Source organism: Saimiri boliviensis, chromosome 13 (genome assembly GCF_048565385.1).
Source record: "Saimiri boliviensis isolate mSaiBol1 chromosome 13, mSaiBol1.pri, whole genome shotgun sequence".
In the NCBI taxonomy this organism is placed as follows: Eukaryota; Metazoa; Chordata; class Mammalia; order Primates; family Cebidae; genus Saimiri; species Saimiri boliviensis.
This window is the reverse complement of record NC_133461.1, coordinates 67245233-67389411: the sequence shown is the minus strand read 5'-3', so window position 1 is coordinate 67389411 and position 144179 is coordinate 67245233. Positions and strand designations below refer to the sequence as shown.

The following is a 144179-nucleotide window of genomic DNA, read 5'->3' as shown; positions in this document are numbered from 1 at the left end:
TGGTTTTTGTGTAAGGTGAGAGATGAGGATCCAGTTGAATTCTTCTACTTGTGACTTGCCAATTACCCCCACAACATTGGTGGAATAGGATGTCCTTTCCCCATGTTGTTTTTGTTTGCTTCATTGAAGGTCAGCTGGCTGCAAGTATTTGGCTTTATTTCCGAGTTCTCTATTCTAGAACAGCTAAAATTTAAAAGCGCAGTAGCAAATGTTGGCAGAAATGTGGAAGTCAATGGAATTTTCCTATAATACTTATGGGTATTCAAAATGATACTGCTACTTTGGAAAACAGTTTGACAGTTTCTGATAAAGTTTAGCATCTGCTAGTTTTAATATCTACCCTAAAGAAATAGTGATATATGTTCAAGACTTTAAAGTGAATATTCACAGAAGCATTATTCGTAGTAGTCTCAACTGGAAACAACCCAATATCCATGAACTGGTAAATGAATAAAGAAATTTTGGCCTATCTGTACAATAGAATACCACTTGGCAAAAGGAAAAGAACACTATTAATTGCATTTGGTCCTTTGACTTCCTTGCATTGCTACTTAATTATTCAAGTATATGTCTTACTCCCTTCACTAGACTAGCAAACTTTTTCTTTTAAGAGGTATATAGTGAATGTTTTTGGCTTTGCACGCCATACTGTTTCTGTTATGACTATTTAACTCTGCAATTGTAACACAAAAGCAACAATAGACAGCACTTACAATAATGACTGTGGCTGTGTTCCAATAAAACGTTATTTTCAATGTAAGTGGCAAACACCTGGTTTCTGATTCTGATTATAAGGAGCCTGGATGTTGCTACTCCCCGCTAACAATGAATACAAATCAGCACATCTGAAAAATTGACAGCTCTTTCTGGGTCCATAAGAGATATCAGGACACAGTAAACCACTGCCCACAAGACTGGAAGACAGGTGAACTCAGGGAGTTCTGGTTTCCTGGAGCACTGACTCCTACACAGAATCCATGGTAGGAATCACTGTTGGGCAGGAAAACCCGAACTGTACTTTATGAATTGCTGGAGGTTCACTGTGGACAAGTCTAAGAGCTAAAACTCCAGGAAGATCCAGTCATGAGGGCTGGCAGAGGGGTCTTCACACTTTTGTGAGTTTTATCTCCAGAAGTTTGGCCAGGTTCTTACAGTAAAAATTGAAGGAAAATATCCTCACGCTTCTGGCAAGGAGAAGAGACAAAGAACCATTTTAAAATACAAAAGAGCACTTTGTTCTTAATAAGGTCTGCCCTAATGTGTTGGGGTTTTATCAGAACCTAAATAACCTGATAAAAAGGAAATGCCCAACTCCAGCCCACTCTAGCTTACCTGTCTTACTTAAGGTGCATGTGGGGGTCAGGGAGTAAGTTAGGGGCATATGTGAAGCTCACGTCCAGAGGCATGTGTTCATTAAAAGACTGAGACCTAACTACAGGACTCTAGAATACTTCCCTTCCCTTCCCACCTTACTACCACATCACTAAAGGCCTATTCATAGCAGTTCATCTGGCTATGCAAAAAAAAAAAAAAAAAAACCTACAAGGAATATTGAAAAGCAAAAAACACAATTTGAAAACAGAGCAAGCATCAGAACCAGACATGATGGTGGAGATGTTGGAATTACCAATTACCAGACTGATAATTTAAAATAACAATGATTAATATGCTAAGGGCTCTAATTAATAATAAAGAGCAAAAGCAGATGGGCAACGGCAGAACAAATCCTAAGAAACAACAACAACAAAAAAGAAAGCTAGAGATTAAAATTACTGTACCAGAAGTAAAGAATGCCTTTGATGAACTTATTAGTAGACTAGAAATGGATGTGGGAAGAATTTCTGAGCTTGAGAATATATCAATCGAAATCTTCAAAACTGAAAAGCAAAGAGAACAAAGACAGAAAAAAAACTAAAATAAAATAAACAGATCAGAATATCCAAATGCTGTGGGACAACTACAACAGTTGTAACATACATGTAATGGAAATACCAAGAGAAGAGAGAGAGAGAAAAAGAAGAATTTTTTTCCTTTTTAGACGGAGTCTTGCTTAGTTGCCTAGGCTGGAGTGCAGTGGTGCAATCTTGGCTCACTTCAACCACTGTCTCCTGGGTTCAAGCAATTCTCCCATCTCAGCCACCTGAGTAGCTGGGATTACAGGCACCCACCATCATTCTCGGCTAATTTTTATTTTAGTAGAGATAGGGATTCACCATGTTGGCCCGGCTGGTCTTGAACTCCTGACTTCAGGTGATCCGTCTGCCTCGGCCTCCCAAAGTGCTAGGATTACAGGTGTGAGTCACTGTGCCTGGCCAAAAAGGAGAATATTTGGAAGAATAATGCCTAAGGGTTTTTCCAAAATTAATGTCAGATGCTAAACCACAGATCCAGGAAACTCAGAGAAGCAAAGCAGGGTAAATGCCAATAAATTACAACTGAGCATATCATTTTCAAATAACATAAAATCAAAGATTTAAAAAAAAAAAATCCTGAAAGAGGCAGGAGGAGAAAACATCTTACCTACAGAGAAATAAAAATAAGAAACAGCATATCCTACTTCTCCTCAGAAATCACATACACAAGAAGAAAGTAGTATAAAACATTTAAAGCATTTTAAAAAAGAGAAAACCTAGAATTCTGTACCCTGTGAAGTTATCCTTCAAAAGAAGAAACAAGAAGTTTCTCAAACAAACAAACAAAAATTGAGGGAATTTGTGGCCGGTAGACCTGCCTTGTAAGAAAGGTTAAAAGAAATTATTTCAAGAGAAAGAAAATAATATAGCTCAGAAACTTGGATCTTCACACAGAAAGGAAGAGCATCAAAAAAGGTAGAAGTGAAGATAAAATGAAAACTTACTTTTCTTATTCTTAATTTTTCTAACATACCATTGTTCAAAATATTAACAACAATGAATTAAATTACGTAATATGTGTTAATATATATTATATATATATATATATATATATATGTTTATATATAAGTAAAATGAATGACCGGAATAATACAAGGATGAGAAAAGGAAATTAGAATTATTTTGTTATTATAAAGAACTCAGACTACCTGTGAAGCACTATAGAGTTATTTGAAAATGGGCTTGGATTAGTTATAAATGTATATTGCAAACTCCAGGGAAACTACTGAAGAAAGAGTAACTAGGCTGGGTGCGGTGTCTCACACCTGCAATCCCAATACTTTGGAAGCCCAAGGTGGGTGGATGACAAGGTCAGGAGTTTAAGACCAGCCTGGCCAACATGGTGAAACCCCGTTTCTACCGAAAATACAAGAATTAGCTGGGTGTGGTACCACACGCCTGTAGTCCCAGCTATTTGGGAGGCTGAGGCAGGAGAATCGCTTGAAGCCAAGAGGCAGAGGTTGTAGTGAGCTGAGATCATGCCACTACACTACAGCCTGGGCAACAGAGCAAGACTGTCTCAAAAAAAAAAAAGTGTGACTAATATACTGAGAGAGAAACCACATAAAATGTTTGATTAAAACTACAAAAGGTGGGAAATTTTGGTAAATTCTACCAAAAGGAAAAAATTACACCAATTGTCTACAGTCTCTTTTAGGAGATCAAAGCACAGGAAATTCTTCCTAACTGATTCTATGAGGCCAGTATTATTCTAATGCCAATACCAGAAAGGGACACTACAAGCGGAGGGGGGGACTCACACAGACCCTTCATGAGCATCAATCATGAAAGAAATCATCTATAAAATATGAACAAACTGAATTCCCACAATGTATTAAAAATTATATATAACCAAGAAGTGGGTTTTATTCCAGATATGCAAGACTTGATCAATATTCAAAAATCAATTAACATAATCCATCACATTGGACTAAAGAAGAAAATCACATGATTATTTCAATAGATACAGAAAGAGCATTAGACAAGATTCAACACTCACGATTTTTTAAAAAACCTCTCAGTAAACTAAGAATAGAGGAATTTCCTCAATTTATAAGGGATAACTATAAAAAACCTACAGCTAACATCATATTTAATGATATAATTAATAAAACTAGAAGCTTTCCCTCTAAGATCAGAAACAAGGCAAGGATATCTCTCTCACCACTCCTTTCCAACATCATACTGGATGTCCTAGCTAATGCAATAACACAAGAAAAGGAAATAAAAGTGCACAGATTGGGAAGGAGGAAATATAGCTGTTTTGGTCACAGAGACATGACAGGCTATGTAAAAAGTCTGAAAAAATAAAAATTAAAACTCCTGTAACTAATAAACGAAATAGCAAGGCTGCAGGATACCAGGTTAATATACAAATTAATATCAATTGCCAGTAATAAACAAGTGTAATAGAAATTAAAAACACAATATTATTTACATCAGAACCCCCCATAAAACTTTTTCACCAAATGAAGAAATGTATCTTCAAATGAAATACATCTTCATTTGATGGTGTGAACTCAATATACCAGATGAAATATATCTTCAGCAAAGAAGGAATACAGATGGCAAATAAGCGTGTGAAAAGATGTTCCACATCATATATCATTAGGGAAATGCAAATTAAAACCACAAGATACCACTATACACCTATTCGAATGGTCAAAAGCCAGAACACTCACAACACCAAGTGCTGACAAGGATGTGAAGCACAAGAACTCTCATTCATTGCTAGCGGAAATGCAAAATGGTACAGCCATTTTGGAAGTCAGTTTGGTGGATTCTTACCAAACTAAACCTACATTTACCGTGGAATACAGCAATCATAGTCCTCGTTATGTACCCAAATGAATTGAAAACTTACGTCCCTACAAAACCCTGCACATGGTTGTTTATAGTAGCTTTATCCATAATTGCCAAAACATGGAAGCAACCAAGATGTCCTTCAGTAGGTGAAGAGATAAACTGTGGCACATTCAGATGATGTGATATTATTTAGCTTCAGTGCTAAAGAGAAATGTATCAAGCCATTAAAAGATATAGAGGAGACCTATGCATATTACTTAGTGAAATAATTCAGTCTGAAAAGGCTATATTCAGTATGGTCTCAACTAAATAACATTTTGGAAAAGGCAAAGCTATGGAGCTGGTAAAAAGATCAGTGGTTGCCAGGTGTTGTTTTGGGGTGATGAGGAGCAGAAATGGATAAATAGGTGGAGCACAGATTATTGTAACAGTAAAACTACTCCATGTGATACTATAATGCTGGATTCATGTCATTATACATTTGTCCAAAACCATGAATGTGCAGCACCAGGAGTGAACCCTAATCTAAAGTATGGACTTTGGGTAATAATAATGTGTCATTACAGGTTCATCAATTATAGCAAATGCACCAACTCTGATGAGGGATGTTCTTAATAGGGCAGGCTGTGCATTGTGGGGAGGGGGAAGGGAGTGTACAGGATATCGCCATGACTTCCTCTCAATTTTGCTGAGCACCTAACCTGTTCTAAAAAAAATAGTAAGTTAAAAAAAAGTGGCGGGCCAGGTTTGGTCCAGATATGTCATTCTTTGCTGCCCTACAGCCTACAGGGTATCAGGACTGGACTGAACTCATGGGAAACTACCAGGCACATACACTGCTCTTCTGAGCAGATGTCAGAGCAGCTAATGGGGGAATTACAAATCTATCTGACTTCTCCATGTTTTTCTCCAGGGAAAATATCTGACTGACGCCAGTTTACAGTCTCTCAATGAAGGGTGATGGCAGGCTTTTGGTTTCGTTTTGGTTTTTGTACTAACTTTCATGCCTCAGCTATCTGTGGCAATCCAAGCACCTAATAAGACAACCCTGCTGTTCCTGCCACCACTGAGGTTCATTCTTGATGAAATTGTGATCCCTCAGTGACCACCCAGCTGTGGGGTCTTTGCTGCTAAGAGAAATGAGACACCATGAAACACTTAGAGTGTGGGCAGGAAGGGAGGTCTCCAAAACCAGAAAGATAAATAAGCACTGGAGCTTCCCTTCCACAGGAAGGAGTGCAAATGACTGATGAGGGGTGTGAACGCTTGGTGGGCTGAGACTAGAGGAAAAGGATTTCTGTTTAATATTTCCATGGTAAATGGTGTATAATCCAGAGATCACCACGTCCAAAGTCAAATTTCACTAGAAAGCCAGCTTCCTGTGCAGTCATCACAGAGATCTGTGTGAGATCCTTGTCGTAGCTTTGTTTACAAACATAAATTTGACTTTTGCAAAGAATACAGCACAAATGAGGTTGATCTTTTGAGTTACTGAAAAAATGGTTTTCTCACAAAATTTGGAAGGTCTACAGACCATGAGATAAAGGAATTTTCTGAGGACCAGACACTCCCATGAGGATGAGTCAGAGCTCCTGGCATCCACTGAGGAAAGGTCAAGGTGACTTGCTGAGATTTCTGCAGATTCCACATCTGGAGCTTGCCCCACTGGCTCCCCTCCAAGTGTAAAGCCCAACTTGGACTTTATTTTACTTCTCAGTAGCCAAGTTTCTTTTTTATTTTTTTATTTCATTTTTATTTTTTAGATGGAGTCTTGCTCTGTTGCCCAGGCTGGAGTGCAGTGGTGCCATCACAGCTCACTGCAATCTCTGCCTCCGGGTTCAAGTGGTTCTCCTGCCTCAGCCTCCCCAGTAGCTGGTATTACAGGGGCACACCAGTAATGTTAAAAAAAATACATTTTTGTATTTTTTGTAGAGACAGGGTTTCACTGTGTTGGTCAGGCTGGTCTCGAACTTTCAGCCTCAGGTGATCCGCCCACCTTGGCCTCCCAAAGTGCTGGAAATACAGGCATGAGCCCTGCCAAATATAATCTCCAAACTCAAGAATTACATTGCCTAGTTGGAAGGAAGCAGGTTCACATTTTCTTTTTTTTAATAGAGATGGTGTTCTCACTATTTTGCCCAAGCTGGCCTCAAACTCCTGGGCTCAAATGATCCTTCCACCTCGCCCCCCAAAGTGCTGGGACTACAGACATGAGCACCATGCTTGGCCCCCAGTAGCCAAGTTTCTGTTGATAAAGCAGACAGATCTCTCCAGAATTCTGTACTCTTTCCAGGGTAATTGGTGACAATGTCTCCCCTCTTCATTCTGAATCACACGGCCCTGGTTTATGGGGGAGTGGGGACGAGGTTGCCTCACATCTCTCTGTGTGCCTGCTGCTTCCCCAGGCCATGAGTCCCACCCAAAGCCATGCTGGGTCTGAGCCCTGGTCCCCAGGAACTGAACCCCCTAAGAGTGGTTTGGCCTCTGCGGTGGCTTCTGCAGTAAGAGGTTGAGGGATGAGGTTGGCATGCGCATGGGAGAGCCTTGGTCTTGAACCAGCCCTAACCTTGCAGTGGTGTTTCTGATGTGTGCACTTGGCTAGGCTGCAAGCCCCAGGGATTCACCCAACACTCATCTAGGATGCTGCTCTGGAGGTGTTTTGTACATGTGACTAAAGCCCAGAATGAATGGACTTTAAGAAATTATCTGAGAAAACTTGCGCCGACCTGATATAGTCCATTGAAAGACCTTAGAAGAGTGGAGGCGTCTCTGCAGAAGAAGAAACCCCACCTGTGGGCAGCCGTTGTGCCTGAGAACTCCAGCTTCTTTTCCCATCGTCTCCTCTGTGTTTCAGATGCACCAGCCACTTCCTTACAAGAAGCCTCTTCACATTGTCTCCCAGTGGCTCTGCTTTTCTGGCTGAACCCTGGCTGAAATGCAACCCTTCTCCCTCCCTCCTCAGAGGCAGGCATCGAAGTCTCTGCTGAACGGTCACGGAAAATCTAGAGTTACAGCATAATCGCGAAAGGAGAAATGTGAACTCTTCTGCTGACATGGTCTAAGGGAAAACGACACAGAGCTTAACTCTCCCTTGTCCCCATATGTCCTCTTCTCGATAGCCTTTTTCTTCAAATATCCACCATTTGTACCCACCTTTGAGGAAATTAAACACAGGCACACGCATATGCAAATGTACACTTCCTAAACACAAGCATTCATTCTCTGAAGCACTACAAGATAAGCTCAGAAAAACAAACAAACAAACATTATTCTAATTGCCTTTAATTTATCTCAGCCCACAGTAGAGTGGGTATTTATATGTATTTTGGCGTTAGTCTTTTCTACATCCGTACTACTTCCTGTTGCCTTTTAAATTGTGTCTGCTCTCACTCATAAGGGATAAAATGAGCCATACACCCCTTACGGGCTATTTCCCCTTTATGGAAGGACCTGGCTGACTTTTCTAAATCACCACTTACAAAGGACTCATTCAGTGTGTAGACACGGGCCATGTCCACCTTGGTTGGTAGGTTGGGAAGAGAATTTTATTTCTTTATTTAACACATGTGGTACTGGCAATTTTGTTTATAATCATGACATGTATTTTCAAATTCTTTAAAAGTATTTTAATTTCACTGAAAAGAAAAAGAAAAAAAAACAACTACTTTGACAGTAACCAACAGTCTTTTTTCTTCCTCTTCCAGCCTGAACTCCTGGCTATACCACAAAATCTTGCCCAGGTAGTCCTAGGACTCTCACAAAGGTGGCTTCATGTACTTTTGAATCGGTCCTTTATGCTTATACTTGACATTCACCAGTTTCCTTGCCTCCCCTGAAAGACATCTCAGGGTAACCATGTGCTCCTCAATAGCCACAGGTCCTCAGTTTTGGGGTGAATGCACAGAGAGGCCTCTCAGCCTCTGGAGCATTGTCACATGGGAACCACTGCAGAACTACCTTCCCACCCGGTGTCAACAGAAACCACCGCAGAGCAGGCCTCTTTTTCTCTGTTTGTTGGTTTGTTTTAGCCCATCCTCTCCCTGGGACTCAGACATAAATCCAGCAAAAGCAAGGCCAGGGACAAAGTTGTGAGGCTACTGTGTTCCACTGAATTGCCCACCCATCTTTCGACGGCCAAGAAACTCCTTCTGCAGATAGCGACTATCATCCTTTGGGGAAAACACAATGAGGAAGAGGAGGAGAAGAAGAAAAGAATAAAAGGAAAAAGAGTAGTAGCAGGGGAACAAAAAGCAGGCAAATTCTAGACACAGGTTAACACAGGAATGGAAGGCAGTGAGCAAGTTTCCGTTCCAATGACTTCCAGCTTCAGTTCAGGTTCGAGTCAGAGCTGCAGGAGGCAGCAAAGCTGTGATAGGAAACCATTCATCTGAAGAAACTGCAGGCAACATTTAGGGTCACTAGTGAGGTAAGTGAGGAAGGGAATCCTGGAAAGGAGAGAGCCAGAGAGGTGAATTGCAGATTCTGCATATAAACCGTGTACTGAACTCTCACCTAAGCATGGGCAGAGAGAGCGGCAAGCAGCCTGTTTACAGGGAAAAGAGCTAAACTCAGGGTAAAACAGCGGCTCATGAGATAGAGCTTGAAGTTGGAGACCAACCAAATTAATTTTAATAAGCAACACATTATACTCATTAGAAGAATATACCCAGATCTAAAGTCCTCACAGCAAGACCTTTGTGATGATCTAGACACACACTAAAATTCCCTGATGTGTAAAGAAACTAGAACATTTGACACACTCTCAAGACAAGAAAAACAAGGAGGCCACTGAGAAGTAAAATCAAGTTTGAATCTGAGCAAGGCAAGCCCCCTTTTATTATCAGGCCCAGAAAGCATTGGAATGAAACAGCAGTCATGTCACTCTGCCTTGAGTTAAAAAATTACCTCTTGAAGCCACTTGCCGTATGGGCTCTAGATTAACTGACACCAAGAAGCCATACATTAACTGAAAATGCCTCTGTTGGACACCTTAACTCATACTCTGTAGTTCAACAATGCATAGCCAATCACTAATCAATGTTATCGCTGTAGGCCAATGAGAATTCTTGTCAAACAAGTTTGTATCCACCCCTCCTTGCCCCCTTTTGCCTTATAAACCTGATAGTAACAAAGGCTGGTGGAGCGAGTGCTTCCCAGGGAAACTTGGAAGTATCCCCAGCAGTTGTCCTCACTGGGGCTCAGGTAAACTCGGAAAAATTATATTTTGTGCCTCAGCTTCTTTCTTCAGTTAGACACAACCCTGATATGCCCCAGGTGTTAAAATTATCTGACACAGATTTTAACGCAGCTATGATAACTCTGTCCGATGAGTAACAAGCTTCTAATTAATTAAAAAATAGGAATTCTCAGCAGAGGCATAGGAAATGTAAAAAAGGTTCAAGTGGTAATTCTGAAACTCAAAACTAATGTACCTAAAATTAAAAATGGAAAGATGTATGATCTTAATCTGAAGGACAGAGGGAACTGTCAGAACTTGAAGAAAGATTAGTATAAATATGCAGAAGAGAGAAAATAAACGTGAAGGCATGAGCAGCTTAGATAAAATCAAGAAATTTCTTAAAAAATAAAACTGAATGAAACCAGCACAAGATGAGATAGAAAATTTGAATAGCCACATGTAACATACATACCACATGTTTCCATTTACATGAAATTCTAAAACATACAAAACTAAACCATGGTAGCCTCTGGGTGGTAAGAAAGGGGAGTCGAGAGGGGGCCTAAAGGAATTTTCTCGTGAAATGGTCACATTCTTTTTCTTGATGGGGTTTGTGAATTTAGATTTTACATTCAAACAATGAGAACAACAAAATTCTAAACACCTATTGAGCTTTAGTTACTAATGTCTGTAATTTATTCTGAAACACAACCAAAAAAATAAGTTGGATTGAAATATGGAGGGAAGAATGGGATAGATGGACAGAGGTGTGGCAAGCATGTATAATCAATGAAAATAGAACTAGATGTTACACTTATGGCATTCATTCTAAAATTCTTACAATTTTGCTGTATGTTTAATTTTTTTAGAATTAAATATTGGAAAATATAAGAATTGTTTCATCCAGCACTTTGGGAGGCCGAGGCAGATGGATCACGAGGTCACGAGCTCGAGACCATCCTGGTCAACACGGTGAAACCACGTCTCTACTAAAAATACAAAAAATTAGCTGGGCATGGTGGTGCGTGCCTATAGTCCCAGCTACTCAGGAGGCTGAGGCAGGAGAATTGCCTGAACCCAGGAGGTGGAGGTTGTGGTGAGCCGAGATCACGCCATTGCACTCCAGCCTGGGTAACAAGAGTGAAACTCCGTCTCAAAAAAAAAAAAAAAAAAAGAATTGTTTCACCCTTAGAGATCCCTTAAATGTCATTACTCAGATGAGCTTCCCTCTCTCTCTCCCTCTTCCCCTGTGTTCATTTATTTAAAAATACTCAGCATCTGCTGGTGCCTGTGGGCACTGTGATAGGTGTTGGGGATGTAAGACAAGACAGCCAACACCCCGGCCGTCATGAAATTTAAATTCTAGTGGGGCTGGCAGATCATCTCAAAAGGCTGAAAGTAACCTTAATATAAAACAGTAAGGTAATTTCAAAAGATAAGTTATGGCTTATTTATATAGAGAAGTTTTCCGAGGGTGTTAAATTTTATGTTTTCTAAATAGTCCTACTGACATGTTAAGATGTTCACGCATGAAAGATTTTAAAGTTTATTACAAACCAAAATGCTGGTAGATTCCCAATTATGTAAAGGGAAAATATAGTACAGATATACAAAGTATGCATATTCCCAACCACTCATAGATACCATGCATTATTCTGTGATTAGTGAAGCCATGATTGACAGGGTCCTGTCTTTCCTCTCCACAAAGAACATTTTATAAATCTTTGCAAGGCACTTGGTACAAGAAAGTTAAAATACCCTATTCAAGAAAGACTAAATCATGATTTATGCAGAAGACCATAGATCAGGGCCAATCTAGAGTAAACATATATGGGAAAGCCTGTGTCTCCAATAAGAGACAAAATCAAAGGTCAGAGACATTGACATCACCTAAGCCAGCGGTCCCCAAACCCCAGGCTGTGGCCCAGTACTCCTCTGTGACCTGTGAGGAACTGGGTCACACAGCAGGAGGTGAGCTGTGTGCTGTGAGCACTATCATCTGAGCTCCGCCTCCTGCCCGATCAGCAGCAGCATTAACTTCACATAAGAGCGCAGACTGGATTGCGAACTGCGCATGCAAGGGATCTAGGTCGTCTGTTCCTTATTAAAATCTAACTAATACCTGATGACCTGAGGTAAAATAGTTTCATCCTGAAACCATTCCCCACACCACCTCCACCCATCCATGGAAAAATTGTCTTCCATGAAACCAGTCCCTGGTGCCAAAAAGCCTGGGGACCACTGACCTAAGCCCTTGCAGAGCCAGGTTGGGATAAAGCAAACGTGACCTGCTTGCCTTTGCTTCCCAGCAAACTTTGAAGCTCAGAACTTTGTGTCAGCTGGGATTTAAAACTGAGACTGGAGTACACACAGAGAACTTTCTCTGCAATTCTGAAGCCAAGATCCCTCTCCTTCAGTGGATTCTCACCAAACACGCCAGGCTCCTGCAGCAACATGCGTAATCTCCCCAACTCAGAGAGGTTTCCCTTCCAACGTTTTCTCCTCCATTTGTGAGTGTGTCCTCTACCTCCTGCAAGATGTTTAAGTCTATCCAGTAATTGGAGCCACACTTTCTAAAGACAAAGCTAGGGTTAAATCACTGGGAGTAGGCACAGCCCATAGGGTGAGTATGCAAACTCTCTGAGCTTCCATTTTCTCCTGTGAAAAAGTCTGGATAATAATGTATACCCCTCTGATCTCTCTAGCCTGTTGTGAGGATGAAGAAGTATGATTTGAGTGTCATGCTTTGTATGCTGTTAAGTGCCAATAAACTTTTGACATAATATTCTATATCAGGACAATGGTCCAGCATGAATTCACCTGTGGCACCGTCTTAGAAGAGGGATGCTTCAGTAAGCATCAAAAGTACACATTCATAAGTACTCTGTGTACAGAGAATGCAAATATTTCATATCTTTTTATATGAAAAAATAACCTAGGGACTCTAATCCCTTTAGGGGAAGCTTTTCTTCCCTATACCCCATAAGACCTTCCTTTAAGTCCCTACCCCACAGAAAGCCTCAGTATATATTGCCACATTCACTCTTTAATTGATTCATCTCACACTGCCACACCTCTTGAATCCACAGAGGTGACTGGTCATGGGCGTGACTCTGAAGGTTGTGGGGGGAAGGCGATTCCAGGTTGTGGAGGTAACTGCAGGTTGTAAGGATGACTCCGCAGGTCATGGGGCAGGGGGACTCTGCAGGTCATGGAGGGGACTCTGCAAGTCATGGGGAGTACTCTGCACATAATGGGGGATATTCTGCAGGGCATGGAGGTAACTCTGCAGATCATGGGGGTGACTGCAGGTCTTGTGAGTGACTCTGTAGGTCATGGGATGACTGCAGATTGTGGAGATGACCGTAGGTCATAGAAGTGACTGTAGGTCATGGGGGTTACTCTGCAGGTCATGGAGGTGACTACAGGTTGAGGAGGTGACTGCAGGTTGTGGATGTCTCTCCCAGTTGTGGTGATAAAGCCTCAAGGCTGCCAGATCACACACAGGGCCATCGCTTCAGGTCCACAAAGAATGCCAGTTCTGTATTTTGAGGGATAAGGCTGCATTCCCAGCATTTTGTGACCACATGTGTCTCTCTGATAAAATACAAACTTAATTCATGCTTTGCCCTATAGGTTCAGGGTCTACTGATGTATGCACTTCTGCATGACAGCCTTGCAGCTACCATCTGGGTCCCCTGGGACGTTTATTCGTAGGACATGCTCTCTTGGAACAAACTTGCTATGATGCAGGAAACTCAAGCCACATAGCTAGGGCATGTGCTGCCCAGTCCAGCTGAGCCCCCAGCCAGCATCAGCTGCCAGCCACGGAGGAGCACTCTTCGGCATTCAGCCAGTTAAGTCTTTGCCTGACTCCAACCTTGAACTCCTTCTAGCTGCAACACAGGAGACCTCAAGTGAAACCACCGAGTTGAGTCTAGTCTAGCCACAGACCCAGGAGAGATAACAATAAATTGCTGGATTAAATCGCTAAGTTTTGGGGTGGCTTTGATTTGCAGCAATAGATGATGAAAACATATGTTCACTCCCAAGTCTGTGGCCTCACTGAGGCTGGCCGGTTCAGGGAGAGCATGCTGTGATCCACCAGCGCTCTTCCTGCCCCCAAAGCCTCCTTTCTGTGGACCCACATGTAGGAGAGTCTGACCTCTCTTTCTGTGTTGTTTTGTATTGCAAGTAGCTCAGCTAGCTTTGCACTGCACTGCAGCCACCACACGAGCTGAAACCCTCCAAGAGCTGACGTTCTCAGGGTGATCTGGGAGGCTGAAACAGCCTTTTGCAGAGTTCACACGTTTACTCTCTGGGCTCCTTTCTTTGGATGAGGTCCCACCTAAAGAAGGCAGGGGTGAGACACTTGGGCTCAGGGGTTGCCGGCTGGTCAGTCAATCCACTTCAATTGCACTGTCTCCTCTTACTTGGTGTTTGGACAAATGGGACTTTGTAGAATTTCCTTTCCAGAGTTCAAGGAGGATGAGTCAAAACCCTGAGACAGCTCTGGAAACATTGACAGACAAGTAATAGTGAGCCAATGAAATAAATCACTGACAAAGTATCGAGGACGTGGCTGGTAGCAGAATTCAGTGAAAGTGGAAGCTGGGGTTCACACTCCCAAAGCACACAAGAAACACAAGCTTCTCTCCTGTATACACTCGAAGCCACATTCAGAAGCAAATAATGGCCTGGAAGGTGATGTGAGCCCCATGTAAGCCTTCAGTAGCAGTCAAAGGTGAATCATCAGAAAGGACCACACACAGGGCCTAAGTAGAAAGACTTTTTAAGTGGGAAATCAACATAAACTAAAGGCAGAGGACAAATGTGTGTCATAAGAGATACTACACAAGAAAGAGGCAGAATTCAGGTAAGTTGTTATCCACAAAGATATTACACACAGAGATGCATACACACACACACACACACACACACACATACATGCTGTTACACACAGAGATCACAAGATATTACACACAGAGATGCATACACACACACACACACACATACATGCTGTTACACACAGAGATCACAAGATATTACACACAGAGATGCATACACACACACACACACACACACATGCTGTTACACACAGAGATCACAAGATATTACACACAGAGATGCATACACACACACACACACACACACACACACATGCCGTGACATGAAAACAATATTAGGGTTCAAACCAATTTTCTAAACAAAAAATAGAAAAAAATTGAATGTGAAAAAAGTGAAAATGACATTGCAAGAAACAAAAATACAAGGAGTAAGCATGAATTAAAACAGGCAAAGGAGGCAGGACAGGGCATCACAGAGCAGTTATTAAAACAATCAGATAGAAGATGTCATGGATGACCCAAAAGCAAATGCACCATGCTCACAATTTCTTCCCAAAGAAGAAAGTCAAGCAAATAAAACAGAAAAGACTCAAAATTATCCAAGAACCAATGAACACCCAATGGACAAGCACAGTGGGTGGGTATGCACACTCCTACTGCTGCCCCTGAACAAAACTGCCAAGGAGAGGAAGAAGTAGAGCAGGTAAAACCCTCAAACCGAGGAGCACAGAGAGATGGTGTGGAGGGAGGAACGGTAACAAGCCTAGCAGGTCCGAAAGCAGAGTGGAGAAGGACCCAGACAGCGGAAGCTAAGCGTCTGTGGAAGTGGATACCAACAGGAATGGGCCACCCCACCCCCACAGAGCCACAGAAACTCTGGAAACTCAATGTACCGGTAGTGATCGAAATGAAGTAATGGTGGAAAACAGGGAGAGGGAACCCAATTCTGGTTACAAAGCAGTTAGAGCCCCATATCCCGTGGCCTGTTATGCTCAGTCGAGTGAAAACCTCTTGCTGAGGATTCTGCAAGCAGGAGAACAGGGCTGCCTGGGAGGACTCAATGAGGTCTGCATTCTGCCGGCAGGACGTTCCACCCTGCCACCTGTTCACGGGAGATGGGCCACCACAGGACACCGGGGGAGGGTCTTCTCTGGAAAGACTACAGGCCCAGAGAAATGACCTTCAGATACTGAACACCTGGGGTTTCCCCAAAGAAGCTTCTGGATATCTATTCAAATCACCCTACACAAAGCCCATTTATCCACAAACCTTACCTATCCACAGCTCTTCCCAATAGCCCTTTGGTATGCCCCTCTGCAGTTAAGAGAGTCAGAAAGTCCTTCAGCATGAAATACAGAAGCCAAGATATACATGAAAATGGAATGCAGAAGCAATTTTGAAAAGCACAATAATTAGAATCTTCCAAAAGACAATATACCATATTGTACTCAAAATATGAAAACACTTTAATAAGGGTGGGAGTGCAGACAGAGGAATGAATTAGACAGAAGGTATGAAGGAAAGGTTCAGTGGAAATTTAAAACTGACAGCTAAAATGAAACATGCACCAGTAAGTCAAAGATAAAATTAAGAAAATTCTCCAATACATAGAAAAAAAGGCATAGAGATATAAAAAAAATAGCACAGAAAGATTAAAACATTGGAAGGTCAAATCAGGAAGTTAATATCCAACTAGCAGGAAACCCAGAAAGAGACAATGGAAGAGAGGAAATTACTTACACACACACACACACACACACACACACACACACACACACATACACACACACACACACACGAGAAAATATTTCAGAAATAAAGAGCTTGATTTTCCAGCATACTTAATGAGAAGAACCACTTCACAACAAATAATTATGAAGTTTCAGAACACCAGAGTTAAAACAAACATTCTAAACAATTCCAGAGAAAAAGTTTGAGAGAGAAAGAGAAATTGTCAGGATGGACTTCTCAACAGAAACAGTGGGAGCTAGAGGATAATGGGGCAACACCTTTGAATTTCCAAGGGAAGTGGCTTGCTGATCTAGAATTCTAGACCCTGCCAAATAATAAGTAGGACAGTAAAAACAGTTCAGACGTGCAACAGGGCACAACAGCACCTTTCCCCACTTTCCAGGAACTGTCGGAAGCTGTGCTCCACAAAAATGAGGGAGTAAATTAAGAAGACGAGAAATGAGAAACAGGAAACAGGAGCCCAGCAGGAAGAGGAGCCAAGAGAATCTCAGACGATGAAGTGAGGGCTTAGCACACAGCTGTCATAGCCCTGAAAACCAGGGAGGCTCAGGGTATGGAGGGGAGATTATCTGAACTGTTATGGAATAGAGAAACAGAATCGTAAGGGGGAAATTTTAGGCAGGATCAATTACGATTATACAGAAAGACAAGCAAATAAAAAAGTGGGGCAATTACTAACTTAAGGAAAAATAAAAAGTTGTACAGCAAAGAGTATGTAACTATGGCACTCAGACTTATCAGCATTTTCCCACTTAGCAAGTATTGAATGAGTCATGATTTCAAGTCAGGTATTGTTTTAGGCTCTGAAAATGAAGCAGGAATAAAACAGATGAAGTCCTTGGATTGCATTCTTGAAGACAGGAAAGACAAGTACAGGCTGTGGAATAAGGAAACACAACAGGGCAAAGAAGGTGGAGAAAGTGGTGGTGCTTGGAGACATGTCTCCATTAGGGATGAAGAGCAATCACCGTTGTTGATATACTTAAGGTAATGTCAATTCAAAGCACAAATTCAACCAAAATTAGGTTAGAACTATATTGGTTAGCTGAGGATGAGTGCACAGACTAAGAGGGAAAAATCTCAACTTTCACCAAAGGAACTTAGTAATTAATGTCTAAAGTCTAAAAATCAAGAAAGAATATTATAAGCATGTTATTTAGAAATATAGAAGTAAACATAAAATGAAACAGAAAATATGAATTGGCTGCCCCTGGAAAATCGGGTTTGGGCCTGGGGAAGTGTGGGGAAAAGAACAGTCAACTCTAAACTTATGTGCATATATTAAATTAACAAATTCATTATTTGAAGACTCACAAAGTCTCACCAGAAACTAAGGATTAAAATAGTCCTGAAATAATGACATGATTTTACAGCTTTGTAAAATTCAGCCTTCAATACACACACACACACACACACACACACACACACACACACACACACAATGTAGACTCAACACCAAGTTTGGTGCTGAGTAGGCAATGAACTCCAAGGATACAGAAGATTTATATGTTCATCCAGGCAGAAAATCCACATGACATACAAGGGGAATAACTGGGTTGGGCTCAGATTCGTCCAGTGCAATACTCAATGCCAGAAGCCAGGGCAGTGTTATTTAAAAGGTTTTGAGTGGGAAGAATGTCACCCAAAAGTTTCACACTTAGCCAAGTTGTATATAAAGTAAAAAAAGAAGAAAAAAAAAAGAAAGGCAGATTCTGTCAAACGAGCAATACTTCAAGAATTCCATGAGAGCTTCTTGGAAAAAGAAAAATTGAATGATGAAATTTAGCCAATTGGGGGATGACTCACAATAATTTTTTAAAAAAGGAAAAACTGTTGTCAAAGACTAGTGGTGAATGTGAACATCACTAAGCAGGGAAAAGCACATCAAATCCACAGTGAGGTATCATCTCACCCATTAGAGTGGTTTAGTGTCAAAAAGAGAAAAGTTAACAAATGCTGGTGAGAGTGCAGGAAAAGAGAACTCTTATACCCTGTTGGTGGGAATGTAGATTACTATAGCCACTATGGAGAACAGTATGGATGTTTCTCAGAAAACTAAGTATAGAACCACCAGATGATCCAGCAATCCCACTGCTGGGTATTATCCAAAAGAAAGGAAATCATTATATTAAAAAGATATCTGCATCCCATGTTGGCCAGGATAGTCCCGGTCTCTTGACCTCATGATCCGCCCGCCTCGGCCTCCCAAAGTGCTTGGATTACAGGCGTGAGCCACTGTGCCTGGCCCACAGTAGTTTTATTTATTAAAATGTTTCTCTAATTTCTTCATCTATAATACCGTGAACCTAATGTTATGTTAATTTTTAGATTAAATATACCTTATTGTTTTGACAAAGAGGACTTTATTTTCAGACTGTAACATCTACACATTCAAGGGGTGATGGCTGTTGTTCTTTTAGCTTGGGTACACAGGCATAAAAGGAAGGCTGGATTCTCAGGCCAAAAGGCTATCACCACCATTCACCTGGCGAAAGGAAGCCGAGCCAGGGAGGAGGGCCGCAGTGTGGGTGATGAGGGGTACCTCACCTTCAAGGGGCCCCGCAACACTCCCAGGTGCTGTTGTGTTCCTTCTGGAGTGCACGTGCTCAGGAAGTCAAAGAAATATAAACAGTACATGTTTTTTTTTTTAATGCTTGATCTCATTTGTGTTCAACTTTACCTCTTAAGTTTTGAGTAGTTTGAAATAAAGAGCCTTCCCTCATACACGCGCGGGGAGAAAATATCCTCTCCCAGGCCCGGTGCACGGTCCCGATCACTCTTGTGAGCAGTGAGAGCTGTGGACAATAAAGCACTGAAAATTGTCCTTAGTCTCTATCTTTGTATTTGTTTCTCTGATCCGAATAAAAAAGCAAAGTCCACAGGCCAATGGAAAAGTCCCTCCCAGCGAGTGCTCAGTGACGGCCACCTCTTCCCAAGCCCTGCCGTCTTTCTCTGTGAACACAGAAACCATATGGATGTGACACACAGCCAGAAATGCCACCCCATCAAAATGAAAAACTAAGTGGATAAATTATTGAAAAGCCAACTTACAGAGTCTGAGGAATGCTAGATTTGAGATAATGTGTTCTCTTTCCGGGTCCACAGGGGAGTGTAGGTTTAAGGGCAAGAACTTCCCAGCGCCAGCCCCCCTCCCATGTCTCTCCATCCGGGAGATTTAACGGTCTCTTGTTTTAATTTCCATGGGCACAAGAAGAATCAAAAGTCAATCACTCCACCGGAAGTTCTAAGGAACTCCTTTCATTGGCCAGGGGTCTTAGAGAAGGTGGGGGTTCCTCCCAGGTTATAAGTCCCCTTCTTCCACACCCCTTCAGACTCCATGTTCGGATCCCCTTCCATGAACACTACCTTCCTGGAAGCCACCTTTGTTGATCCTGGATTTTCCCCCTCCGGGGTCCCCTTCCGCACTCTCCCGTGGATGCTGTCTTCCCTTCCTAAACTCAGTCTCTCCCTCTATTCCCTTCCATTCAATGTGGAAGCTGTCCTTCCCGTCCTGAATTCATCTTTCTGGATTCTCTCACTCAGTGTGAGAGCGGCTTTCCTTCTCTGGTTTTCCCCCTCTGGAAGCCCTTCTCACTCAGTGTGAGAACGGCTCTTCCTTTTTCAAACTCAGCGTGAGAGATAGCTGTTTCTTTCTGCAAAGTTTTGAGTACGGTATTTATTTTATGAGCACACTGTGCCATGGTCTCCTCTCCCATTCTTGGGTGATAGACCAAGAACCTGGAGAAACGTCCTCTCAGGGGAGCTGAGGGCTCCTGTGAACCTGTGAACCCCAAAACCCAGAAACAGATTGAAAGCACATTTGTCTATTTGTCTTCTATTTCTTTTCTGTCTTTTCTTTTTTTTTTTTTTTTTTTTTTTTTTTTTTTTTTTTTTTTGAGATGGCATCTCACTCTTGTGCAATGGCACCATCCCGGCTCACTGCAACCTTGCCTCCCAGGGTCAAGTGATTCTTCTGCCCCAGCCTCCTGAGTACCTGGGATTACAGGTGCCCACCACCATGCCCAGCTAATTTTTGTATTTTTAGAAGAGACTGGGTTTCACTATGCTAGCCAGGCTGGTCTCAAACTCCTGACCTCAGCTGATCCACCTGCCTTGGCCTTCCAAAGTGCTGGGATTACGGGCATAAACCACTGCACCCAGCCTCGTCTTCTATTTCTAATCCCCCTCAGCATTTTTCTATGGAATTTTGGAAAGACAAAGTCCATTCCCAGGAAGGAGCACAACCACAGAATCTATCCAGTGAGCTCTCACTAGCCCTAAAGACTTAGGCTGGATTTTTTCCTCCCTATAGGGGCCTCCCTAAGGCCCCAGAAAAATGTCCTTCTTGTCTCATCATAGTGCCATAGCACTTTCCGTACTGTATTATAGATATTTATGCAGGAGGACAGCCCATATGAGCCAAGACTAGAATTCAAGCCAGGGACTCTTAAGTTAGGAACATGAATTGTGATCAATGGGAGGAGAGCAGAATTACCAGAAAGACAAAGCAATATACACTGCAGGGAGCCTTAAACAAATGGACTTGTTTTTTCTGTATAACAGGAAGTCTAAATGTAGTTAGAAGTAAACTAATGCAGGATTAAAAATATCAAAAAGTGTTCAGGCACCTCTATGTTTCTTTTGTAGTATTATTTTTATTATTTATTTTTTAGATGGAATTTTACTCTTGTTACCCAGGCTGGAGTGCAATGGTGCAATCTGCAACCTCCGCCTCCCAGATCCAAGTGATTCTCCCACCTCAGCCTCTCAAGTAGCGAGGATTACAGGTGTGCACCACCACACCCAGCTAATTTTGCAGTTTTTTAGTAGAGACTGGGTTTCACCATGTTGGTCAGGCTGGTCTCAAACGCCTGACCTCAAATGATCCATCCTCCAAAAGTACTGGGATCCATCCTCCCAAAGTGCTGGGATCCATCCTCCCACAGGCTTAAGCCAACATGCTTGGTTGCTATAACATTCTTAAAAGTGTTGACATGTTGCCCTATGCATGTAAGACACACGTTAGGCCTTCAGACAACACTTTCAGGGTCGAGGCTGGGAGACAGTTGAAAAAGAGGGAAGCAAGGAGCTTTCTCCAAGGGAGATTACGCCTTAGTATGGGGAAAGGGAGGGCGTCCCCAGCACACATTCATTCCACAGCATCACCCGTCACTAGGCAGCCATCCTGTCTTAGATGAAAAAAAGTTAGGTGATCATGTCTTGGTTAGACCAACCACGACTCGTCCTTTAAGGTGGAAGAAGGGCTTCCCTTTCTTGCAGTTAAGTCAGATCTACTAGCAACTGGACGAAGTGGGTTTGATTTACAGGTAGGAAAGGAAGTGCCATAGTCTACGCAGCAGACAGGATGATGGCGCAGCTTCTGATGCCTCCAGTTTTCTGCCTTTATGTAGACAGGGATTAGAGAAAGAAGCAGAAGAAATTGTTTTCATTGGATACTTTGTGGGAGGCTGTCTCCAGCGGTATTAATTTGAGGTCCAAATGTGACACAAGTCCCAGAGGGTTTGCTCCACAGAATGTGTTTAGTCATAGAATGCTACATAACAAATCCCTCCAAAGCCTTGTGCTTTAAAACAAAACATGATTTTTATTTCTTTCTGTCTCTGTGGGTCAGGCATTTGGGAAGAGCCTGGGTGAGTGGTTCTGCCTGGATTTCTGATGAGGCAGCAGTGAAAATATCAGATGTGCCTGCAGATCTGAAGGCCTGGGTGGGGCTGAAGAACCCGATTCCAAGTGGCTCCCTCCAACAGTGGCCTGGCCCAGGATGAGTGACTCCACAGGCCAAGTGGGAGCTGCATGCCTCCATGACCTTGCCTCAGAAGGCAGACACCGTTTCTTCCACTGGCCTCTGTTGCTCTCATGGGTCACTATGGAGAGGACTGTGTAAGAGCATGAACACTAAAAGGCAAGGCCATTTGGAGACATCTTGTGTAAGAGTTAAAGAAAGAGGAAAGAAACACAAAAAGTAACTCAACCGTCAAAGACAGGTTTATTTTGGAGAATAAACCTGAGAGGGGCTGCCGGCCACTTTTGGTCAGGAGCACTCTGTCTTACAAACTAAGAGTATTCATTGGTTTTAGAACTTATGACAAGCTTGGGATGTTTCTGTGTGGGGGAAAAGTTTATGGTGGGGTTAGAATGTCTCTGGCCAGAGGGTAGATTATCTTGAGGCTGACATCTCTCTAGTTTTGGTCGGAAATCTCATGTGTGGTTTATGGTCATGCTGACCTTAGCCATTAGGCTGATGCCCTTTGGATTTAGGCAGTTTTTGATCACAGTGAACTTTATTTATTTATTTATTTTTAACTGCATTTTAGGTTTTGGGGTACATGTGAAGAACATGAAGATTGTTGCATAGGTACACACATGGCAGTGTGATTTGCTGCCTTCCTCCCCATCACCTATATCTGGCATTTCTCCCCATGCTATCTCTCCCCAACTCCCCACCCCTCACTGTCCCTGCCCTATTTCCCCTAGACAGACCCCAGCGTGTGATGCTCCCCTCCCTGTGTCCATGTGTTCTCATTGTTCAACACCCGCCTAGGAGTGAGAACATGTGGTGTCTGATTTTCTGTTCTTGTGTCAGTTTGCTGATAATGATGGTTTCCAGGTTTATCCATGTCCCTACAAAGGACATGAACAAAATGACCATGTTTGTCCAAGATGGCAATGCTCCTGCTCTGTTGTCTTGGAGGCTGGCTAACCCCACCCCCCTGCATAAAAACCACAACTGCTCTGACAGCTGTAAGAGGAGCAGGATGCTGCCCCCTGGGGACTCAGGAATAATGCTGCGAGTGGAAGGGCTGGTTGGAGAACAGCCTAAGATTTTGCAGTTCTGCAGAAGCCATCCAAGAAGTCATGATGTGCTGGACATTAGTGTTAATGTGACGTCATTTGTGCCCCAAAGCTGGAGAGGGCTGGGATGATCTGTTTCCTTGATTTACAAGTCAGTCTCCTCTGAAGACCATGAGTTCTTCAGGCAAAGAACTCATGTTGTTTATCTTCAGATTCCTACCACAGAGCACACTGTCTGGAAATATGGAATGTGATTCCCAAATGTCTGTTAAATGAATAAAATGAAAGAGTCAATGGATTCCTTTGTAGGCAAATTTTACAATAAATCTTCTCATTGGAGACCTCTTAGAAAGCTAGAGGTGGAACTAGGGCAGAAGATGAAAGAGCATGACCCCAGATCATACAGACTCAGGGGTGGTGCTGCCTGGAGCAATGACGGGAACCCACCGGGCCTGCCTGCTGAGCCTGTGCCCCACCAGCCACCCAGGGAAGCAAGCCATCCTTCACGACCGCCTCTGGAGGCCCTTACATTTGCTCAGGATTTTGCCATCCTGGAAAGTGAAGAGACGGGCAAGAGAAGGTACCTGGCTAACCACTGGGCGCCATCACACCTAAGCCTTGGCAGCTGATGTGTGCCTCCCCTGCTTCTCTGGCTGCCGTCCTTATCCAGTCACCTGCAAGGGAACCACAGTCAGGTGGAAATCACCTATAGCTGGAGAGGCGCTTGTCCGAGGGGCTTCCAGGATAAGCAAGAGAAGGAAGGGAGATTAGTCATCAAAACACATCTGTGTACCTTCAGCTGAGGACAAAAAAGCTTAACTTAAAAAAGTATTACCTAATATCAGAATAAAGCATGAAGCAGCCTGTCTGCAATGAGTATTGGGGGATTAGAAGAGTGAAGTCATCCAGCTTTAGTACTCGGTAAGCTGTGCATTTTCCAACCCCAGGAACGACTTGAGCAGCACTGTGGGCCCCACATGTGCAGCCAGTAACAGGATCCCCCAACCCCAATCCAAGGGTCCCCAGCCTCTGTCTGCAATCCCCACATCCCCACTGCAGAGGGGCCAGCAGAACACATGTGCTGCCCATTTGCAGAGCCTACTGATTTATAGGAGGGACTAGTTATGAGGCAGGCACTGGCTGTGCTAGAAATTAATTTACTAATCAATTCCTCTCACATCCCTGGTCTGCAGGATACTTCCGTGGGACGGATTTCTCCGGCCCTTTGGTTTTGTAATAAGATGGCGGCGCCCTAGCGCAATAAAGAACAGTGCTGGCCAGAGTGTCTGAGTGTCTGGAAACAAATCCAGTTGTGCTGGGACCTTACTGCCCCTGCTGCGGCTGGGGAGTCTATGAGAAGAAATCTTGGTGAGTCACGTGGCTTGGGTGAGGACAGGGCAAGCATGAACAGAGGGCAAAGTGCAATGCCATCCTGACCCTGAGACATTCCGCTCCATTCGAAGAGGCCCAGCTTCCCAGGGAACTGGCACAGAGCGTTGTGTACCCCAAGACTGAGCACGGGAGGCTCCCATGTGCACCCCCCAGACTGTATAGGGAGGTTTCCCCAGTGAGACTCTCATTCTCTAGGGTGCAGAGAATTCTACCAGCCCTACCTGTGTCCCATGGTCAGTTTCAACAAAGAGCTCATACCCAGTTCTCCAAAATAATTAGTCTTGACCTGGTAAGACTGAATTCCTAAGCTCAGAGGTGAGACTGGCCATGATCCCGCCTGTTCTGGGAGCACTGGTAACAACCCAGGAGAGTCACTGTGGCCCCGTCCAGTTTTGCAGCCACGTGCTGGCTTTTCTTTCCCTGGTAAATGGATAGGAACAAAATGGTCCCCAAGGAGACAGAGGAGCATTCTCGTCCTGGGAGGTGTGAGTGTGCACAGGGTGCAGTTGCCTTCTGGAGCTACCTGTGGGATCTCCACCCCTGGCAGAGGTGGCCACATCATGTTCCCAGAAGCAGCTTCCTGGTCCCATGTTTTTGACTGTATTCCATATTTGTGATTATTTAAAGCTTACTACAGACAGATGACGGATACACCTAAATTTCTTAAAGTAAGTCCCTTTAGGAAGGTTATCCCCTCCCCTTGCTTCCAAAAACCTCACCCCCAGTCACCAAAACAGCCAAGCCTGGAGGTCCATACTTGACTGTACTCCGAGAGGGGGCTGGGGAGTGTCCGGAGAGGAGAGCCTTTGGGTGGACGTGGGCAAGTCCATGCACAGCTCTGCTCTGATCCACGTTTCCAGGACCTGGGCTCAAGCCTCCTCATCAACGCCCTGGGCTGCTGGCTCAGGGCCCCCATGGCCTGAGATTCCAGGAACCCTGAATTCCCTTGTTACATCCATTGATCCTCCTGGCCCTCTCTTCAGGCTGGACAGCTGCCTAGTCCCAGGGATCAGGGCAGATCCAAATTCTATAGGACCTGAAGGTTATATAATTTAAAAGAGTCTTTAAGAAAAATATAAAAATAAGAACACAAAATTAGGTAAAAAGTGCATCTTTATTTGGCAGGAGAAAAAAAATCACACCACTCAAAAATTTTTAAAAGTTAACAAATATCATAAATGTCACGACATCCAGAAAAAAATTTAATTAATTTACTCCCTGATATAATGTTGTTATTTTTATATTTCTTGAGACAGTGTCTCTGTCACTCAGGCTAGAGTGCAGTAGTGCAATTATGTCTCACTACAGCCTTGAAAACCTGGGCTCAAACAACCCTCCTGCTGCACATTCCTGCATGGCAGTGACTACAGGCACATGCTACCCTGCTCAGCTAAGTTTTTAATTTTTTTGTGGCGATGGGGTCTTCCTATGTTGCCCAGGCTGGTCTTGAATTGCTTGTTGGGCTCAAGCAGTCTGCCTGCCTCAGCCTCCCAAAGTTCTGGAATTACAGGTGTGATCCACCATACCCAGCATATAATTTTATAACAATTTCCCTTACATTCTAGGGTTTCATATTATTTGATCTTCTCTTTATATGACAATGATTTTATGCTATTTTTCTATAAAGAGAATAGACAGTCAAGTCTTTTCTGTAGCATGATTGGTCAAAATTTATTTCATATTATTGATAATTTAGAAAAGCTCCTTTTGACCTAACAGTTTATTATAAGTAATGCTATGTCGAATTTTGTCAAATTTGGGGAAACTTCTATTATGTTTATTTTGTAAATAAAATGTAAGATTTCAGGACATTTCAAGTTTTCTTACATAGTGGCTAGTAACAAACATATTTTAAACTATCAGTGCTTATTAACCAGTTTGTCATTGATGTTCTCATTGTAATGGCACGCTACAAATTCTCAATTATCTATAATGTCAATGTTTTAGTAAATCAGCCAGAAATCTAAATCAACTCTTCTGGCTTGTTAGGCTTCAGTTGAGAGGTCCGCTGTTAGTCTGGAACATTGAATCAACCTGAATGTCCATCAATGATAGACTGGATAAAGAAAAATGTGGTACATACACCATGGAATACTATGCAGCCATAAAAAAAATAGAATGAGATCATGTCCTTTGCAGGGACGTGGATGGAGCTGGAAGCCATTATCCTTGGCAAACTAATGCAAGAACAGAAAACCAAATACCACATGTTCTCACTTATAAGTGGGAGCTAAATGATGAGAACACATGGACAAATAAAGGGGAGCAACAAAAATTGGGGCATATTGGAGGGTGAAGGGTGGGAGGAGGAACAGGATCAGGAAAAAATAACAAATAATAGGCTTAAGACCTGGTGCTGAAATAATCTGTACAACAAACCCCCATGACACCAGTTTACCTGCGTAACAAACCTGCACATGCACCCCGAACTTAAACAATTAAAAAAAAACCCTCAGTCGTTATCCAGCCTATTAGTATGTTTCACTCCCTTCCATTCGCAGCTGCCTCTCAGCTGACTCCTGTCCTGCCCCGCACGCTCCCGCCCCTAAGCCTCCCAGGCACTGATCTCCATCTCCGAGTCAGTTTCTAGACCACCAGCCTATCCTGGGTTGAACAGTGTCCCTCCCAACTTCATGTACATCTGGAACCTCAGAACGTGGCCTCCTTTGGAAATAGGATCCTTGTGGCTATGACTGGTTAAAGTGAAGTCATACTGAGTTAGGGTGGGGCCTAAACCTAATGACCTGGAGTCCTTCTAAGAAGAAGAGAGGGAGCACAGAGACAAGAGGGAAAGTGGCCAGGTGAAGACAGAGGAAGAGACTGCAGCCATGAAGCTGCAAACCCAGGTGTGCCAGGGACTGCCAGCCATCACCAGGAACCGGAAGAGGCCGGCGGGGTCTCCCTGAGACCGGAGAAGGGAGCTCGGCCTTCTCACACTTGGTCTCCAGCTTCCTGTGGCACTGTCACTGCTGCCCTAATACATGACTCCAGACACTCCCCTCAGCAGGACACCAAACATTTCCCAGGCCATACACTTCACGCAAGGGGAGTTGAGATGGGAAGAGAGGTTGGCTTACATTAGAACACTTTACAAAACCATATGTGAACACATTTTTGGGGCTTCTTCTCAGTCCTAGAAGCTGCCAACGCATGGCTGCTTGAGGAAACAGGCTGGGGTCCTCTGCCCACCTCTGAGGACATCTGAGTGAGCTGCAGAGCACAGCGCAGGCATCTGTGTTGCCAGAACTCACAGGACCATTTTGAAATGCGATCCTCCACAAACAGGCTCAGAGTGAATGAATGAATGGATGAAAAGCAAGCTTGATGTAAAATGTAGTCCTTGCCCCTAAATATTAATATCTGACAGTGCAGAAGAGATGCTGGCTGTATTGTACAGCACAGCAGAATATGACAGATGCCATCAAGTGCCCATTAGCGCAGGCTCTGGGAGCTGACCAGAGAGAGGAACCTGGGCAGCGGCTGCTGAAGCCTCCTAGGACTGGGCGGCAGAAGACCAAAACCCTAAAGGATAGAAATCTTCTTCTTCTTCTTTTAATTAATTAATTTTTTTGAGATAAAGTCTCACTCTGTCACCCAAGCTGGAGTGTAGTGGTGCGATCACAGCTCACTGCAACCCCTGCCGCCCGGATTCAAGTGATTCTCCTGCCTCAGCCTCCTGAGTAGCTGGAGTACAGGCACGTGCCAACATACCCAGCTAATTTTTGTATTTTTTTGTAGAGATGGGATTTTGCCATGTTGTCCAGACTGCCCTTGAACTCCTGGTCTCAAGCAATCTACCCACCTCAGCCTCCCAAAATGCTGGGACTGCAGGCATGACCCACCACACCCAGCCAAGGATAGGAAAGTTCTAACAAGCAGGAGGCACCCTCCCTCCCGAGAGGCGAAGACCAGAGTGTGCTCTGATGCCCCAGGGGAGCTGAGTTTCCACTCAGAACACTCGTCTCTCACAGGAGAAGGCTGTGTTCCCTTTTTGCCCAATAAATGTTGCTATTTATTTATTTATTTTTGAGATGGAGTCTCACTCTGTAGCCCAGGCTAGGGGGCAATGGCACGATCTTGGTTCACTGCAACCTCGGTCTCCCAGGTTCATGTGATTTTCCTGCCTCAGTCTCCCAAGTAGCTGGGACTACAGGCGCCCATCACCATGCCCGGCTATTTTTGTATTTTTAATAGAGACAGGGTTTCACTATGTTGGCTAGTCTGGTCTCGAACTCTTGACCTCATGTGATCTACCTGCCTAGGCCTCCCGAAGTGCTGGGATTACAGGCATGAGCTCAATGGATTTTAGAGCAGACTCGATGTAGCCATCAGCATTGAGAAGTCTGGCTTGAGACCTAACGCCAATTTCCATTTCCCATAGCAAGGTTTACAGGCGTAGGAAATGTGTATGAGACCTAAGATACTGAATTTTCATACCCGTGAAAGTGGAGGAAACATAAATTTAAAACAACCTGCAGGCAAAGAGGGCGTTAAATGATTTTTCATAAATACTGAGTCGTCCATTCTTTAGGGACCTTGAAGTGCACCTGGTCCCAGACCCCTTATCACAGAAGAGGAAAGTGAAATGCAGAGGGTTTGAAAACCCTTGTCACATCACAGCAGGGCCCAGCGGGTCCTCATGCCTGACGCCCAGGTCCTCACTTTCCTGTCATGCCAGGAGAAGTCACTGCATGTCAAATGATGGCTTTCACAGACAGAGATTACCCAGAAGAGAGGGCGTAAACCTGGGACCTACTTTACCCCTACGTGAAACAGCTTTCAAACAAAGATGAAAGACATGTAAGCCAGCACTCCACAGTTAAGCAGCATGGCAGTTGAATCCACACAAGGACCTTTTTGGAAAAAAAAACAAAGAAAAAGAAAAGAAAAAAAAGGTAGAGGCCAGGCACAGTGGTTTATGGCTTTAATCCCAGCACTTTGGGAGGCTGAGGCAGGAAGACTGCTTGAGGCCAGTTTGCGACCAGCCTAGGTAACAGAGTGACACTTCATCTCTATAAACATTTTTTTTAAATTAGCTAGAGGTGGTGCACCCCTGTAGTCCTAGTAACTCAGGAGGCTGAGGGAGGAGGACTGCTTGAGCCCAGGAGGTGGAGGCTGCAGTGAGCCATGATCAGTCATCAGGCATTCCAGTCTGGGGGAAAGAGCAAGATGCAGTCTCAAAAAAAGAGAAAGAAACCTCTCAGCCCAGGCAAACAAACCAAGATGCAAGATAGCTGGTCATCTTAACTCTTCAGAGAATTTCCACAGTATTGGTGGTTTTTCTCTCACTTTCTTTTCCTATGTCTGGTGGATTGTTAAACTCTTTCTCAATGATATATTAGATTAAATACGTAAATCCAATATTTAAATATTCTCATAGGTTTAACTGTCATTTAACTATTCTCACAGGTTTTCATATTTCAAAATATGAAACAGGTTTTGAAATATGATAACCTACGAGAACAGTCGTAAATTACTCCATCTCCTGGATCAAAGTACAATTGGCTAAGGAATGGATATTGTAATGGTAATGAAACTCTGCCACGGGCCTTAAATCTTTACCCAGGAAAGTCAATGAGGTTGTCTTGATGCCCTGTCTGGAGGCAGTTCTGATCCTGCATGACTTACACATGAAAAGTGTTCCTTATGTTTTGGGAGAGTTAGAATGTGGATCAAGGTGAGTGAAAGTTAACCAATGAATGAGTAATGAATCGGTTAAAAGAAAGGTGACTTTGCCTCGTTTCCCTATTTGCCAATCAAATGTAGTAATACTATGTACTCCATAAGAGCCTTACAGAGGTTAAATGAGTTAATATCCGCAAAAGCACTTCAGAGAGTGCCTAGCACATAGGAAGCGCTCTAGACATGTTCATAAAAGAAATAAATAAAAACTACAGGGACAGCTTTGGTTTTTGTCGTCTCTCTGATGTAGTTAGGAGCTGTGTGTACCTTTACTTATACACAGTCACACACAAACTCGTGTGAGGAAAATGCTCACAGGAATGAATATGAAAAGATCTGAAAACATATTTGAACCTCACTTTAATGTATGGTCAAGATTCAAACCAAAGACAAAGGAAATTGATTCTTCTCTTCAGGAACAATTTCTTTAAAGGGTGAAATTCCCTCATTGACAGAACTTTTGGCTCACACGTAGCTGTGTTCACACCATTTTCAGGAAGCCATCCAGACCGTGGGAAGCGGGGCACATGGGCAGCCTTGCTTCTGAGCCTCCACCTCCCCTGCTTGCCTCAGAACATCGGGGAATCTGCTTACTTCCCTTTGTTCAGCCATAAGCGGATATCTGCGCTCACTTTATTAGAAGGGGTTTGCTGGGCCACAAGGGCTTGTAACTTAGGAGTGGAGTTAATACAAGTACCTAGAACAAGCATAGTCCAGACAAAAGTGACAGACAGATGGGTCCCTGCTTCCAGGGGTCAGTGTGGGGGCGGGGGGGCTTGGCACCCAGTGAGCGGGGTGGAGTGAACTGGAGAGGACATGGCAGGATAGGTTGGAGGGGGCACTTGAACCTGACCTTCTAGAGGGACGGGGTGTATGGACATGGTGGGGGAGAGGGAGCCAGGCAGAAGCACAGCTGGGGTGCTGTGGGGCAGAGGAGAGGCAGCGGTTTGGGCAAAGCACAGGGAGTAATGTAAAGACATGAGAGACAGCGGTGCCAGCATGAGGGCGCTGACCCGGCGCCCCTCGCCGACAGCCATGTCCTTCTGGCTGCGAGGCTGGATTTCAGCAGGATGTCTGGTTCCAAAAAAACCAAAAATGTTGCTCAATCCATATCAGTCATGTCTATGGCAACCGTGATAAAAATGATATTTTCACAATGACAGAGATGATGAGAGCAATTGAGATTTGATCACTGGGGCAAGGAAGGAATGGAAGGACCGAAAACCAAACACAGAATGAAAGGAATTAAGTAGGAGGTAGAGGAACGGGAGGAGGGAGTCGGGTTCCTGGAGCTTGAGGTCAAGGAGATGATAGACAGCTGGGTGGGGCTGAAGTTTTGGAAAAGAGTCACGGCTGAAGCTGAGGATTGAAAAGGCACTGACCCAGAGTCGAAAAATTAAAGCCATGAAACTAACGGGCTAAAAGCAGGTGTGGAAAGAGACAGAGCCCAGGAGTTGGGGTCCCGTGAGAGGCAGGTAAGTCAGGGCCCCTGGAATTGAGGTCCAGCTCTCTGATGACCGTCAAGTCAATGCCAGCCTGCAGACTGTAGCCCCTGATGGTGAACCATGAACATCTTGGACCCCACTTCCCATCCACGCCCGGGGCACACCCTGGGGGTCAATGACAGTGCCAGCCATCCCTGTGCTTGCCACGGGCCAGCACCCCTGGGTGGATGGAGACCGGCTGGAAGCCAGGCTGCCGTGGAGAAAACACCTGAAAGAAGGTACCTCCCCATCCCCCTTCAGTGCTGCCCCCAGACCTGAGCTGCCCGTGTTGTGGTCATCCCCAAAGTGGGTGAAGGAAGGACAGAGTTTCCTAGATAAGATGGAGCCTGTGAGAGCCTAGCGACCCTAGACCCTGGCCTAGTGTGCCTTGGGAAGCAGATCTGGTACAGAGGTTGAAATTCAAGAATCAGCAGAAAAATTACGCACAGGAAGCGTTGTGTCTACAAAGAGAGAAAAGAAAGAGAAAGGAGGAGCCCCCAACCTCAATAAAAAAAAGTCTGGAAGAGGAGAAGGGGCCCCCAAAAGAGGGCTGAGGAAGTGAGCCAGGCTGGAACGGACACTTGGAGGGTGAGCAGACACCCTGCTCTGCTCTGTGCCCCGTGCGGTCTGCGCTAAGCACACGCCAGCGCAGCCTCACAGGAGAACACAGCTCTTCCTTCCTGGCGGTGGAAATGCAACCGAGGCCTGAGGCCCAGGGCCAGGGCCCGGGTGCAGGGCTGGGCGCAGCACACAGAGGCTTGGCCCAAGCGTAGGAAAGGGCTGCATTTCACCCTCAGGGACACTGAGCTGAGCCCAGCGAGGACATGGTGGTTTCTGGGGACAGGCTCGCTGAGTCACAGGCAGCACAGTCGGACCTCACAGTCTCACTCTTTCCACCATCACCTGGGGGAAATGCCAGCTGCTTCACCTTCATCGATTCTTTTGAGGGACCAGATATTTTCCTTTGGAAATTTGGATTTTGAAACGTTAAAACTGAAAGAGCAGTGCCAGCCTGTCCATAAATGGAGTCCCTGCATCCAGAAGCTGCCAAGACGCCACCCAGCCTCAGCCTGGCAAACGGACTTGACCACGTGAGGGTTGTTGGGTTCAGCTTCTACACCCTTCCCAAAAACGCCCTCCTGAAACGCCTTCCAAACGTGGGCCAGGCATCATTCTAAGTGGCTCGCACATAACTTTCTCATTCAATTTTCCCAACAACTCAGCTGTGAGGACTCCGAAGAGCCCCATGCACAGGTGGGGAAACAGAGACCCAGAGACGGAAAGTCACTTTCCCAAGGTCTGTTGGCCCAGGGCGCTGGCATTGACCCTCCGCAGAGTGGCTCCAGAGTCCTCTCCAGTAACCACTGGGCTACGTGCCTGTCGAGGGTGGGCCAGGTCATTTGGGGTCCTTAAGCTGCTTGAAGTGTAAATCCTGTTCTACTCTGTTCCGTCTTGGAATATCCTGACAGCCATGCTCGGCAGGAATGATCACTGAAGAGGAAGCTAAGCTAGAGGGGTTTATAAGTTTTCCGAGATCACACCTGGAATTGCAATCCTTGTCTACTTAATTCCAAGTCCTGGGCCTTAATGACAGCAACAGAAGTACACTTTTATCCTAGGTCTGGAGAGCAGCACTACAGCATGTGGCTGGAAGAAGGCCCTGGCAGCAAACGCCACCCTAGATGATAGCTTGGTAGAGAGAAAAGCACCAAGGACTTACAAGCAGAAGATTTCGGTGTGAACTTCTACTCCACCAGCTCAGTTAAATCACTGAAATTTGTGGAAGCAATCCTTCCCCAGTAATGGTCTTCCTATCGCCCAGGGTTGTTGGGTGCTGAAAACAAATGACACCCTATGTAAACTGTAAAGTGCCGTAAGGTTGCCAGTGCGGTTGTGGTTGCCAATGATAATACGATGCCTTTTCTCGCTAGGGCAGTGAGGGTTATGAAATGGCTATTTCTCACCATGGCAAAAATTCCTTCTCTCAGGCAGGGAGAAGCTCAGTGCTGCTGTGCAGCGGAAGCTTGAGCTCAGAAGTCCTTCGCATCACTGCCTTAGAGGTGTGGGGTGGACAACCTGTGGATAATTTTGTACATCGTGGCTGTGTGTTCCCACTTTGTCCAGAGAGTGTGAGTGGCTGTTTTATGAGAGGTCACTACGGTCCGGTGTGTTACAGACATACACTATCCAACAGCTTTCTTGTCTGTAGAACTTCTTAAAACCTTCAAGAGACTGTGGTATGTAGTTCCAGGAAATATTACATAGAGTTTCTTAAACATTTTCAGCTGGGTTTTTTGGAATTTTTTTTCAAGGAGGATCTCTTGAGAATAATGATCTGTGACTCACTGTGAGAAATGCAGCATGCTGGAAAGAGTTAAGAAACAAACAGTTCAGATGAAAAAAGTACTGGGTGGGCCCTCGATTCTCCAGGAGGCTCATATCTTCATCCGTGGAGCTTCTAGTGCAAATCCATCTCCCCTCTCACTCTTTCTCTGCCCACCAATAGCTCACATATCACTGTTACTGGGAGCAGCAAAGCCTCTCTGGGCAAGGTGGTAGCTATTCTGAAGCCAACTCCCACAGTATTTTAGCGAAGAACGTTCATGCCTCCCTGCTTCCAAGCACTCGCTGCCTAACGATCTCTGTGAAACTCAGCCCTTGTGTTCTCTGGCAGGGTAGCGGGTATTCCTACCAGAAACTTTAGAATGTTTCCAAGATGCTAAACTAGGAAAACCTTCCTCTACTCCAATAATCTAGTTGGAGAGGGAATTAAGAGCCAAGGGATTTGTCTTTGGGTGACATTGTGAATTTTCAAGGAGAGAATAAATCCAGTGAGTCAGACAAAAAAGATCACAGGTTGCTTGGGTGCCCAGAAAATATGTACCCTGATGCAGGCCTGCATAGGATTCCAGGACTCAAACAGAGGGAGGCAAATAAAGGGGTGATCAGTAAGAGCTGGCTCCAGAGCTTCTGAGCAGATCTCCCGCCTGCATGACCTGTACTTCTACCTGCGTAGGTGGTGGAGGGAAGGAGGGTCCTCTGGCCTCCGTGGCTGCCAAATCGCCAGGGTTGGGTTGTCCGACACTTCTGTACTGGATCCTTTATGGCAGGATTCTGTGGCTTGCAGCTATAATAGTGCTTAGTTGTGCCTCAAAAGAATTTTCCAGACCAGGACTATTCAATAGAACTTTCTGCAGTGATAGAAATTCCTTCTATGTGTGTGCACTGTCCAAAATGGTAGCTGGTAGCCACATGGGGCTATTGAGCATTTGAAATGTGGCTAGTGCGAACAAAGAAGGGAATTGTATTTTATTTCTCATTTTAATTAATTGAAATCCTATAGCACAGATCCATGGTGGTGTCTGCAGACACTTCCTAAGTTTTTAGGACAGAGGGGTGAAAAAGAGCGATCTTGTATTTTCACATCTGTCTGTGGTTCCCAGTAATGAACAATACCCCCACCCTGGGTACAGCCCCTGCATATGTGTGGGGACATTTTTTTGGCTTATCGCAGTTCTTGGGGGATGCCATGAGTATTTCCTGGGCAGGGGCAGGGATGCTCCATGAGTATTTCCTGGGCAGGGGCAGAGAAGCACTGCCCAGGACAGAGTGGAGCCATGCTCAGAACCGCTGTTATCCACCATGTCATTTTGTCATGGCTCGGGGCCAGGAAAGGGACGAAAGGTAAATAGAATAACTAAACGTTTGCACGCAGAGTGCCTGTGTGCATTATGTGTGTGTGCTTCAGAGAAAAACACACCCTGGCTGCAAATTTTCATCTGATCGGTAAGTGCAAATCCTATGCATCAATTCTATAATGTATCCTCAGTTTCCGTGCGTAGCAGGCCTCGGATGGATGGGCGTAAAGTCCTGTGATCGCGGAGGGCCCTGGTGCTTTGGTCAGGACCAGGGTTCTCCCGCTCGGGAATCAGTAAGCTTGCTCTGCAGCGCCACCTGGTGGTCAGAAACGTTCTGACCCTGGACTCTCCTTGAGAAACCTGAATTCTTTCTCAGGCCAAAACCAGCAGGAAGGCAGGGAATAAATTGCAAATAAATGTGTTCGTTCCATTCCAAAAACGTTTGCTGGTGGAAGGCAGCATAAGGTGGTTCTTATGAGCGCCGATGCTAGGGTAGTGCCCTGGGGAAGACCCTGGACGACGAGAGTGCGTCACCGTAGAGCTCACCCCGCGTCAGCACCTCCCGGGGGACGCCCGCACCAGAAGCGAGAGAGGGAGGTCCGGATGAATGCGGGCTCTACCTTCAGCAGCCTTTCTTGCCTGTGCACTCTTATGGGGTCTCGGGGTTTGCTACTGCGGCCTGAGAACATCCTAGGCTTCCTTAAGCCTCCCCCTGCTCCCCACGATGGTGCCCTCCCTTCATTCCCAGGGTTATCTCTGAGCTTAGTAATTCAAACACACTCTATTGTGACAAGGGACCCTTGTCAGCATGGGAAATGTGACCTGCTTCTGTTGGCTCTTCAGTAAAGAACCTGAAAGGCCTCAGCAAATAACTGTGTGGCCTGTGAGGACCCTTGCTAACACCTCTGCTCCACGCACTTGCTCTTCTTGCACTGCCTGCATTCTTCTCTGGTAACAGTGAGACATTAACTCACTCTTTTGTCAAGAGAATCAATCAGCTAAGGTCCTAGCATTACATTATTGAAGACGGTGTTCAGCTCTGAAAATATGAATCACGGTGTGGGTACTCAATACTAACAAGTGCTCTTTCATCAGAAACCAAAACTTTGTTGGCATCACTTCTAATTTCATCCCATCATTTAGGTCAATGATAGAAACATACAAGCACTCAGACCTGGGGCAGGAAAAAAGGACAGATGCTTAGAGAATTCTGGTCTTTCTTCTGCACAGATCCTGGAGGAGAGGCATTCAGGCTGGGTGGGGGATTTGCTTCCCATTCTGGAAAATGAAGCCTCCAGGGACATGAACAAGAGAATGAGATGTTCCAAATAGGTGTGTTCTCAATTAATCTATGACCAAAAACATTCCAAAGACTGACAGGGTCCTGATGCTAGGGCACAAGACCGACCTTCACTTAGGAGCCTGACTCATAGGTGCAGTGGTGGTTTTGCGGTCCTTCAGAATCTGCAGCTAAGGCCACTTGGCTTAGTCACTGCAGAACTAAGCACAGATCATTGTTTTTATTTAGGACTGAACCTAAATCTCACTTAAAAAATGAAACACAAGTTCAATTTTGAAAATAACCCTTCCAAAGATAGGATTCAATGTAAGCCATTGCAGTGCTGATTGGCTCCGTCAAGATCTTCAGTGGAAATCATGTAAGTTGCAGACTGCTCCACATCTTGAACTGTGAAGCCCAACTTCTAGAAAGGGCTATAGAAGTATTTTTAGTAAAGAGGAGAGGCAAGATTTCTGTGTATAGGCTCAAATATTTGAACAGGGTAGTTCAGACAAATTTTGTTTCTAATTTCTTCTTTCCCTATCACTGCCCACCTCATGCGTCACTCCTGTGAAATCAATGCCAAATCTCAGCTTCAGGCAATAAAAGCTTTATGGTTTGGCTCTGAGATTTGGAAAAGTTGGGACCTAAGAATCATGGAAGAGATCCATGCTGGGCCCTGAGAGACAGGTAGCTGAAGGCATTTCCATGTGCGTATGTATTTCTCAAAGCACATGTTGAAATCCTGAATGTGCCTTGACCTACTATCTAGTAGGGTGCGTTCAGTCTCTAAATCAGGTGTGGAGGGCTGGGGAAAACAAAGAATCCCGTAAGTTAAATAAAATTCTCGTAAACTGAGTAGCATGACATCTATTTGTTTTTAAAAGTGTTGGGTAAGTATTTGTGAGTAGAAATGAGGAGTGGGAACTGCATTACTAAAGACCTGCCAATTTCTACCAAAACAAACAGAATAGCGTTTGCTGAGTGCTTTTGTTAATGTATTTATTAATACTATAAGTCACTGTTCCAGGAAGAGGGAGGAAGGGCATTGCGGCTCTCATGGAGCACACGTTAACGGGGGAAGACACACAACACACACATCAATACACAGCACAACTTCCAGAGCCGGGGAGTGCTATGAAGTCAAATCAAACAAAAGCAAGAGCAATCTGGGGTGGAGGGAGGAGATTATAGGTAGATTAGCTGGGGAGAGTTGTGGCATTTGAACAGAAACCCGCAGAACACCGGGTAGTGAGCATGCTTGGCTGAGGAAATAGCACGTGCGGAGGCCCTGCGGCCACAGGAGCTAAGAGTGGCAGCCGCAGTGACGCCAAGGTGGACAGGGGTGGGTGGAAGACAAGACGTGGGTGAAGAGCTGAACCCACAGGACCCGCAGAGCATCTGGATTTTATTCTGAGTGGGCCAGGAACCCACTGGAGGGGTAGGATGCTATCATCTGATAAATGTTTTAAAAGATCACTGGCTGCTCTGTGAGCACAGATTGCAGGGTTTTAAGGGGGACACCATGAGGCCAGTGCAGAAGCCAGGGAAAGATGCAGTGATGGGGGCTGGATGCAGTGGCTCACACCTGCAATGCCAGCCCTTTCGGAGGCCAAGGTGGGTGGATTACCCAAGGTCAGGAGTTCCAGACCAGCCTGACCAATATGGTGAAATCCTGTCTCTACTAAAAATACAAAAATTAGCTGGGCATGGTGGTGGACACCTGTAATCCCAGCTACTAGGGAGGCTGAGACAGGAGAACTGCTTGAGGAGGCAGAGGTTGCAGTGAGCTGACATCACACCACTGCATTCCAGCCTATGCTACAAATCGAGACTCCATCTCAAAAAAAAAAAAAAAAAAAAAAAAAAAAAAAAAAAAAAGAGAGAGAGAGAGAGAGAGAGAGAGAGAGACAGCAATGGGGAGATGGACAAAGGTGACAAGGAGCAGCAGGAGTCCCCTCTCAGAAGGTGGGGCTGGGAGAATTTGCTAATAATGGCCTGGGTATGAACCGAGGGGAGGAGAGAGGAACTGAGAAGTGTCCCGAGTTTTTGCCCTAGGCAACCAGGCAAATGATGCTGCCATTGACCGAGGCAAGGCACACAGGAGGAATGGCTGAAATGAATTCCGCCTGGGGCAGCATGAGAGCTGGCGGTGGGCAGCTGGACACAGTTGTCTGGAGCTCAGGGGAGGTCAGGGTTGATGACACAGGGAGCTCTGAGGCTGACTGCACCTCCCAAAGTGGCCACGGCATTTCCAGCCCCACGTGCTCTTCCAGAGGGGAACTCATGCCCCTCACCTTGAACCTGAGTTGTTCCTGCCCATCCAGCAGGGAATGGAAAAAGCCATGCTATATAGCAGGCGTCCCCAAACTATGCCCCGCAGGCTGCATGCGGCCCCCTGAGGCCATTTATCCGCCCCCCCGCCGCCCTTCAGGAAGGGGCACCCCTTTCATTTGGTGGTCAGTGAGAGGAGCACAGTATGTGGCGGCCCTCCAACGGTCTGAGGGACAGTGAACTGGCCCCCTGTGTAAAACATCTGGGGACACCTGCTATATAGTCTCTGACGCTAGGTCCTAAAAAGGTGGCGGAGGAGCCATTAGTCTCCCACCTTTCACAGGGTAGAAGCCTTTCAGTAGAGACACCTTGTCGTGCCAGCTCTTCAAAAGATAAGCTGAAAAAGTAAGCTGCTTGAAAGAAACCCAAAGAACTCACAGGTGCACCTTCTAAACAACGGATTAATCACAATGGGAGTGGGCATGTGTTGGGGGGAGGGGGACGGACATTGGAACCTGTGACCACTCCTTCCCTCCAGCCTGTGGTCCCACTCAGTATGCTGAGAGAGAAATCACACAGGTGGATATTGAAAATGTTCCCTGGCTCCAAAGTGCTCACAGAAACCCTAGAGCAGGGAGCAGCAGGCACTAGGGCTGAGGCTTTCCCAGTGACTGGAGGGCTGGGGGTTCCCTGCAGCTTCCTTATTCCACATACATGAGAGAAAACAGCCAGTCCCCAGAGGCTAAGTTTACAGATACTCAGTACAAGTGTTAGGGCTGAATCTGGTGGTAGACGCAAACCCCACGCTCCCTAGGGAGGGCCCTAATTTGCTTGGCCTGAGTCAGAGACCTATCTGGGAGTAATCACCCGTGGCCAGGAGGGTGGGAACACATTTCTCAGGCATGGCTGCCGGAACCCCTCCAGAGTGGAAAGGCAGAGAGGCAGGAGGTGCTGGGCCATCAACCTGCTCCACTGCACAGATTCAGAGCCACTGGCCAGGCTGTAGCTGAAGGCAGATGTCAGCCTCGAGGTGACAACCCAGAGTGGAAGAGGACCCAGACAAAAATCTGCAAAAGGGCCCCTAGGCAGGGACCTAGACAGCCAGATCCTCAGAGGGCTGCACCCCTGGGGAGCTGCACCCCTGGGCTGTGGCCAACTGGAGAGTGCCCAGGTGTGGGGACAAGCTAGCTCCTCACAGACTGTCCTCAGCCACCATCAGGCCATGTCGAAAACAAAATAAAGTCTGTTAAAACGACACACTTTAGTCTGAAATGCATTGTGTTGGTTACCAGACAAGTTTGTCAGAATAAGAACTAAGTTCACCCTCTAAGCCATCATCCTAATGTTTATTGTCTACCGTTTTCAAGCACTCTTTACAAGAGCTTTGCACCTGTGAACTCTAACCCCACAATTGCCCTGTCAGCAGGTACCACTGTCCCCAGGTTATCAGATGAGGAAGCTGGTCTGCCTGGACCCCACAGCCCGCTGTGCTGTGCAGTCAGGAATCCAAGGCAGGCAGACCTGCTCAGAGCCACGCTCTCCAGCACCACACACCACCACTGCCATCAGCTTCAAAGAATCCAAACAGGAAAGCCAAATGTGCTTCTTAAAAGAATGATTAGAATAATTTACAGCAAAAGATGCTTTAACCCAGGTTCATACATATCTTTAGTGTTGCAATTTTTTTTATTGTACTTTAGGTTCTGGGTACATGTGCAGATCATGCAGGATTGTTGCATAGGTACATATATGGCAATGTGGTTTGGGGCCTCCATCCTCGTCACCTGCATTTGGCATTTCTCCCCATGTTATCCCTCCCTAACCTCCCTACCCCACTGCCGTCCCTCCCTTGCCCCTGCCAACAGACCCCAGTTTGTGATGCTCCCCTCCCTGTGTCCATGTGTTCTCATTGTTCAACATCTGCCTATGAGTGAGAACATGCGGTGTTTGATTTTCTGTTCTTGAGTCTGTTTGCTGAGAATGATGGTTTCCAGATTCATCCATGTCCCTACAAAGGACACAAACTCATCATTTATTATAGCTGCATAGTATTCCATGGTGTAGATGTGCCAGTCCATTGTCCATTCCTTGTCCAGTCCATTGTCAATGGGCATTTTGGTTGGTTCCAGGTTTTTGCTATTGTAAACAGTGCTGCAATGAACATATGTGTGCATGTGTCTTTATAATAGAATGATTTGTAATCCTTTGGGTATATACCCAGTAATGGGATTGCTGGGTCAAATGGAATTTCTATTTCTAGGTCATTGAGGAATCGCCACACTGTCTTCTACAATGGTTGAACTAATTTACACTTTCACCAACAGTGTAAGAGTGTTCCTATTTCTCCACATCCTCTCCAGCATCTGTTGTCTCCAGATTTTTTAATGATCGTCTTTCTAACTGGCATGAGGTGGTATCTCAATGTGGTTGATTTGCATTTCTCTAATATGATGATGAGCATTTTTTCCCCATGTTTGTTAGCTTCTTATGTCTTCTTTGGAAAAGTGTCTGTTCATATCCTTCTCCCACTTTTGGATAGGTTTGTTTTTTTCTTGTAAATCTGTTTTAGTTCTTTGTAGATTCTGCCTATTAGTCCTTTGTCAGATGGGTAGATTGCAAAAATTTTTTCCCATTCTGTTGGTTGCTGGTTCACTCCAATGCTTGTTTTTTTTGCTGTACAGAAGCTCTGGAGTTTAATTAGGTCCCATTTGTCTATTTTGGTTTTTGTTGCCAGTGCTTTTGGTGTTTTAGTCATGAAGTCTTTGCCTATGCCTATATCCTGAAAGGTTCTGCCTAGGTTTTCTTCTAGGTTTTTATGGTGTTAGGTCTGATGTTTAAGTCTTTAATCCATTTGGAGTTGATTTTAGCGGAAGGTGTCAGGAAGGGGTTGCGATTCTGCTTTCTGCATACTGCTAGTCAGTTTTCCCAACACCATTTATTAAACAGGGAATCCTTTCCCCATTGCTTGTTTTTGTGAGGTTTGTCAAAGATCAGATAGTTGTAGATGTGTGGCATTTGCCTCCAAGGCCTCTGTTCTGTTCCATTGGTCTATATCTCTGTTGTGGTACCAGTACCATGGTGTTTTGATTACTGTAGCTTTGTAGTATAGTTTGAAATCAGGTAGCGTGATGCCTCTGGCTTTATTCTTTTTGCTTAGGATTGTCTTGGCTATGCAGGCTCTCTTTTGGTTCCATATGAAGTTTAAGGTGGTTTTTTCGAGTTCTGTGAAGAAGGTCATTGGTAGTTTGATGGGGATAGCATTGAATCTGTAAATTACTTTGGGCAGTATGGCCATTTTCATGATATTGATTCTTCCTAACCATGAGCAAGAAATGTTTCTCCATTTGTTTGTGTCCTCTCTTATTTCCTTGAGCAGTGGTTAGTAGTTCTCCTTGAAGAGGTCCTTTACATCCTTTGTTAGTTGTATTCCTAGATATTTTATTCTCTTGTGAATGGGAGTTTGCTTATGATTTGGCTTTCTGTTAGTCTGTTATTGGTGTATAGAAATGCTTGTGATTTCTGCACATTGATTTTGTATCCCGAGACTTTGCTTAAGTTCTTGCCAGTTTAAGGAGATTTTGGGCTGAGATGATAGGGTCTGTTAAATATACAATCATGTTGTCTGCAAACAGAAACAATTTGACTTCCTGCTTTCCTAATTGAATACCCATTATTATTATTTTTTTCTTGCCTAATTGCTCTGGCTAGAACTTGCAATACTATATTGAATAGGAGTGGTAACAGAGGGCATCCTTGTCTAGTGGATTACAAAGGGAATGCTTCCAGTTTTTGCCCATTCAATATGATACTGGCTATAGGTTTGTCCTAACTAGCTTTTATGATTTTGAGATATTTTCCTTTGATACCTAGTTTCTTGAGAGTTTTTAGCATAAAGTGCTGTTGAATTTTGTCAAAGGCCTTCTCTGCATCTATTGAGATAATCATATCGTTTTTGTCTTTGGTTCTGTTTATGTGGTGGATTACGTTCATAGACTTGTGTATGTTGAACCAGCCTTGCATTTCCAGAATGATGCCTACTTGATCGTGATGGATAAGCTTTTTGATGTGCTGTTGCAATCGGTTTGCTAGTGTTTTATTGAAGATTTTTGCATCTATGTTCATCATGGATATTGGACTGAAGTTTTCTTTTTTTTATTGAGTCTCTGCCAGGTTTTGGTATCAGGATGATGTCGGTCTCATAAAATGGTTTGCGAAGGATTCCCTCTTTTTGGATTGTTTGGAATAGTTTCTGAAGGAATGGTACCAGCTCCTCTTTTTAAGTCTGGTAGAATTCAGTTGTGAACCCATCTGGACCTGGATGTTTTTTGATTGGTAGGCTATTAATTGCTGCCTCAACTTCAGCCCTTGTTATTGGTCTGTTCAAGGTTTCAACTTCTTCCTAGTTTAGGCTTGGAAGGGTGCAAGTGTTTAGGAATTTATCCAGTTCTTCCAGGTTTACTGATTTATGTGCATAGAGTGGTTTGTGGTAATCTCTGATTGTAGTTTGTATTTCTGTGGAGTTAATGGCGATATCCCCTTTAGTGTTTTTTATTGCATCTATTTGATTCTTCTCCTTTTTTTTATTAATCTGGCTAGCTCTCTATTTTGTTAATCTTTTGAAAAAACCAGCTCCTGGATTTATTGATTTTTTGAAGGACTTTTTGTATCTCTATCTCCTTCAGTTCTGCTCTGATCTTAGTTATTTCTTGTTTTCTGCTAGTTTTTGTTTTTTTTTTTTTTTTTTTTTTTAATCTTGCTCCTCTAGCTCTTTCAATTTTGGCAATAGGGTGTCAATTTTAGATCTTTCCTCACTTCTCTGTTGGACATTTATTGCTATAAATTTCCCTTTAGACACTGCTTTAAATGTGTCTCAGAGATTCTGGTATGTTGTGTTTTCATTCTTACTCGTTTCAAAGAACATTCTTATTTCTGCCTTCATTTCATTGCTTATCCAGTCGACATTCAGGAGCCAGTTATTCAGTTTCCATGAAGTTGTGTGTTTGAGTTAGTTTCTTAATTCTGAGTTCTAATTTGATTGCACTATGGTCTGAGAGGCGGTTTGTTGTGATTTCCATTCTTTTGCATTTGCTGAGGAGTGATTTACTGCCAATTATGTGGTCAATTTCAGAGTAGGTGCCATGCGTACTGAGAAGAATATATATTCTGTGGATTTGGGGTGGAGATTTCTGTAGATGTCTATTAGGTCCACTTCATCCAGATCTGAATTCAAGTCCTGGATATCCTTCTTAATTTTCTGTCTTGTTGATCTGTCTAATATTGACAGTGAAGTGTTAACGTCTCCCACTATTATTGTGTGGGAGTCTAAGTCTCTTTGTAGGTTGTTAAGAACTTGCTTTATGTACCTGGGTGCTCCTGTATTGGGTGCATATATATTTAGGATCATTAGTTCTTCTTGTTGCACTGATCCTTTTACCATTATATAATGCCCTTCTTTGTCTCTTTTGATCTTTGTTGGTTTAAAGTCCATTTTATCAGAGACTAGGACTGCAACTCCTGTTTTGTTTTGTTTTGTTTTCTCCCCATTTGCTTGATACATCTTCCTCCATCTCTTTATTTTTAGCCTACATGTGTCCTTGTACATGAGATGGGTTCCCTGAATACAGCACACCAATGGGTTTTGACTTTTTATCCAATTTGTTAGTCTGTGTCTTTTGATTGGAGCATTTAGTCCATTTACATTTAAGATTAATATTGTTATGTGTGAATATGATCCTGCCATTTTGATGTTAGCTGGATGTTTTGCCCATTAGTTGATACATTTTCTTCATTGTGTCAATGGTCTTTATCATTTGGTGTGCTTTTAGAGTGGCTGGTACTGATTGTTCCTTTCCTTGTTTAGTGCTTCTTTCAAGAGCTCTTGCAAAGCAGGCCTGGTGGTGACAAAATCTCTCAGCAGTTTCTTTTCCATAAAGGATTTTCTTTCCCCTTTGTTTATGGAGTTTAATTTGGTTGGATATGAAATTCTAGGTTGAAAGTTCTTTTCTTTAAGGATGTTGAAAATTGGCCCCCACTCTGTTCTGGCTTGTAGGGTTTCTGCGGAGAGATCCACTGTGAGTCTGATGGGCTTCCCTTTGTGGGTAACTCAACCTTTCTCTTACTGCTCTTAGCATTTTTCCCTTCATTTCAACCCTGGTGAATCTGACAATTATGTGCCCTGAGGTTGCTCTTCTTGAGGAATATCTTTGTGGTGTTCTCTGTATTTCCTGGACTTGAATTTTGGCCTGCCTTGCTAGGTTGGGGAAGTTCTCCTGGACAATATCCTAAAGAGTGTTTTCCAGCTTGGATTCATTTTTTCCGTCACATTCAGGTACACCTATCAAACATAGATTAGGTCTTTTCACATAATCACATATTTCTTGGAGGTTTTGTTCATTCCTTTTTTTTTTTTTTTTTTTTTTTTTTTTTTTTTTTTTTTTCTGTATTCTTGCTGCCTTATTTCACTGAGTTGATCTTCAATCTCTGATATCCTTTCTTCTGCTTGGTCGATTCGGCTATTGAAACTTGTGTATGCTTTACGAAGTTCTCGTGGTTTTTTTTCAGCTCCATCGAGTCGTTTATATTCTTCTCTAAGCTGTTTATTCTAGTTAGCATCTCATCTAACCTTTTTTTCCTAGGTTCTCAGTTTCTTTGCATTGAGTTAGCAAGTTCTTTTAGCTCTGAGAAGTTTTTACCCACCTTCTGAAGCCTGTTTCTGTCAATTCATCAGATTCATTCTCCATCCATCTTTGATCCCTAGCTAGTGAGGAGTTGTGATCCTTTGGAGGAGGAGAGGCATTCTGGTTTTTGGTGTTTTCATCCTTTTTGCACTGGTTTCTTCCCATCTTTGTGGATTTATCTACCTATGCTCTTTGTAGTTGGTGACTTTCAGATGGGTTCTGAGTTGATGTCATTTTTGTTGATGTTGAAGCTATTTCTTTCTGGTTCTTAGTTTTCCTTCTAACAGGCCCCTCTGCTGCAGGACTGCTGGAGGTCCACTCCAGACCCTGCTCGCCTGGGGGTCACCCGTGGGGACTTCAGAACAGCAAGGGTTGCTGACAGCTTCTTCCTGTGCTATCCTCGTCCCAGAAGGATACCTGCCGGATATTGGCCTGAGCTCTCCTTTATGAGGTGTCTCCTTGGGTCTATGAGGATCAGGGAGTTGCTTGGGGAGACAGTCTGTCCCTTGTAGGAGCTCAAGTACTGTGCTGGGAGTGCCATTGTTTCTGCAGAGCTGCTGGGCAGGTACCTTTAAGTCTGCTGCAGCTGAACTCATAACCGCCTCTTTTCCCAGGTGCTCTATCCTAGGAAGGTCAACTTTATTTATAAGTTCCTGTCGTGTTGCTGCCTTTTTTCATAGATGCCCTGCACCACACAGAGTAGTCTAGTCACACACAGTCTGCTAGCAGAGGTGTTGGTGAGCTGCCGCAGAATCTGCCCAGCTGTTGTGTGAACTGCCTTGGTAGTGGCAGACTGCATCAGTAGTGGGAAACGCCCTCGCCCCCATTGAGCTTGACCATCCTGGGTCCCTCTGTGCTTGCTGCAAAACTCCCAATTCAGAGCGTTTCAGATTGCTTGTTTGTGGGGATGGTACCCACCAAGCCAGATCACCTGGCTCCCTGTCTTGGCCCCCTCCCTTTCAGTTGAATGGGCAGCTTTGTCTCCCAGGCATTTCAGGCACCAGTCGAAAAGGCCACCCAGACTTGTGTGAGTTTCTGTGCACCAACCTGGCACTGGCTGAAAGCTCCACTCTGAAAACTCATGGTGCTTTTTGGTCTGGGAATCTCCTGGTCTGTAGGCAGTGAAAACTTGTTTGGAAATGTAGTGAGCACTCACCCTCTGCACTGTCCTCACTGGGAACTACACTCCAGAGGTGATCCTATTTGGCCATCTTGGATCCTCCTCCTAGCTTTGCAATTTCTATAATAGCATTATCAGTGAACAGTTTTTCAATATTTAAGCATAAATCTATTCTGCTCCCCAAAAGTACAATAAAAACCATATATGCCATTTTAAGATGGGTATCATTTCAAAAGAACGGGAAGAATTTCTTAGGTATTAAGAGTCAAGTGATGTCCAAATCCTGGGCTGTTCTTTACATGCTCAGGCCTTAACTTTACTTCATGATGCTGCTTCTGCATGGCTGCTCCCCACAATATGGTTTATTACTTGGATCAGGATTAAGAGAAACTTTGAGATTTGACAGAAAAATTTTAAATATGAGACATAAAAAAGCAAAGAGAGAAAGAAATCTCAATGACAGAGACCCTGATTTCAATCTTCCTGGATGTTCCAACTCCTTAGTGCAGGAACATCTGAACCTGAGATCACCCCAGGATGAAAGCCACAGCATCTGAGCTAGGAAACCAGCCAGTCTGAACTGGGCTGCTTAGTTTTTAACACTCAATTGCTCACATTCCTATTTAAAAATCAAATTAAAAGCTCAGACTCCAGGTTGGCCTACTATTGTTTTACTTTTCACATAAATGACAGAAAACCAAGAGGCTAGTTCAAACATCTCCTATTAGAAATACTGACACTAAAAACATTCAGAGTAAATTGATTCCTCTGGGTTTGTTTAATCACCTGAAAATGGGGATAAGAAAGCAAGCATCAGGGCTATATGTAATAATATGGTGACGCCACCCTGTATGTCTGCAACAGCAACTGCTTTAGGACTATATTGTTTTCTACTAAAATCCTATACTGAGAATTAGGAAAAGTTAATCAAAAATAACTTCTGATTGACCTCAAATGCTTTAAGACATAAGTAGTGATTGTATAATCCTTAGCATAGCTGTTTCTCCTCTGCCTCTTGGCTCACAGGCACCCAAAGGCTTTGGCCCCTTTATGATTTGGTGAATGAATGCAGGTCAGGGGTCTCACCTCTGGGATGGGCAGCACATTGCTGGGATCTGTGGATCTTTCTCCTACCACTGGGATCTGTGGTCCCTTGTTCTGCCCTAACAGTGGCAGACATGGGGCAGAGCTGACCTGTGGTGGACATGTGGCATGAATGGAAATGAGCCTTTGTCATTTTAAACCAGAGATCTAAGCGTTGTTCATCACTGCAGCATAAGACAGTCCTTCCTGACTGATCAACTTTCTATGAAGTCATCCCTTCCCTGTAATGAGACCATGTTGTCTGTAATAGTGGTTGTTCCAGTAAGTTTATCAATATAAAGCCTACTGAATTATAAATTTATCAATATGACTACTAAATCGTGGCCTAAAGTCCATGAAATATGAAAAGACACAGGAACCAACTGAACAGTAAAGATACTTCAATCCAAATCAAGTAGAGGAAGACAGTACCTTCAACCTAGTTGTAGATGCAGAATTCTTTCTATCCAAATCCTACTACAAAATGTTAAAATAGGTTACAGAATACTGTAATAATAAACCTAAGGATGGAGACTTTAAAATGCCATGGTCCACTGCTTTGTGAAACTGAACTCCAAGCTCAAAGGCACAGTCCTGGTGTCCCCCACTGACATTGTACAAAAACTAAAGTAAAAAAAAAGGCTGATGTGCTCACCTGAGTATGCACAGAACTTCCTGCAAGAATTCAGCACTCACAGTACACATCTCAGTCTTTGTACTCCAATTGTGCCATGGTCCCAACCATTTTGGCCCTCCCAAGAAGGTATACTGTTCTTCTTATTTGGCTAAATGACTTAACCTGGGTTAAGTATAAAAATAAGTATTTCATATTGACAAAGTCAACTTTACTGATAACACTTTCTAATTATGTTTAGGAATAAATTGTATGATCATTATGATAATCTGTGCAGGTTTATATTTAAGGTTCTTAAAACATTTAACAATCTCACATATTAACCTTTTGATTTTCATTTTAAATCTTTTGTGATTGAGAATTTTTCACAAAGAGTATTTGAAAATTTGAAAGCTCAAATTACCATGTGTAAGTTGTATTTACTAGCTTTATAAGTTAAGTACTTAGAAAAATTTTTTTAGTTTTAAGGTTATTTAAATTAGGCCCCTTGAAAAATTTAAGAGTCAGATATTAAACAAACAAACAAACAAACATGTAAAGGTAATGTAACTCTATGGGAGCAAATTAACCAAGTTTGTGAAGTGAAGGCAATTATCTAAGAACATTTTATTGAGTGTCCTTGAGTATTAATTAAATGCCATTTAAGTTGTTTCTATGCACAAAACCTTGTTGGAATAAAGATAATTGAGTGGAAAGTTTGTTTTCCTTTTTCAAAATTTGTGTCTGTCTCAGTACTTTTTACTTTCAGGATGTTTTAACATCCTTAAATTTAACTCATCACATTAAAGTCATTACTGAGCCTTTTTTGATGAGTTGAATGAAAGCAATGCGGGGGAGATGGGTGACAGAGGAAGGTGGACTTTGCTTATCCTTCCTGGCTACCTCTTCTTGCTGCTACAAACACAATAATGACTACAAACCACATTCAGGACACTCCAAAGTGTCCTGGAAGAAATATACAATCACACTATGTCTGAGAGCCACTTCTGCATTCTTTCTTACTCCAACTTCTCCTAAATCCAAGTATCACATTATTATTAATTTCCATTCCATGAAAGACAGGGATAATATTACATAGTTGGCATCCAATAAATGTCTGATTATAAGTAAATTTGCTAGTAATTAAGGTGCTAATTATGTAAAAAAGTTCACATCAGTACTCTTGGCCTCCAAATCATATACGGTTTTATCTCAACCCAATCAAAGAATTACTCTCTTGAAAGATGTTTTAGTCTCCCATCTCACCAAACAGCAGCATATTATAGTATTATAATAACTGAATGACTAGTATTTTGAGAAGCTCAAACAGTTTAAATTTCCAAAGATATCTTACTCCCAAAGAGCAGAAAAGACAACTGCAGATAAAATTTTACAAAGACAGTATCTACAAAATACTGTCCTTGTAAAATAAAGCTGAAGTCATATAATTAAGAAAATGTGTCCCTGGAAAAAAGAAAATTAACAAGCTAAACAAAATAAATAATACAAAGAATAATCATTTATATAGTTTCAGGTTTTATTTTCATAATTATCTTCCTATAGAAGCAATAATCTGTATTTCCATAATAACACATTTAATATTCTACTCATCAGAGCTGAAAAAAATAGGAATAAAGCAGATTTCATACACAAATACCATATTCTGCATATGTACAGATAAATTCAATATATTAAGTCTATTTGGTAGCTGGACTTCACTTACAATGTAACAGAACATTGAATATTAGATTCTGAGCATATTCATGCAGACTTCCACTTTGGTGAAAGTGATGACAGTGAAGTTCTGGAAGACGATTTTTCTTGTAAACACCAAGTTTTATACTTCTGACTATACTCTCAAAGTAGGAACTTATGTGAATAGAAAAAGAAAATGTATAAATGTGAAACAAATATTCTTTATCACATAGAATAACCCTGACAACAAAGAATATCCCCAAGTCCTAGTTACTCAATCTTAACCATGGGCAAGAAGGGTGAAGGAGGCTGCACTTGAAAAGAGCCTTTTGTGTGGTTTAGAGCCCAGCTGCGCTGCTACTACAGAATGCACTTCATCATCACCTTTCTTAAAAAAAAAAAAGTTTTCAGTCCACAAGAGTAAAATTAAAAAAATTTTCCCCCAAGACTTTAATGGGTAGTAAGATCTATAAACAAATAGTCTAAAACATGTTTAAAGTATTGCCAAATCTGTTTAAACAGATTATTAATTAGCTCAAATGAGCATTAATGTAAGACTCGTTTCTGATTGCATCTAAAGTAAAGGATATAAGCAGCAATGATGGGTTCTCTGAAACACTGCAATGTCCTTAAATGCAAATGTCTAAATATAGCTTGTTCATAGTTAATTCCAGTATCATTAATAAAAATGAGCTCCTACCTGAAGAACTATGCCAATAAATTAAGGAAGAAAAACATTAAATTTATTAGAGTTTTTTTTAATCAGACTTACAATAAAAAACTGTATACCAACATCCATGTACCCAAGATCACCTGCCAAAGGAGGATGTTATTATGTCTTAAGCTCTCCTACTGAACTAGTTGTGACTAAAATCACTTCTGATACTCCACCTTAGTGTTTTCAGAAAGTCTAGCAAAATTAAGCATCCTATACTCAAAATTTAAGGTATGACTCTAAAAGAGATAGAGATAGGGCATGAATAAGTAGCATGTGCCGGCGGAATGCACAATGCTGGTGTCTGTAGCCTCTTTCCAATTAACAGATTATGAGATGGGTCTAAGCCACACAGGGTAAAAAAGGAATGTTTCAAAAACAGCATTTTAGGAAATAACCATAAAGGATCAATATATTGGCAGTGCAGTGTTTTAAATACATGTCTTTCTAAAACAATTCTTCCCATTCAGCTAAGTTTTCATAGTATATAGCATTTTCCATATCAAGTTACGATGGAGTTAAAAATCAAAATAAATCAAATTATTCGGGAGAAAAGAAATGTAACTGCACTAGGTTGATGGAAACATTACCTTGTTCTCACAATGCATAAAAAAGGTATTTGCAGGCCAGGAAAGGTGGCTTATGCCTACAATCCCAGCACTCTGGGAAGCCGAGGCAAGCAGATGGCTTGAGCTTAGGAGCCTGAGGACAGCCTGTGCAACATGGAGAAACCCCATCTCTACAAAAAATACCAAAAAAAAAAAAAAAAATTACTCTGGCATGGTGGTACAATTACTCTGGCATGGTGGTACATACCTGTAGTCCCAGCTAACTGCTGTAGTCCCAGTTACTCAGGACTGAGGTAACAGAATCACCTGAGTCCAGGAGAGGCTACAGGGAGCTGTGATTATGCCATCGCACTCCAGCTAGGGAAACAGAGTGAGACCATGTCTTTAGAAAAAAAAAGGTATTCAAGAGATAGCATGGGGAGAAATGACAGATACAGGTGAGGGGACGGAAGGCAGCAAAGCACACTGCCATGTGTGTACCTATGCAACAATCTTGCATGTTCATCACATGTACCCCAAAACCTAAAATGCAATTAAAAAAAAAAAAAAAAAAAAGGTATTCATTAGCTATTAGCTCCTATTTGGTTAAGAGCCAAGTAGATATGGAGACAGTCACTATGTATTTTTTAGAAGGAAGAAATATCTACACTTCAGAGAGGACTGAAGATATTTATAGAATCACTTTAATATGCTACCTTCAAAATTTTTCAAACTCATATATAAGAGCTTCAGTGCACCTTTTATTGGGCTAAATAATATTGTTAAGGCTCAAAATAACTTCCTGTTCCCATCTCATCTCTGAAAAGACTTAATAATTTAAATGTATCTAACATCATAAGGGATAAATTTCCTTTTCCAAACAAAACAAATTTTAAAACAATTTTACCACTAAACATTATTTTTAGCAGCAATTATTAAATAAAATGTAAAAAAACAATTCACTAACAGTAACTTACAACTGTCCAAGAGAGAAGAATACCTATGCTTATTACCCCTTTTGTTTAGAACATAATTTATGTATAATTTGGCTTGTAAGTTTTTTAATCAACTGTATTAAAACATGACAGTAGATTTTCCGTTAATTCCTGCTGGTGTCTTAAGAAAGCTCTTATGGAAAGAAAAAGATATGTTTCACAGATGAAGGATATGACTGATTTGGGAAGATGGTAACTAAAAACTAGTTTTTATTAGTAACCAAAATCACGACTGTAATGAAGTACAGATATCCCTAACCTAGACCCAAGTCCTTGAAATGGCATGTCAGGATTTTCCCTTTGTTTTCCTTTTCTTTTCAGCAAGCAAAATACTAGCATAGTCCGCCTGAGTATTCGTCTTCCTCTTCATCAGCAGCTGTGGCAGTGACGCCATCAGGCTTGGCCTGTGGTGTCGCAGGTGATTTCTTCTTGATTCCCCCTCCTGGAACCACCAAACTCAGGCCCAGCTTAGCATACTGTCAACAACAGAACATGTTCTTAAAAGCTGGGTAACTAGAATCCTGACACATTTTACTCAGCTCTAAAAAGACACAGGCTGGCTCTCCACCCTCATGAACACCAGTTCTGCCATTCAGATGGAAAAACAAAACCCAATAACGCTGTTTCCAGATGCCTCATGACCATGGTGGGACAGGTACACAACTAGTAAAACTATCAATCATAAATCTTTTAAATTAAAAATTTAAAAATATATATTTTCAAAACCATGTAAGAAGTTATTTAGAAAAAATTTTTTTCTACATGTATCATTATAAAACAACTGAAGACCTTAAGTTGATCTGATACTATGATGATACTCTAAAGGCCTAAGACCAAACAGGTACTTAGAAATCTACTGAGAAAGAGAAATGAGAAAAAATAGAAACTTATAGCCATGGTTCACCTTAAGTGCAAGATATGATGTAAGGATATTTCTCACACAGAGACTAATGTATTTTTCACAACAGTCCAGCAAGACAGGTACTAGTGGCTTCATTTTTACAAATGAGTTAACTGAGGCTTTGCTAGTTATCACAGATTCCCACAGGTCTACTGAATTACAAAGGCCACTACACAATGGGCCTCTTTCAGACGGTACATCTAAAATAAATGAATATGCTAAGCAACCTATAAGACAACAGATAGAAGAAAAGTTGAGAAATTAGCCTGAATTTTAAAATATGTTTATGGTCAAGAGAGTTAGATGGGTGAGTAAATGGTTATAAATCACATAACTAACATCTACTTTATCTAAATCTATGGTGAAATTCAATGCAAGTGGTCAATTTCCTCATGAGTAGTAGTTTGAGAAGAAAAAAAGAGGTAGAAAAAAAAAACTCCTAAGTACACGGGTAAAAAATAATCTCAATAGAAACCTTTCTTTCAAGAGAAAAGATTAAAGATATGCAAACAGGTCCACTTACATCATTGTCCATGTATTTGAAAAGTGGTGAGTTGCAGACATCTGACACTTGATCTTGGTCTTGCTGGTCATAACCTTCAAGAAGCTGTTCCAGCGCAGCACAGTCTTCACTGCCATTGAACCCTGGGATGCTGCAGTAAGGACAAATCACACATCTTCACCTTCTCCTTAAAAGAGCACATCGCAGCCAGGGATGATTCTGCCCCTGGCATGTGACAATGTCTGGAGACATTCTGGTTCTTAGAAGTGTGGGAATACTAGTGGCATCTAGAGGCCAGAGACCGGGGATACTGCTAACCAACCTGCAGTGCACAGGACAGACCCGACCACAGTTATCCAGCCCAAATGTTAACAGTGTCGAGATTAAGACTGCTCACGTTAAACACAGAAAATCCCTCATTCTGATTTCCATAACATACAATCTGAGAATTTATTCCCCCTTTTTCTTGTTATTTTTTTCTTGGAAGGCAAATAAAACAAAATGACTAAAGTCATTCATTTCCATGGAGGTCCCCAAGAGAAAAATACAGGAAAGGGAAAAAAAAAAAAAAGTGTAAAATGCCCACTGTAAAAGATAAAACGGTAAATGAGCACTCCTAAGATTTAGAAATAAGTTCCATGGCCAGGAACATTTGTCCTAGCAGCAATCTTAGTTGTAGAAACACAAGTGTCGACAACGCAAGTCAAAAGAGCCCAGACAATGTCTTACCTATAGCTCTCCCGGACACATCTTTCTGCAGCTACATAGTCATTTCTGTGTAGATGAACTAAGACTTGAGCAATTGTTTTCTAAAACAAAAGAGAGGACCATGGTCAAATTTATACCTGTTTAATAAAGTCAATATCCTGGCAGTATTAAAAACACTTGGAGTTTAACTTTCAGAGTCTTTGTTTGTATAAAGAGAGATTTATAAATGCTATAGTAGCTTCCACAGGACACTTGAGGGCAAATAGCCTAGAATCGCACTTTTCCAACTCTCGTGCCCTGGGATTTGGTTACATGAAGACAGTAAGCCTGGGGCAAGCCTGGGATTCACCCATTTCTAACAAGCTCCAGGGGGCACTCTTACTGCTGGTCTGGGACTACACTGTGACATAGGCCTTAGATCACAACCATGTTTTAAAGAGAATTTCTTTCAAATATCCACACAGATTCAAGCTTGAAACATGAATAAAAAAGAGGAGGGGGACCCATAACTCCACAATGATACTTACAATCCTTAAAAAGAAACTAGGAAAAAGATGTATGGGTGAAAACCTCAGAGAACAGAAACAATGATAGCACTGATAAGTTAACAATAAAAGCAGTAATAAGATGAAAGATATGACTGATAAATTATTGGCAAAATAGGTCTTCGTGAAGTATTTTTCCATCTTTTTTACCTCTATTGTTTAGGTAACTTTTACTGATCTATCTTCAAGTTCACAAAATCTTCCTTCTGTCATCTCTATTATGAGATAAAGCTTATCTAATATTTTATTTCAATAACATATTTTCCAGCCCTAAAATTCCCATTTAGTTCATTTGTATAGTTTCTATAAACATAATTTTTCAATAAAAAACAACAGAACCCCTTTTCCATTCATTTCTATTGTGTTCACCTTTACGTCATGGAGCAACTTACAGTTGCTTCAAAGTCTTTATGTGATAATGCCAACAACCCTGGTCACTGCAGGGTTGGCATCAGTTGTCTTTTCTCCTAAAAACTGGCCATATTTTCCAGGTTCTTTGCATATCAAATAATTCTGGATTATACCGTGAATGTGATACTGTGCAGCTGCTGCTTAATTTTCAGAAGTACCGATGTTTTCAGCAGGTAATCAACCCAAGTAGGTTCACACTACACGTGGTACCTTGCTTTTGGTGGATGGAGGTTCTACACTTAGTTAAAATCCTTTGCTCTGTGGCTTTGGGCCCGTTCCATGCATAAGCCCTTCAGAGGGCAGTTCAACACTTCAACAGTGATCAAACCTTAGCTCTCCAAACTTTGCACTCCTACTCTGCGGCCTATCTCAACACAGCTGAAGAGTAAATCCAAGTCTTGTGTGGGCCACAATCACACTTAGGAGACTCCATTTTCAGCTCTCTCCTTTCTGGAATTTTCTCCTTGCTCTCTTGCTCATTTTCCTAGTTCTTCTGGCAAAAGAGACTGGGGTCCTTGTGGAGTTTTATTGACCTGAACCATCATCACAGTGTAGCTAGCTCCATGCCTTGGGCACAAGCTTAGAGCAAAAGCCAGGAAAACAATGGGACCTCTTCTCCCAGTGCTGGTTAGAAAGACCAGGTTTCTTTTGGAGTTTTCGCTGTTGCAGCCTGTGCTGCCCAGCTCCACAACTGCAGGCTTCTCTAAGGGCAGGGCAAGAAGTGGAAAAAAACCCGAGAAACTCACTCCTATAGTGGTTGTTTCTCCAAGTGTTTGTTCCTCTCCTTAGTCTATCGGCTTGTATTTACTTTTCAGAGTTCAAGGGTGGTTGCTTTCGCTATCCAGCAGATTAGCTGTAATCAGCAGAGAGACAAGCTGTATTGGCCTTACTCTATCTTGGTCAAAAAGAGGCCCATGAAGTATAATTTTACAAAAAACATAGAAATATCCATAGAATCCTTTCCTGGGTACATATTCAGACCAGTATAAAAAAAATCTAACGTAATGCCAAAAAAAAAAAAAAAAACCCACATTCAAAGAATACCTTATAACAAGTTGGGTAATTCTCAATTTCCTTATAAATATTTTTTTCTTTCTGAATAGAGAGTGCCGCCTCATCAAACCTAAAAGGAAACACAGATACGTAAAACAAGCAGGTCTAAATAATCTATGGCAGAGGTCCCCTGTGAAATGTATTTGACATCATAGATTGTAGAGACACCAAGAGGACAGGTATTGTTAGTAGCTGCCCCAGGACCCAGGTTTCCACACACTCTGCTCATCTGGCTTGCCTTTCAAATGTCTGACTCCTCACTTTCAGACAGTATGCTGACAGAAAACTCAAAAGAACTCAAGGATGGGTTAGGTCAAACAGGGAGTTTGAAGCTTGGTAAGGATTGCCCAATAATGAGTTTCTGTCAAACAAATTTCTTTGTGATACATAGTTGAGATGATCACCCAAGATTTCTTTCCTCCAGACTGAAAGAACATCCAGACACCCCAGGGCACTCCGTGCCGTCACCCAACCGTGTCCCTCCATCACATACTCCACTGCTGCCTCAGTGGCCCTAGGAAGCTCTGAGGTGCCTAAGAGGGCAGCGTTGAGGGGAGGTAAGTTAGGGACCTAAACAAAATCCTTCCTGCATCTTCAATCCTTAACATTCATCTTTTCCACTGACTCTCTCATACATTCTTCTTTTCTTCTATTCTGTCCAATGGCAGAATTAAGATGAAAGCAAGGAAAGGGGTCACCAAAAACTTTCCCCCAAATGCTCCAGGCCCTTATCCCTTTCTCACTCCCCCAGCTCTAATTCCATCAAATCCTAATTGAATCCCCCTTTCCCCAAAACTGTAGTGTACTCCAAATACCAGGAATCCCTGAGTAGCACAACTTGAGACGGAGTGAAACGTATAGTCTTCAGCCATTGCTCTCATCCCAATAAGAGTCCAAGGTTATGGGAGCAACTACCAGGGGCTGGGCATTGGGATTACATACAACCAACTGCCAAAAGGGGCAAGAGTCTGTACTATTGGGATTCAAGGGGAGACAAGTGGTATTATAACCCAAAGTAAAAATACAAAAATGTTATGCTCTTATTTTTATATATGTTATCTTTGTTTTTTTTTTTTTTGAGACAGAGTCTCACTCTTTTCCCTAGGCTGCAGTGCAGTGTTGAGATCTCAGCTCACTGCAATTTCCACCCACTGGGTTCAAGCGATTCTCCTGCCTTGGTATCCCCAGTAGCTAGGATTACAGGTGCATGCCACTTCACCCAGCTAATTTTTGTATTTTTAGTAGAGACAGGGTTTCACCATGTTGGCCAGGCTGGTCTTGAACTCCTGACCTCAGGTGAGCTACCTGCCTCAGCCTCCCAAAGTACTGGGATTATAGGCGTAAGCTACCTCATCCGGCCTGTATGTTAGTTGCATGTATATACACACGCCCACACCCCCTCCCCCCGACACACACACACACACACATCACACACAGTGGCTTGGCTTATGCTATTATGGCTACTTACATCATAAGTTAAACTGAATCTTTATGGGATGTACTCTGGCAACTTAGTGCCTTATAAAATGATACTCATTGAAGAAATGCATTCTGAATTTCCAAAGGTCAACTTGATAAAATTTTGGAATAAAGTCAATTTATAACTTGAGTTTGGTAGCAGAATTCTAAGAGTATTCCCGATTCTTCCCTCTTGTAAACACTTCCCGTATAATCCCCCTTTAAGTGTGGGTGTGACCCTTGAAATACGATGGGCCATCCTGTGATTAGGATACAAATCAGCTGACATTGAATGAATCCCTGTCTATGTGGGCCTGACTTAATCAGATGGGCCCTTCCTTAAGTTAGAGACTGGAAATCAGAGTGACATGCTCCTGATGGCTGGAATTAGCAGCAAACTGCCATGCTGTGAACCACCAAGAGGGGCATATGGTCAGGAACTGAAGGAAAACTCAACAACTGAGAGCAGTTCCTGGCCAACAGGCAACAAGAAAACAGGAATCTTTGTCACATAGCTGCAAGGAAATCAATTCTGCCAACAATCAATGAGCTTGGAAAAGGACCCAAGCCTCAGATGAGATCACAGTCCCCCTCTGACACCTTGATTTCAGCCTGATGAGACCCTAGCTCTGCTACCTAGCAACACTAGGTCCTAGCTACACTATATCCAGACTTCTGGCCTCATGAAATTGTGAACTCATCAGTGAGTATTGTTTTAAACTGCTAAGTCTGTGGCAATTTGCTATGCAGAAATAATAAATTAATGCAAGGCAGACTACAGCTTCCAGTATATACATCATTTTTAATTGTGACCCTGAGCTTACCACAGACCCTATTTTTATAAAATGAATTCAGAATATTCTGTGCTCATAGTGTTCAGATTATATTACGTTCTATTAGCAATCTCAGTATTTTAATTTTCATATATTTAACTATAAAGGGTACATTCTTTACACATAAACTGTTTATTTCCTTGACACAATAGCATTTCCATGTGCTAATATATAGCTACCTAACAAAAGAGCCAAGCAGTCATATGAGTTGGTAGTCAAAAAAATTGACTTTGCTAAAAGGCCATGAAATTAGCCTATAAACCAATCTATTTCTAAATGTATCTAGGAAAGTATTTGTTACTTATTATAATGGAACAGATGATTTCAACTTTCCCATCAGGCAATACTTAATATTCCTAACAAAATTGACAAGAATCTGGTTTTGCTGAAAACAGAATAAATTGTTTTTATCTTCCTATAACTAAAAAAAAGTTAAACCCAAATGAAACAAAATTGAAATCCCACAGAAGGAAATAGTAGAAAACTGTTATAGAATCTCATTGATCCCCAAGCTTTCAAAAGACACTTTCCTCACCATGACTCAAACTCTTCTTCTGGCCCCAACTAGTTCTTGAACTCCAAACCAACTGGCAACATTGGTAATGTTTCGAGGATGATGGTGGTCCCCATCCCTAGTGGAGCTTTCTAAAGGAACATGCACAGGCAGCTAGAAAACATTCTTCAGCTGACCTCCCCCAAAAAGATACTGGCCTCTCTCCTTTCCTGTGCTACTCTACAACACAGCTTTAGTTGATCTATACAGCTTGAGAAACAAAAGGAAAGAAGTGGAAAACAAAAATACTTCATGGGAGCTAAGGCAGTGTGGCTCTCACACAGGGCTGTCCTTACCTTCTCCCACTTCCTGCAACTTTACTTTCTCCACTTTCCATGGGGTCCTATAGTAAGGGGCTTAGCACTCTAGAAAGTCACTGGGAACCTTGTGGAGGAGCATTAGGAGGTGAGAACAGATGAGAAAGAGATAAAGTATGCTTAAACTTGCCTCCTGGCTGCCCTGAGAAGAATGAAGGATGCTGTTTCTAAGACATGGGGCCCCTGCTCGCTAGTCAGAACCTCGGTATCACCTCATAGTTCAGCTATTCTGCCACAGCCATAGCACCATCATCAAGAACAGCTCTGCTGCTGTAACAAACGCTTTCAAAAACTAAACTGAACCATTTGTAAGTTGGGAATTGTCAGAGTTAGCATTTCAGCAACTGATTTCTGGGAAGCAACAGGTAATAACATGAATAAAGGTAATGACCCAGGAATAATAAATAAACTTTGCTTCATGATTAAAGTTCTAATTTAAAAACAAAATAAAATTTCTTTTCCAATTAGACCAACAACAAAAAAACTACTCAATGAAGGAAGGTCCTATAAAAAAAAGTAGTTCATCTAAATGAGATTGTTTAACAGTTAATTCTAGATTAATTTATTCTCATGTTAGTCTAGACAGGTTTAAACCGTATTTCAGAATCTGCAGTCTTCATGAAGAAAAAAATTAATTCTTTTTTCTTACAACAGATTCATCAGTCATTTCTACTTTGATTCCTTGACACATTAAATGGATCTCGGGTCTTTTCTGCTGGTGGGAAGCTTTGGGTAAATTTCAATTAAGATATCTGCAGACTTACTATCGCCTAAAAATGTTTATCTTAAATATTGTTGAGACAGAATTGTATTAATGATAAAAATTATTTACTAAAAGTCAACTGAGATAAAGCAAAAAAAAATAAAAAATAAAAGGAAAACCCAACAGGATTTTAGCTTTCTGAAGTTCAACTATTTGTGCCTCAGATCATGTTGAAAGGATAACAAGGTAAATATTCTGTTAATGACACTATTTGTCAAGAACCTGTCAATTTTCAGGGGTGAGTGTTTATGCATCTTTGTCATTTATCCTAATACTCTTATTTTTCCTTGAGAGAGATACTATAATCAACCAAATAACAGATGAAGAAAACTGTTCCCTCTCATGCTGCTGAGCCAGGGTTCAACCAATAAAAGTACAATGCATGATAAATTTGGGCATTACACTTTCAAAAAACAACAGATCTTTTAATACCTAATTCAGTGTGGCTACTGTCTAGTAAATGTTAATATTCTATTGGGTTGCCTGGTGTGTCTACAGCTCACACCAAAAAATTAACAAGCTATCCCCCAAATTACTTTCCAGTTCTAATGTGGATTCAAAGTAGAAACACAGAGGAATAGTTCTTAAAGACATACCTACGTCCTCGTACTAGTAGTCTGGAGGCTTTTCCTAATAATTCAACTGCCTGTCGTAAGCGTTCCTCATTCTGAAGGAATCAAAGAAAAACAAGTGTTGGCTGTTTTAATGTTGAATTTTTTTTATCCCATATTTATTTTGTAAAGAAGTAATAGCACTGGATCAAGGGGGAAACACAAAAGCTGCTAGTCCATTTTACTACTCTCTAGTAGAAAAGAAATAGCACACAACTGTGAGCAGGGAAAAGTTTTAAAAGTAGACACTGCATTTATTTATTTCCTATGTATTATTTATCTAAACATTCTAAATAATTAAAGAAAAAATAAGACTCAAACTTACTTCAAACACATTAGCTGTCTGTTGATATAACTGCACAGCCTTTTCTGGATCAACATTTTCTATAAGCCTGAATTAGACAAGAAAATATGATCTACATGAGCAATAGAAAGCTTGTTTTTCAAAGACTTTATTAAAACAAAAAGACAAGACTTCTATGCAGAGACTGGTGCATCTCACACTCACTTTCCAGCTCGCTCCAAAGCCATGGCTGCTGTATCTGGGGTGCCATTTTCTAGATACATCATGCTGGCTTTCTCAATTAGCTGAACAGCTTCTGGTAGTTTCTGCATCTCCTTTGGGTAAAGGATACAGCACAGATCAGCAAATGTATCAATTAAAGAAATTACCAGAGTTAACAATCTGAAATGCAATTATTTCCAGGACACATGTGCAGAACGTGCACATTACATAGGTATACATGTGCCACGGTGGTTTGCTATATACCTATCAATCCATCATCTAGGTTTTAAGCCTCGCATGCATTAGGTATTTGTCCTAATGCTCTCCCTTCCTAGCCCCCCATCCCACGAAAGGCCCCAGTGTGTGATGTTCCTCTCCCTGTGTCCATGTGTTCTTGTTCAACTCCCACTTAACAGTGAGAACATGCAGTGTTTGGTTTTCGGTTCCTGTTTTAGTTTGCTGAGAATGACAGCTTCCAGCTTCATCCATGTCCTTGCAATGGACATGATCTCATTTTTTATGGCTGCATAGTATTCCATGGTGTATATGTACCACACTTTCTTTATTCAGTCTATCACTGATAGGCATTTGGGTTGGTTCCAAGTCTTCGCTATTGTAAATAGTGCTGCAATAAACATATGTGTGCATGTGTCTTTATAGTAGAATGATACATGTTCCATTGGGTATATCCCCAGTAATAAGATTGCTGAGTCAAATGGTATTTCTGGTTCTAGACCTTTGAGGAATCTCCACAGTGTCTTCTACAATGGTTGAACTAATTTACATAACCACTAAAAGTATAAAAGCATTCCTGTTTCTCCACAGCCTCGCCAACATCTCTTGTTTCCTGACTTCTTAATCATTGCCATTCTGACTGGTGTAAGATGGTATCTCATTGTGGTTTTGATTTGCATTTCTCTAATGATCAGTGATGATGAGTTTTTTTTTCATATTTTTTAGCCACATAAATGTCTCTTTTTCTACAAGGAACTTAAGAAAAAAACAACCCCATCAAAAAGTGGGCATAGCATATGAAATGCAATTATTTTTGACTGTACAAAACACTGTACAGCATAAATATATTTAAAATAAAATGCTTTACATTATTATTCTTTCAATCAAGCTTCATTAAGCCCAATCAAAATATACCATATAATTTCTAAACAGAGTTCATCATCACTTCATTGACCTTTAGGAAAACTATGAAAATAGAAAAAAAACAAAAACCTTGCTTCTTATTGTTTCCTAAGCATTTCTTATTCTTTAAACATACTAAGTCCCTAACATATACAAGACCTATGCCAAATATCAAACAGGCAGCCCAATGACTCCATCTCACTTCCAAGTGTGTTTTGCTTGATCCATGCAGTATTTTAAAATCAGATACTTTCACAAAAGCTGTTTTATGGCTTTCTTCAAAAAAAAAAAATATATATATATATATACACACACATATACATATATACATATATACATATACATATATATATACACCCATAAATATATATATAAAACTCAAAATCTAAGCACCAGCAGGCTTGCATCCCTGTATGGCAACAACAAGCTGGGGCTGGATAGTGCTGTCCCATCAAATGAGCATGCACCTCCTGGCACTTCTCCCTGCTCTTCACTTCCAACTTCCCTCCACATCCAGGCTGCTTCATTCATTTCAGCTATTCCCATATGACATGAGTTCATCTGAGTTTGCAACCCTCTTCCATGACTGATAAATTCTGTATCTTTAACTTATACAACTCAGGATCATGCAGTCCTAATGTCTAACATCTCCAAATCAAACATTTTCGAAATAGACTAAAAAAAAAAATCACCTAAAAGCTAGTTATAAAGTTTACAGGAACAACTTATTTAGTGTTGACTTGCTGTATCTTAAGGTAGGCTCCACATTGCATCTTATGGGTGGTTTACAAACCTGCCTATTCAGTACCTTGCAAAGTCGACAAATTCATTAGGATATTCCTAACAAAACTGGTCTCATTTTCACCAACCCCAAAACATACTTTATTATTTAGCTATGGAAACTAACAAAAAAAAACAGACTGAAAGGTAATGTATGAAATAAGGCTGCTATCATTCACTCAAGCAGAATGATATGCTAATACATCTCCAAATCTCAAACAATACTTCATTATAAAACCAAAGGTTAATGAAAGAATCTGACTCCACAATATTTGCTGAAGGATATCTGAATGAACAGGGAGGTAAACCTAACAATTCTCTCTCAGGCACTTTAGTTCTGAGGGTCATTTTGGCTTTTAAAGAATACAACTGAACCTTGAACAACAGGGATTTAAACTGTGTGGGACCAATTACATGCAGACTGTCTTGCTCCTGGGCTACCCCTGAGACAGCAAAACCAATCTCTCCTCTTCCTCCTCCTCCTCCTCAGCCCACTCAAACGTGAAGACCATGATGAGGATGAAGAGCCTTCTGATGATCTACTTCCACTTAAAGAACAGTAAATATATTTTCTCTTCCTTATGATTATCTTAACAATATTTCCTTTTCTCTAGCGTACTTTATTGTAAGAATACAGTATAAAACATATTCCATATAACACATGTATTAACTGACTGTTTATATTATTGGTAAGACTTCCAGTCAACAGTAAGTTAGTGGCTTACACCTATAATCCCAGCACTTTGGGAGGCTGAGGCAGAAGTATCACTTGAGCCCAGGGGTTTGAGACCAGCCTGGGCAACACAGCAAGACGCAGTCTCTATTTAAAAAAATTAAAAATTAGCAGGACATGGTGGCATGCGCCTACACAACTACTAAAGAGGCTGAGGTGGGAGGATATTTGCTTGAGTCCAGGAGGTTGAAGCTGCAGTAAGCTACGATTGTGCCACTGCACACCAGCATGGGTAACAGCATAAGACCCTGTCTCAATAAAACAAAAACAGTAGGCTATTAGTAAAGTTTTGGGGGAGTCAAAAGTTGTATGTAGATGTTAGACTGCACAGGGGATTAGCATCCCAACCCTGGGGTGGTTCAAGGGTCAGATGTATTTCTTCCTCTGATTTACCTATCCATTAATTACATATTACTGTCAATCTACAACATACAAGCATTTGGGAGGATAAAAAGAAATAACACAGGGACTATCTTTCATGAGTTTTACGCAGTAGATTAGATAGACAGAGCAAAAAATACAGTCTCTGTACTTTATGTCTGTAATAGCCACCTGGGAGCTTCCTAGTTCTTGGTGGAAAATGAGACAGAAGAAGACCAGAGCAGATTCCTGGCTTCTTTGGCTGTAAGAGAAACTCTAGTTGCAAAGTTGCATCATGAAATAACAATTCAGTTGCATGTTTGGCCAGAAAAGCTGTATTTCAATGGATATAAAACAGCTTTTCATAGGAAGAATCACAATGTCTTTAAACACTTTCCCATGATTAAAAATTTAGATAATTGTCATTTCTTCAAAAAACATCCTAATGCATAAATCTTTGCTATCTCTCTCTGTCTCTCTCTCTCTCACATACACACACACACACACACACACACACACACACACACACGACAGATTCACAAGATTGAAATTCCTGGGTCAAAGGCTATAAAATCTTTCAAATTAAACATGTTAACAGCTATTACTAACATTCTTTAACCTTTCCAGTATATCTTATTGTTCTGCAAGAAGAATGTGTCCACTGAAAAAAAATAAGTTCACATTACAAAAGTCATAGAAATTAAAAACAAAAACTTTACTAAGGTCAAAGTTCTTAAAAACAAAGCTTTATAATGAATACTTGAAAGTAGCTTTTACCATTTTAGAAAAAAAAATTTTTTTAAGGATTTTATTTCAACTGCCAGCTGACACACTTTAAGAGTCAATATCATATGTTCCGTCTCACCACACCAGGACATTAATTTCTATCCTGCTTTTGGGGGCAGAAGTACAAACAGTGGCATAGGTACATTAGTCGGAGAATGAATAAAAGTAGCAAAAGCTTAAATCTGTGGTTGTCTCTGCTGCCAACTGTTCTCCACACAAGTAAACATCTCTTTTTTATAACCAAGTATGATCATTTTTAAAGTATTTATAACCATTCAGATGTCCTTCTCAAAGCAGAGAAACTTCCCAAAGAGCTCTTTTTATAGCAGTACACATCTGTCCTGGTTATAAACCTTAGAATGTTACTGTTCCCAGTTCCCTCCAAAACATTTTCCCTTAAATTTCACTTTAACACTCCTTACCTTCAGACGCACAGAATGTGTTCTATGGGTCCAATTAATGTTACCATGGACAGAAAATCAACTTAGCACCTCTTGCCTTACAGTAAGGATGCATTTCAACTTCAACATAAATTCTTCATTAACACCTTATAGTTAATTTATTTTACCTACACAATAATTGTGACACAACATTACTGACCTTCAACATCATTCCAGCTTGCTCATAAGCTCTGCAAAGAGAATAAAATTTCTCTGATGAGATCTTAATGAAATAAGGGGTAGGAGAAACTTTCTGTTGAGGAACTAACTACTGGTAAGTGACTTCGATTCAAATGGACTCATGAACAACATATCACTTCAAACTTGTGCTACCACACAATACAATTTCTTATTATTTTTATTTTCATGGGGAATAATGGCTTAGAACATCAGACATTTGAGTTAAAGAGATTTTATTTTGCAGATGCAAAATTAAGTAAGGTTCAGTAAAGTTAAATGACTTTCCATCTAACAAACCTAAATCTACGGGGTTTTTTTTGTTTGTTTTTTGAGATGGAGTCTTGCTCTGTTGCCCAGGCTGGAGTGCAGTGGCATGATGTCAGCTCACTGCAAACTCCACCTCCCAGATTCAAGTGATTCTCCTGTTTCAGCCTCCTCAGTAGCTGATATTATAGGCACGTGCCACCACATCCGGCTATTTTTTATATTTTTAGTAGAGACAGGTTTCACCAAGTTGGCAAGGCTAGTCTCGAACTTCTGACCTCAAATGATCCACCCACCTCAGCCCACAAGTAACTACTCTCTGCAAAGCAGGAGAAAGCTTCCTGCTTCATTTTCATAGGCACTACTAGCTATCAAACAGAGGAAAAAAGAGATTCTAACTTATTTTTTCATGGACTAGTAAACAAAATGCTCCTAATAAAATATTATGCCAAATTTAATTTAAACTCCTTACATTTTAGAGTTAAGAGTGATTTAGTTTTTAAGGTTTACGTAAAAACTGAAGCAAAGAGAAAGTATTATTATTTAAATCAATACAAAATTTATAATTTGGGAAAAATTTACCAACCTACAGAAAAACAGCAACATTTAAAATATAATTTTCAAATACATGAAAATATGAAGAATACTTACTTGGCAGCATGAAAAAGACTGAACAGAAGTAACGAAGTCAAAGTTAAGGAAAAAAGAAAAATTCAATAGTTTCTAGAGATCTACTATTTAAAGACAGTTAACTAAATCACTGACCTAGGTGGTTCCAAACGACAAATCCTACAACCAGGTAAAGAAGAAATAATTCAGTGCCCGTTGATATAGTTTAAAACTAAATAATTCCCCAAAACACTGACTTAACACTGCAAAAACTATTTCTATAATGCAATTCACTGAAGTGCAAAGTTATTATGACTACACTTTGCAAGTGAAAGAAATATTTTCTATTGGTAAGTCTTCAGCACATCTATAGATTTCTCTTACTTCATCACAAGTAAAACCATCATCACGTAAAACCACAAACAACAGAAACTAAGTTCTCAAATGTAGCTCTGCGAACCAGTGTGGATCTTATGATCAAACTTCACATAAACACTCCTTCAGTTTAAAAATAAACAATTTTTCTAATCATTTTCTAATTTAAAAACATTTTACTTCACAGGTAGTAAAGGAAATTTATAGCAAGAGAAAACAGCTTGTCAAAATGATCTAAATGTTTAATTTCTTTTTAAAGGTTGAAAAAGATACGCCCTATTATTTTCATGGGCAACAGCTTCCCTCAGGCAGGCATCTTTTGCTTGCTCAAACTGTTTGGCATTTTTAAAAGCAACAGCTGAAAAGGAAAAAAAAAAAAACAATTGACTCTCCATTTCCATCACTGAAAACCTCCAATGAATCATTACTGAAATCTGCATTTTATATGAAGTATCACAAACACACTTATTTCAAATACTTAGGAAGTTTCCAAAAACTATAAAACACTACTTTTTTCTAAAGCAATTGCCTTAAAACTTTTCCAATTATCAGTAACTTAGGAGTATTTTTAAGTTTTTCTTTTTTAATTGTTGACTACTGGCAACAAATCAGTTACTTCAATTCAAAATCAGTAAGTCTTTCTAACTCCAACACTCCCTAACACTCTCCAGTGACAGGTAGATTCTTTAGTCACAAAAGACAGCACCTTACTTCACTACTTTTACATTTAATAATAAAACAGAACTTTAGGTGTAGGTCATTCAATTATGTAGAAAATGAAGGACAATAAGCACATTAAATAGTTTTTTATAATAATCCTTCCTTTGGCATAATCTTTAAATGTCTAACAATGCATTTTTTAAAAAATCTTTTATATTGTTTACTGTCTATAAAAAAAACTCACTGTTTAAACAGCTAAAGTATACTCTGAGCTGTTTTAAAAGTGTAATCATCAAAGCAAAACAGAATGCTTGTAAAATATAATCTTAAAATTTTGGAAAACTTTTCAAGGGTTGCTTACAAAGAAGCAAAAAGCATAATGCTTTAAGAAAAGTGTTATTTGGGGGTGGGGAGTTGGGGAGAGATAGCATGGGGAGAAATGCCAGATATAGGTGATGGGGAGGAAGGCAGCAAGTCACACTGCCACGTGTGTACCTATGCAACAATCTTGCATGTTCTTCACATATACCCTAAAACCTAAAATGCAATAAAATAAAATAAAAAATAGAAAAAAAAAGAAAAGAAAAGTGTTATTTGTTAAAAACACTTTTAAAATTCTCTTTAATAAAATGTGATAACCAAATACTGAACTATTCTCCTCCTTGCTTTTCTATCTGGTGCTTTTTAAAAAATTTATTCTGGTTAAATAGATTTTCCATAAGCCCTTAAAGAAATCATCACAGATATACTGAAAGCTATCATTCTATAATTTAGAATGCTAAATTTTTAGTAAATTTCCTTTCTGTTGCATATTTTAGGTTGTTTATATCTTACATACAGATAAAATGATTAAAACACATATATAAACACTTCATGAACAATGAACAGACACACTCAAAGTGAGGTTCATAAAAGATAAAAATACCAAGCAAACATGATCTGCAGATCTCCTTAAGATGAGGATAAATTAACAAGAAAATTTCACAAACTCTTTATTCAACAGAAAGTATTATAGAGAAATATGGCAAAACTCGTGGATACAGTATACAAATAACTGGAGTTGAAAAATATATAAGCAATGCTAAAAACCCACTGCTGTATATCACCAACCTCACCCCATCCCTGCTGTCATAAACAGCAGGTACCAAGATCTCTGACTCAGCTCTCAACACATCTGAAAATAACAAGAGGTAAAACACTCAAGAGCTTGCACAGTTGTTCTGTTTGTTTTTTTAACTATTAAAGCCTGGTAGAAAGCACATGAGTAAGTATTACAGTGAAATGAAGTTATCAGACTATTTTAAGATTACATACTGGAGCAACCGGACTATAGTCAAAAATACCTGCTTTTCCATATTCAGAAGCGGCACTGTCATAATCTGGCTTCCATTTCAAAAAACCAGTTTTCAGGCTAGAATGAAAAAAAACAGTTAACAGAAGTTACCAACCACATTTATAAGTCAGATCCCTGCTTGTAATAACCTTCTAGGTTAAAAAACAAAAAAACAAAAAAACAAAAAAAAACAAAACAGAGAAAAAAAGGAGGAGCCATCAGACACAAACTCTTTGTGTCACCCTCCTCCATCCAAACTTACGCCTAACAAATACAACCTCACCTCTTTCTCTCCCACTGTCACAGTATGTGGTTTTCCTCCTAGAGGTTCTCAATTCATGGTCCCCGGACCAGCAGCATCAGCACTGCCTGGGAACTTACTAAAAATGTAAATTACTGACCCCATCCCAAGCCTACAGAACCTCTGAGGTTTAACAAGCCCAAAGGCACATTAAAGCTTAAGAACCTCTGAACCACAGTAATGACAGCAGAGGGGGATTCATGAAACTGAAGCGTGATGAGAGGCTAGAGACATAAGTGGAGGTGTCATAAGCAAACATCAAGAGCATAGATGAGATGCCCTAGTGAGAATGCAGAGAGAGAACAGAAAGACTAAGGAATACAATCACTCAGTGGAATGACAGAGGGAGTAGGTACAAAAGTCAAGAGAAACTGCTTTCCAGGATCACTACTGGCTTCTTGGACGCCAAACCAAAGGGCAGTTTTTTGAATCCTTATCTTAATTGCCTTTTCCTCAATATTTTATTTCTTTTTCTTACTTTAAAATAATTTCAGATTTGGTTTAAACTAATTCAGTAACTGTCAAATTTGAGTGTGTGTAAGAATTGCCCAAACCATCTTAAATTCTAAATTTCATTCAATTAGTGAAGGTCTGCTTGGATAGAATGCTGCTTGCTTCAAATGAATCAGGGGAGTACCTTAAGTGAAAGACAGGGAATCCGAATTATTCCTCAGAAGTATAGCCTTCTTTTTGTGACAGCCATGTGAACTGCCAAAAGTAGTAGCCTGTTTTTGTTTTTTTTTTTTTTCTTGTGATAGGGTCTCGCCTGGTTGCCCAGGCTGGAATGCAGTGGTGTGATCTCGGCTCACTGCAACCTCCGCTTCTCGGGTTCAAGTGATTCTCGTGCCTCAGCCTCCTGAGTGGCTGGGATTACAGGTTGTGCCACCACACTCAGCTAATTTTTATATTTTTAGTAAAGAAGACATTTCACTATGTTGGCCAGGCTGGTCTCGAACTCCTGGCCTCAAGTGATGCACCTGCCTAGGCCTCCCAAAGTGCTAGATTATTGGCATGAGTTACTCACTGTGCCCAACCAGCCATAGGTTTTAAGTAACACTTTTTGCCAATTAAATTTATTTAACATACTTAGCATCTAAAACTTCTTTGTGTATATAGTGTTACAAGATTCAAATTAGTACAAGCAATTTTTCAAGCTTACCAAGAATTTCACTGCTCAGAAAAATAATATCCTTGAATTGTGGTGTGTCTACTCTAATTCAGAAAATTGAGGAAATATGCAAAATTCTAACCCTCCATTCCTACCCCAAAACAAACACTACATTCTTTATATTAACATAATTTTTTAAATCCCAGTAAAACCAGATACAATCATTCAGTCACCTGATGTGCTATACACGGAAAGACCCAGAGAGTTTAAAACTAGGCAAAACCATCCCGGTCACATGAACACCACTATTGAGGAAGAAAGACGTACAGCTAATTTAGGTTTAGTAGCTATACCTGTTAGTCCTTTTCACTCTTTTTCTCCAAAGGATCAATAAGGAAACTGACCAGATTCCACAGAAAAAAAGTAAACAGCAACATGACCATCTGTGTAGGGGGATCAATTTCCAAAATTACTCAGCAATACTGAACTACATCATCACTAGAAAACAGAGAAAAATCAAGTATCTCCTAAGCTCCTGGCCCATTTTGCCTGCCACCCACTCAGTAACTGTCTAGCAGCATTTCAAACTAACACTTCAAGCCTGAACCCCACACCTCCCCACCCCACCTCCCTGCCCCAGACCTACCCACCAATCATGTCCATTAACCTATATCCCCTATCTTGGCTGAAGACCTCTCCCACTCCATCTCTCAAGTTAGAAACCTGAGTTAAGCCTTTATCTCTATACGCAGGCAGGTTATTAAAGCATGTCAACCCTATTGACAAATGTCACCCAATCCTACCTCTGCACTGTTACTTGAATTCAGGCCATTACCAACTCTTCCCTGAAGTCAATAACCCCCTAACATGTCTGGCACCACCTTCATGGGAGAGTCACCTTTCCTTCTTTTCCATTCCTCACACCCTGAGGATATTACCTTTTCCCTGCTTCATATCTCCACCATACCATAATGAAAACTTCTATTCTAGCACTGAACATCTTATTTTTACTCCTCTGTTCACTTGTCTGCCTGCCTGTGAATTCTAAACTCCTGAAGGCACCGCTTTTGGTTACTCCAGTATCCTCAGTGGCTGGTACAGGTACACAGTGACAACTTTGTAAATGTACTGAATATGTCAAAATTCTCCCTCCAACCCTCTCCCCACAGTCCATTCTCTACATTGCTGCCACATTTTTCTTTTCTTTCTTTCTTTTTTCTTTTTTTTTTTTTTTGTAATGCAGTCTCCCTCTGTCTCCCAGGTTGGAGTGCAGTGGCGCGATCTCCACTCACTGCAACTTCTGCCTCCTGGGTTCAAGTGATTTTCCTGCTTCAGCCTCCGGAGCAGCTGGGATTACAGGCGCACGCCACTACGCCAGGCTAATTTTTGTATTTTTACTACAGACAGGGTTCCACCATGTTGGCCAGGCTGGTCTCGAACACCTGACCTCAAGTGATCCACCCACCTCGGCCTCCCAAAGTGCTGGGATTAAAGGCAAGAGCCACCACACCTAGTCTGCTGTCACATTTCTTTCACCAAAAACAAATCTAGCCAGATCCACTGGTTAGATGCCTACAAGAGCCATCTGAGAAGCTGACCCTTCACACTTTGGCCCCAACTCTTCTTCACGCCAGTTTTTCCCGTCACTGGGACTACACTACAATCACTGTTCCCAGAGCACTTTCCAGGCCCGTGTATGATGCATACTACAGATTGTGTACAGAAGCTCGTTCACAGGATTTTCCCTGTCTAAAACATTCTGTATTTTTCAGGCCCTGCTCACAAATAATCTCTTCCTTAAATTTTCTCAGGCAGAATAAACGTCTCCCTCTATGTTACCTATGCACAGTTCATGCAGCTTTTTTGTGGTCCCTATTCCACACACTATTTATTCTTACTACAATTTTTACAATTTCCACAACAGATTGTTGTGGAAACCTCCTGCACCAGGACAGCCCCAGTACCTTACACACTGACTGCCTCGAGTCATGTGATAGAAGGGGCTTGAGTTTTTCCACTGTTTGAAAACTGGCTCTGCCATCTTTCACCTGCGCAACCTGGGGCAAGTCGTTATGAGACTTCTATGAGCTTCATTTCTTCTTACGAAAAATGAGAATCTCTATTTGGGCAGTAACTGTGAAGATCTTAGCTTATGAAATTACGTATGTGAAGTACCCACCACAGAACACAGCACCAACTTTTGATTAACCCTGTTAGATAAAAATGAGCTGGAGTAATAAAACGGTGGGGGGTGGGTGCAAAATAATGAATTAAGGACGATCAGTTCAGTCCCATGAACATTGGCTGGAACATACACATCGAAGGACGAGGGAAGCACAGTCGTGGCCCACTGGAACAGTAAAATGCCAGATGACAAAGGTCCACGGAGGAGATTTTGGGGTAAATCTATGGTCCTCTCCACACAAGGGGCTCTTCTAGGGCCGTGGTTCTCAACCGGGCGATGTTGTTCCCCAGAGGACATTTTTGGTTGCCACACATGGAGAAGAGGTGCGACCGGCACGTCGCAGGTAGAGGCAAGGGATGCTGCTAACGAGCTTCGGACACAGACAGTCCCCACCACAGGAAGCCTGCAGAAGCTTGGCGCCCAGGTAGAGAAGCCGTCTTTAGAGACCAGCCCCGCAGCGCCGCGCCGGGTCCCCGCCCACAGCGGCTGCGGGGAGCGGACTTCCGGCGGGGCGGACCCGCGGCGCTGCCCTAGGCGCTGGGGGCCTGACCCCGACCCCGACCCCGACCTCGGAAGCGCGACCCCGGGGACACCAAGCCCTGACAGCCCCGCAGGCGCCAGCGCGCCGGGCCCCCTCAGCCCGGTGCCCTCCCCCTCGCCCAGCCGGGTGCTAAGGCCGCACCAGGGAAAGACGGACTTGGCGTCCACACGCAGGCCCGCCCGGCGTCTCACTCACTATTTCTCTGCTTTGGCGAGGTGCTCCAGCCCTTCGTTTATCTTCTGAGCCGCCATCGCCACAGTCAGGTCTCTGACGTGGAGAAAGGGTGAGCCTGCCTCTTCCTCGGGCGCCGAGAAGCCACCCGAATAGGCGTGGGAACGCCGAGTAGGAAGCTGGTGCGGCGCAACGGCCGAGCGGCTACGGAGGGCCGGAGGGCTCACGCCGCTGCGGCGAAGCAGGGCTGGGAGCCGGCCGTTGCGCCCTGCCAAGAGACATCACGCAGGCGCGGGGCGTCCAGGCAGGCCCCGCCCAGGGCACCTGGCGCAGGCGCGGTGAGACACTGATGGGGCGTCTGCTTTCGCTCAGTATTTAGAGAGCACCTAATATGTCAGGCGCTGTTCCAGACACGAGAAAATCAGCAAAGATGCCCGCCCTCTTGAAGACTTGCACCAGGAGTTTTTCATTCATGTGAAACCACTGTGGATCTTCTTTGTAGGGTTAATTGGCATTATAACTTATTACATCTGAAGATTCTCTGTATCACAGCTAGAATGGTATTCATCTATCTCTCCATTCTACCTTTTGGGTATTAATCGTATGTCAGTCAAGAAACGAAACAGACTTGTAAGCCCTGATTACTGTCAAAAAATCCACTCCCGGCCCAAATAATCGCTCTAATATTTGAAGCCGTGATAAGTGCTCTAAATGGAAAGCTGAGGGACTTAAGGTCACATACAGTGGTCTGGTAGAAATAGTAACCAGGAATACAGTTGGCTCCATTCGTAATTCATGATGATTTCAACATCCACGTGGATGATTCCTGCAATGCCTGTACAGCCTCTCAGCTTCCACCTCCTGTGATCTTTCCCACACCAGAGCAGCCACACATTCTCGGGGTCATATCCTTGACCTTACTCATAATTGCGTGCCCTCCCTAGTGTCAGTTTCAAGGAGCCCACTTTACTTTCCCTTGCCATTCCACCTCATACCTCCTAGTGCCAGTAATTATTTACCTCCACCAAATTCCTCACCTTTCCCTATCCCTCTGCTCTTACACGTCCCTCTTTTCCCAGCATAAACTCATGTCCCATCATTTGAGTGCCTATACTCTCAACGTCTTTGGCTCCCTGTCCGTCCTTTCTCCCAGCCAGGAAAAACCCCAACTTTCCATCTGCTCTGGAACGGCTCGTAAGCAAGTGAATTTGGCTGGAAAAAACTAAACGAGCATGCTAAATTACTCATTTTAATGATCATAAACATCAAGCTGACCTTTGGTGCTGCTGAGCAACTCTCCTACATTTCCATGGTCAAATCCCCACACAGTTGGAGAGCTGTTCACACCTTCCTTCTCACAACTCCTACCCAAGCTCTGCTTGCCTGCTAACTCTCACTTCTTGTTGAATAGAAAATAACAATTCAAAGAGTTCTTCCCTTTGGCCTCACCACACAATCTGTCAATCTACCTGCATCTATTTGCCAATCAATATTTTTCCTTTTCTCTGGTGACAGTGGGTGAACTGGCCTTGGACTTTTTCTCTTCTATCCTCACTTTCTTATTTAGTACCCGCACACAAGACCCCCCTCTTCATTTGGTTGTGTAGCCTGGGCTTCCTTATAGGAAGGCAGGAGAATTTCAAGAGAGTGAGAGTGGACGTTTCAGGCTTCGTAAGGCCTGGACTCATGCTGCACATCACTGCTGCCACATTTTATTGATCAAAACAAGTCATAAGTCAAGTTCAGATTCAACAGGTAGAAGATAAAGGATTGTAAAATACCGTGACCATGACTTCCAGTTCACCACAATTCTGGGATGACTGATTAAGCATAAAAGGACTGTTATCAGCGGAAAGCCTTATGCTTTCAAGTGAATTTAGATTTATTAGCCACCCAGTGCCATCACCTTCTAAAACCATCAAAAATGCCCAGAAAGTTTTCTAAGGGATCTACACCAAAAGCCTATAGCCTCCTCCACATTCATTCATTCATTCATTCATTCACTCTTGAATTATTATTCACTGAACACCCACTCTGCAGAAGACACTGGGCCTCCACACCTAGGACCCAATTGTTGAGCAAGAGCTGTAATGCCTGCTCTCACGACATTTGTGATCTATGAAAGGATACAATATTTAACTTAATTTTGTTTTGCCATCGACAAAGAATTCAAAAAAAAGAAAGCCATGATAGTGATACAGCACTTATTAAGAAATAAGTTTTAGGCAGGTAGTAAGGGTAAAGGTTCTTGGTGGAAATTTTCCTGTTATAAGAAGCAACCCCTGAACCATCTCTTTTCTAACAGAAAATGCAGCTTGAGGGCCAGGCCGGCAAGCTTTGACATGCAAATGCTGGCCATTAGAAACTGGCTTCACTCAGCCTGGACATACCTGCCATCTTTTCCTCGTTATCAGGTGTACCAAGTGTCATGGCCACCTCCAGATAACACCATGTGTTCAGAACATCATGGTGACCCACAAGCCTTGGTGACCCATAAATGTAATTCTTGTTATCACAGCAGCTACCACCAGAACCTCAACAAAAGTTGTCTTTGTGACTTCAACTTATGTCTTGCCTAAGCATCTTTAGACACTTAATATCCTCTGGCTGGCTGCTGACCCAAGTGACTCCATCTGAGCCGATCCTCTCCTCTAGTTCTAGAAACTCCTTGTCTTTATCCTGCCTCAATAAAAATGCGCATTCCCAAGTGCTCTACTTGTTTTGGGTGTGACTAAAATGATTCACACCAAAGTGTGAATGAGGCTTAAATTAGAGCTTGCAAACCCTGTCTGAGAGTTCTTTGAGCCTGGGTCTCCAGGTTCCTTGTCTCCACACAAACCTGCTTCCTTCCCCTAGCCTCGTCTGCTGCCACGAAGCAAAATCGTTGGACCTACCTCCCACAGCTGAATGTTCCAGTCAAATAAAAGGTCTGTCATTTCTTGGAGAGAGGGTTTGGTTGATCAAATGAGCTCTATTTCAAATCAGGAATCACAAACGAGGGAGCATAAGAGCTCCTGTATCAGTAAGTTTTGTTTGTTTAATTGCTAGTACCTTGACAGTGTTATTTTACCCTTCTCCTCCTCCCCTAAATAGACTGATTTCTTATGCAAGAGATACACTTCTGAGACCTGCCCCAAGAGGTTAGCCATGAGTCATAAAATTATTTCTCTGGGAAAATATATTCTGAATTATAAATAATAAATTTACAAAAAAACCTTTGGAACAAATTCTGCTATCATCTGGCAGTTCCCCTCATCAGAATAGGATTTTGGAAGATTGTTCTTGGCTTTTGCTCTGATAAAACTAATACAAGCCTTTACGATCTGTATTTTATTTTATTTTTTTATTTTTTTATTTTTTTATTTTTTTTTGAGATGGAGTCTCACTTTATCCCTCAGGCTGGGTGCAGTGGTGCGACCGCAGTTATTTTCTGGTTAAGTGTTAATGAATACATTGATTTTTTTAAAATCACCACTGAATCTCTATGAGATCAAAACGGAGAACTCTTTCTCCAGATTCCTTTGTCCAATGCCTGCTGAGCAGCTCCACGTGGACCTCAAATGTCACACACAACCTGTCCAAATCTGAGCTCCCACACCTGCTTTCCCTTCATGCTCAACCGCGTCTGTTCAGGGCAGCTTCACCCTCTCCTTGCCCAAACACTTAGAGCCATGCTCCACTGCTCCCTTCATCACACCGCATGCAATCTATAGGAGATTCTGTTGATTTTGCCTCCAAAAAGTGTCCAGAGGCAACCGCGTCTCTGCGTCTCCTGTCCACGGCCACCGTCTGTGAGTCGCCATCATCTGTTACTGCACTTGCTGTCTGTGTTCAGAACCTAGTGCAGTGCCAGCTCCAGAGCAGAACCCAATTTCAGCTGAAAGTCCTGTGTCACTACGGAGGAAGAGGAAGAAGCATTTGGACACTCAGAAGGTGTTTTCTCTCAGGTCTGGCCATGGCCCTTATTCAAGGTAATTTCTTTTTTCTTTCTTTTTTTAGAGACGGGGTCTTACTCTGTCACCCAAGCTGGAGTGCAGTGGTATAATCATGGCCCACTGCAGCCTCAAACTCCTGGGCTCCAGCGATCCTCCTGCCTCCACCTCCCAAGTAGCTGCGACCCTAGGTATGTGTCACCACACCTGGCTATTTTTGTTATTTTTAGTAAAGGCAAGTCCTCACTGTGGTGTCCAGGCTGATCTCAAATTTCTGGCTCAAGCAACCCTCTCGCCTCCGCCTCGCACAGTGCTGGGATCATCAGTGCACTCCCCTGCACCTGACTCTTTCCAGTGATTTCTTTGGCTTGTTATCTGCTTCTGTTTGCTGGCGTTTCTCCACATTTCTCTCAATCTCTCCTGCTCTAACCGTTCATAAGATCATCATTTTAAATTTCCTTTCATTTTCAATTGAATTTCAAAATCAGAGCAAAAGAGTGAATGTTTGAAGAAGGAGAAAGAGAAGGGGCCACACCCACAGGTTCCAGCCCTTGAAGAGCAGGCAGATTGGCATCGCCTAACCATAGCATAGCTTCCAGAGCAGGCGGACCAGCTCTGGGGGTGGGAGAGGGAGGAGTGCCAAAGGGGCCTGGAGTGGGAGTGGAATTAGTAGCCTGGAGCTTGCCTGAACTCCCAGACACCTGCTGGGGGCTGGCAGCTAAGACCTCCACTAAACCTCAGGGCCCCTGGGAATCACTTGCCAGAAACTCTACAAAGCTTTAGAAACACTGTTGTTAACCCATCTCACGTATGAGGACACTGAGGCTCAGAGAAGCTAAGTAACTTTCCTAAGGTCACACAGCCAGTAAATGGGACGATGGGGACCCGAACCCAGACTCATCTGACTCCAGATCTACACTTGGCCCAATATAATGGACCAGAAAACGGTCCTTATTTTGTAATGGTTTAAGAACCACTCACACAACACTGCTGCTTAATTGTATGGACTCAATTATTGATTTTCAAATGTTTTTATAGGAAAAAAAAGTCGGTTTACTAAGTACCTGGCACTTCACACATACCTGCTTTGAAATTTTAATAATAATTGGAAAATGAAAGTTGGAAGTGTATTATGTTCGACTGAAGTAAGTTGTCAAATGGCTGAGAAGGAGCCACCCCTAACAGATGTGCCAGGCATATTATACTGAGAAGTCCCTCTTCGGCAGGCATCACCTGGGGAGAGTCCCGGCGTTCACTCCTCCTCCCGCGTAGTCTTGTGGTTCCCTTCAGCCAACACACGGTGGCGCTGCGTGCACGTGCCTGTACAAGCTGTAAACTGTAAGCTGTCCAAACAAAAGTGGTTAGTTTCTGCCTTTTGGGATTACAGTCAGATTCTGGCAACGTTTCACATTCATAACTGAACTTTCCACATAAAAGCGATCTCTCTCACTGTTTTGTACACAAAGCGAGGCAGCGTTGTCTGAGTACAGTAACGCTGGAAAGAGATGAAGCATTGTAAATGTTTAACAACAGAACTCTGTTAAATCCACTCTAACAAACACAACCGTTTTGATGAATATTATTTTTAAAGACAGAAAAACACCGAACTTCCCTTGCAAGTTATCTTTGAATAAAAGATAAAACAAATGTACCGAATTGGCTTAGTGGAATCCCACCGTATGTATCATTAGATTACTTGCAGATAGCCTAGTGCCAACCTCTATCCCATAGTTTTACAACAATCATTTTCTTAGTAGGAGGATATATTCACGCAGTTACATTTTGTACAAATACAAAGTAGGCAAATGGAAAGAACACAGCATAAATTCCACATTCATGAATTACTCATTCACAAACTTCATTAATGAATTTTTAAAGATAACGTATCTTCCAAATTAAAAATTCCTCAAGAAGTGGACATTTTGAAGCCGTCGGGAATAAAGAGCTGTGGACTGTGTTTATGCTATTCATTCTTTAGGGATTCATTCAACAAGTGCATGTGGAGTGGCTTCTCGGTGCAGGCACTGTTCCAGGCTCTGGGAGACAGCCCCGGAAGCAGCTGACATTCTAGAGGAGGGCATATGGGTGGGGTTGTAGGGTCCAGTTAGAAACTGGCTAAGGTGGTATAGACAGTGCTGGAGAGGATCAACACTCGTGAAAACAAAGCAGGATGTGGGAATGGGACAGGGCTCTTGTGAGTGTGGGGCAGTTTTCCTCACTGGGCAGGTGACGATGAAATAAAGCCCTGAAGGAGTGGTGGCCTGAGACCTAGGATAACTGGACAAAGAGGGTTGCTGCTACAGAAGGAGCAGAAAATTTGTGAGGCGGAGCACGCGGGTGCCTGGCCCCGCATTCCAGGGGAGAGTGGGGAGGCGGCGAGGTTGCAGGGGCCAAGGGTGACTCGGCTAGAAAAGCAACACATGACTCCCTTTGTCAAGTTTGGATTAAAATTATGCAATGGTTGCATTAAGTTTGAAAATCTTCAGGGACACATCTCTTGCAACTTTCCTCTACTTGTGTAATTAGAAATGAATAAATGTTGATGAGGAAGCTGTAAAGGCTCTAATGGTCTAGGACATTATAAAAAGCGTACTAGAACACGACGTTCTCAAAGTGTATTAGGATTGCAAAAGCAGCCACAGGACCGTTATTCTCCAGATTCCTGTGGAGCTGAGGACGGGGAATCACAGCACGATGGCGGGACACATGGCAATGGAGCATGGAGCCATGTGCTAGCAGGTGCACAGCGAGGTCATGGCCATTGTTGTTCAGTGGGGCCACCAGATCACAGATGAACACTGCAGCCATCCCACGTGTGGCCGCCCTCCCCCTTCATTTCCTACCCCCAACTGTGTGGAGCTCTTGGGCCACAGTTACGGCTGGAGGAAGCTGTGGATTCAGAAACGTGGTTGTGGATAAGGAAAGATTTAGCACTGCCCACAAATAAAAAGAGACCTTCCAGATTTAGAGAAAAGGAAAAAAGCAAACAAAAATACAACAAAAATCCTCTTTTCTTCAGCCCTCAATGTAATCAGAGATGAAAGAAGACAGTTTTAGCCTCGTAAATAAGAAAATAAACAAACGCTTGAAAAGGATAAGTTTTTTCTCTTAAATTTGTTTTTGCAAAGGGTTTTTCTTCCCTGAAAAACAAAACACTAAAATAGTAAGTTGTGTTTTCATTTATAAATCCTTCTCAAGAGGAAACCTAATAATAACGAGAGGGCTCCATTGGATTCCAGCTTATTTCTTTGTAAATATATTTCTATCCTCTGGGGAAAGAAACCTTTCCCGAGCCAGGTATTTCTCATTTAAATTTGTGATTTTATTCACTTGCATCTTTCTCTCTTCCTTTACCTTGAACAACCTCTCAGACTGAAGAGGAGTGTCCAATTCTACAGCTTATTGGATGGGACCTCTTCATTCAGCAATGCACAGTTTAGAAAGAACGTAGACAATGACTTGCTATGTTTTGTTCTACATCCAAGCAGAAGAGTAGCTTGTGGCTCCAAAACTCTTATCTTAGAAGACCAAGTGTCCACATTTTAAGAGAGTGGGGCTGTATACTAGAAAGAAAATCGGATTAGAGTCAGTCATGCTTTCAAGACCTCAGCTGTATGTCTTATGTGATTTGAAGACGTATACTACCTGGCTTCTTTAAGCTTCAGTTTCTTCTGTAAAATAGGAAGAATAATAATGTGGTGGATTAAAAATGGTAGCCAAATCTCTGATCCTCCTCCCATTGAGAGGTGGATTCTGTCCCCTCCTCTTGAATGCAGGTGGGTTTTGTGGCTGCGTTGACCAAAAGGACAAGGATGAGATGCTGTGCCAGTCAGTCTAGGGCCCAGTCTTCAAGGTACAGGCAGCTCCCACCCGAACAGTGCAACTCCCTTGAGGCTGCCATGATGTGAGGAAGCTTGAGCCACTCTGGTAGAGGTCCACACCTTCCCCACCCACACCGCCAGGAGAGACAATAACGCTGTTTTAATCCACTGAACTTTGGGATGGCTTGTTAAGCAGCAGTAGACAAACATAACTAAATGCCTGTGTTGTGGAGCTTACTGTCAGTTTTCCAAATAACACCCCCAAGGCACCTGCCCAGAATGGACACATAGGGAACAGCGAGTAAATAGCAGCCATCATTCCATATCGCTGTTCTCATCATCTTCCCACAAGAGCATTTATTAGAAATGTGATCAGAGAATCCTTTCTGAGCTCACAGAGGCATTGAAATCCCTCACAGCTGACTTGCTTGGGAGTACACAGGCTTCGGGATGGCAAAGCCTTCCTATCCCAAGCCCGTCAGGCACAGGAGAGCCACCAAACCCTGCCACTGCCAGCACCGCCACTAAACATGTGTCACCTCAGTAAATGAGACGTGCCACCCCTGCATTCCAGGGACATCACAGCTCCACATTGTTCTTGTATTTTTTCCTCTCCTGCAAATCTCCCTGATGACCTGAACCCAGTAGGCAACTAAACACAATTGGGTTTACAGAAGGCATGGTGGCCGAAGAGATCTTCGAATGTAGCTGTTGATGTCCAGGCTGCACAGAGGAGTTGAGAGCTTGCCAGCCAGGTTGAGAGCCTCTCAAGGACTTATGGTCCCCCTGCCCCCAAGTGGCCTTCTCCTTGGGGTACAGGTATTTAGGGGACACTTCTAATGATGACTATAGACATTTAGGGGCTGTTGAGACACTGGTAATATTAGAAAATAAAGTATTTTCAATGGAGCAAACTTGAGGATTCAGAATCCCAAGATTCCTTAACCTCTCCCTCCCAGGTCCACTGCTCCCTATCCCGGCTGCCATCAATACCTTCCCTTGCCTGGCCTGCTGGTCAACCTGCTCTTACTGATTAGTCATTCTGCCACCAAGCTGGCCTCTGTTCAGCGCATCTTCTCCTCTGCAGCACAGTCTTCTTACAGCACCAGTATCACGGTGTGGTCACACACCTCTTTGTTTCAGTCCTTCTTTACTAGTGGAAGAAAAATTTACCAACTGGAGGAGGCTGGGTTCCCAACCCCTGTGTGCTCAGGGGCTGACTCTTTGGGAGGAGTGAGGGGCAAAAGCCAGAATGACACAGCCCGTAGGTGATGGAAGCAGCCAAGGAGAGCTGGGACGGCAGGGGAGCATCTTCTGCTTAAGGATTTCTTCTATTTCTTACAGTCCGCCTCTGAATCTCAACTGAGACTCTCAAGATCAGTCCAAGTTACCAGGACCAGGACAAATAACTTGGGATGCGGTGCTTTTTTCCATCAGTTCTTTGGAACTGTTTGGGTAAAAAAAAATAATAATAATAAAACAGAGATAAAGCTAAAAGCAAAACGTTAGAAAGCAAAACCAGGGAGGGTAAAGACTTTCAGTCAAAACTCACGTGGTCCCCAGCCAAGCTGGCACCCGGCGCTCAGCCTTTGTGCTGATGCTTCAGGCTGTCTCTGTCCGGTACGGAGAATAGCTTAGGAGCCGTCAGAACCTGCCGGAGTCCCATTTAGAAGCCAAGTGCCCACTTTCCCGCTGTGCCCCGCGTGGCTTTCCTGTGGACAGTTTCTCCCGTCTCGCTCCTGCAGCTCAGGTTTTCAGTTCCTCCTTCTCATCCCCATCTCCAGCATCCCCACAGGAAGCTTCCTGGCCGGGTTTCAGTTGCTGATCCGGAGTGCAGGCCCCAGCTCGCTGCTCCTCTCCCTTCGGCCTGCTGCCTTTGGAAGGGCACCTTCTGCATGGCTTCTTGTTGCCCTGGGTTGGCATTCTGCCACCCAACCCATATGGCTCTCAAAACAGAACCACAAGTGAGCCGACGACTTCCACCCAGTGAGCTACGTAAAAACCACGCAAATAGCCACACAGACACCTGGGACCATGATAAGGACGTAGCATTTGCAGGCAATTCCAGAAAAAGTTTCTACCTTAACAATGACTTGCTTTAACTTCCTCTATTTCTGAGCTTCAGTGATAATCCTACAGATGAACAGAGAAAGGTCCTCCTCCCATGGTGCAGGCTGAGACAAAACAGTAATGCAGCCGAACACGTCTGTCTCCGACCCATCCCTGAGCTTCCATTTCAGAGTCATTCTTTTTTTTTTTTTTTTCATTTTTTTGAGATGGAGTCTCGCTCTGTTACCTAGGCTGGAGTACAGTGGTGCAATCTCAGCCCACTGAAACCTCTACCTCCTGGGTTCAGGCGATTCTCCTGCCTCAGCCTCCTGAGTAGCTGGGATTACAAGTGCCTGCCACCACACCCGGCTAATTTTTGTTTTTTTTTTTTGTAGAGACAGGGTTTTACCATTTTGGTCAAGCTGGTCTTGAACTCTTGACCTTATGAACTGCCCACCTCGGCCTGCCAAGGTGCTGGGATTACAGGCGTGAGCCACCGTGCCCAGCCTCATTCTTTAAACTGTGACCTTTACTATGTAGAACTTGAATTTTATGGTGTTGACTTTTAAGTCCAAGATGGAACCTACAATTTAGATAAGGGTTGACCAGCAGATGACTTCCAGTTTAGACTTCAGCATATGCCTTTGATATTCAAAACAGGCTTCCAAATCAACCCTCTTACTGAATTACAATTTTCTACATTTTGTTTATTAAAAATATAAAATTATGAAAACAGCAGAACTTAGCAACTTTAACCTGTCCTTTATCCATGTTTCAGGACTCTTGGGTTGTCATGCAAAGGTGTTACCGTAAACATACCTCTGCACCCGCTACCCTGAACTGGCTTCCCTATCAGGTGGGCCACGTTCAGCTCCCAGAGACCAGTTTAAGGCCCTGGCCAGCCTGAGTGAGGTTCTAGGAGTGAGGCAGGTGCGGGGGATCTGTCTGTCCTTTTTTTTTTTTTTTTTTTTTAAGATGAAGTCTCGTGCTGTCACTGGGGCTGGAGTGCAATGGCGTGATCTCAGCTCACTGCAGCCTCTGCCTCCCAGGCTCAAGTGATTCTCCTGCCTCAGCCTCCCAAGTAAGTGGGATTACAGGTGTCCAACACCACGCCTGGCCAATTTTTTGTATTTTTAATAGAGATGAAGTTTCATTATGTTGGCCAGGCTGGTCTTGAACATCTGACCTAGTGATCCACCCACCTCAACCTCCCGAAGTGCTGGGATTAAAGGTGTGAGCCACTGCACTCAGCCCTGTCTGTCTTTTGATTCTCACAGTACCAAGAGCACAGATGGCCTTATCGTTCAGACATTGAACAGGAAAGACATAAATCTTCCCACTTGTTGCTGGGACTATCTGCATGTAATTTTTCCAGAAAGAATTCTTTCTGCATCCTGAGTAAAGAATTCTCTTTCTGATTCTTAGGTAAGCACTGGACTTTTTTTGCACAGAGAGTCATTCACTATGAACTTTGCTCCTGACAATAGTTTTAAATAGGCAATTAATGTAACATTTATATTAGGACAAAAGTCTACATGTTTTATATATAATATTTTTAGTTGATTCACAAGAATGTTTGAAGCTGAAGTTCAGCTCATTTTACTCCCAGAGGTATGATGAAATCTGTTTACTCTCTGTTCACATTTTGTAATATTCTGAAACTTTGAATTCTGTGTAGAGCAGTTTTTAATGAGGACAGGCTGTAAGGCTGGTTGGGGACCCAGCTGCCACATATGGTGTTTGCTTGCTCATCAGAACATGTTTTGCCAAAAGTGTTCCATGTGCAAGGCACTGAGATGTGCCAAGGGCACAGGCAGGGACAAGTCAGGAACGGTCCCTTCCCTCGAAGAGCTCACTTTCACAGCAAGAGACAGAGTAAATCACATTTTTAGAAATTACCAATATGGAAAGTGCTGTCAAGGAGACTAAAGCCCCCCACTCCAAGGGGTGGGATGGATGTGGGGTGCGTTAGGGAGGGCTAACATGAGCGGCATTCCAACAGCTCAAGGAAAGCTGGCGGCTTTCTCTTTCTTTCTTCCTTTTTCCTTCCTTTCTTCCTTCCTTCCTTCTTTCCTTTTTGTTTGAGATAGAGTTTTGCTCTGTCACTCAGGCTGGAGTGCAGTGGCATAATCACAGCTCACTGCAGCCTCAAGCTCAAGTGATCCTCCCACCTCAGCCTCCCAAGTAGCTGGGACCACAGGAGTGTGCCACCATGCCTGCCTAATTTTTAATTTTTTAGGTAGAGTCAGGGTCTCACTATGTTATCCAAGCTGGCCTCAAACTCCTGGGCTCAAGTAATCCTCCTGCCTCAGCTTCCCAGTGTGCTGGGATGACAGGTGTGAGTCGCAGCACACAGCCAGGGATGACAGTCTAAGGAAAGACTCATCAGTGGAGAATGAGCCCCCAAGAGCCTGGGGCCTGGTGCCTGAGAGTGCCACTTGCAGTTAAGGTGTGAAGGTGTGGATGCCCATCTAAGAGCAACTAGAGCAGCGCTTTCCGCAAACAGGGCACTCGCTGGAGTGTCTAGCAACTGAATCACTGATGCTTCCTTGGCACATTACAGGATGTATCCCAAGCCAGAAGGTTGGGGGAACAGGTTGAGGACTGATGATATGAGATTTGAGAGGAAAGGTATGTTTGAGTGACTCTGGTACTTTTCACATTTGGAGGTTCAAAAATTTTTTAAAAAGAATATTTGGGGTTGACTGTTGCATTGTAAGCAATTCCAGGGAAGGGTCGAATGCTTCTTAAAATGACAATTATTAGGAAAGAAAAGAAAGAAGCAGTACTCATGTGGCTGTGGCTTGATTGCCTCCAGTAAGGAAATCAGTCTCAGCCAGGCTGGCAGGGCGTTGAGGCGCAATGAGGACTCTCCTCTGGCACATTCATGGGGCCTCACGTCTCCTTTGGTGGTGAGCAGGCTGTGACCCAGCAAGGAAAGAGCCCCCATGAAGCCCCGATGCCAGTGTGTAGGGCAAAGAAGACCCAGAGGGTGAACCCGCCCCACCCACACATGACACACACAGAGAGATGCAACCCCCACCCCCACCACACACACATGGAGTCCCATGGGGACACACACAGAGACACTCATATACCACACAGGCACACATATCACACAGGCACACATGTACTCAGACACACATAGAGACACACACACACACACACACACACACACACACAAATACAGACACAGATTCTCACACACACATACACACACACACCCATCTTAGGAAGAGCAGGGATTTATTTCCCAGAGGAGATGCCACCCCGGATTGAGGACTTTAAGAAATCCCTGTGCCAGAGGATAGGAAGAAGGGAACAGAGAGAAGTCGGGAGAGAGCGCAGCATCGGTGGGCTCACATCTGGAAGGCCGTCCCTTCCCGATCAGCGCACGGGGATGATCCACAACTGAGGGAAAGAAGAATTCTTAGCCTTATACTGCCAGTGCTGAGATCCTCTAGACTCTGGGTGAAGCCATGCCATCGGGGTCTGCTGTCTTTGGTCAGGAATAGACTGGCAGGGCAGGAGGGACCCTGGTAAAAGTGACTCCCCACACCCAGCCATTGTGTGAGAGAGCTGGCATGAAGGTGAGAGACACAGCAATGATTAACTTCAGAGAAGAGAGAGACCCGTGAGGCTGCACATGGAGCCCCTCTAAGGATGATGATGGTCGTGGCCACCCCTCCCCCAACAAGAGTCTAAGAACATCCTTGGATGCATTTTTGTAAAGCAAGAATCCTTCCACACGGAGGTTACACAGTAAGTGGTACTGCTGTGAAAAAAGAGAGCGATTCAGAGTTTTAAACTTGGATGGGTTTAACAAAAACCATCACATCAAATATTCGGCAGAACATATTCTACATGCAGACTGCATCCTCTGGGCATTTACTGACACCTAATAAGAGCATACTTTAATTATGTGAAAGCTCTAGGAACAGACAATTAAGCCTCTTTGATGGGAATGAGACCTCCAGTTTATGACTTGAGTAGCTAGGAGACTTGCTCCATCAATCTGCCTTTCATTAGCAAATAATAACGTCTCACTTTTATGGGAAGTTCCTTCAGTTAATTTTCTTAATTAGATTTAGCTGAAGGATGAAAGTCAAATCTTGCTACACAAAGTTCTGGTAAGGAAGACCACTGTGTTTAATGCAGTAATTCAAACATAAAAGCCACATACATCAAAGATACACACAAATAAGACAATTATGTTTCCTAAAGATCCTTGGAGCAGTGAAGGCTAATTTCAGATGGGCCCAGGGTTGCAAGTTTAACTGAAAATGTCCATGCTTGAATGGAATGTGGGGTAGACCAGGGTATGCAGCGCTAGTATCCTTAGTCTATATTCTAAAAGATACACCAGCGTCCACATTCCTACTGAAACGAGGGTATCATGCCGTGCAATAAACAAGTGAATTCCTCTGTGTTGAATAATTCCCACAAATGAGAAATCTCTCTCCGCTGTCAGAAACAATTGTGCCTTTTCCTGAGCAATTAGCTTGTTCAAGTCATCTGAAATTTTAAGCCACATTACCACTTTAGCATCTAGAAAGGCTGACATTAAATATGGCTCACCTACAGCAGCTAGGGTTTAAGATTTGACAGCACGTTATAAGTATTCCAAGGCCACATCTGGATTGTTCTTATTTTCATAGCCCTACATTCTGGTCATCCAGACGCACTCAGCTATTTTTATATTCTATTTGGTCTTGATGAATTTTAGGTATTTCCGCAAGCTGCCTTAAATCATTTTTGGAATAAAGTAGGATATAAATAAGTAAATAAAGAAACACTGATTACAGATTAAAGAACTCAAACAATTTAACCATACAATATAAACGAATGCAATAAGATCAAAGCCAAGAATATAGATCAACCGTTCAAAAGCACAAACAATAAAGCACTAAGAAAATTAAAATTTAAGTTGATAGCTCACTCCTCTGCTCTAAATACACCCACTTGCTGTCAAACCAAGGTGATGTTCCCCACTTTATCTTTCCCTGAAAAAATGTCCAGCTCGCGAAGCTTCTTGGCCCCTCATGGAAATGAAACTCAGAGGACCTGGCTTCAACAGCTCCCTTGACATGCACTAATGTCTTGCCCTGCAGACTAATCTGGTCCTTCTGTTGCAATTAAGTATCTTCTATGAGCTTTGATAACCACTGAATCTGTCGAAAGTAAAATATTTTAGCAAGTATCTACATGCAGTATCTGCTATTTTGGGAATTACATATGATGCATGCCTCAGATGCCAGAGACAGAGGTAAAGTTGACAGTGCACTGGAATAGCTTCCAGATAGGCGCAACAAGTACATATAAATTATTTGCGACAAACTTTCAATCTTTGCAAGTTCTTATACTAATGGCTTATTGAATCTTTGCATTGCTACATCATGTAACATAAAAGAGATAAATCTGGCTTCCAAATCTTTGAAGACATCAATTCTAAAATGAATGTACATCTTATTTTAAAAACTATAATTTATCTATTCCACCAGAATTGGTCCAGGACAGGTGAATAGTGGTACTAATATTATTTTCATTGATTCATCTACATCTATTTTATTCAACATTTTAATGGAAATATTAATCTGTCAAACTGGAGCTTGACCAAAGGAGCCAGAATGGAGCAGTGACTTAAAGCAGTGGTGTCCAAGTGGTATCAGGACAGAAATTACAGGTCTTCCAAAATGGAATGAGAAGCCTTGGAGAACTAAGTAATGTCTTTGGAAGTGTCCAAGCTGGAAATTCTCTATCAGTTGCAGCATTGAGGGGATCACAGCATTGTGTGTGGAGTAGAACTAGATCGTTTCCAAGTTTTCTTTGAGTGTAAAGTCTTGTTTGTTGAGACATATTTGCTGTTCTTAAATGGTGGATGGGCTTAGCCTCATTGATCAATTTATTTAATGGTAGCCATGCAAAAATTAGTGAAAAACTACCAAAATGTTTGCATTTAGAATAATTGACTTAAGTCATGCCATCTAGGATTAGCTAACCTGCTATCTATCTTAGTCTGATCAGCAATACCTGAGACTCTGTAATTTCTAAAGAAAAAAGGTTTATTTAGCTCACCAGTTGGCTAGATGGAAGACTGGGCATCTGGTGAAGGCCTCAGGCTACTTCCACTCACAAGGGAATGTGAAGGGGAGCTGGCATGTGCAGAGATCACATAGTGAGAGAGGAAGCAAGAGAGAGGGGGGAGGTGCCAGGCTCTTTTTAACAACCAGCTGTCATGGAAACCAGTAGTGTGAGGGATCTACCCCCACGGCCCAGACATCTTCTATTAGGCCCCACCTCCAACCCTGGGAATCCAATTTCCACGTGAGATCTGGTAACATCCAAGCCATAGCACCTTCACATTCCAGTGTGTCTTTGCATGACTCCCAGGAAAAAAGCAGTTAGGTCATGTAATTAGCGTGAAGACCAATGCTGGGACTTCATAGGCCTTGCAGAAACAAGTGGAATAACTATTTTTTTTACTGGTTGTTATGAGATATTGGTATGTGCAGCAAAATTTTGCATGAGACTTGCTTTTATTATACCATAGTGCTTGGTAATAAAATTTTAGAACCAGAGCTTGTGGGGCAAGATTGTAAAGTTACAGATACTCCACATGTGTCAAAAATAACCTGACAATTATGAAGAGCCAAGTTCCCATTCCTGAAAGTTGTTCTGGAATTTTTTCTGAGAGATAGAGCACAGTTAAACGGTATTGGTATCCAGCCTCCTGTTTGTAAATATTATTATTTTATAATAACAGATTATAAAATATATTAGAAAAGAGAAAGGCTTGAGTATTTAAAACAGAGTCAATAATACAAAGATTTTATTTTGAGGTAATCAAGGATTTTAAAAATATGGAGTAGGCCATACTTCAGTGTCTACTATAAAAATATATTTTAAAATTTTTGTTTAAAGATTTGGCAAGGCCTTGGGCTTTCAGCACAGGAAAGATTTTGCATCAGAGATATTTTGTGGGATCAGCAAAACTTGTGTTATTAAATACAAAACAGGAATAACAATTCTAGACAAGTTTAGGTTAAAACATTATTTTGTGGCTGAAAATAGAATAAGGAACTCCAAAACTAACTTCCTCTGCTAAAGCAATGATTACACAAACAAGCGTTGTTACAATTAGCTTTCTCATATCTCTGGAATTTAATTTAAAAACTTAACAACAAGGAGAATGGTTAAAGAAGAAAGAAGCTGCTGAAATTTGTAGAGATTGTGGTAACATTTCAACAAATCTGCCCCTGATCCTCTGTTCCAGAGTATGGCAGTAGCCATGAATATAGGACCTGTGTTCATGGCTTGCTTGCTGGTGCTAGACACAGCAGTGTGGGCTTGTTCTTGGAGAACTGTGTAGGTGGACGCTGATCTGCCTGGTGGCTCCCTGAGGGATTGGCCCATGGGGCTAAACTTCGTTTTGCCCACCACAGAGTTTTCTCAGACCTGAATGGCTTTCCAGGCAGTGTTTGTCAAATGCATTTAAAGGTAAATATACCTAAAGTGTAAGCAGCAGGCAAGCCAAAAAAATCTGGGAAAGAAGTTTGGAAAAGAGATACACAAGAGAACAAGGCCTTTGAAAACTTTCCATATATATTGAGGAAACTAGAAGGTTATATTCATGCCCAAGACCAGAACTATGTTCACAAAAGAGCAGAGAGGACCCTAAGCTTTTAACTCTGGCTGACCTTTATGTTCTGTGCAAGCAGGAAGTTAGGGGTAAGGCAGAGTTGTAAGCAGCCCGTAAACATGGAATGAGTTTCCTCCGCAGAAGCTAATCTGAAAATCTAGGAAGGTGTTTTTGGGGCAGGGCAGGGTTTTTTGTTGTTGTTCTAGGCACTTAGGGAAAGCTCTATCTAACAGCTAAGCTAACAGAACAGAGACTTGAATGACCAAGTGCAACAAAGAATGCAGTTTTTACAAAAATAGTTTGGAAAATGTCACTTAACAAACTACTTCAACCCGTAATAGGCAGCAACAATAAATCCTGGGCAGGGGGACATATCTGATTTTCAGAATTATTACGTAATATTCGATATGTAAATATTTGAAATATCCAATTTGCAACAAAAAGTATGAGGCATGCTAAGAAATAAGAAAATAGGACTGATTTACAGGAAAAAAAGGAAATTAATGAAAACTGTCCTCAAGGAAAGCCAGATGTTGAACTTGCTAGACAAAGACTTTGAATCAATTGTCTTAAATATATTCAAAGAGATCAAGAAAATGAGGAGAATAATATGTCACCAAACAGAAACTATCAATAATGATATAGAAATAAAAATAAGAAAAGAAACCAACTAGAATTAAAAATTCTGGAGCTGAAAAACACATTAAGTAAAGTGAAAAATTCACTAGGTCAGTTCAACAGCATATTTGAAATGGCAGAATTTAAAAAAAAAAATCTGTTTTTGTTTTTGTTTTTAAATAAACATAAAAATTAAGAAAAAATAAATAGTGTTTTTAAAGATCTATCAGTTGGAATTATCTGGTCTTATAAGCGGAAAGAAAAAAGAATAAAGAAAAATAAACAGAACCTAAGAGATGTGTGAGACACATACCAACATACTAAGGTATACATAACGAAGGTCTCAGAAGGGCCAGGCACAGTGACTCACACCTGTAATCCCAGGACTTTGAGAGGCCAAGGTGGGCAGATTGCCTGAGGTCAGGAGTTTGAGACCAGCCTGGACAACATGACAAAATCTTGTCCCTGCTAAAAATTACAAAAGTTAGCCAGGCATGGTATAATCCCAGCTACTAGGGAGGCAGAGGCAGGAGAATCACTTGAATCTAGGAGATGGAGGTTGCAGTAAGCCAAGAGCAAAACTCAATCTCAAACAAACAAACAAACAAACAAACAAAAAACAAAACAAAACAGAAAGTCCCAGAAGGTGAAAAGAAATAGATAAAGTCAAAAAGAATATTTGAAGGGAGAATAAAGAAAAGGAGCAGAAAGAATATTTGAATAATGGCCCCAAACTTTTCAAATATGATGAAAGATATTAATCTACATATCCAGCAAGCTCAATGAATTCTAAGTAAAAGAAACTCAAAGAGATTCACACTGAAACATTATTATATGTTGAAAGCAGAGACAAAGTGAAAATCTTGAAAGTAGCAAGATCAAAGTGACTAGTCATAAACAAGGGATCATCAATTCGATTATCAACTTATTTCTCATTAGAATCTATGAAGGCAAGAAGGCAGTTGGATGCCATTTTAAAGTGCCAAAAGAGAAAAAAAAAGCCTGTCAATGAAAAATTATAAATTGGCCAAACTATCCTTCAAAATGAAGGAGAAATTAAGACATCCATAGGTAAACAAAGCTAAGAGAGTTCAATACTAGTAGACCCACCTGCCCTACAAGAAATGCCAACACAACACCTTCAAGCTGAAATGAAAGAACAGTAGACAGTAACTGGAAGCAACATGAAGAACTAAAGAACACCAGTAGAGTTAACTATCTAGGTAAATATGAAATCCAATATTATTATTTTTTAATTTGTAATACATCTTTTTCTATATATAATTTAAAAAACAAATGCATAAAATAATAATTATACATCTGTTTGCATAGGCACACAATATATAAAGATATAATTTGTGACAATAACAACATGGTGGGCAAATGGAACAACATAGATTCAGAGTTTTTATATACTATTGAAGCTAAATTGAATATTAATTCAAACTAGATTGTTACAAATTTAAAATGTTAATTGCAAATCAGGACATTCACTAAGTAAACAAATACAGAAATAAGAATGAGAAGGAAATCCAAATAGTACACTATAAAAAAAACCAGTTAAACATGAAAGAAAGCAGTAGTGGAAGAATTGAGGAATTTTTTAAAAAGACACAAAAAACAAATTTTTAAATGGCAAAAGACATTTATTTCTTATTTGTAATCTCTTTTAAAGTAAATGGATCATACTTTCTAATTAATACTCCAAAATTCACATAATGGATCAAGAAACATGTTCCAACTTTATGCTATCTACAAGTTACTCACTTGAGCTATAAAGACACAAATAGGTTTAAAATGAAAGGATAGAAAAAGACATTCCAAGACAATACTAACCAAAAGAGAGCTGCCGTGTCTATTTTATACTAATATAAGACAAAATAGACTTTAAATAAAAGTTGTTACAAGAGACAATGAAGAGCATTATATACAGAGAAAGGGTCAATCCATAAATAAGGTATCATAATCATAAACATACATGCACACAACAGAGTCCTACATATCTGATGCCAATATTGACAGAATTGAAGGGAGAAATGAACAGTTTTAGGACAATAGTTGGAAATTTCAATACCCCACTTTCAATAATGGATAGAACAACTAGACAGAAGATCAGTAAAAATAAACACAACTTGAACAACACTATAAACCAACTAGACCTAACAGCCATATATAGAACTTTCCACCCAACAACAGCAGAATATACATTCTCAAGTACAAATGAAACATTCTTCAGGATGACAATACATTAGTCCACAAACAAATCTCAATAAATTTTAAATAACTTAAATCATACAAAGTACATTCTCTGACTACAATGGAATGAAACTAGAAATCAATAACAAAGGAAAACTGAAAATTTCACATATATGTGGAAACTAAACACACACTTGAACAACCAATAAATCAAAGAAAAATTTCAAGAGAAAATAAGAAAATACTTTGAGACAAATGAAAGCAAAAACACAACATACCAAAACTTACAGAAGGCAACAAATCAGTACTCAGATAGAAATTTGTAGATGTTAATAGCTACATGAAAAAAACGAAAGTCTCAAATCAATAAATTGCATACTTTTTTTAATAAACTAGAAAAAACAGCTAAATCCAAAGCTATCAGAAGGAAAGCAACAAAATGATTAGTACAGAGATAAATGAAGTAGAGAATAGGAAGAGTGAATGAACAAAAGCAATAGTTCTTTGAAAAGATCAACAAAATTAACAAACTGATAAATAGAGAGTAGATTCAAATTACTACTATCAGAATTTAAAATACAACCTTAAAGAAACAAAAAAGATTTTAAGGCAATACTACTAAAAAGTATAGGCCAATGAATTAGATAATCTAGATAAAATGAGTGAATTCTAAAAATAGTAAACTATGAAAACTGACTCAAGGAGACACAGACAATATCAGTAGATCTAAAACAAGTAAAGAAATTGAATTAGTAATAAAAAAAAAAAGCAATCAAGAAAATCCCAGCACCAGATTACTTCATTGGTGAATTCTACCAAACATTTGAAGTATTAAAATCAAACTTTCTCAAATTCTTCAAAAGGCAGAAGAGAAGGGAACACTTCTAAACATTTTATGAGTTCTGCATCACCCAAATTCCAAACCCAGAAGAACATAGTACAAGAGGAAACTACATACAAATCCCTTACAAATACAGGTGCAAAAATCCTCAACAAAACCCTATCAAGCTGAATCCAGAAGCATATTAAACAGATTACACATCATGGCTAAGTGGGATTTATCCCAAAAATGCAAGAGTAGTTCAACATAACAAAATCAATGAATGTAACACACCACATTAATTGAAGGAAGGAAAAAGAAAAACAACCCATATAATTATCTCAATTGATGCAGAAAAGGTATCAGACAAAATCCAGTGGTCTTTCATGATTTAAGAAAGAAAGCATTCAGTAAAACAGGAATAGAAGGTCCTCAAGATGGTGAAGGACATTCATGAAAAGCCTCATAGCTGACATTATGTTCAACTGGAAAACTGAGCTCTTTCTGGCCATTATCAGGAACAATGCAAGAATTTCTACTTTGATGCATATTCAACATTTTACTGAATATTCTATTTAGAATAATTAAGCAAGTAAAAGAAATATAAGGCATTAACACTGTAAGGGAAGAAATCAAACTATCACTATTCACAGATGACATGATCTTACATATAAACAATACTCAAGACTCCTCATAAAAATTGTTAGCGCTAATAAATTCAGCAAACTGCAAAATAGAAAACAAAAGTCTGTTATATGTCTGTACACTAGCAATGAACAATCTGAAAGGACATTATGAAAACAATTCCATTCACAATTAGCATTAAAAAGAATAAACTAGTTCAGAATAAACTCAACCAAGAATGTGCAAGATTTGTATACCAAAAAGTATAAAATATTATTGAATGAAATTAAAGATGACCTAAATAAATGAAACACATCTTGCATTTATGAACTGAAAGACTTAATATTGTTAAGATGATAATACTCTTCAAATTGATATACAGATTCAATACAATCCCTTCAGAAATCCCAATAGTTTCTTTTTGTTGTTGTTGTAGAAATAGAAAAATCAATCATGAAGTTCAGAAACAATTGCAGGGGACCCCAAATAGCCAGAACAGTATTTAAGAACAAAGCTGGAGAACACACATTCCCAATCTCAAAACTTACTACAAAGCTACAGTAATCAAAACAATGTGCTGCTGGCATAAGAATATACCATAAAGGTGTGGATTAGATCATATTCACATGGATCACGGAATATAACTAAGACTGTAGAAATAAACCCATACATCTATCATCACTTGATTTCAACAAGCATGCCAAGATCAATCAATGAGAAGAGAATAGTTTCTTCAACAAATAGGGCTGAAGTAACTGGATATCCACATACAAAAGGATATTGGACCTTGGTCTCACATTGTATACAAAAATCAACTTAAAAGGATCAAAGACCTAAATGTAAAAACTAAAACCATAACACTTTTAGAAGAAGAGATAGGGGTAAGTTTTCATAATCTTGGATTTGGCAGTGGTTTCTTACCTATAACAAAAGTACATGCAATGACGACAAAAAAAAAAAAAAAAAAAAAAAAAAAAAAGAAAAATTGAACTTCAAAATTAAAAAGTTTTGTGCATTAAAGTGCACAATCAAAAAAGGGAAAGCTGGGCATGGTGGCATGTGTCTGTGGTCACAGCTACTTGAGAGGCTGAGGCAGGAGGCTGAAGTGGAAGGATTCCTTAAGCTCAGGAGTCTGAAACCAGCCTGGGCAACACAGTAAGACTCCATCTCTACAAAAAATTTTAAGAATTAGCTGAGCATGGTGGCACATACCTGTAGAGCAGACTAAGGTGGGAGGATCACATGAGCCGGGAGTTGCAGGCTGCAGTGAGCCATGATCACGCCACTGCACTCCAGCCTGGGTGACAGAACAAGACCCAACTCTTAAAAAGGTTGGGGGTGGTGGTGCTGGGGGAAACACAGCTCATAGAATAAGAGAAAATACTTGCACATCGTATATCTGATGAAGATCTAGTATACAAAATATAAAGAGAACACTTACAACTCAACAACGAAAAAACAACAATCCTATTTAAAAATAGGCAAAAAACTTGAATAGATATTTCTCCAAAGAAGATATACAAAAATACAAATGGGCAGAGCGCAGTGGCTAATGCCTGTAATCCCAGCGCTTTGGGAGGCCAAGACAGGTAGATCATGAGGCCAGGAGTTCGAGACCAGCCTGGCGAACATAGTGAAACCCGGTTTCTACTAAATATGTAAAAAATAGTTGGGCATGTTGGCACGCACGCACCTGTAGCCCCAGCTACTTGGGAGGCTGATGCAGGAGAATCGCTTGAACCCGGGAGGCAGAGGTTGTGGTGAGTTGAGGTCATGCACTGCACTCCAGGCTGGACAAGAGAGCAAGACTCCATCTCAAAAAAGAAAAAAAAAATGGCTAATAAGCACATAAAAAGATGGTCAATATCATTAGTCATTAGGAAAATGCTAATTAAAGCCACAATGAGATACTACTTCACAACCACTAGAATGGCTATAAAAAAAAAAAAAAAAAAAAAGACTGACAAATGTTGATAAGGATGCAGAGAAATTAAAACCCTCATATACTGCTGGTGAGAATCTCAAATGGTGAAGCTGTGGAAAAGAGTCTGGTAGTTCCTCAATTAGTTAAACATGGACCAACCTTATGATTTAGCAGCTCTGCTGCTCAGTATATATCTTGAAAAATTGAAAACCAGCATTCAAACAAAAACTTGTATATAAATTGTTCACAGCAGCACTATTTGCAATAACCATAAGATGAAACCAAGCTAGACACTTATCAACTGATGAAGAGTTAAATGAAATATGGTCATCCATACAGTGGAATACTATTCAGCCACAAAAAGGAATAAGGTCCTGATACATCTACTGCTTAAAGGGTACAGCGTTCCCTTTGGAGTGATGACAATGTTCTGGAGCTAAATAGCGGCAAAGGTTGCATAAAGTTGTAAATGTACTAAATGCCACTGATTGTATCCTTTAATATGGTTAAAATGGTGAGTTTTACATGATTTTAACACAGTAAGAAGTTATTACTCAAATGGTTATGTATAAATACTGTCTTTGTCTACATCTAACTATATGTTAAATTTTTCTGAAAGTGATTAGCTATCAGAAAAACACTACCTTAAATGATGATTATTTCTGTTACCTTATCATCAGTATTCAATTGCAGCCTGTTTGGAGTTGGAGTCAGTGCATATTAACATCTTTGTAGTTCTAACATTGAAAGAATGTTACATACTTAATAGTTCCTAAAGCAAAGTGACTCACGGTGAAGAAGAAGGAGTCAAAGCCACAAGATGCGCCATGATGAGTTGCAGAACATCAGCCTCTCAGAACTTCCACTTCTTAGGCATCTACCCTGTACCACTCACATTCACCATTACCAATCTCCATACCAACTCTGTGGATAGGTCCAGCAGCATACCACAGGGGTAACAGTCGGTCCGCTAAGGCAAAGAGTGAGTTGAAGTAAGAATATCATAAACAAACAGCTTCAATATATGTTGAGTATTTTATTTTAGTTAAAAACATGTAAGCATACATTTATTCATCGATCTTTTCAAAACAGACCAGGAACATTTCTTTGCCCATAGTTGCACCAATTTCCTGCATACCTCTTACCTGTAAAGCACCACCTACAATTTCCAATTTGGATTTCTTCAATGAGAAGGAATAACTTAGAGACATATGTGTAATCATTAGAGTTCAGATTCCTTCTATATTTTTATATCCTTCCACCTCAATCAGTAACTAACAGTTGTCATATTTATACTTTATTCAACGGTGATATTTTAAGTCACTTTTCATACCGTCTTTCCATCACATTCACCTTGGGTTTCACGGAGACAACTTTCTTTTTAAGAACATTAAATAATTATTTTATTTAATTTTTTTGTTTTCATAAAAAATTAACTTTTAAAATTATTGTACAATTATAACAAAAAGAATAGCAAGTATACATCAACTTGCGAATTAGAAGTTACTATGAAGGGGCGTACAACTTAGCTGGTGGCAGCAGAAGTATCTGGGTGTGCTGGAGTCAAGTCCTGCCTCTCCCTCTTTCTTTTGCACAGGAATCCCCTAGAGAGCTTACTGAAATGCAGATTCTGGTTCAGCAGGTCTGGAATGAACCCGAATTTGTGCAATGTTAACAAACTCCCAGTTGCTGCAATGTTCCTGGTCCAGGGTCTGCAGTGTGAGGACCAAGTCACTATATCAGGCCATGCACAGCAGCCAGCATACTTTTCTGCAACAATGGGAGTACCCGTTAACACAGCAGTTGGTCAATGCAAGTCCAGCTTTTGTTCTACTTAAGAATCCCATTACATAGGTGAGGAAGCTAAGCACAGAGAAGCTTATGCACAGTAGGCAAGTGCACAGTGGAAAAGCAGGAATTCAAACATGGGTCTGTTTGGCTCGAAAGCCCATAGTCTTTCCACTTCACATCTAAGAAAGCCAAAAGCAGAGCACTGAAGAGCCCAGACATCCATAGAGGGACCTGGAGGAAGTAGATGGCAACCTTCCCCAATCCATTCAGAGCAAACAGCAAAAGGAGAAAGCAGGTTCCAGGGCAAGAGCTTTGACTTGCTGGCCATCTTTAGTCATTATAAGAAACAGACTTCATATTCTCTTCTTCTTTTTATGTATTGTCACTAAAACTTTGGGCTTGCAAAATTCATATTGCTTTTTAATTAATTTTATTACCACCATTTCCTCTAACACCCTGGTGTTTTTCAAGTGAATCAAAACTGAAGTTAACTTATTGGTGCTTTGTTGTTTAGTAAAATGATCAGAAACAAAGCACATGTGTAAAATTGGGCATAGTACAGTGATATTAATGCCTACATCATTCCCTAGGAGAAAGGTTGTTCCAGAAATAGGATGTATTGCTGTTTTTTAAACCAGGCTGATCATATGAATTCATATTAAGTGCTTTATTATACTGAAAATTTGACTTCTTTGGATCTTTGGCTCAATAATCACTTTGATGTTTTATTTATTGATGCAAAAAGTACTTGCCTTTCAAGTTTGTTATCTCTCATTTCAATGGAATTTTTCAAAGTATTAAGAAACTAGCTCCACAGTACTGTCTATCCAGTTTTAAATTGGCACAAGATTCTAGTGTTACTAGTGCCCCTGGGTGTTTCCTGCCATTTAGTTTCAAGCTAATAAGGAAATGCAGAGGTTGGCTAGAATTTGCTATGAATACTGTAGATAGACATTTGTGCTGGAACACACTCAAAGAAGGTTGAGAGAATGCATTTTATCGTACCAGGCACTTTGTTTTTTTGCCTATTGAAATGATTTGTATTTGGAAGTCAGAGGTATTTCTTGTCTTTGGTCACATCTTTCATGAAGTTTGAACTTCCATGTTTATGAAATCCATCTGTGACATCATTGAGTGGTTTTCACAGTGAAAAAGCAATTGTCAAGGAAGACAACATAAGATGTAATATGTTTTGGGGAGGAATATTTATTCCAGTATCTCACCCATTCTTTTAAATAAAGTTACTTGGATTTTGTTTGTTCTGTTTTTGCTATTGAGTGTAGGAATTCTTTATATATCTTATGTATGAACCCGTTATCTGATGAATGGTTTGCAGATATTTTCCCACTCTGTAGGTTGCTTCTTCACTGTGCTCACTGTTTCCTTCACTGTGCAGAAGCTTTTTAGTTTGATGCTGTCCCACTTTTTGCTTTTGATGCCTGTGCTTTCAGTGTCATGTCCATGAAATCATTGTCAAGACCAATGTCATGAAGCTTTCACCTGTGTTTTCTTCTATGAGTTTTACAGTTTCAGGTTGTGTGTTCATCTTTAATCTACATTGAGCTCATTTTTATATACTATGTGAGATAAAAGTCCCAATTTGTTCTTTTGTATGTTGATATCCAGTTTTCCCAAAACTATTTATTGGTGAAACTATCTTTTCCCTATGTATACTCTTGTTAGCTCTGTAGAAAAGTGGTTGACTATATATACATATATATATCTGTGGTCTATGTCTGGTCTCTCTATTCTGTTCCATTGGTGTGTATGTCTGTCTTTATGTCAGTACCATAGTGTTTTGATTACTGCAGCTTTGTCATATATTTTGAAATCAGAAAAAAATGATGCCTCCAGATTTGTTCTTTTTCAATATGTTTTGGCTATTTGGGGTCCTTTCACATAAATTTTAGGTTTGTTTTATTCTCTTTCTATAAAAATTGTCATTGGGATATTGATAGGGATTGAATTGAATCTGCAGATCACTGTGGGTAGTATGGACATTGTAACAATATTATACCTTTCATTCCATGAGTAAGTAATGTCGTTCTATTTAGTTTTGTCTTTTTGCTTTCATTAATGTTTTGTAGTTTTCATTGTATAAGTCTTTCATCCTTAGTTAAGTTTATTACTAGAATAAAAAGCCAACCTACAGAAGGAGAGAAAATATTTTCAAGCCATATATCTGATAGAGTTAATATTCAAAATATACAAGAAACTCCTAAAATTCAATAGCAAAAAATCTTAATAACCCAATTAAAAAGTGGGTAAAAGACTTGAATAAACATTTCTCCAAAGAAGACATGCAAATAGCCAATAGGAATATGAAAAGATGCTCAGCATTACTAATCATCAAGGAAATGCAAATCAAAACTGCAATGAGATACTATCTCCCATCTGCTAAGCTGGCCATTATTAAAAAGAAAAAAGATAGCAAATGCTGGAGAGAATGTGAAGAAATTGGAGCTCCTGTGCAAGACTGGAAGAAATGTAAAATGATGTGGTCACTATGAAAAACAGTATGGAGGTCCCTCAAAAAATTTAAAATAGATCTATCATATCATTCAGAAATCCCACTACTGGGTATATATCCAGAACAACTGAAATCAGACCTTGAAGAGATATTTGCACATTCCCTTTCAATGTAGTTTTCAATAGTTAATATATGAAATCAATGTAATTGTCCACCAGTGGATGAATGGATAAAGAAAATGTGATCTACACACACAATGGAATATTTTTCAGCCCTAAAAAAGAAGGAAACCTTGCAATACATGACAACATGAATGAACCTGGAGGACATTATGTTAGGTGAAATAAGCCAGTCACAGAAGTACAAATACTGCATATGAGGCATCCAAAATGCCAAACTCATGGAAATAGAGAGTGAAATGGTGGCTTCCAGGGGTTGAGGTGAAGATACTGTTCAAAGTGTATAAAGCTTTGCTATACAAGATGAATAGATTGCAGAGGTCTGCTGTACAACATGGTGCCTATAATTAACAACATTGTCCTGTGCACTTAAAAATCTATTAAAAGGGCAGATCTCACGTGAAGTGCTCTTACTACAATAAAAAGATGTCTCTTTTAAAAACACACCAAATGTCTTGTCATTGAACTTTTCACATTGAAAATAAGAGTATCGATTAATTCAAAGTCATAGTGACTTTATACATCATTTTTGGGAGGATTAATAGAAAATGGAGATACACAGAACACATCTTGGGGTACAAATATGAAATTTAATCTGAATTAAATTATCAGATATATAGTCTGCCACTAGAATAGACAGCAAAGTTTGTATCATGTGGAAAATATTTTTCATTGAACATGTCCATGTGGAACCTGGGCAGTTCTGCTTCTTGTGTGGCATCACCTCTTCTCTACCATCCATTCCTCTTGCCCAGTAGCTGCCCTATCTACAGGTTAACAGGGTTTGTAAGTGCAGGAGAGGTGACCTGGGGTAGAGACATACACCCAAAGACTGTGTTTGCTGAAGAAGGATTTTATTACTTATGAAATGAAACACATCATCAGAAAGGCTGGCACCAAATTTGAAGCAGTAAGGCCTCATCTGAAAAAAAAAAAAAAAAAAAAAAAAGTGATTCTAGCTTATATTCACTTGTTCCCTCTAATAAAATCAGATATGCTACAAAGAGAGAAAATCAAATTCAAAAGCCCCTTATCAAAAGAAAAAATAAAGATTATTTACAAAAGTAGGTAGCAAAAATTTAGAAAAATCGACTAGAGCTAGTGCAGTTCTCCAGGGCCAGCAACAATGGGAGCCACTGTATCCAGGACCTGAAGGGGCAAGGGAGGAAGTGGGTGTTGGTAACCTAGACAGGGAGGTTCTGCGGCGAGAGCCCTGCGGTGGGAGTAGGCACCCCCAGCCTCTCCTCCTGCCAGGGATAACCCACCTACACCCTGTTAGCTAAATCCAGTTAGAAGGCAGAAGACAAGGGAGCCCGCTGCTCTAGTCCATGTGGGAAAGGAGGATGGGGAAGTGGAGGGACCGGTAGCAGATATCTTCCTAACTTACTATGGAGAAGCACCTTCTGGATTTTCCTCAGAGTCTATTCTGCTGGGCTTGGGCTCCTTTCCGGAGCATTTCGCCCTCAAAATGTCAGCAAGCCTGCGTATCTGAAGTGACCAGACCATGGCCCAGCTCACAGCACTGCCTTGCAGATGGCAACAATGGCTGGACGTTTGACTTGGGTACAAACACTGGGAGAAGTTATGGAGGATTTGAGTAAGTGATGACTAGGCAATAGGTGCTTCTATGAACCATATGCAAATGTGGCTTTCCGCAGAAGGTGGGAGAAGCCAGGGCCAACACGAGAGTAGTGTGCTAGAGTGATTCACTGAAGCATACATGTGGCCCAGAACAGGGCAGACACTTCTGCCCAGAGGAGCCCTCAAAAATGTGTATCCACAACACACATTTCTTTGAGGAGCTTCACTGAGGACATTAGATATCTCTCCAGCTTGACCTGAGATGTTCAAATATTTTTCACTTGAAATGGAAACATCAATGTGTGCACATGTGGGCAGGAGCTCACCTTGAAGGCACCTTCCCTCACCGGCCTGGAGCCCTTGGCCCAGGAGAGATGTGGATGGAATTGTTCTTGGACTGGCTGAGGAGCTGAGGGTCACTCACACCTGAGAATGTTTGAAAGCGGAAATCGCCCACATGCTGGATGTGGGCACCCATCGTTCTGCCTGGACAGTTTCTGGGGAGGAAACCGTTTCCCCAGGCTTTCCTCAGCCCGGATTGAGGGACTGAGATTGGTGATTCCCACTCTCATACTGAAAAGCAGAGTCTGAGGTCCCACTGATCTCTCCTTTCTCTCTCCCCAAGTCATGAGCCAGGCCAGAGGCTCTGTAGGCCACGTGTTCTGGAGGGGTCAGTGGTGGAGGCCTTAAAAATATAAAGATGTGAGGGGGGGTGTTGTGGCAAGAACATGGAACATTATAACCAGATTTTTTAGTAAGAATTTAAAACTGTAAAGTATCTTGCTATAATAAGTTGTTATGAAAATTAATGAAGTATGCATGTATGGAGCTGAGTACAAGATCATACGATTTAGTGTGTATTCAAGAAATGGCTGTTATTGCTGTTTTTGAGAAAGCCAGGCTAAAATTCTGGGGCAGGAAAAGGAGAAGAGCTAAATTAATGCTCTTTGGCTCCTTGACCCTTAACCTCAAAAAGCTCCACTTTTATTATCTGTAACATGAAATTAATTATACCTTGTCGGTTGGTAAAAGTTTTCAAGGCATTCAAGGCTATATTCCTTAGCCTCACTTTAGTCAACCTTTTAATAGCTGGCCAGATTTCTTGGGCTATGTAGTCCAGAGCATGTAGTGAAGAATTGTTTGTACACTGGCGAAATACATATGCAACTGCAAGAGGAAACGATCTTCATGTCAACAGTAGATAAAGGTCTAAACTGGAGGTAGGATGCTGGCTGCTTCTCTTCCTACATAAACAGCAGAGAACGCTGTAAAGAGTAATATTGCCTTTTAATGGGCTCTAATGCTTGCATTGCTGTGCTCTCCACTTGATACTAGCAAAAAAATACCTCCTAAAAGGTGTGCAAAAGCTGCACAAAGGATTGTCAAGGCAAACCAGCCCCACGTTTTACTAAGGTGCCTTTCACACTTGTCAGGCATAGTACAGCACCAGTGTGGGAAGAGAGCTATCTTACTACAGTTCTGTTCCTTAGACTGCCTGCCCAGTCTTACCCTGTCAAGCTTCTTGCTTCTGATATAATGGGGTATTCCCTCTTCTGCATTAGAACCCGCAGGAGACTATAGGCTCTTTTAAGGGACTTTAAAAATGCTATGAGTTAAGGATACTATGAGGCTAATTTTCTTTCATACAGATAATGCTAGAATCTAGATATAAAATAGCTTCATTTTCTAAATGAGTTGGAGAATCAAACTTACACCTAACAGATATCTCAAGTTTTTCAATCTACATAAACTGATCGCAGGGCAGATGTATTACCCTAGTCCGAGCCTGTGAGAACCTGGACTGTTTTATTGAGGAGACAGTAAGACATTCTGTACGTGAGCTCTCTCAGTAGATAGTGGTCCTCACTAGCTTGCTGTCACCTTGGTTTTCTGAAGGTCAAAGTCTCTCAATTGTCTTGCATATGTTGCCTCATCAGCTGTAGAAGGAAGACTAGGCCTCAAATACCTAAAGCCCTGGGAAGACACTATTTCCAACCTTCTGGAAATTTCTCTTCTGCCTTTCATTTGAAAAGAAGCAACTTACTGAGAAAAAGGCTGGAGCAACTCCTTAGAGGCTGCAAGAGTGCCAATCCTTCCTCCAGCTCAGGAAGACAAGACTTCGATCAACAGAGTTTCGGAGGCTGAGGCTGCAAAGCACAGCAATCAGTGCTCACAGACTCTCTTGTGTTTCTGATTCCAGAGTGACAGCTGCATGAGGTTTATTAATTGAAGAGGGGGTGGAAATGTTCATGTGGTGTTTCAGAGGCCATAGGCTATGGAGGTGGTTGTTCAATAGACATCAGAAACAAAGAGACCAAGCTGAACTGGTGGAAACTACGGCCTTATTCTTGGAACGGGAGGCTAGGAGTCAGACACTGTCACTTGCTTTCAACAGAGACTGTGCACGGGAGTAAAGGAGGTGCATGTGTGTCCAGTTTCACAGCTTGGGTGCCACTGGGCCTCAGGTAGTTCTTCCTTGACTGGATATTACTATAGTAAGTGTGATGTATCAATCTGCTCACATCTCAGCCAATGGAGAAGTTGGAGGCCATATTTTTCTAACTTTTTTCCAAGACAGTGTTCTGCCTATTCAAACACCAGAAAAATGGGATTGTGACCAAACAGGAGCCCAATTTTATATTTAGAGATTGTTGAGCCAAGCCAGGAACACTCAGGAATAGTCTTAAAGATTTGACGACTTTAATTCTTTTGTTCAGGACTTGTGATTCTCTTAACAAAGAAAAGGTTGCTTGGCATTTTCCCACAAATCTAGAAGTTGGTGGGAAACATTGATCCAAACTGCATTTGTTCTTGATACAGATATTTCCATATGAAAGATGTTTAGGCTCATGAAAGCTCAGATGTCTCGAGAAAGCTAGAGAAGGCTGTGTGGGGTAGGGAAAGTCTCTGTGTGTGAGTGGGCCCATTCTCGCCCTATACCCAGGATCTTCGGCATTTTCCTTTGCAGACAGTGGCCTACAATGCCTAATTAGAGTCTGGCTATTGGCTTTGGTATCCCATTGCTGTGTTCCTAGTTTGTCTCACAAGGATTGGGTGTACCATGTTAAAATATAACATTGCAATGTTACAACACAACACTGTTGTGAAGATCATCTTTGTTCTCAAAATATCTTTTAAGAGCTAGTGGAGTAGAGAATGGCTTGTTTGTTATCAGTAATGCTCTTCCTTCACCCAGAAAACACAAGAGCCTAACAGTCAGGCCGTTCCCACAGGTACGTGTGGTCCCTATCAGGGATACACTGGTCTTCCAGCCTCCCTGACAGATCCTTCGTGGTGGTGCTGCTGACTTACCCTAGTGGACCCCCGCAGGATCCAACCGCTGCTGCGGACTGTTAGGAGGCCGTCACGCAGTGCTGAGCGTGATGTGTGATACTGATCTCTGACACGGGAACTTGTCATGTCTGAGCAAACTGACTTTTAGTTCTGTACCAGCTAGAGTCAGGAGTTCAGGAATGTCCTTTTGAGCCCCGGGTCAACTTGGATTGTCTGAAGTGGAAGTCTAGATGACACCCAGATTTTACCAGTGCCCAAAGAACAGCTTTCCGACCCGGCCCTCATCAGCCTGCTCCCCAGAGGAGGCAGCCTGGTCCCAGCAGGTCTTCTTCCCTCTTCACCACCTTCCCTGAATCTGGTATTCCCATGTAGAATGACCTGCTCCTAACTGGGTGGGAAGCTGGCCAGCACTGACTGCATGCTGTGTACTTTAAGCTTGTGATGGAGTATTTAAGGGTCAGACATACCTTCCTCAGGTAGAGCACCTTGGTCTCGAGTTAAAATTTCTGACTCAAGCCTGAATGGCTCTTACAGATCAATAGCTGTTTCTTGGAGGTAATGGGATATCCCGTAACGTGGCAATCATAGTGGGACACTGGGGAATTTAGAGCCTTATTTGTGCTAACACAACGCAACCAAGGTAAGATGGTGCGTATGTGGGTGAGACGGCGACAGGCAGAATGCTAAGGTGGCAATGATCTGTGCGTAAATGTTATTGTTCCTTGTCTGTAAGGATTTATATTGTATCAGCAAGTGGTAAGACCACTTGAATTTCATATCATCCTTAAGAAATATATACGGATACATATGTCATATACATGCTAATATCTATATATTGGGGTGTATGTGCACGTGTGTGTATGGAGCCTATTTTTGAAGAAGCACAAATAGCTGAATCTAGGGGAGTGACTGTGAGCTGAATTGCAGTAAATCACTGAGGTATTCTTCAGCAGTGAATACCCTTTTTTACATAATTTTATTATGTCTTTTAAAGATAGTAGCTATTAAATAAATCGACAGATAAAATGTATTTATGAGAGTATTTTGCCATCTTTGTTTATTGAACTTGGTAGACACTAAGTATTTTCATTTGGAATTAGCCCCCTCAGTCTGCACCACAACTTAAAATACAGTCTAAATACAGAACACTTTGGTACTCTATGCGGTTGTTGTAACTTAATGCCACACTGAATGCTGCAGCATTTCATAAAGGTTATTCTTAGATATAAGGATGGCTCTTTGCTGTGAATATGGTTTGCATGTCCGCTTTTGTTCCATCTGGCTTTCGGTTACTACCATTTCCCTTCCTCAGTCTCCGTGAGCAGCAACACTTGGTGTTGGCTAGCATCATCTGCGATACTCCAAAGGAATGGGCGGAAATGAACTCCTGTGCCCTTCTAATGTCTCCACGAAAGAAGCACACTGACCCTGAAAATGCCAGCACAGAGCCACCTCAGCGGCAGGAAAGACACTGAGTGAACCAGGATGTGCACTGATCGATGGCTTTACACAAAGACTCGGTTGCACGCCACGTCAGGGTCTAATAGAGCAAGCTTCCAGGGCAGACCATGCCTCCTGCACTCTCTGAGCAGCTAAAGCTCTATCTCTGCATGTTCATCTTAGAAGGTGACAAGGATGCCAGAGTGCGGCTTCCTCCACCCACCCCTAATAAGACAGTGTGAGTCAGGACTCAGGTCCCCCAGGAAGAGGAAATTGCAATGATTGGGCACTTTCTCTACCATTGGTGTGGCATGTACCATGCTGCAGCCACCCCTGTGTCACTGCGCCCGTGTAACAGGATTGCTGCTGCTATTTTCCCAATCGCCCCATCTAGTGAGAGGGCTAGGAAGCCACATGCCTCCTGCAACTACTGGAAGCCAACAAGTGAGTCTCCTCTCTCAACAACGTAAGACAACGGATGTAAAAACAGGTTAAATTACTTTGAAACTTTAATTACAGATACTTTTCCACACAACATTTCTGAAATGAAAGCTTTGATTCTCCCTTTGTTTGCATAAAGGCTGTGAAGGTGGGTTAGCCAGACCGTACATCTTTTCGTATATGCATATCTACACCTGTGTCTCTTCTTTATTAATAAAAGTTGTCTTGATCACAGTCCCAAACCAATTCTGCTTTAGATTCCAGCATATATAACTCAGAAAGTAAAAGAATTTCAAAGGAAGTCAGGCTGCAACCACAGGAAAATGGCAGGAACAGTTGTAGCTTGATAGTTGTTTCTTCTAAGTTCAACTCAGAAATATAATAATAATTAAGAGAAAAAAATAAGAGGCCCCAGCTTTCATCCCTGCTACCAAACACGCTCGTCCAAAACCCTCGGCTGTCTTAAAGTGCAATTACTGTTGTGAAGTTGCTCAGGCCAGGGATCAGGCTGGACGGAGTTCAAAGCAGAAACTTCAAACACTCCTAGCTGTTCATGACTCAGGGGCTGGGAGGGAGAGGAGAAAAAGGACAGTTCTCCGGCATTCAAGTGCATCAAAAGAATAAATGTCTTTTATTTCAGTAAAGAAAATCTGTCCATAGTAAGGAATCCTGCTTTGGAAAAATATGACTTTCTAAAACGTCTATCTGCGGATGTCCCAGTGCAGCAGAGTGACAAGGCAGGCGAGTGCAGTCAGAGGCAGGGGCTGCGTGTGCCTCCCACGGGCTCGGCCATACAGGCGGCTTCCGCTGTCTTCTGCGAGGTCCTCTGCCCTCAGCGAAGAGGAGGCGCACTGGACCAAGGGCATCTGGTAGGACGTAGCTCTCTTCTCCGGCCTGTCTGGGCTGGACCCGTCGCTGGGCCTCTGGCCATTGAACAGCAGATAGCGCCCCCGGGCATCCTGCTCCATTTTGAAGATCTCGTACTCCGTGTGAGGTAGTTTGATTCCCAAGGCCACGCAGCCATTGGTGTGGGTCACATCCTGCTGGATGCCCACCTGCCAGGAGCCCTCGGCCCCGCACTCATTCCCGTTGAAGACGTTGAGCAGTGAGGCTGTGGCCGCATCCATGGGGGTGACCTTCATGTGATTCACTGCAGACGAGAGAGGAGAATTCCATGACTCCAGGGAGTAGGTGCAGGATGCAGAAACCCACCCAGCAGACACTGGCTACACTCAACTAGACAAGGCTTTTTTTTCCCAAAAACGATCCCACCTTCAGACCCACCCATCTGGCTGCAGCAGTCATTAAAGCAGTGTCAGGTGGGAAGAGTTCAACCTGTTGATGTGAGTGGCAGTCACACCAATAGACAGGCTGCAGGTGTGGCCACACAACACAGACCATCTGGTAGAGAACCGCTGAGCCCAGGCTCCAGCTGGGAGTGCCTGCAGGCAGGAAATAAAACTGCAGCTGGGCGTGCTCCTAAGGACTTTTATTTAGTGATGTTAACTCCTTGAGATTGAAACAAATATTCAACAAAGGCTGGAATTTTGCTTTTATCAAAGGCTTTTGGGATTCTAAAAGTCTGGGTGTCAAACACCTATCCCAGTTGGCATTCTCACACATTCCTACAGGCCCATACATTAGGCATCTAAAATAAATTAGGCTGCAAGCAAGAGAAATATGAGTGAATAAGTTAAATACAAATCCCAGCTTTTGTGGAGAATTGCTTTTGAAGGTCCCCCAGGGGGCCACTTCCGGGTACAACACGATGAGCTTTGGAGTAGAGTCAAGTAAAGATCGCTTGCTCTCAGTTAAGTTTCTCAAAGGACCTGGATTCCTGGAGCAAACTCTGCTACCTAAAAGGGGGGCTAATGTCTTCCAGGACTTTCTGGGTTAACAGAAACTTTTTTTTTTTTTTGAGATGGTGTTTTACTCTTGTTATCCAGGCTGGAGTGCAATGGCGTGGTCTCGGCTCACCGCAACCTCCGCCTCCTGGGTTCAGGCAATTCTCCTGCCTCAGCCTCCTGAGTAGCCGGGATTACAGGCACGCGCCACCATGCCCAGCTAATGTTTTGTATTTTTAGTAGAGACGGGGTTTCACCATGTTGACCAGGATGGTCTTGATCTCTTGACCTCATGATCCACCCGCCTCGGCCTCCCAAAGTGCTGGGATTACAGGCATGAGCCACCGCGCCCGGCCAACAGAAACGTTTTATAGTAATGGAACTGAACTTGGAATTTTATCTGGAAGGAGTCACCTGGGATGGAGGCTATCTCCCTTTATTTGGCATAATAGAACTGATACCATTTTACAAAGATGCTCAAACTTAAAGAAGAAAGCAACCTTCTAAAACAGCAACCACAAGCTCTGCTTTGTTGCTGGCAGCCTGGTACAGCTCCTCCCTCCCCTCCTCGTTTAGTGATCAGGACACAGTCTGAATCTTCCCACAAATGCTCCCACCTCCAAGCAGGTGACAGCCTCTCAATTACACAGCAGGCTCAGGGTAAGAAAGGACAGCTCCAAGCACCTGAGGTGTCACTAATACCTCTTTATTGCCCACTCAAGGAATCACTATGGCAGACAAGCAAACACAGTGTTATTAGAGGGGTGGCATGGAATCCACCAGAGTTGTGTATAAAAAACGTCAAGTGCAGACTTGAGATTTCTTTTTTTGTTTTTTAGACACAGGGTCTTCCTCTGCTGCCCAGGCTGGAGTACAGTGGCAAGATCACATCTCACTGCAGGCTCAACTTCCTGGGCTCAAACGATCCTCCCAGCTCAGCCTCCAGAATAGATGGGACTACAGGCACATGCCACCACACCCGGCTAATTTATTTTTTATAGAATCGGGGCCTCACTGTGTTGCCCAGGCTGGTTTCAAACTTCTGGCCGCACGAGATCCTCCTGCCTTGGCTTTCCAAAGTGTTGGGATTATAGGCATGAGCCTCGGACCTGGCCAGAGATTTCATTCCCAGTAACATCCTCCCTGGGCTGGCAACTTCCCACATGCGGCGCAGCGGTGTGGACTCCTCCTGCATTCAGGCCTGCCAGCAGAGACTGTCCACCTGATCCATTTTGAGCAGGGAGAAACTAAGAGGATGTTGAGAAGGACTGAGGCAGAAATGACTCCCTAGTAACTCAGGAAGAAAAGAGGTCCCTTCCCTCATCTCTGCCTCCACAAAAAATGTCACAGGGCTGTCTATCGGCTGATCCGAGGTGGGAATCCTACCTTTGAAAACAAACTCAGTGCCTCCCATGACCCTGGAGGAGAGGACGCCGCGGCTGTAGCGGCCCCGGGCGTAGATGGAGAAGGTGGGGTGCTTGCACACCGGGTCTGAGTAGTGGTAGTAGTGGCCCTCCCAGGTGTTGTTGTTGTCGTGGAAGATGAAGTGGCGGGTGAGAAAGAGGACTTCGGGGCGCACCTCGCAGCGCTGGCTCACCCACTCCCCGTGCAGACCAATGGTCAGGTCCGCCTTCGGGGGCAGGATGGGAGGGTGGTGCTCGTCTGACCGATAGATGATCCGACAGGCGATGCAGGCATGGTCGTGGTTCTGAAGCCAAGAAACAAACATACTCAGAGGGCTTCGTCTTCCCAAGGGAGCAGTGCACACGTGCTTCCAGCAGCGGGTCTCACCAGGTACCAGGTCACCATCACTGACAACCTCAACACCAAGAACCAACTGGAATCATGCTCCAGGGCACAGACAGAGGCGAGAGTGACTTGTGCCTGTGTGCCCACGGATACCCATAAGTGCACACGTGTTTGCCTGACAGTACAGACCTACACAAACATTTCAGATGTGATGTGGACTCTTTAGAATCCTATTAAGTTTTCAGACCACATACACTGGACACTTGATTTCAAAAAGAAATGATGGTAGCACCTCATACCCATTAAGATGGCTACTATCAAAAAATGCTATCAAAAAATCACAAGTTGGCGAGGATGTGAAGTAATTGGCACACTTAAACGCAGCTAGTGAGAGTGCAAAATGGTGCAGCCGCTGTGGAAAACAGTAAGGCAGTTCCTCAAAAAAAGAAAAAAGAAAAGAAAGCAACAGATTACCCACTAAAGAAACATATTACCATATGAGTCAGCAATCTTACTTCTGGGTATTCACCCAAGAGTTGAAAGCAGGGACTTGAATAGGTATTTGCACACCTACGTTCGCATCAGGGTTATTTAAAATAACCAAAAGGTAGAAGCGACCCAAATGTTCACTGATGGATAAACGGATCAGTAAAACGTGGTCTATCCATATGATGAAATACCCTTCGGCCTCAGAAAGGCAGGAAGTTCTGACACCCGCTACAGCAGTAATGAAACTCGTGGACATCATGCTAAGTCAAATAAACCAGACACAAAAGGACACTGTAGAATGTCACTTATATGAGGTTCCTAGAGTGATCAAATTCATAGAAACAGAAAGTGGGATGGTGGTTGCAGGGGCTGGAGGAGGGGGAATGAGGAGTGGTTTAATGGGTCCAGAGGTTCAGTCTGGGCAGATGAAAAAGTGCTGGAGGTGGAAGGTGGCGATGGTTGCACAATAATGTGAGTGTCCTCAGTGCCACAGAATTGCTCACTTAAAACTGGTTAAACTACACATTTTACATTATGTGTATTTTACCATAATTAAAATGTATTTTAATTTTAAAAAGTTAGGAGACACAAAAGAAAAAAAAAGGGACCAGCGCTCCACTGGCTGCGGATGAAAGTGAGTTGTGTAGGAAGGGAGGGGCCTTTAGAAGAGGGAATGGAGCAGGGGGCCACAGAGCAGTAAGCACACCTGCACACTGCCCTCTCTCTGGGTCTGCCCACCTCCAGATTCAGAAGCACACGTGAGGGATGCTGGAAGTCAGGGCACAGGGTGCTTGAACCCAGTGCCGGTGCCTCTCTGTCTGACCAAGTTCTCCGCACACTTCTGAGCCTGGGCTGCCTCATCCTGCACCTGGGTCATCCCTCTGCTATTCTCCTCCTACTTCGGGGGTGAGGAGTGCAAAGCTGGAGGGCTAACAGAATGCTGACCACTAACAGCATGCGCTGATCGGATCAGGCTGTGGTGGGGAGGTAGAAGTGGGTAGCTCCGTGTTCCAGGGATGGCTGGGCCATCTCAGCCCTGCGCTCCCATGCCATCAGTTCGTGGCCTCACATCTGCCCTGTGGCCAACGCTGAGGGGTGCCCAGTGACCAGGCAGGCACACTCTTCTTCTCCAGCATTTGTTTCCAAAAGTTGCAGATCTCAATCACTAGCGTCTTTGGGTTTACAGCCCTCACTCAACATGTGATTTTGTTGTGGTTGTTTGATTTCTCAGAGAGGGTGGGAGGAGCCGTGGGCTTCCCAGCTGCCTTGCAGCCATTCTCTTCCGAGACGGCTATGCTCGCTCACTTGCGCTCCTGCAGTGTGCATTAGATGGTCGTAGGATTGCACTCGTGTGAATGTTTCCCTTGCTAACATGGTTTGTGGCTTGTAGACGATGGGATCAAATGGCCGCAACACTGAGACGAAAGCCAAGTCCTGGGCATCCCCAGGCTCCGCTGGCAGTCGTTGGCCTGCGGTTTCCTACAGAGGGATCTGGGGCACACAGAGAAATTGCCTGCAACCTGTGCTCAGCATGAGCTGCCCGCTGCAAGTTACCAGAGAAATAGAGAGAGAAGAGCTTCTGGATGAGGCTCATTAGGCTGCTGCTTAAGCACGGCAGGGAAAGATGGCTCTGGCCAGGTCCTGGAGTCTGAGGTCAGCCCTGGCCGCTGGTGATTTGGGGCAAGTTATTTATTTCTCTAGATTTCAACTTCCTCATTTATATAATGGTGATCGTTATACTTATTAGCATAACTGCTGCAAGAAATGAACAGTAGATTAAGGTGGTTCCCACTCCATGCACCCAATTGGTGTATTAAATTAAGATTAAATAAAGGCCTATCTGCCACCCTATGTGCCACTATCTTTCAAAGGCACCTTAAGGTGAAGAAAATACAAACTGAGTTAAAGGAAAGCATCACTGAATACGGTAGCTTTGCCCTTATGTTTCCTTAGTCAACTACTATGGGGTAAAGGTTTCAGATTTTTCACCCTCAGTAAGTGTTCTGATATTCAAAACCCAGGGTGGAAAGTTAATATGACGTACTGTGCCCAGCCCAGGAATCCTGCCTAAGTGCTGGTATTATCACCATTGAAACTGGGCCTGCAGTCCTGGTGTGGAGACCAGCGACATTCACTCCGACACTGGCCCGGAACCTGGATGTAAATCACGAAAGCATCACAGTCCGGAGGGTGGTGTTCTCCTGTGGTGCCTGTTAACAAAGACGCAGGCTGTGCGCGAACCAGTCCCCAGCCCAGCACCACCTTGGTGAGCCAGCACATGCTGAAATAAGAGAAGTCACCTGGAGCACTCCTTCCGTCGGGGTAAGAAGCTCAGGGGCCAGATCTCCCTCAATCAGCCAGGAGGAGCTGTGCACTCCTCTCATTTGCAGCTCATCACTGGTGGCCAGCTGCCCAAAGCCTAGCTGGTGGCCCCGCTCCCCTACACCAACCTCAACCTCCACCTCCCCTCTGTACCATTCCCCATAACCTGGTTTGCCAACTGTAATCTGGGAATTTAAAAACATCAATTGTGATGCCCTCATTTCTGGTCATTCTAGGGAACTGAGTCTCAATCCCTGAAAAGATTTTCTTCCTCAAATACCAGGATCAATTCAGGAAAAGCTCAGAGAGCTTCTAAGTTGGGGGTGGGAGAGAGAAAATAAGGGATGTTAGTTCTTGCAAGAGATGTTTCTGGGACGTTGTCGAGGGCCAACTGCTCTTTGACTCAGACAAGGAAAAGGTTCGGAAGAGGGGAGGGGACATTGCTGTCACCTGAGTTGTTCCAGAATGGGTGTTTGTGCAGTGCTTTCCTTTAGGAATAATGAGGCTGGGGTCCTGAGACGAGGACCTGGTGGGAATTGGTTACTTTAGGAGAATGATGGTCCTGGGCTGAAGTGTCGCTGTTCCATAGCAGAGAAAAGCAGGCCAGGCAGGTTTTCTTTGCCGGGCTGGGGTGGAGTAGGGAGGCTTGTTTTCCATCAGGTTGTCTGAGAATTTAGGGTGGGTGCAGGGACTAGGAGGAACCTGGCTCCTAGGTACTGGTCTTGCCAAACCCCTAAACTAAATGCTTTCTTTTATTGTGGTTATATATATGTAACACGGAATTTGCCATCTTAGCCATTTTCAAGTATATTCACACTGCAGTGCGGCCACTCCTGGAACCTATTCGTCTTCCCCAGCTGAAAATCTGCACCCACTAAACACTAACACCCCATTCTCCTTTCTGCCCCTGGAAACCTCCATTCTCCCTTGTCTCTGTGGATTTGACTAATCTAGGTGCTTTATATGAGGGGAATCATTACTATTTGTCCTTTTGTATCTGGCTTATCTCACTTAGCATATGATCCTCAAGCTTTATCAATGTTGTAAAATGTGTCAGAATTTACATCCTTTTAAAGATGAATGATATTCTATCGTATGTATATTTCACAGTTTTAGCTACAGTTGAATAAGGAGACATCTCTTATTGTTAATAAATTTTAAAATGTCATTTATGCTCCGAATTGTCATAATCTTTGGCTTGAATAAAACTTAAGAGACCTACAGGCACAACTACAGAGAAGCAGAAATTAAAGTCTGTATATTGTATTGGTTTTAAATTTCTCTTTTCTAAGATGCTTTTTGGAAACAGTATCCTTCCAAGATAGATACATGGAAAGAGAATCACATGTGCAGTTTTTAAACATGATGAGTGATTGGTACTGTGGAATATCATTTGCTATGTAAAATTATTCCTTCTTTTTTTAGGATCCATGTTCCAAGACCCAACTCTCATTTGAGAAGTGTCCTCTCCCAGGCTCACCAACTTGGTTTCCAGGGCATCCCCTTTCCCTGAATCTTAGAAAGGGCTATTTAAAGCCAGAGTTTCTGTACACAGAATATTTGAAGGTTAAGGCAGAGGAACCAGAAAGTGTTTCCTTGTTGCTATTCTTTACACACACTATAAAAAGCTTTCATCAGAAAGGGGAAGGGAGAAAAAAGATCCCTATGCAAGCAATCTCTGAAAAAAAAATCAAGGTTATTCTAAAAAGAAAGAAACTTATACTTTATAAGTGAGCAATGTTCTAGGCAAAGAGTGGGGTTCTGCCTGCTCTGCTCTGTGATTCCTGCCCAGCTCTGGGTAACAAATTAAATAACTACAGCTTGCATTCACAGGACATTTGAGCCTGGGGGGTTCAAGTACAGCATCTCCTTGGGCTTTACAGTCTCCCAGGAGACCAAGGGTACATTGTACAGATGAGGCAACTAAGGCATCTGGAGACAAAGAGTCAGATGACTTTACAAACCCAAAGTGGAACCAGGATGGAAATTTGGACCATCTTAGGACTTGCTGAGTGCCGCCTCCTGGCCAGAGCTGCCTCTCAGGCAGAGAACAGACGTTTCCCCAGCAAGGACTCCAGCCCAGGAAAAGGGCTTCTCCGGCTGATGACTGATGGGGATTCTCCAGGCTTTCTCTATTCCCTACCAATATTTATTTCTGGAGAGGTGGTTCATCAGCAACATTTGCTGACAGTATCCGCTTGTTTTCACCATCTTCCCAGAATGGAAGAAATTACTTAATGTGATCTTGTTGTGAACAGATTAACTGAGGAAGCAGGCTGCATGAAACATAAGTCTTCAAAAGCAGTGTTCCTTGAGGTAAAAGTTTTGTTCAAGGAAGGAGGAAAAATGGGAGTAGACGATGGAAACTTCCTTTCCTAGGGTTTTGTTCCCTGAATATTTATCACAAAGAAATCTGCTGACCAATGGCCCACATTGAAAGCTTTCTTTGTAACTGCGATGTGCTGAATGTTTGATTAAATTTCTGCTGTAGATAACCCTGCAGATACATCCTTCTCGGGTCTTCTCCATTACGAGTTCTTTGAGGCCAAAACAAGTGTTCTCTCTTTGTCATATTTCCCATGACATCCAGGAGAGAGCTGCATAGGGCTCTTGGCTAACAGACGAATGGAGAGAAAGCTGGTGTTGGATATGTAAAGAGTTAAATGGAGTAGCTAGCATTCATCACAAATGATGGGTGCCCACCTGCCAGGTGGGAGGGAACTTGGGGTGCTTTTCAGATCTGGGATTATAGGAGCTTGTGAATTCGGGCTCATTTTGATCACCTTTTAAAGGGAGCATGATGACGCCATTTTTTAGAAGGAAGTGGGTGAAGAGCTGTGACACTAGGTGCAGAATCCCCAGGCGGACTTGCTTTCTATCCCACTGCAATAGACTGCATGTTTGTGTCCTCTCAAAATCCATGTTCAAACCCTTACTGCCAATGTAAGGAAATGAGGAGGTGGATTCTGTGGTGGGTGACTAGGTCATGAGGGTGCAGCCCTTGAGAAGGGGATTAGAGCCCTTATAAAAGAGGCCTGAGAGTTTTCCACCTGTCTTGCTGTCACATGAGGATACAGGGAGAGGTCAGCAGTCTGCAACCTGACAGAGAGCCCTGAACAGGATTCCAGCCTCCCACCATGCTGGTGCCTTGATCTTGGCCCTCCATCCTCCAGAACTGTGAGAAGTGAATGGCTGTCCCCAGTCCATGCTGCTGCTTTGCTATGGCAGCCTGGATGGACCAAGGCACCTGCCACCCAGCACCTGCTGCTCTGTACCCACTCCCCGCAGGCTACGGCAGCTCCTCAGTGTACTGCATCATCCTGGCCAGGATACTGACACCTCTGTGGGGCCAGGGGGACTCAGAGAGCCTCAGGGAGACTGCCCAGCACCCCGCCCCCCCCCCAAGCCTGTTACTGCCATCCAGAAAGGGGCCTGGGCCAGGAAAGCAAGGAGAAGGGTAGAAACCAGGCTGCTAATTCCTGTGTCTGTAATTGACTATGGAAGCAGCGGAGAGTAAAACTCAACCAAACACTTCCATGTCCTGGAGTTCAGCAGGGGCAACTGATGGGTCCTCAGGAGCAACATTAGCCTTCTGCAAATGGCCTTCCAAAGCAGCTTAGAATCTGAGAAGCGAGCTCACAAAGGCCTTTTCTGTTTTAGTTAACATTAGTATCACAAAAAAGACCATTCGCCTCTACCTCTCCTATACATACACATGATTACTGACCCAACGAATGGAGAAAAAGGACCCTAAGAAGATGGCTCTTTAAGAGAAATGACTTTAAGAATGGTTTCTGAGAAGAATTTTCATTTATTTTTACATGCTTCTTTCTCCCGCTGCTATGCATTTTGATTCATTTATAATTAAAGTAGATTTATTGAATCTGCTGTAAATCCATTGGGCACCCCTGGCTGGCCCATCCTCTTCCTTTCTGCCCTCAGGCCTCAGCGAACACTCCCTGCAGTAGGGACCTCAAGCATACTTTTTAAATGGCCACTTTCCTGCTTTTGCAGGCTTCCCTGTGTCCTCTCAGCTTTCTTGTCTTTTAAGGGATAAAATGTTTACAACTTGCATTGTCCCTGACAACAAATATTTCCTGGTCGCCTAACTCCTTAAATAAAGCAACCTTGCATGCCCGTTTATCTGCTGAAAAACTCTAGAGTCAAGAAATACGAGTTGTTTCTGCAACAAAAGTGTGTATCCGCAGCCTTGTAGCCCAGCAATTGTCTGACACTGCACACCTCAGCCCAGATAAAATGTCCACAAAAGCAACCTCTTCAGGGTCAAGACCCCCTCAACTGACCCCTGTTGCCAGCTCAATTTTTCATAGAACTGAGCAACATTTGCTGCCTTATAGGAAACAGATGGCTCCAGCAAGCAGTCCGTTTTCTTCTAGGGTCCTCCTTCTCGTAAGACTAGTTCTTGAAACTGTTTTAGGTCATGACTTCTTGAACTTCTGGTCATTCACCACCTCCTCCATCTCCCATCACCTCTGCAAATCACACCAGCAGAAAGAGAAGTGGCGTGGAATTCTTCCAAAAGCACCTGGCTCCTTCTATATCCCAGCGACCCGGGTGCCCACCTACCCAGGAGTCACGCCAAGCACGTGTTCAGGGAGACATCCCTCCATGCCGACTCCTGAAGCTGGACTGAAAAGTCCAGGACCCAAGGCCACCTGACTCAACATCCCCACGTTGTCACTGATATCAGGAAGCTGCATAGGTCAAACATCCTCTAAAAAACCTCTGAGAGGCAAGCTACCTCAAACACATATGCTGACTCACAGCCTAGGGGCTCCCAAAGAATTTGAGAGCGAAAGGGCAGCACACTCTTCTCCTGCAGTTTTCAGGTACTCCCAAAGCCTGATGCTGTTCTTTCTCCCGTGTGTAGCTCCCCTGCTGTACATGTGCTGGGATCAAATATTTCAGATACACGGCCTGGGGAAGGCTATCCGGTTTTCAGACAGCCCCTTTGATTTACAATCCTGTGGTTAAATCAGTGCAGGATTTTGGAGAAAGACCAATTCCATTCGCTTATGAGTCTGATCCCGAGGTTCTGGCATCTCTCACGACCCTGGCAATCATTTGCTTTTAATTACCGTTTGATTCCATCCCTGAAAGCACGAGCCTGGCTGCTACCCCTGCAAGTGCACGGTTCTGAAGAATCTCGGCAGAGGGTTATGGCTGCTCTGATGCTAAACTCGGTTCAGGCAAAGCATCTTCTTTCAGGGTTATTTTAGGCTGTCTTGACTTTTGTATAACGAAGAGTAGCCAATTCTATCCTGAAAGAACTCTCCCCGCACACCTGAATCTCTTCAAACACAACTTATTTGCCAAAGGATACTGGACCTCACAGCAAAGCTGCATAAAGCTTAGAAAAACAAGTTGACTTAAAGTTTGTATTTTTACATGGTGTCCTGTTTCTAGAGGGGCTGAGACTCGTGGTTTGAAACTCAATTTAGCATTTAAACTAATTTTCAGCCCGGTCTCTACAGACCAGCAATTAGGGAAAGAGAAGAGTTCAGAGGAGGAGTTTCCAGCCTCTCCTGCACAGGCGTGTGCGGTCTTTGAAGATGCTCCCCCAGCCTTTTTTCCTGTCGCTGCCGGGCAGCCACAGACGGGCCAGACGACCTGCTGCTGCCGGGCCCGCGTGGGTACACAGCGCCTGGGCTTTGTGGTGCCGGCTCTGGAAAGGCACCAATGACTGAGTCCATTTCGTGCCTTCTCGGAGCTGTCCTGGGGAAGGATCTGAAAACTTCCTGAAGACTCCGCTGCACGCTGCAGGCCAAGAGGTACAAGGCAAGAGACAACAACAGAAGAATGGGCCCTTTCAGCTCCCAGAGCCACTCGGCCTTCCACTGACCTCCAGCCATCTTGCGGGGCCGCCAGGCCGGCTTGGGAAGCCTGGGTCCTCCTCCCAGCTGGGCTGCCACCTGCATCTGTGGCCGCAGCATTCCTCTGGGCCTGAGAGTGTTTGCCGGCTTTTGTTTGTTGTTGTTTTTTTAATCTAAATTTTCCGTGATGACTGGGCTTAGAACAACACAGGACAAAATGCAAGAGGTACCAAAAGTGAAAAGTCTCTGTCCGACCAACAGCTCTGTCTCTTCCTCCGAGGCAGCCATTAATTTCCTCCAGAAATATCTGATTCCTCTGCAAAGAGTCCATCTCCTTCTCCTTTCATGATCGGTTTTATGCACAAGGTATCATATTGTTCATGCTGTTTTGTAACTTCCTTTTTCCTCTACTTAACAATGTGTCTCAGGTAATATCTAAGGTCCTAGAGCTCTTTCCACCCTTAATTTTCTGTCGTCAAGGAATCAGCCTATATTAAAGAGTCTACTTCTTAAGAATCTGGATAAATGTTCCCACAACTGCCTTAGCAGAGCAGGGAGGAGAAAATGGGAGGAAGTGTTTATTATTTATTTATTTATTTTTAGAGAAAACAAAAGAAAGAAAGAAAAAATAATCATAATAATAAAAAGAATGAAGGAGAGGAAGAAGGAGGACGAGGAAGAGGGAGAGAGAACGGGGGTGTTGCTTTGTTGCCCAGGCTAGAATGCAGTCTAAAAATGGGTATGCCTATAACTGTGCTTAATAATGGAGACACGAAAAAGATGAGGGAAGAGAATAACAAGCAGTCAACCAATATTTCCTTTAAAACTGTAAGTAGGTGTGATGCGGTACTGATAAGAGTGTGTATTTTGTGTATTTAAAGTGGGAGAGAGAATACTCTTGGGCACCAGCCTTAGCAATGCTGACTGGGCTTTCAGACTCCATCCGTGTAGCTACATCCACGAAGTGCACCAGAGTGTTGAGGGTAGAGAGAGAGGTAAGAAAATAAACGTGGTTATGGTTAATTTTTCTCCCAGTACTAAAAAGAGCAAAAGAGATCAAAGCCCACCCAGGCACATGAAGGTGAGGAAAAGGAACTACAACCTGAGTGGGTGCAAAGGACCAGCCCAAGGTCAGGTTCAGAGCCTACAGCCCGGCCGACGCCGGCCCAGCAAGTTCCCTGGCCGCACCTGCTTCCTCACTCAGATCTGGCACTCAGGGCTCCCTGCTTTTTGGTGTTTTGCGGCTCCTCGGTGTCTCTGTTGGAGGGTGGGCAGGCTCTGCCTACTCAGCAGACCTTCACAAGGGTCCTGGGGGAATAAGGGGTTGCAGGGATGCTCCTGGCTAACCCCAGGTTTCTGGATTATCTGCAGGCCATTTTTATTCATGACATTCACACCTTCCTCCGTGACCTGAAATCATTTGAAAGATTGTGGCCAGGTGCGGTGGCTCATGCCTGTAATCCCAGCACTTTGGGAGGCTGAGGCAGGCGGATCATGTGAGGTCAGGAATTCAAGACCAGCCTGGCCAACATGGTGAAACCCCATCTCTACTGAAAATACAAAAATTAGCTGCGCATGGTGGTGGGCGCTATAGTCCCAGTTTGGGACACCGAGGCAGGAGAATCACGTGAACCCGAGGCAGAAGTTGCAGTGAGCCAAGATTGCACCACTGCACTACAGCCTGGGCAACAAGAGTGAAACTCCGTCTCAAAACAAAAACAAAAAACTAAACAAAAAACTCAGAAAGGTGGCTAGACTATACTCAGAGAGAGCCAAAGGTAGGTATGAAGCCCCTTCTCCTGCTACTATCTCAAAACAAGTGGACTTGGCTTTGATAAAACAAGAGAAATGCTATGCAGCTACAGTGTCCGGTGCCACCTCTGGGCAGTGCTGCCAACCAGAAAGGTCCTAAAATATAATTCGAAGACCATTATTCCTACCCATTTTTCCAAGACACCCATTCAAGTGTGACCGAGAAAGCACACCCCAGTCCAGCTATCACCCTATGAGACGATTCTCCTCCTGATACCTATGCTGGGGAATCGACATGTTGAAGGGACAGAGCTTTGGGCTCCTTTCCCTGTGGCCCTTTCTAGGAATACCTCTGGGGCCCCCAACAGCAGCAGCAATGGAGCCGGCATCAGAGGCTACCCTCCCTCTGTACCCTAACTCATGTTGCCCTCTTCAGTGCATTGGAAACTTACAAGGCAGAATGAAATGAGTCTGGCTCCTGATCTGTGTTGGAACAAACTCCCAGGGACATCCTGAGCCAGTGGGAGCACTGGGCCTAGGCACATGGGGTGAGCACAGGGCTTCATCTCACACACGGGGACACAGCCCTGACAAGGCGCATCCAGAGGAAGCAGCCTCCACCAAGCGGGCTTCCTCAGCAGCTGTTTCATAATTATATTAAGAGCCACTTGCATTTCATAAGCTCATGATAACACAGATAAAAAAAGATAACATGGAGCAGCCTTTGGCAGAGCAAGATTGTGGTACCTCTATTGGTTATGAGTAGTCTTGGAGGACTAATAAGAAAAAAGATTTTTTGAAAAATGAAGAAACCACCGAACAAAATTTAAGCAGGGCTCCGCAGTTACAGAGCCACTGTGCTCAAGAGTATTCCACGAAGCTGGGGGGGATGGCCGTGTAGATGCTCCACAGAGACCTGCCCACTGCCCGCCTGCAGCAGGCCCGCATCTGCATGTTCGCACTGCACCCTGGGCAGAAGCCCACGCCCCTCCAGCATGGGACTCCACAGGGTCTGTGGGGAGATGGTGGAGGCGATCGAGTTACACATGGACATGTGCTTTAAGCTTGTGGAAAGGAAATGCCTTGTGAATTCCAAATATAATTACTAGAATATCATTCAAGGAAAAGACATTATAAGGTTTAATTGTTTCCTGCCCTCCTTAGTCCCCTCTTCTGATCATGGTGACTTTACATTTTCCTTAGTGAAATGGAAAGAATGTCGGGTATGGAGAAAGAAGCTTTGGGCTCATGGTCTAGCAGGAAAACTCATGGCCTGGTCAAGCCCTGGGATCTCAGTAGCCTGTTCTGCCTAAGAGGGTCGGGACTCACCAGGGTGTCCCTGAGGAGTAGAAGCAGTGACTCTGGTGGAAGGTCTCGGTGGAGTCTAACATCCTCACGCAAATCCCTGTCGCCTCCCCTTTCTGTCCCTCCCCGCCTCCTCTGGGGCCCAGGTTGCTATTGTTTAGTAGCTTTTCCAGGTGTGGTTATAACATCACCACGTTTCCTTCACACTTTCCTCTTGGAATCACTGAAGACGTTCCTGGGATGGGAGAGCTGAAAGGAGCCTTAGAAATTTTTCTAGAACCATCATCCCACACCACCATCCACTTCAGTAGGAGAACTGAGACTCTGAGTCACAGAGCAAGTTGGTGGAAGATCCAGGTCTCCTGACTGGCTACAGCCTTCCAGCCCCAGCCTTCCATGTCTCCTCCCACCTTGCAGCAGCCCCACCTTGGCCTGCCCCAGCATGATGCAGATTCCCCCTTGCACAGGTGCCCTGGAGCCTCCATGGCAAGCCTTTAAGAAGGATCACCCACTTTACTCAATAAAGAGGAGAACATAGAGCTCTGAGGGTACCTTGGCATTCTGCAGTGGGGGCTGGTAACTGGACGGCCGGTAGAACATCCTCTGGGTGGCATCGGTGTGAATGTCGCCAAGGAAGAGCTCCTCAACCAGATGGTCGAGGTTGTGGTGAAGGTACTGCTTCTCCACCCGGATAAGCTGAAGCTCATGCATGGCAAAGTTCACAGCCTTGGTGCACTCACAGCCATTCTCCTCCCGCCAGAGGTCGTAGGCCACATCCTGCACCCAGGGGCCCCCATCTTCGAGGAAACCTGGGCAGGTGCGGTTCACCTGCTGGCCCAGCTTCTCGGCTACCGCCTCTGTGTGGCAGATCACCTGGACGTTGTGCAACTGGTAGTCAGCTTCCGTGCCCCCTCGGATGATCCAGGAGGCCTGGCGGAGGCGGATTTTGCCCCGAATAATGAGAGTATAGGTGGGATTTGTGCACCGGTTGCTGCCATAATAAAACTGGTAGGCCTTGAAGGTGTTATTGTGGTAGAATCTGTAGGACCTTGTGATGAACTCTGGGCCTGACCTTACTTCACAGCTGGGAAAGAAAGGGGGAAGGAGAGACCTTTGTAAGCCCAAAGGTATGGGAAAGAGATTCATTATAGTATTAAGAAATACAGAAATAATAATAAAATGCTGATGATGGGCCAGACACTGTTGTCAGCCCTTTATAGATACCAACTCATTGATTCCTCACCACAACCTACGAGTTAGGTATTATCATCACCCACATTTTACAGGTGGGGAAACTGAGGCACAAGGTTAGGGAACATATGCAAGAGCACACGACCAGCAAGTATCACAGCCAGTCCATGAATCCAGGCAGCCTGGCTCTGACGGGGTGCTGCTGGTCACTCAGCCTCAGCCAGCCTTCCACTCGCTTCGCGAGCAGGCCAGGAAGGCAAACACTGGCTGCCCTCACCTCCACCTGTGAGCCTCCCTTATGCAGGTATTTCTTTCTGGATAAAGAGGACGAGTGTTGTGCTGGCCTATAAAAGAAGTTCCCTTACCCTAGTTCAAAGACGGTTGACTTCCTGAACACTTTTATTTTATGGACCTTATCAACAATAAGCAGGTGCAAAATTTCTGTCATCCTGAGACAGAATCTAGTCACCCAGCGGCAAATGAAAACTCGTCCCTTTGTCCATTCAAAATTAATTTTCTCTCTAGCAGATAAGTAAAGGAGGAATTAACTAAAAGCAAAGCTCGCACAACAGAAATAAGGGCTCCTTTTGTTTGTGATGGTTGACCATGTGGTCTTAGATGAATGCTAGGTTCCTGAGCCAGAAGCACTAAGACAGAATCTATGGAGCATAACAGCAGTGGGATGGAATTGAGGAATTTCACGCACAGCTCTGATTGTCATCTATTCACATATACCAGCTGAGACTGCAACAGGGGGGACGGGGAGGTACTTAAAGCCCTGGGCAAGTAACCTGGCCTTTGCCTTTTGTTAGATCCTAGTCTCAGTTACTCCATGACTTTCAGCTCATCTGTTCTGGCCTTCCCACTCTGCTCTCATCTATGATGCTAACACGGATTCTGGTTTGAACTGAAAAAGCAATGCTAAATCAAGCAGTCGGGCTAAAATGCCAAACACAAGTAGTTTTCAAAATTGCTAACATTTTAATTTATTTGTTGATGGATTGGTGAAAGATAAGCATTATTTAGAAGCGGGTACCGTTGTTACGTGAAGTTTAACAACTGATGTCGAGTAACATCCTACGGACATAAGGCACACAGCAGTACTTGGGTTATCTGTAATCTTAGGAAAAGGAGAGAGAAAATACCCCGGATTTCTCCCACAAGGAAAGAGAAGTTTAGGGTAAGCAGTGATTCATGTTAGATGAGGTTTAGGAAAGAAGATCCCTTATGTTTAATTTTTTATACCCAAGCATCAACAGTCTGTTGATTCTGCCTGCCACGTACAGTGGATCTCAGGCCCACTCACTTTTCAACTGCCCCTGCAGCTCCTCTTACCCAAGTCTCCGTCCCCTCTAAACAGAACAGTTGCAAAGGTCTTTTAGCTGCTCACCCCCAAATCACTTTTTCTCCCATACACTTGCCAAACATCAGCCAGAATGCCCTTTCATAAAATTGAGTCATGTTTTAAGCATGGCCCCTACTGAAGGGTCTGCAATGACTTTTCAGTTCTCTTAGGTTTCAGTTCCCTCTGGTCTGCAAGATGCCTTAAAGCTGTCCCACCCTCCCCAGCAGTCTCATCTGAGGCTGTCTGCTCTGGTTTACTTCATCCCCACCACAGGGCTCTCAGCCAGCCAGTCCTCCAATCTAGCCAGCCTCTTGCTCACTCTGCATCTAACTGGGCCTCTGGTTCTTTAAATACAAAGCTCTTCCCACAGTCTTTGCACAGCCAACAATGTCTCCTCTCAAGGGTTCCCCTCTCTGGTGGACTTTCTGAACTCCACCCTGATTTTAAAATGGGGCCCCCTGGTATTCTCTTTTAGCACCTGTTGTCTCCCCCACCCCTCCACTTCCATAGTATTTCTTGTGCACTTTTAAAACCCCTGAAGATAGGGACCAGGTCTCTTTCGTTCACTGCTATATACACACAACTTAAAATAGTGCTTGGCACACGATAGGCACTCAATAAATATTTGTTGAATAAAATGATATTTTTAAAGTATGTAACATTAAGGTTGTTTATGAAAATTGTTTGTTGTGGTTATTTTCAGAGACCTCATTTTTATGAAATAAAATTCTGGGTCTTCATCATCTTATACAATTTCTTTTTTTCTCTTCTCCACATTCATCTGATCCCTCCCGAAGGAACTTAGACGCTGTTATCCATATCCCAGGAACAGTGCATAGGGAGAAGTGATCAGATCCCAGAGTTAGTCTTGTTAATTCTCAACAGTTTAATGGGTAGAGGAAAAAAATAGCAGATCTGCCTCTAGGCTATTTTTAAAAAGCTCTAATGGAAGATAAGCCAGAGCTCAAACTGGGATAAATCTCAGCTTCCCAGCATGGAAAAGAATCCAATAACTGCACCCTGGCTAGCAGAGGTAGCTTTTAACTTACTCTTAGAACCCTGAAGCCATATATTAAATTACCAGAATATGGCTAGAATATTTAGACTACACGGAGCTTGCAAGTCATGTTTCAGGGTTGGTGAAATGCAGACTCTTAATTTCACTTGCTAATGGTTTCTTTTTATACACAAGTGGACCCATAGAGTTCAGTAAACAAGGATCTATTCACTCACACTGTGTGGTTAACAAGGACACAATATAATCTCTGCTTTAGCATAAGATTTCTACAGTACTTAGCCCTTTTTCTTAACCAACCATGATTTCCAAGAGTGGTTTGGTTCTTCATTAGAACTTAGACAACACCTAAATCATTGTAAATGATATAAAGTCTCTGTGCATCTGAAAACCCATAAGAAGGGTCTTCCATAGTGGTGTGCTTTGTGACCTCTTTCAGACCCCACCTGTGTTCTTACCCTGTGGAGACCCAGTGGCCCTCGATTGTAGGTGGCATCTGCACCGTGATCCTTGCACCATTGTGGAGATGTTTGAGCATGTGATGGCACTGTGACTCCTTGAAAGCCCTCCATGCACTTTTCTCTAAGGACCTAGGGTGGGACCTGCTGTCTGGATGAAGGAGGGCAGAGCCCTCTCCCAGCCCTGCAAAAAAAAAAAAAAAAAGTGGAAAGTTAGCCAAAAGAACTAGCAGCAGACATGCATCAAGCCAAACACCCGCCTCTGCAGCAGGGAGTGGCTAAAGGTGGGAAATGACTGTTTATTCTGCAAGGTGTCATCACAGCGCACACGCTCTCATATAGGAGGCACATTCCAAAGTGGCAAGTGTCATCGTAGATCAATTCCCTGGTGAGAAAACTGAGGTCCTTGGAGATTATCAACATAACTTGCTTGAGGTCACTTAGCTAGTTCCTGGCAAAGCCAGAGATCAAATCCATGCATCTATGAAGCAGGAATGAAGGCTGTGCATCTAAGGAGTGTTTCTGCAGGGTAGCCAAGGGAATGCGACCATCACGGAAGGAGAGAGAAATGAACATGTTCTGGAGTCACCAAAGCAGAGGAGGTGGGGAGAGTTGACACCGGTGTCATCAGTAAGGGTGAATTTACACAATGACAGATTTAGGTGAGGAAAGGAAAGAGCAAAGAAATCAGCCTTAATGAAAATGCAGCCTGGGCAGTGATGGAAGGATAAGGCCCAGGGGACTCAGATGATTCCCAGCTTAGATCTGATTGCTGGCTGGGCTCCATCTGCTTACACCAAGCCATGCATTTTCTGGTTCTCTGTCTTCAAGGGGATGCCCCCTAAAGGGTAGCTCACCAGGGGGTGTGAGCCTTGCACCCTCCTACAAAAGGGACATGGTGTGACATTTACCCCCAATTATCTTCCGGGTTCAGCCCCTCACCTCCAGAAGGCCAGAAACAAGCTAAACATACAATATACGGTTTTAAATTAAGAATAATGGCAAGAAGATTGCATATGTTTATTTCCCAGGAGTAAAGAAATACTAGCAGCAAGCTTATCTTCAGAACAAGTTGTGTAGGTAGCCACAAGCTACCCATGCAAAACTCTGCCAGCCTAATGTTCAGAATAAAGCAATTAAAACTAATGGAGTTATCATCGGAAAGCCACAGTCTCCTCTGAGATTCACTCCCGAAGTGATTAACAAACCAACAGGCATTTATGGCAGACCTACTATGTATTTAGCCCTGTGTTAGGAAAAAAGACACTAGGTTAGACAACTTTACAAACTTTTTAAAATATGCAAAATAAATAAAATGTACCTGTTAGAATGCTACTGGTGAGGAAGCAATTCAATTCTATTTTTTAATCAACACATGAGTAGCTTCCTAAAGAACGCATAGTTTCTGAGAGATCATTTGAAAATGAAAAGTAAGATTCAGAATACACTGACTTACAGCAAAGTGATGAAAATCTGCCTGGATAAACTGCAGGATGATAACATTCAGGTATCTGTAAAATATTCAGATATTTACCATCATGTGGCCAAAACATTCAAAAGACTGAACTAATTTTTGCTAGAAAGTCTTGGTGTTGAGAAGACCGAAGTTTCCATGTCTGAACTCCCAGATTATCCCTCTAAGTAGAATTCTGGCTTTGGGATGGAAGGACAGCTTCTGATTGTTCTTACACATTTTACATGCAATGACTGTCAGTGACACAAAGATACCTGTGGCTATTAATCAACTAAATGAAAATTGTAAAAAGAGATTCTAGACACAAGAGGACGGTGCCATGTTCAAATTAAAGGTAACCTCACTCAGCCCTGTTTAGCCAAGTCCCTTGATTCTGGCCTGAGCTAAAATGAGGCAAACTCTGAACGTGAGAACTCTGCCTAGTGTTGTTATTATTGACGATCACGGTTATTAAGCAAGGGCCTCCTTTCCTGAGACCTCGAGTTCCACCAAGGGAAGGTGTCTCCACTAGAGTGGTACTCCTGGATATTCCCTCCCTGTCCCTCATTCTGTCCTCCCCAGGTGAAACCACATGGTTATGGAGATGCAAGCAAGTGTGCTTGACTCAGTCATTTTTCCCTTTGCAAAACCAGCCTATTTACATAGTACCTGCATTTTGATCAGCTGCTCCCCCCAGGGAGCGAGAACCATGCCCCTTAGTTGTTCATGTGTGGCGCTAGGCCAGGTGGGAAGTCTGAAACATTCAGGGGGAAGTATGAGCACTCTGTCATGGGCACCCATCTACACTGTGTCTTCTGATGGAGTATTTATCACTATGCTAATGTTTTAATCTCCATGTCTCACCCTCGTGTTGAACACTCCCTTAGTTCTGAACCAGAACAGGGGACAGGAGACTGCTCACTGGACCTCCGCCAGCCTCAACAGTTGTAATTATCTTCATAACTGTCAACATTTCCTCAGTGTCCCAGTCAAAGAATGAAACCGAATATAATTTGCTGTCTGATGGCTCAACGGTGTGATCAATTTTGATGTGGCTAACTTAAAATAGATTTTAGCTAAAGTTACAAGGTATTGGGAGTTGGGGGAGATTCTGCTTTAAATATGCTGCTAAGCGTTCAGCAAAGAAGCCATCATCTCACTATCAACCAAGCTGTGTTCTAAAACTTGATGTGCAAACCTCTACACCCTGCAAGTGTTTTCCCATGAAGATAAGAAAAGCCAGGAGTGTAGTGGATGTGGATCAAATCTCCAGAGCTCAGCTGCTTGGGTTTGAAATTAGATCTGCCACTTGAAGGATTGCACTGAATCCAAGACCTCAAGGAGTGTTAAGATGCATCATTATTTTATTATCAGTGACAAAACACACACATTTAAACAATGACATGATGCCTTAACAACAGTACTGAGATACCCGTGTATCATTCACAGCAGCCTCTGCTGGCTCTGACGTTTCTTTTATCTAGTCAAAGACATCTGACAATTTTTCTTGCATTGGTGACACTGCTGCACATGTGACAGGTGATTTGTTTGCTCTGCGTATATTTCAGTAACAAAACACAAACAACGCCTCATCTTTTTTGGTCATTCTCCTTTCCAAGTGGCTGAATGATAGATACTGTGTGAGAAAATATGGAGTTGGAGTTATTTTTCCAGCAATAAATGTTTGCTTTCACTAAATGTCAAAGTAACACTCCACCGGTCTATGATAAGACCTGTCCGATCTTCACCGTGGTTTTTTTCTATTCAGTGCTAAGAGTATAATTTGTAAGTGAGTGAGGGAGGAAAACCCAAGCATACTGACTCAAATGTATACTCTCTTGATGTTCAAAACCAGCCTATTTGCAAGGAATCTCCAGATGAGCCCCAAGGATGAATAAAAAGGAGGTGATATGGGGACAGTATGAGTATGTGTGTTCAGGTTCACACAGGCAAAGGGAATGTCACCCCTCATGGCTACTATCTGGAGACCAAGGGGGACTGAGACCCTCACTAACTATGAGATGTGCACCCCCTGCAGAGATCTTAAAGTACGAAAAAGATGGGTATCTTGCAATCGATGAAACACAATATTAGTGCAGTGATCTTAAACAAATCACTTAACTCTCCAAGCCTCAGTCTACTCATCAGTGATGAAGGGATGACGTCACCCACTTCTTGAGGTTCGTCTCAGTTTAGTACACTGCCTTTCATTCCACGTTGATTGATATTATTTCAAATAATAGTAAGGTTCTTAGACCACCCTCAAAAACTCCCCTCTAACTAACAGAACAGTTAAAATCATGGTAAAGCCACATGGAGGAGCCAGGCTCACTCTGAGCTCTGAGGAGGACAAAGTATAAGGACAGGAAGGCTCCAGGCAAAGTTAAATGATGACCCTCGATATAAAAGAGAGACAGGCCCAAAGCGCCAGAGTCTATGGTTGCTGATCAATTATCCTCAGTTTAACAAATACCTATCAATGAGGCTGGGCACAGTGTCTCATGCCTGTAATCCCAACACTCTGGGAGGCTGAGGTGGGAGGATGGCTTGAAGCTAGGAGTTTGAGACCAGTCTGGGCAACATAACAAGACCCCATCTCTACAGGAAAATAAAAATAGCTAGGCATGGTGGGACATGCTTGTAGTCCCAGCTACTCAAGAGGTTGAGGCGAGATGATCACATGAGTCCAGGAGTTCAAGGGTGCAGTGAGCTATGATTGCACCACTGCACTCCACCCTGGGTGACAGAGTGAGACTCTGTCTCTAAAATAAACAAATAAAACATAACTATTAACCTTTATTTGCTATACTTTAGGAGCCAGAAGCATAAAGACAAATAAAAATAAGTTGGTGTTGGGGTGTGTGTGTGTGTGTGTGTGTGTGTGTGTGTGTGTGTGTTTTGTTTTTTTCTTTTACTTTGAAGCTCTTAAGGTCTCACTGGCCTGAATGTCAAAGAACAAGGGTCAAAATGATGAAACAGATCCTGGGAAGGAAGTTAGGGAGTTCAAAGGCAGATGGAAAGGGAATGGAAGTAAGCATTTGTATGGGTCATTCACAAGACTAGTCACACGGGAAAGGAGGCCTACAGTTATGTTTTTAACCAGTGGTGGAAGAAATAAAATCTAAGAACCTCCAATACACAAATCATTGGAAAGCAGGAAAAAAATGATATTAAATAGCCCAGGGTTTCTAGAGATCAATATCCATTTTGCCATTGCTCACATCTGACAATGAGCACAGCTCAGGAACCCAGCGAGGCTGGCAGTGCAGAAAGGGCACCCATGGGAGCAGCCAGATGGAGAATTCCAAGGCTGGCACCGCTCCCCAAGGTCACAGGGATTTCAGGCTCACACTCTAGGGTGATATTCTGAGATGGAAAAATGGGTTGGTATTTATTCCATTTTTATGTTTTCCCTTCAAAGTAACCAACATCTTCATTACTCTTAAGGAGCTAAATTAATTTTACTCCTAAGGAGCAAAATTAAATGGGTCAAGTGAAAGAAGTCGCTGTAAGGCAGGAGAAACTGTCTCTGAGGGCTTCCGTTCACCACTGCAAGTGGTCTGCAGTATTTACTTGGCTCATCTGATGTGGCAAATGCGGATGACTTTCCTGTGAGTACTACTTCTGTTAAATGGCTGGGAATTAAAAAGTCATTTGAAGCACCAATTTCAGCCACATAAAAGTTAGACCCGAAACCCCAAAGTTTCCTTTTCAAGGATCAGCCATGGTGTGCCTCTGAGGACACTAGGCTTAAATTTCCGGTCAGCTGAGGAGCCCTTCTGTTGGCTGCATTGCCTGAAGTAAGTAAATTCCAAATTTGGGACTGGAAGCGAATCATTCATTCAATCAATCAGTAAGACTCTGAAGGGCCAGGCACTGTTCTGGACATAGAAGCTACAAACATTTCTCTCCTGGGAGTCTCAGTTGGGCAAGAAACTACAGGGTTGTAGAGTGGGCAGGCTCTGAATTCTTCCTTGAGGGTTCACGGAGAGGCATCTCTGCCTTGAAGATGGAACAGAAGCGGTCTAGGTAGAGAGTGCTTGAACACACTCAAGCATAGCGGGGCAGAAGTGAGAGATTCGTGTAGGAGGCTCTGGGAAAAAGGGACATAAGGTGACCCAGGACGAGGGGCACAGGGAGGCAGGGCCACCACGATGAGGGGCACAGGGAGGCAGGGCCACAGTTTAGAGCACCACGTGTCTGTCACGCAGTGGGGATTTCACTGGAAAGGTGAAGAGGGGCCACCAAAAGATTTTCTGCAATGTTGTGGTGTGGTAAGAATTTCATTTTGTAAAAATCGCTTTTTTTTGGTTTTTTTGGAGGGACATGGAGGACACACTGGAAGCAGGAAGATCAATGATGAGGCATTGCAATGGTTCAGTCTTGTAGGATTTCTTGACTAAATAAATGAGAAAGATAAAAGAAGGGAACAGCTCCTAACAAACTACAGTGAATCGTTTCTGTAGTGTTGGAGAGGCATTGACTAACTTTTGCATCTTGTGGGGGGAAGAATTACCAAACAGTTATATGAAAAAAGGAAGGAAAGAGGAAGAGAAGGAGAGAGGGAGAAAGGGAGACAGAAAGGAAGGAAAGAAGGAAAGAAGGGAGGAAGGGAGGGGAGAAGAAGAAGAGAGGGAGGGAAATTTAGCACTACAACTGAAAAGCAACATTTGTAAAACATATTTACATCCGCCTTTAATACATTTTAAATTGCATAAATCAATCACGCCAGTGCTTAGCAATGCAAAGTTCAAGGACTTCAATGATAATAACAGTTCCGATGTGAGTACACCTATTATTTACAATAATAAATGTGCTTATTATATATAATGATAAGTTTTTAAACCCATCCACTTAATTGGATTGCTTGTGTAATTGGAAGTGTTGGTTAATCACAATATTCGGTTGTCGAAACTTCTACCATTGTATGTCAAATGCAGTTTGACATTATGATCTTTCTTTGATGATTCAGGTTCTTAAAAGTGCCTTAAGGTCATTATTAGGAACAACCATGCCTGTAGGATGAGGCTGTGGATAGAAAGGTATTGGAATGAATATGTATCAACTCTGTGTAAACTATGAAAAGTTTTTTTCTCTTATTTTACATATAAAACAAGTTAGAAACCATATACTATAAGTGAGAGTACACACACAAATAATGTCGACATTTTGATTAGCCAAAGATTCTAGTGTTAATTAAAGGGACTAGGAATGGCGCTCCCATTCACTAAGACTTTGTTGCAAGAGAATCTGAAAGGATTAAACAAATAGTAAGAAAATGGCTGTGAGTTTTTGGTCTCCAAAGTGTTTTTGGGTAAGTCATCTAATCTATGCCTTCCTTTTTCCTCTATAAACTAAACATAATGATCATGATGATAATGACTAATGTTTGCATTACACTTGATAATTCACTTTATGTATATATCATCTCATTTGATCAAATGCTAGCTACTATACAGGAACAGAGGCACTCTTGATTGAGAACGTATGAAGTTAGTCCACGGTACTATCTAAACTGGAAGCTGTCCAGAGACAGTTCCCAGCCCAGAGAAATTCTGAATAAGGTTATCCAAATGCTTCCACCATAAAATGGTCTCAAACACTGGGAGTCCAGTGGTGTGGGCCCAGATACAATTATTATGACAAAGGGAGTAGTTTCTTTCTAACGAATGTCAAGCGGTAAAGTAGATTTTGGAAGGAATCGTTCACCTGTTAGAAACAAATTAAGTCCTGTGTGCTTTAGGACATGATTTTATAGATGACCATTTCCAGAGCACTAAATGAGAGTCTGGAGCTCTGGAGGGCTTGGTGGTGTGTAAGTGTGTGCACCTGCACGTGTGCACTAGTGATTTACACCCAAGGAATCCATTACCCTACGATAGCAATCCTGCATGACTACACAGTGGTTCTAACTACAATCATAATCACAATCGTCTAACAGAGAATGAAAATTCCCCATGAAATCGCATTTTAAAAATAGAGTTACCTAAATGAAGGGAAGCACAGGGTTGACCATTTTACATGGAGGTTTATGCCCTAAATAAAAGGCCTATGTGTCAGGTTAACAGTTCACATCCCTGAATTCACCAGACGATGCAGACGATGCACAGAAAGCAGTCCTAGGCATAGTTTCCAAATGGAGCACACACAGTCCTTCAGCTAGAGCCATCCACAGCAGATCTCGCTCCTAAACCCATGGTGCTCTGAGCAAGCACACCAGTCTGTGTAGAAACCAAACATAGCCTTTGTAGAGAGTGGGAGAGGAAAGAGAGTGGGGTGCCTGCTGGACTTTTGCAAGTCAATATTCATTCATTCAACACATGATTGAGTGCCTACTATGCACTCAGATGCCTCTTAGGCATGAATCATGGCCACATATACAGGAAAAAGTTAAATAGGACAGTATACTCCATGACCAAGACTGAGTTTTCAATAAAGTTTTGTGAGGTTTTTTTTTTTTTTTTTTTTTGAGATGGAGTGTCACCCAGGCTGGAGTGCAGTGGTGTGATGGCAGTTTACTGCAACCTCTGCCTCCTGGGTTCAAGCGATTTTCTTGCCTCAGCCTCCCGAGTAGCTGGGATTACAGGCATGTGCTGATTTGTTTTAGTAGAGACGGGTTTTGCCAAGTTGGCCAGGCTGGTCTCAAACTCCTGACCTCAGGTGATCCACCCGCCTCCGCCTCCCAAAGTGCTGGGATTACAGGCGTGAGTCACCGTGCCTGGCCTCAATAAAATTTTAACAATCTGAATTATCCAGATGGATGTATTCCATAGTTTTTTACTGCCTGTCTATATTGACTGAGAAATCAAAAGTTTCAATCTATTTTACACATGATAAAATGTAAAATTATTTGTGAAGAAAACGACAATTTTCAAGCACACTTGGGGCTAAACTAATCTTTGGTCAGGTTAATCTCTATACATGTATTCTAATGCTCAAGGGAAAAAACCTGAACTTTAAAAAGACTAAGTATAATGTAAAAATATCAATAATGATAGAGAGCTTAAAATGATTCTTTTCTTGTTCATTTTGCAAGTTTCTGTACTTTACATAATGTGCCCTGTATACTTTAATAATCAGACTGAAAAAAGTGTTCTCAAGTTAGAATTGTTGTGATACGTAAAATGTGACTGATTAGATTAAATGCAGGTAATTACTTAGCCATGAAATTGCCCGCCCAATTAAATAAGCAGTCATTACTGTTAAATGTGTGCTTTGAAGTGGGTGCTGGTAGATAAACCCCAGGACAGCTTTCTATTTTTTGAAATAAAAGCATGTATGTATTGCAGACAGAACTGAATCATACCACCACTGTGGTACTTGTGCTTATCAAGTTCTTGTTTTTATTTCCATTTTTTTGCAGTAGGCTTGCTGCTTTTGCCCATCTTGAAATCTTCATATCTAAAAGTATTCTCTCTTTATGAGTAATATAATAAAGTCAAGTTTTCAAATTCCTGGTTCCATTTGACTTTAGTTGAAATCAATTATTTTTCTGTGCCTTCTTCTAGTGTCATAGTCCCCAGGGTGGACACTGGGGCTGAACCAGAGGTTGCAAAGTTTGCATGTTGGATCTGCAGCTGACTAGCCACAGCCACCCTCTTCAGCACAGTTGTGGAGTGTGTGTGTGTGTGTTTGTATGCACATTTGTGGGATTCCCAGGAGGGAAAATAGTTCAATCAACTGCAGTGTGTCATCCGCCCAGCTCTGAAGCTTGACAGTCAGTATTTCTTCTCTTTCCTCCCCTAGATATTCTTCAAGAATCCTCAAGGAAGGGGAAATGTTCCCCTTCGGTCCCTGGACCTAGCAAGTGGTGGCACTTGGCACATCGCAGGCCCTCACAGATGAACTTACTGACTAAATGGTTAGCTGGATGAATGAAACTGGGAAGTGCTTGCAGAACAAAATACCCTTAATAATTGTAGGGTGATACTATATCCTTTCTCCAACCTTGATATGTATGTACAGATCTATCGCATGACTTTCCAGAATAATTTTATTCCCAAACTGGAGAGGACTAAGCAGTGGCCTTTATTCACAAAACCAACCCATTAAGAAGGCATATTTGGAGAACGGTAGCAGATTTTTTCCTGAAGTTTTCCCTGCAATCACTTCAACTCCAGGGGAAGAGTTTGCTGAAGACATGCCCTGCTATGTATCTTTCAACTGATGTAGACAATCACTAACACATCATCTTCTATTTCTGGTCTGAAATGTTTTATGCCTCCCTTTGATTGATTATATTGTCATCAGTCTGTCCCTAAATAGCAGTTTGTCATCACGCAGACAAATCAACCACCTATATTTAGTTCTTTTCTCATTTAAGGGAAAAAAGAATGAACTTGGCTAGTATAAGAGAATAAAATTGGCTTGTCAATTTATTTAACAAGAGGAAATTTAACATCTGTCTGAGACCCTTGCCCCTGTTGGGTACAGATGAGTCATGCTTCTTTTCAGGATTTCATTTTCTTTTTATAACTGAAAGGGGGGAAAAAAAGTGCAGAAAGGACAGTGTTTTCTCAGTCACAAAAACTGTCCTTAGTCAGTTTTTCAAAGATTTCTATTTTACCCTACATAAACGTTTCCTCACATTTTGTCAGTTAAACTCTAATTTAGTAATCTGCAAAGTTTTTAAAAGTTTTGACAGAATAAACTTTAATGAAAGGCAAGAGCTAAAAGAACCTTCACGTCTCAGAAAAGTCAACGAATTCTACAAAAGTAAACAGCGTGTGGGAAGAGAACATCTCTCCCAAAGTCAGCTCCAAAACTTAAAATCAAATGTTTCCATTAGCAAAGAGAATCAGGCACTCCGCTGTGGCATTACAGGGACACTTATTCTGGACACCTCGTGCTAATCTGTGTTTTGGAGCTGAATGATTTCTAGAATTTGACATCTGAAACTTTTGTGGCTTTTATCTAAGCAAAGAAAACAGTGATCGTGGACATCTTCCAGCTGCATACCTTCCTGACATTCAATAGGCTTTATTTGGATTAAGTATTGCAATTGTTTTCAGAATTTGAAGAGGAGGGAAGTAAAACTGACATGTATACTTTTATGCCATCAAATTTTGAACTTGGGTCTCGCACCACATTTGCAGCCTTAAATAAACAACAGGCTTAAGTCTTGCCAGAACCTCATTTACTCTGCGATAGGATTTAGGGGTGATTTATAAGTGGCAATGAATTGAAACAGAAGTAGCTACAAAACTGAACAAAGACTGGATGCCAAACATGATGGTATCCACTGCAACCTCACACGGCATGCGCTTCTTACACTTCTTAACCTGACTTGGTGGTATAACAAATAATCTCCAAACGATGTGTGTAACTAAATTTATTAAAGTTCGTCAGAAGAACATTCAACACCATAGAACAAATGCTTTTACCTACTAAGTTGACTCATAAATAGACAAATGGTATCATATGGTGAGCAAAATAAAATGCCTAGTTATTAGGAAAAAAATCACTAATTCATTCTGAGAAGATTTCAAGAATTGCTTTCAGATTTATAACTTCTATTTAAATATACGATAACATTTCATCTGTTACTACAGAATTCTTAAATGCTTGCAAAATGCCGATCTGTTGAGTAGGACATACTCAGCAAACCATTCTCTTGGTTAGGTTGAGTAATACCCATTTGCTGTTAAAACTACTTCAAAGGGCTAATATCAAGAATCTACAAAGAACTTAAACAAATTTACAAGAAAAGAACAACCCCATCAAAAACTGGGCAAAGGATATGAACAGACACTGCTCAAAAGAAGACATTTATGTGGCCAACAAACATGAAAAAAAGCTCCTCATTAGAGAACTGGTCATAGAGAAATGCAAATCAAAACCACAGTGAGATACCATCTCACACCAGTTAGAATGTCAATCATTAAACAGTCAGGAAACAACATATGCTGGGGAGGATGTGGAGAAATAGGAATGCTTTGACACTGTTGGTGGGAGTGTAAATTAGTTCAACCATTGTGGAAGACAGTGTGGCCATTCCTCAAGGATCTAGAACCAGAAATACCATTTGACCCAGCAATCCCATTACTGGGTATATATCCAAAGGATTATAAATCATTCTATTGTAAAGACACATGCACATGTATGTTTATAGAAGCACTGTTCACAATAGCGAAGACTTGGAACCAACCCAAATGCCCACCAATGATAGACTGGATAAAGAAAATGTGGCACATATACACCATGGAATACTATGCAGGCATAAAAAGGATGAGTTCATGTCCTTTGCAAGGATATGGATGAAGCTGGAAATCATCATTCTCAGCAAGCTAACACAGGAACAGAAAACCAAACACCACGTATTCTCACTTATATGTGGGAGTCGAACGATGAGAACACATGGACACAGGGAGGGGAACATCACACACAGGGCCTGTCTGACGGTGGGGGATAGGGGAGGGATAGCATTAGGAGAAATACCTAATGTAGATGACAGGTTGATGAGGGCAGCAAACCAGTATGGCACGTGTATACCTATGTAACAAACCTACACACTCTGCACATCTATCTCAGAACTTAAAAGTATTAAAAACAAACAAACAAACAAAAACTTGAATCAAGTAAAAGTCATGGGGGAAAGGGGAAAGAACGAATATCCCATTCTTTTTGGGTGCTTTACATTATTCTTGCTAATTATGGCAAAGCTTTCTTAAATCCTGAGGAATAATAACTTGAACAGTGATTTCCTCTGTTTATTTTCTGCACCAGAGTCTGATACTCTCTGCTGGATCTAAGTAGATCTTTGAGCAACTTAATTTTAATAATTGTGCCATTGCAGATTCATTCTGAAATTGGATAACTTTTTACAGGTTTATCCATATCATCCAACTCAACTTTGCAAACCTCCTTTTTTATCTTATATTATCTTCATATATACATATACACATGTGTGCACACACGCATGTCTGGCAAGCAGTCTGGCTCCACTGTGCTCCCATTTTAGCTCAGACTGTCCTTCTTAGTTATTTTCTTGCTCCGCATCCCCCTGCCAACACCATGCGGTCTGGGGAGCCCTCCTCCCACAGATTCCCAGAGTTACAGAAGACCCCAGACTCAAATTCTCAAACTCAGGAGACCTGGGGCTACTGTCCTCATCCAGGATATACTTGTGCTGTTGTTGCCTATCAGCCATTGCTACCCCATCTTGGACTGGTAGATAGGAAGTATAATTACAACCCCTACCTCTCAAAAGAGGGAGAACATGTTCAGAGTTACACTAGGTTACATCTCTGAGGATCACTTTTGTAGTTTAAAAGGCAATGATTTTACCCAAAAAAATGCTGTTCATGCCAAGCTTTCAAGTAATGATCTTTTATTTTTAAATCATTTGACCATACTCTCTTTTTTCTTCACAGATATTATAACAATTTTTTAAGGGGGACAATTTTCCCTGTTTCATCTCTTTCTCTTTTTTCTTGTGTGTGTGGCAGCTGCTGTTTCATCTGTTCATTGGCTCTGATTTGTTTCATGTTTCAGCCAAAGATTAAAACTGCTCTGTAATTCTAAGCAGATGGGCCTAGGAGTCCAACCCTATAATTATACCTTCTCTCTTTTTGCCTTCGAACTGCAAGCCTTCCATCCTGACTGTTAAAATTCTGGGATCACCGAGGTTCTGAGTACACCTTGGCAACTGGGCAGGTCTGGCCCAGCCAGACAAGTTCACAAAGCCTGTGGAGCTATGCAACCCACCCACCTGGGGCAGGACAAAACAAAAACAGCATCCCATCCCGGTGGCTTGTGGGTTAACAATTGCCTTTCCTAGATCCTCCGGAGGGAAAGTCCTCAGCCTGACTTTCAGTCCTGGCTACCACGCATTCTGAAGTCGGAGCCCGCTGCAGGTTTGGGGTGGCTGTAATGGACGTTGAGGAAGGAGAGCTGTGAAGCCACGCTGTTGAAATGTCAGGTGTCTAACCATTAGGGACAGTTTGCTCAGAACACCCACACCAACACAGCATGATCTGCCATGGCCTGTCAATATGATGAAAGCGACGCGCCGTAAAACCTGCCTTGTCCATCCCAAAGCAATTCTGGTGTTTTCAGTGCCATTTCTGGGAGCCCGTTGAAAGCGCTGATGTTCTCTAGCTGAAAGTTTACTAGAACCCCTGGGGGCAAGTGTCACAAGAAGCCCAGGAAATGGGGCGTCAGGTTTGGGTGCACCTTCGGACACTGGTTGTAATAATTAAATCTTGGCTAATCGGAGTCCCCTGTTTCTTAAAACTACACCCAGAGAACGCAACAGTCCACTTGGGAGAAAACCCCACAACCCCGCCTCAACCGGAAGCAAAGTTCAGGCATACAACAAACACTAGTCCTCAGAAGGCAGACAGATGTGTCTTCCCCAAATGATCAGTTTCTCTTTCCACTCTCCTAAAAGCTTGGACCACATCAAGAGCCTGCTGCCTTCTGACATTTTGAAAAAAGGCTCGCAGAGCCGGCTATTTCCAGGCAGTGTACAGTTGGAAATTTCAGCAAAGTGGACGGAAGTTTCCCTCGCACTGTATTCAACGGATTCTGGACATAAAAGGTGTCTGCGTGGGAGAGCTCTGACCCTTCCAAAAAGAACAGTCCCGCAGCAAAGAGCTCCAGGCGCCCTGGGGGAGAGGGGTCCCGAGCCCGGGAAAGCGGACAGAGCCCCTCTCTTCCAGGGCTGAGCCGGCGGGCACGGGGTTCCCCTCGGACCCGCCCCGCCGAGGGGACAGTGTAGACCGTGCAGCGATCCAGACCCGACCCCTCCGCTGGCTCCGCTGCGCCGGGCCTGCCCACTCCTGCTGGGAGCGCGCGAGTGGCCCTCGGGAACTCACCGTGCAGCAGGAGGGCCGGGAACAGGTATCTGAGCAGGAGGCGGCGCGGCCAGGACATCTCCAGTCCTGCTCGGGGCCCTCTCGCTCGCCGCGCTCCGATCCGGTGCCCGGGCAGCTGAGCTCGCTCTGTGCCCTCCGCCTCCGGCCGGGTGCGGCCCGGCCAGGCCGGGGCTTCAGGAGGCTGCGGCGCGCCCCATGCCCGGCGGGCGAAGCGCGGGGTCGTGGCGCGCGCGCTCCTTGGGCGCCGTCCGGCGGCTGTGGGCGCTGCGGCCCGGTCCGAGTCCCTGCCTGCGTTCCTGCCGCTCCGCCGCCCGCCCCGGCTTCTCTGCGCCCGGTCCCGCGTCCTGTCCCGGCAGCCGCGTGCGCCGCTCCGAGCTGCAGTGGCCGCCACCACGGCCGCAGCTGCAGCGTCTCTTCATATTTCCAGAGCGCCGCCGGCGGGGCAGCGGGGCTGCGGCACGGAGGAGGGGCCGGGGAGGGGGCGGTCGGGGGAGGTGACGCCGAGCCACCGCCCCCGGGCCGCCGCCGCCGGGGGGAGCGCGGAGACTTGAAAGGGCGCGTTGGGCAACGCCTCCCCGCCTCCCCCTCCGGCCGCCCCTCCTCCCGCTTCCCTCCTCCCGCTCTCTCGCCTCCCCCTCCTCTCCCAGCTTCCTACCCCTTCCATCCTCCCCTCCTCCTCTTCTCCCTCCAGGGCCCCCTCTGCCTCTCTCTGGCTCGACGCACCCCTTTCTCTCCTCCCCGCCCCCCATTCCCGGCGCGCTTAGTCCTCGGAGGGGCTGGAAGCCCTCGGCCCAGCACCCCGCCCGCAAGGAAAGAGAATGAGCTGGTCACCCTCCCGCCTCCGCCCACGCCACTGGGGAAAGGTGTTCAAAGAGAGCGCGGGCGGTGAGGCTTAGGCCTCGCGTGGGATCCGAGGGAAGCGGCCTGCCGAGCCGCGGTGTGTGCCCCCGAGCAGACACAGGAGACGGGGAGACCAAAGAGAGAGTCCTGGAGGGTTGCTGGGGGTGAGGATGCTGGAGCGCTGGGCCCCCTCGTGGGTGCGATGCAGGTCTTCACTGCAAATCCCTACCCCGGCCCAGGGCCCGGCTCCTCTGGGGAGCACAGGGAGCCCTGTCACAGGCCTCAACCTGCGAAGGGCATGGTGTAGGCGGCAGGGGCCCGTTCACTTTTTCCTCCCCCTTCCACGAGGCAAATGACTTGTTGAAACACAGGAGGAATTTCCGAGGAACGCTCCCTGTCAGCCTAAGAACGTGCGCTTAGGCCCCTTCGCCGAGTCCTCTTCTCTCCCAGAGCAAATTGAATCACCACAATCACGCTGATTTTATTTCTGTTCCGCGGGGACTGCATTGACGTTTAAGAACCGAAGGCAGGAAGAGTTTCCCCTGGGATCCTTCGTTCTTCAAGGCGGGTACAAGGCTGCAGCCATCTGATTTACCTGGGAGGTCCCTCCTCTGCCCAGGGCCTGCGTGAGCCCTTCCCCTATCCCGGAAGTCTTCCCTCTCGTAAGCCAAATGTCACCTCTTCCCCACACTAGAATAAAGAGCAGACAGGAGACCCAGTGGAGTCTAGAGAATATTTCTTGACTCAACTCCGCTAGTGTTTTTCATTAAAAAAAAACTTTAAAATAAATGCCTGATTTCCCAAGAGAATTCTCTGCCCTTTGAGCAATTCAACTCCTTGTGTGTTAGGCTTTCAAAACTGGTTGGAGCTTAGCAACAGTGTAATAGTAAAATAGATGAGAATACATTTGACAGTTTCCACTTTTTTTTTTTTTAACCTGAGAAATCCACGGGTGTTTTGATGTGAGTGCTGATGCTGTTTGATGTCTTAATTTTTATCACTGTCATTATCATCTCTCCATCGTTAATACAGAGGATAATAACACGTACCAGCTGCCCAGCTCACAAGGATGTTGTGAAGATTAACGTGCTACTGTTTGCAAAGCTTGAAGATGAAAGAATACTTGTGTGGGCAAAAAGATCATGAAAACCATGCTTGCCTATGAGCGCAAGCATGATTTTGCGTTAGTCTTGCTCTGCCACATCTTTCTGAGCCTGACTTTGTTTCTGATCATTCGCTCATCCCAGTTGCTAGGCTTGGGTAGCAGACTATGATTTGTAAGATTTGAATGTTTGCCAAGGGCCAAGCAGGTTTTCAT

The 144179-nt window shown here is 42.9% G+C and overlaps 2 protein-coding genes across 4 annotated transcripts; both read right to left on the bottom strand.

The window, feature by feature from the left end:
* Positions 1 to 43757: 43757 nt before the first annotated feature.
* Positions 43758 to 73882, bottom strand: NAPG (NSF attachment protein gamma). 2 transcript variants are annotated; one of them, XM_003924853.3, is made up of 12 exons: positions 73652 to 73882; positions 69332 to 69399; positions 67602 to 67686; positions 66996 to 67013; positions 66061 to 66091; positions 61668 to 61777; positions 61485 to 61551; positions 61145 to 61215; positions 56616 to 56694; positions 54637 to 54716; positions 53929 to 54058; positions 43758 to 52980 (listed from the first exon to the last, which is right to left on the bottom strand). In XM_003924853.3, exons 1-12 carry the CDS (start codon positions 73705 to 73707, stop codon positions 52837 to 52839), a joined length of 939 nt encoding a protein of 312 aa, XP_003924902.1. In that variant the 5' UTR covers positions 73708 to 73882; the 3' UTR covers positions 43758 to 52836. The 2 variants fall into 2 exon arrangements, with proteins under 2 accessions (XP_003924902.1, XP_074239880.1); XM_074383779.1 differs by lacking the exon at positions 73652 to 73882 and adding an exon at positions 71084 to 71194.
* Positions 73883 to 108496: 34614 nt separating this feature from the next.
* Positions 108497 to 142481, bottom strand: APCDD1 (APC down-regulated 1). Of its 2 annotated transcripts, XM_074383778.1 has the most exons (6): positions 142386 to 142481; positions 142022 to 142177; positions 127751 to 127934; positions 124294 to 124825; positions 111677 to 111998; positions 108497 to 109596 (listed from the first exon to the last, which is right to left on the bottom strand). In XM_074383778.1, the coding sequence occupies exons 1-6, from the start codon at positions 142438 to 142440 to the stop codon at positions 109148 to 109150; spliced, it is 1698 nt and encodes a 565-aa protein (XP_074239879.1). In that variant the 5' UTR covers positions 142441 to 142481; the 3' UTR covers positions 108497 to 109147. The 2 variants fall into 2 exon arrangements, with proteins under 2 accessions (XP_074239879.1, XP_003924901.1); XM_003924852.4 differs by having other exon boundaries at positions 142022 to 142428.
* Positions 142482 to 144179: the final 1698 nt, after the last annotated feature.

Excerpts from the sequence above, each read along its gene's own strand:
- NAPG (XM_003924853.3), bottom strand. The coding sequence starts at position 73,707 with ATGGCGGCTCAGAAGATAAACGAAGGGCTGGAGCACCTCGCCAAAGCA. Across the intron at positions 54,717-56,615 it reads ATTACCCAACTTGTTATAAG|AAAACAATTGCTCAAGTCTT; the intron begins GTATTCTTTGAA and ends CTTTTGTTTTAG. Across the intron at positions 52,981-53,928 it reads TCAAATACATGGACAATGAT|TATGCTAAGCTGGGCCTGAG; the intron begins GTAAGTGGACCT and ends TGTTGTTGACAG.
- APCDD1 (XM_074383778.1), bottom strand. The coding sequence starts at position 142,440 with ATGAAGAGACGCTGCAGCTGCGGCCGTGGTGGCGGCCACTGCAGCTCG. Across the intron at positions 142,178-142,385 it reads CCACTGCAGCTCGGAGCGGC|GCCGCACCCGGCCGGAGGCG; the intron begins GCACGCGGCTGC and ends CGGCCTGGCCGG. Across the intron at positions 109,597-111,676 it reads CACTGAGTTTGTTTTCAAAG|TGAATCACATGAAGGTCACC; the intron begins GTAGGATTCCCA and ends TCTCGTCTGCAG.